Source organism: Herpailurus yagouaroundi, unplaced genomic scaffold (assembly GCF_014898765.1).
Source record: "Herpailurus yagouaroundi ecotype Mexico unplaced genomic scaffold, PumYag 184, whole genome shotgun sequence".
In the NCBI taxonomy this organism is placed as follows: Eukaryota; Metazoa; Chordata; class Mammalia; order Carnivora; family Felidae; genus Herpailurus; species Herpailurus yagouaroundi.
Window position 1 is genome coordinate 36,714,637 of NW_024412415.1, and position 132,390 is coordinate 36,847,026.

The 132,390-nt window shown below is 40.1% G+C and overlaps 4 protein-coding genes across 11 annotated transcripts in view; 3 read left to right on the forward strand and 1 right to left on the reverse strand.

Moving 5' to 3' along the window:
* Positions 1-21,316: 21,316 nt before the first annotated feature.
* HEXA (hexosaminidase subunit alpha) lies at positions 21,317-48,374 on the reverse strand. 2 transcript variants are annotated; one of them, XM_040493187.1, is made up of 14 exons: positions 48,074-48,374; positions 32,130-32,222; positions 31,168-31,233; positions 29,472-29,518; positions 28,611-28,721; positions 27,636-27,737; positions 26,825-26,957; positions 26,021-26,201; positions 24,918-25,004; positions 24,577-24,649; positions 23,641-23,824; positions 23,359-23,449; positions 22,627-22,731; positions 21,317-21,560 (listed from the first exon to the last, which is right to left on the reverse strand). In XM_040493187.1, the coding sequence occupies exons 1-14, from the start codon at positions 48,324-48,326 to the stop codon at positions 21,497-21,499; spliced, it is 1,590 nt and encodes a 529-aa protein (XP_040349121.1). In that variant the 5' UTR covers positions 48,327-48,374; the 3' UTR covers positions 21,317-21,496. The 2 variants fall into 2 exon arrangements, with proteins under 2 accessions (XP_040349121.1, XP_040349122.1); XM_040493188.1 differs by lacking the exons at positions 29,472-29,518; positions 48,074-48,374 and adding an exon at positions 32,778-32,797.
* A 15-nt stretch (positions 48,375-48,389) lies between these two features.
* Positions 48,390-97,038, forward strand: LOC121041954 (transmembrane protein 202-like). 4 transcript variants are annotated; one of them, XM_040493190.1, is made up of 6 exons: positions 48,390-48,700; positions 49,845-49,989; positions 50,159-50,261; positions 75,974-76,123; positions 76,460-76,591; positions 77,062-77,503. In XM_040493190.1, exons 2-6 carry the CDS (start codon positions 49,861-49,863, stop codon positions 77,256-77,258), a joined length of 711 nt encoding a protein of 236 aa, XP_040349124.1. In that variant the 5' UTR covers positions 48,390-48,700; positions 49,845-49,860; the 3' UTR covers positions 77,259-77,503. The 4 variants fall into 4 exon arrangements, 2 of the variants coding, with proteins under 2 accessions (XP_040349124.1, XP_040349123.1); XM_040493189.1 differs by lacking the exons at positions 48,390-48,700; positions 49,845-49,989; positions 50,159-50,261 and adding exons at positions 66,145-68,113; positions 68,334-68,589; XR_005795934.1 differs by lacking the exons at positions 75,974-76,123; positions 76,460-76,591; positions 77,062-77,503 and adding an exon at positions 96,327-97,038 and having other exon boundaries at positions 48,390-50,261.
* Positions 97,039-100,568: 3,530 nt separating this feature from the next.
* On the forward strand, positions 100,569-114,136 carry LOC121041955 (transmembrane protein 202-like). 4 transcript variants are annotated; one of them, XM_040493194.1, is made up of 6 exons: positions 100,569-100,855; positions 101,162-101,414; positions 102,036-102,182; positions 102,767-102,898; positions 103,839-103,969; positions 114,097-114,136. In XM_040493194.1, the coding sequence occupies exons 2-6, from the start codon at positions 101,180-101,182 to the stop codon at positions 114,103-114,105; spliced, it is 654 nt and encodes a 217-aa protein (XP_040349128.1). In that variant the 5' UTR covers positions 100,569-100,855; positions 101,162-101,179; the 3' UTR covers positions 114,106-114,136. The 4 variants fall into 4 exon arrangements, with proteins under 4 accessions (XP_040349128.1, XP_040349125.1, XP_040349126.1 ...); XM_040493191.1 differs by lacking the exon at positions 114,097-114,136 and having other exon boundaries at positions 103,839-104,692; XM_040493192.1 differs by lacking the exons at positions 102,767-102,898; positions 114,097-114,136 and having other exon boundaries at positions 103,839-104,692.
* A 12,808-nt stretch (positions 114,137-126,944) lies between these two features.
* Positions 126,945-132,390, forward strand: part of ARIH1 (ariadne RBR E3 ubiquitin protein ligase 1) — a 140,377-nt gene continuing 134,931 nt past the window's right edge. Inside the window, exon 1 of the mRNA XM_040493195.1 lies at positions 126,945-127,609. Within this exon, the coding sequence (XP_040349129.1) occupies positions 127,241-127,609 (369 nt within the window). The 5' untranslated portion in view covers positions 126,945-127,240. The remainder of the gene's footprint in view (positions 127,610-132,390) is intronic.

Genomic DNA, 132,390 nt, shown 5'->3' on the forward strand with positions numbered 1-132,390 from the left:
GTGACTCCTGATTTATTCTGGTTAGTGTTTGCATAGTATATCTTTTTCTATCCTTTTATTTTCAACCTACCTGCACTGTTATATTTGAAGATAATTTCTTATAGACAGCACATAATTGGGTCATTTTAAAAATCGAAGCTGTCAATCTTCACAGGAATTTTAATTCCTGTATTTAGACCATTTACATTTAATGTAATTATACATACATCAGGGCTCAAATCTGCCACTTAGCTTTTTGTTGTTGTTGTTTTGTTTTTTCTTTTGCCTTCGTTAGGATTGCCTGTTCCTTATTCTAGGTATATCATACATAAATGTCACAGTTTACTGGCGTTGACATTTTCCCAGTTCAAGTGACGTACAGAAAACTTACCTACTCTTAAGTTCCTTTATATTCCCTCATTTATAATATAATTGTCTTAAATATATTCTCTCTGTGCTCTGAGAACCACATCAGAGATGTTACTCAAAAACAATTTGGAAAACTGGAGATGCAATAAAACTTCTTGTATATACCCACACATTTGTTCCTTCCACTGCTCCTTTCTCCTTCCAGATAATCGAAGATTCCTTCTTTTATTGTTTCATTTATACTTTAAAAACTTCTTTAGGTTGTTCTACTGATGGCAAATTCTCTAAGTTTTCATTCATCTGAAAATGTCTTGGTTTATTCTTTCCTGAAGGAAATTTTTGCATATAAAGTTCTGGTTTGACAGTTCTTTCTTTCAGCACTTAAAAAATGTTGTGTCACTTTTTAAAAATGGCATCCATAGTTTCTGATGAGAATCTTTTGTCATTCAAATTGTTCCCTGCCCCCCACCACCATAGGTAGGATGTCCTCTCTTTTTCTCTGTTTTCTCTGTCTTTAGTTTTCAGAAGTTTGACTGTGATTTGGCTTTATCTTGTCTTGCCTTTGCTCTGCTTCTCTAATCTATCGAGTTTGGCCTTTTGCTAAATTTTGATCGTTTTCAGCCATTATTTTTTCAAGTACTTTTATAGCCCCTTCCTCTTTCCCCTTTCTCCAGAATTATGACGACAGGAATGTTAGATATTTTGTTATAATCCCATAGGTCCTTGAGGTTCTGTTAAATTTTTAAGTCTATTTTCTCTCTGTTGTTCAGATTGGGTAAGCTCTATTCTTTCTTCAAGTTCACTGATTCTTTCCTCTGTCATCTACATTCTGATGTTTGAGCCAATCTGGTGAGTTTTTATTTTGGTTTTGGTATTTTTTCAGTTCTAAATTTTCCATGTGGTTCTTATTAATATCTTTTATTTCTTTGCTGAGACTTTTTTTTTATTTGTTTCAAGTGTGTTTGTAATTGCTCGTTGAAGCATTTTATGATGGCTGCTTTAAAATCTTAGGCAGTTAATTCCAACATCTGTTTCATCTCAGTGTTGGTACCTATTAAGAAATTCCAGTATTTTCTTTTGAAACTTTGAATATTTAAAATTTCTGTTTTAGCAGGTCTCCTTTGGCCCTACACTAGCTGAGAAACAGGGACACAGCCTTGTTACTGACAGGTGTGGATTGAAGTTCAGGTTTCCTATTAGGTCTCTGCTAAAACCACCCTGAATGGGAGGGAAAGAGGTCTTATGACTACTGGATGGAGGTAGAAACTTCCAACTAGGCCTCTTTGACTCCATTCCAGCAAAGAGGGAGATGAGTCCCATGTGATCTTCAGTGAAGCCACAGAAGAGGAGCTTGCTGATGTTGGGTAGGGATGAAAGTCCTACCTCCCCATTTGACCTTCTCTGACACCATCTTGGTGGTGGGAGGAAAAGCGGTACCTTCTTACAGCCATAGGCTGTAAGAGTAACTGAATCAGAGTTGCTGGGGTGGTACATAGGCATAGTGTTTCAAAGCTGCCCTGTTGCTTTTAATGTGCTTGCAAACAATTTAAAAACTACTGCTTTAGAATTTCCTTTACTGAGGAGTCTGTTGGTGGTAAACTTTGCTATGCTTATCTGGAAATTCAGTATTTTGGCCTACTTCTTGAATCATAGCTTAGTGAGTGTACAGTTATTTTCTCTCAACATTTCGAAGATATTATTTCATCATTCTTTGGTTTCCATTTTTGCTTATGAGAAGTCAACTAATGGTCAACTAACTTGTCATTTCTCTGCAGGTAATTGGATTTTCCTTACTGGTGCTCTTAAGATCTTATTTTATTTTATTTTTTAAATTTTTATTTATTTTGAGAGAGAGTGTGAGCATGCACAGGAGAGGGGCAGAGAGAGAGGGAGAGAATCCCAAGTAGGCCCCACAATGGCAACGCAGAACCAGATGCGGGCTCAATCTTATGAAGCTATCTAAGAGAAAGTTTCCCAGGGAACCAAACCTGCAATATCCCATTCTTTGTAGTCACTCCTTCAGAAAATCTGGTTAAGATATGTCATATTGTCTTAGTCTGTCTCCCTAACTCTTTCTCTTTCACAGCATCCATCACCTTGAGCTCCTTTAATGCATTTTGGGCAATTTCCTAAGAGCTTTTACTTTAGATTAGCTCACTAATTTTCTTTTCAGCTATTTTTTTTATGAATTATTATTTTAAGATATTTATTTACAGGGGCACCTGGGTGGCTCAGTCAGTTGAGCATCTGACTTTGGCTCAGGTCATGATCTTGCTGTTCAAGCCCCACATCACCTCACTGCTGTCAGCCTGTTGGTGCACAGCCTGCTTCGGATCCTTTGTCCTCCTCTCTCTGCCCCTTCCCCACTTGTGCCCTCCCCAAAATAAATAAATATTAAAAAAATATATATTTTTTCTCATTGCTTCTCAGCCTTTTGGCCAAGATCAAGTGTAAAAAAATATATTTCTTTACAAAATTTTCTAGCATATTGACTTGGGAAATTTTAGTTAAATGTGTTTTAAATTTTTTTTTCAACGTTTTATTTATTTTTGCGACAGAGAGAGACAGAGCATGAACGGGGGAGGGTCAGAGAGAGAGGGAGACACAGAATCGGAAACAGGCTCCAGGCTCTGAGCCATCAGCCCAGAGCCTGACGCGGGGCTCGAACTCACGGACCGCGCGGGGCTCGAACTCACGGACCGCGAGATCGTGACCTGGCTGAAGTCGGACGCTTAACCGACTGCGCCACCCAGACGCCCCGTTAAATGTGTTTTAGATAAAAAGAGCATAAAACTTTTTAAAAAAGGCTTAGTGTCTTGGTTTGGTGCATCTCTTCGACTCAAATATCTGGTATCACACAAATATCCTCATGCTTCTTCATTAATCAACTTTGGTAATTAATACATTCCTTTAAAAACTTGCAGTGTTGGGGCGCCTGGGTGGCTTAGTCGGTTAAGCGCCCGACTTCGGCTCAGGTCATGATCTCGCGGTCCGTGAGTTTGAGCCTCGCGGTCGGGCTCTGTGCTGACAGCTCAGAGCCTGTAGCCTGCTTCAGATTCTGTGTCTCCCTGTCTCTTTGACCCTACCCCGTTCATGCTCTGTCTCTGTCCCAAGAAAATACATAAACGTTAAAAAAAAAAAATTAAAAACTTGTAGTGTTAAGTGTATTTGCACAATGTTTAACCTAATTTTTTAATTTTTCATCTCTTCTATTCTTGTAGCTATATGTTGTTTTTCATTCTTTTTTTTAATGTTTATTTTATTTATATTGAAAGAGAGAGAGAGAGAGAGAGAGTGAGAGCAGGGGAGGGGCAGAGAGAAAGGGAGAGAGAGAATCCCAAGCAGGCTCCATGCTGTAGTGAGGAGCCCAATGTGGGGCTCGATCTCACCAACAGTGAGACCATGACCTGAGCAGAAATCAAGAGTTGGATGCTTAACCAACTGGGACACCCAGGCGCCCCTCTTGTTTTTAATAAAGTCTTTTCTTACTCTTTTTTTCTTGAATAATGCTTGCATTTTCCAAACAATTGTATTTTTGTATTATTGACTAACTCTTTGTATTTTTTCATTTTATTAATTTCTACATTTATCTTTATTGAAGTTTTTACCACTTACTGCTTGGCACAAGATAGGGATTGGTTCTCTAACGCAATTAGTTGCAACTACTCTGATTTTATTGGTATATCTGGTATTATCCTGACACCTCAGAGATATTGCAGATTCAGTTCCAGACCACTGCAATGAAGTGAATATCACAATAAAGGGAGCCAAATAATTTTTTTGTTTTCCAGTGCATATAAAAGTTACATTTACACTATAATGTACTCTCCTGTGTGCAATAGCATTATGTCTTAAGATGCATACTTTAAAAATACTTCATTGCTAAAAAAAATGATAACCACTATCTGAGCTTTCAGAAGTCATAATCATGGATTTAAATATTGTGTTATCAAAACGTGACACAGACATGAAGCAAGCAAATGTTGTTGGGAAAATGATGCCAATAGACTTCCTTAATGCAGGGTTGCCACAAACCTACAATTTGCAAGAAAAAAAATGCAGTTATCTGTGAAGCACATGAAGTGAAACACAGTGAAGTGAGGTGTGCCTGTGCATCAACTCTTTAAGACACCCTGAAGCCAGTCTCACTTATTGCAGTCATCTCTTTTGAGTTGGGACTTCATCTTTAATCCTAACCCATTTCACTTCTGTCTTAGAGAAATTACTCATAATTTTTATTACAATACTTGTATCTGCTATGATTATGGAATATATGTAATAATATTTATATGATTTTGGACAGTAGAGGGAAGTTGAAACTTGTGTTGTTTGCCAACCTGATAAAACATTGATTCTCTGTTTCTGGGATGTTAAGTTCTATAGATATGTATTAATTCAGTTACAATTTACACGTCTTCTATATCCTACACCCTTTAAGTGGAGTATCATTGTGGGAGAGGTGGGTCACATTCTCCCAATAACTCCCCTAACAGCTTTATGTCTTTCCATTTTGCCATATATGCACACATATGTTTTCTTAACAGTTCTTGTGTTACAGGGTTTGAGGCTAAGTTATGCTGAGCTTTAAGATTTATAGAGGTTATATCTGCATTGAGAGTTTACCCTTACAACATAAAATTATCCTCACAATCCAGTATTAAGCTTTTTGCATTTAATTCTAATTTGTTTTACCATCCGTACTCTCTTTTACTTTGTACTTGGTAGACATATCTTTGCCCAGCATTTTGTTACTGTTACACCTAGAAAGGAATGAAACACTAAGACTGACTAGAAACTAGTAAGAGCTCAGTGTTCATAAGTCAATGTGACTGTCCTCCTGTGGGCATTGAACAGTAACAGTGACAGTCAATCCCTAAGACAGGAAAGGGATGTGACATGGAACAAGAACCCAAGCTGAGCCAGTAGGTTTGTGCCTCACTTCTCCATCTGTTTCTGTTATTGTAGTAATAACCATGTGTCAAAATATATAGTAATCAGCAATACAACCATTGAGTAAGGTCTTATGATGAAGAGAATAGCTTGTCTCCAAGGAGGGAGCCTGAGAATCAGGTGGGGGACTCTGTAACCCAATTGGTGATGTCTTCAATCAAACTCCAGAGAACCCTGTAGGCTTTCTGTAGGACCTAGTCCATATAAGAATCAGGGGTGCTGACCTACAGTGAGTTTGAAAGATTTCAAGGTTGATCAATGTAAAAGACGTGACCACAGGGTGGCAGTAGCACATGATGAGTTTTATTTGCACAGTGCTTTGACAGGTTTGCAAGAGGGGTCGTGGGAGGAGAATTTCCTCAAGAGCTAGAGACCTTCCAAAGGCAAGTGCACCAGAACCACAGAACTCTTGGGAGGAGGGAGGCCAAAGAGGGGGTTTACATGTCTAGGTGATGTTGTACAACAGTGGCTCGGGGTCTTTATAGCCCTGGGGTTTCTCTTATTTATGGCTTATTTGTGTCAGCTTCAGTGTCACAGGCCTTGTGAAAATTAATGAAATGAAACCTCATTTAGAATGGAGTCAGGAGACCAGCTGAGGGAGCTCACATGCTATTAGTCAAAGCACATCCAACAGGAATAGACACACCTTGCAAGTCAATATTACTTTAGCTACTACTTTACTACCCCAGAAGGAGGAAAAAAGGTTTTTCTCCTCTTGGGGGAACAGTCCATCCAATAAAAGACTGTCATAAACTCAGCCAATGAAATACCACTTTACTTCAAACTCCTAGTTTACTCCACAGGACTTTTTGTTCATAACAGCCCTCCCAACTGCCCCTTCTATAAAGCAGCATTCCTCCCCTTTATTTTCCAAACTTGCTTATGGTTTTAATGTAGTTTGCTTGTCCCGAATTGCAATTCTCTGTTATTCCCATATAAACTCAATTTTGCTGGTAAAATACTAGGCAGTTTTCTTTTGAAAGTTAACATTACACAAAGCAGATAGGTTGTAAATGGTTAAAAATCTGCTTAATTGAGCAATCTTTAAAACAATTCAATGTGTAAAAACGTTGCCAGTGTGCTTTGGGGCTAATAGGTCCTAGTCTGTCTGGAGAAGTAAGTAACATAGGGCTAGTATATAGACTCCATCTTTGTTTAGTTAAGGGCCCCAACACTGGCACTGCAGATTTGTGGCACCATTTCTTCAGTGTTGGCCAATCGGGTTTGTTCTTCAGGTTCATGAGTGTCTCTTCAACCTGTAGTTTGAAGACTTTTAATTTCAGAAAAATATTATTAAAGTATAGTTTTAGTAGATATTCTGTTCCATTGATTTGGTTTTCCTTTTTAGTAAATCCTATCATACATGTTAGGTCTTCTTTGACTATTTTCTTTTTCTATAACTTTCTCTCAAATCCATTTTTATTTCTTCCTTCTTTTATTTATTAAAAAAATGTTTATTTATTTATTTTGAGGGGGGAGGGGCAGAGAGAGATAATCCCAAACAGGCTCTGCGATGACAGTGCAGGGTTCAATCTCACGAACCGTGAGATCATGACCTGAGTCGAAATCAAGAGTTGGACGCTGAGCCGACTGAGCCATCCAGACGCCCCTCTTCCATCTTTTTAAAAAAGTCCTTCATTTAATCTTGTGTGTTTGAAAATATTACGCATTGTCATTTTCTCTTGTGTTCCTTCTAGTTTAGTTTTTAATTCAGAAATAACTTAGTTTATTCTCTTTTCTGAGTTCTGTAAACTTACTTTCAAAAATCTTAATTTTGGGGGGCATCTGGGTGGCTCAGTCAGTTAGGCATCCGACTTCAGCTCAGGTCATGATCTTGCAGTCAGTGAGTTCCAGCCCCGCATTGGGCTCTGTGCTGACACCTCAGAGCCTGGAGCCTGCTTTGCATTCTGTGTCCCTCTCTCTCTCTGCTCTTCCCCTGCTCATGCTCTGTCTCTCAAAAATGAATAAATGAAATGATTCTTAAATGCTGAGAACAAACTGAGGGTTGATGGGGATGGAGGACAGGGGAAAGTGGGTGATGGACATTGAGGAGGGCACCTGTTGGGGTGAGCACTGGGTGTTGTATGGAAACCAATTTGACAATAAATTATATTTAATAAAAAAAGAAGAAAAGAAATAGCTAATAAGAGCACAAAAACAGACATCTCAAAGCATTCCAGATGCCAAAGAAAAAGAAAGTCCCAGAATGTTCAAAAGAGGCTTCCAACCCGCTAGAAGAAATCCCTTTGAACCTAAGAGAGGAAGAGTCCATATAAGCCACACTAAAAGTTAGAATTTATTGTTTATCAGTATGTTTAATAAAATTTATTTTGAAAAGTATATTAAACAGCACAATAAAATAATACCATCTGTATTAAAAAATCAAAAAAGAGAATAAACGTTAATTTTTTAAAAACTCTTAATTTTTTCCTGTTATCAGATTTCTGAATTTTTCTAATTCTTACTTGTAATGATTTTTATAGTTTTTTCATTTTCTTAATGGTTTCCTTCTTTTTTTCTTTTAAAAAAAATTTTAATGTTTGTTTTTAAGAGAGAGAGAGAGACAGAGCAAGAGTGGGGGAGGGGCGGAGAGAGAGGGAAACAGAATCCGAAGCAGGCTCCAGGCTCCAAGCTGTCAAACCCACAAGGCTCAAACCCATGAACTGCGAGATCATGACCTGAGCTGAAGTTGGATGCTTAACTGAGCCATACAGGTGCCCCTCTTCTTTTTTTCTTTCTGGGTAAATCTTTCTGTCATGCTTTCATTGTCAATGGGGACATTACTATTTTCTCTTCTTTAAATCTTATAATGACTATGTATGGGATTCAGTTGATACTAGTTTCAATTGCTCATGTGTAAGTGTAATGAATTTTTCTGGTTACAAGGAGCAATGGGAAGAATAACTATTTTAGCTTCAAAGATTTGTTCTGGAAGGAAGTTTTGATTTGTTAGTGTCAAGATATTATAAGGATTCAGACCACTTCAACATCTCCAGAAATTACTGCAGATCCTTTGCATTTGCCTGCAAATTGAGTCTGTATGACTTCCTCCCAGTTTTGGTGCTATTCACAGATTGTATTTAACCATTTACTTCCTGTCAGTGATTTGTAGGTTCTCTCATTCTCAAGAATATTATACCCCTCATTGCCTTCCCTTTGCTTTTTTCCTGTACGGATGCTGAATACATGTTGGTTGTATAGGCATTGATTTATCCCCAAATGCTAGTATTTTGGGGATTGTAGGGTGATACCTTGTTTTAAAACAGCTTTATTGAGGTATAACTGAATACATTAAAATGCATCCATTTAGAATAATGACTTTTTAAAAAAGATTTTAAGTAATCTCTACACACATCGTGGGGCTCAAACTTACAACCCCAAGACTAAGAGTTGCATGCTCTACCAACTGAGCCAGCTAGGCGCTATAGAACATATAATTTGATAAATGTTGCCATATGAGCCTATAAAATCATCACACTCAAGATAGTGACTAGATCCATCACATCCAAAGGTTTAGTTGTGCTCCTGTTATTTCTCTCTTCTGCTCCTTCCCACCTATCCTATCCCCAAGCAATCACTGATACATTTTTTTTGCTAGTATAGATTACTTTGTACTTTCTATAGTTTTGTACAAATGGAATCATACAGTACATACTCTTTTTTTTTTCTGGCTTCTTTACTTAGCAAATTATTTTTTGATTCATCCATACTTTTGTGCATCAATAGTTCATTCCCTTTTACTGCTGAGTACTATTTCATTGTATGTATATACCACTATTTGTTTATCCATTCATGTTTTGATGGTCATTTATTTCCAGTTTTTGGTCATTACAAGCTAAGCTGCTATGAACACTCATGTACAAGTCTTACAGGCATATATTTCTTTTTCTCCTGGGTCAATACCAAGGATGGTACAGAATGACTGGATCATGTCATAGGTTCATGGTTAGCTTTCTAAGAGAATGTCAACCTGGTTTCCAAAGTGGTTGTTACATTTTACATTCTCACTAATGGTGTATGAGAATTGAAGTTCTACTACATTCTTGTCAACAGTTGTTATAGTCAGTCTTTTAAATTTTAGCCATTCTAATAAGTGTCTAGTGATATTTCATTGCAGTTTTACTTTCCATTTCCCTAGTGATTAGTGATGTCGAGATCTTTTCGTGGGCTTATTTAAAATGTACCAGAATCTTTTCTCCAATAAGAAAAACTGGGTTTTCTTATCGTTATGTTTTGGGAGTTCTTTGGATATTCTTTAGATAGTTCCAATCCTTTGTCAAATTTACGCTTTAAAGATTTTTGTGGCAGGCTGTGGCTTACAGTTTCATTCTCTTAACAGTAACTTTGAAAGAACAGTTTTTAGTTTTGTTTTTTATGATAAACAATTTATCAATTTGTAATTTAATGGGTAATGCTTTTGGTTGCATACCTAAGAAATCTTTGCATAAGCCAAGGACTCAAAGATTTTCCATGTGTTCTTCTAGAAGTTTCCTAGTATTCAGTTTTGCATTTAGTTCTATGCATTATTTTTAGTTAATTTTTGTGTACAGTGTGACATATGGATTGAGCTAATTATGTATATATATACATATGGATATGTATATGGATATATACATATGGATACCATTTGTTGAGAAAGGCTATCCTTTCTCCACTGAGTTAGTTGCCTTTGTCAAAAATCAATCGCATGTATGTGTGTGTTTATTATGGCCTATTTGGCTCCATTGATCTATTTTTCTATCTTTATGTCAATACCACACTGCTTTGATTACTGTAGCTTTACTGTAATTCTTGAAATCAGTGTGAGACCCCCAACTTTGCTCTTTTTCAGAGTTGTTTTGGCTATTCTAGGACCTTTGCATTTCCATATAAATTTTAGAATCAGCTTGCCAATTTCTGCAAAAAAGTCTGCTGAGATTTTGCCTGAGATTGCACTGAATCTACAGATCAATCTGGGGAAGAATCAACACCTTAACAAAACTGAGACTTTTGCTACTTGAAGAAAATATGACTTTCCATTTGTTTAGACTTTTCTCTCAAAAATATTTAATAGTTTTCAGTGTATAGGTCTTTTATATATTTTGTTAATTTTCAAAATTTTAATTGCAAACGGTATCTTTTAAAAACTGCAACTTCTAGTAGTTGTTTGTATACAAAAATGTAATTGATTTCTGTATATTGATCTGTATCCTGCAATGTTATTAAATTCGGATATTAGTTCTAGTGGCTTTTTTATAGCTTCAACTGGATTTTCTCCATAAACAACCATGTCATCTGCAAATAAAGACAGTTTTACTGCTTCCTGTTTAATCTGTATGGCTTTAATTTATTTTTCTTGCGTGACTGCACTGACTAGAACTTCCAGTACAATTTTTTTAAAGGTGTTTAATATTTCTTTTCATTTGTATTTAAAAATGAATCATCAAGGGGCTCCTGGGTGGCTCAGTCGGTTTGGTGTCTGACCTCAGGTCACTATCTCATGGTTTGTGGGTTCAAGCCCGGCGTCGGGCTCTGTGCTGACAGCGCAGCGCCTGGAGCCTGCTTCAGATTGTGTCTCCCTCTCTCACTGCCCCTCACCCATTCGTGCTCTGTCTGTCTCTCAAAAACAAATAAACATTAAAACATAATAATAATAATAAAACTTATCAAGCAAATAATCACAGAATTATAGGGCCTGACAAAGTTTGGCTGTATCTAGTTCAGTTTCCTCTTTTTATGTATATAAAAAATAAGATACTGATGGAATCCAGATCTCTGGCCAGAGTTCTTTCCCCTACATAGTGGCAATACTCACTACGATCATGTATGATATACAAACTCTACCTCAGGCAATTTTGTTTTTAGTGTATGCTATATGATATATAAACCCCACCTTGGGCACATTTGTTACTAATATGTACTATACTATCATTACATTAATGTCTATAGCACACATCTGCAGTAAGCATTACCTAAATTCAGAAAATTGGAACATATGATTCTCCTCCACTGTAATCTTGAATATAAGAGGTGAGAATCCTTGCTTTGTTCCTAATATGAGGAGAAAACATTTAGTATTTCATCACTAAGTATAATGTCAACTGTAGATTTTTTTGTAGATACTCTTTATCAGGTTGTGGAAATTCCTTCCTCTTACTATGTTGTTGAGAGCTTTTTATCATAGATCTGTTTTCTATTTTGTCCAATGCTCTTTCTGTGACTAAGAATGTGGGTTTTGTCTTTTATTCTATTAATATGTTGTATTATATTAATTTTGGATATTCCTTTTTTTTTTTTTTTTGTATGTGGGTGCCCAGTTATTCTAGGACTTTGTTGAATAGAATAGTGTTCTCCATTGAGTTGCCTTCACTCCTTTTTTAAAGTTCAATTGACAGTATTTTGTTAGTCTATTTCTGGGTTCTCTATTCCATCCCATTGATCTGTTTGTTTTTTCACCAAATACCAAACTGTCTTTATCATGGTGACTATAGTAAGTCTTGAAATTAGATATTGTCAGACCTCTAACTTTGTTCTTCTTTTTCAATACTGTGTTGGCTATTCTGGGTCTTTTGCCTTCCCATATAAACATAGAATCTGTTTGTTAATGTCCATATAATAACTTGCTGGGAATCTGATTGGGATTTATAGATCACATTGGGAAGAACTGATAATATTGAATTTTCCTATCCAAGAGCATGAAATATCTGTTAAATCTTCTTTGATTTTTCCATCACAGTTTTGTAGTTTTCCTCATATAGATCCTGTACATATTTATTCTTAAATATTTAAATTTTTGGTGCTAATATAAATTGTGTTGTGTGTTAATGTCAAATTCCTATTATTTACTGTTGGTATATAGGATAGCAATTGACATTTGTGTATTAACCTTGCATCCTGAAACCTTACTATAATTTCTTGTAGCTCTAGGAGTTTTTTTGTTGATTCTTTGGAATTTTCTTCATAGACAACCATGCCATCTACAGTTTTATTCCTTCCTTCCCCTTATATCCTTTTCTTGTTCTTACTGCATTAGCAAGGACTTCTATTACAGTGTTGAACGTAAGTAGAGAAAGGGGACATCCTTGCCTTGTTCCTCTTAGGGGGAAAGCATCTAGCTTTTCACAATTAAGTATGATGGTAGCTGTGGGGTTTTTGTAGATGTACTTTATCATCCCTCCACTTCCTAGTTTACTGAGACTTTTTATCATGAATGGATTGTGGATTTTGTCAAATGCTTTTTCTATATCTGTTGATATGATCATATAATTTTTTTTTTTAATTTTTTTTTCAATGTTTATTTTTGGGACAGAGAGAGACAGAGCATGAACGGGGGAGGGGCAGAGAGAGAGGGAGACACAGAATCGGAAACAGGCTCCAGGCTCTGAGCCATCAGCCCAGAGCCTGACGCGGGGCTCGAACTCCCGGACCGCGAGATTGTGACCTGGCTGAAGTCAGACGCTTAACTGAGCCACCCAGGCACCCCATATAATTTTTCTTTAGCATGTTGATACAATGGATTGCATTATTTTCAAATGTTTAAATAGCTTTGCATCCTGGAGTAAATCTCATTTGGTTATGGTGTATAATTCTTTGTATACATTGTTGGATTTGTTAATATTTTGTTGCATATTATGCATCTATGTTCAGAAGAGATATTGGCCTGTAGTTTTCCTTTCTTGTAATGTATTTATCTGTTTTTGGTATTAGGATAATGCTGCCCTCCATTTTCAAGAAGGAAGTGGAGAATTGGTGTCAACTTCTTCAAATATATGGTAAAATTTGCCAGTGAACCCAACTGGGCCTGGTGCTATTTTGGAACAATATTAATTTTTTAGTACATATTGGCCTATTTAGATTATCTATTTCTCCTTGTGAGAATTCTGGTAGATTGTGTCTTTCAAGGAGCTGATTCATTTCATTTAGGTTATCAAATTTGTGGGCATAGAGTTATCTATAATGTTCCTTTATTATCCTTTTAATGCCGGTGGAGTCAATAGTGATGGCTCCTCTTTCATTTCTGATAAGAGTCATTTGTGTCTTTTTTCTTGGTTGGATTGGCTGGAGGTTTACTGATTTTTTACTGTTTATTTATTTTTGAGAAAGAGAGTGGGGGAAGGGCAAAGGGGGAGACACAGAATCCCAAGCAAGCCCCGCACTATCAATGCAGAGCCTTATGCAGGGCTCAATCTGATGACTGTGAGATCATGACCCGAGCTGAAATCAAGTTGGACGCTTAACCAACTGAGTAGCCCAGGTGTCCCAGAGCTTATTTAGATCTTTCGTCTTTGCTAATATATATATTCAGTACTATAAGTTTCTAAGTACTGCTTTTCCTGCATCTCATAAAATTTGTTTTGTTTGCATATTCATTTAAAATATACATTTTTTTTTTAATTTGAGAGAGAGTGCATGCAAGCAGGGGGGAGGGGCAGAGGGAGACAGAGAGAGAGAAGTATAGGTAGGCTCCATGTTGTCAGTACAGAGCCTGATGTGGGGCTCGATCCCACAACTCTGGGATCATGACCTGAGCCAAAATCAAGAGTTGGACATTTAACCAACTGAGCAACCCAGGTGCCCCCGTTTAAAACATTTTTTAAAATTTCTCTTGACCCATGTGCTATTTAGAACTATGTTGTTTAATTTTCAAATATTTGGGGATTTTTGACTACACTTATTGAATTCTAGTTTAATTCCATTGTGGGCTGAGAGCAAACATTGTATAATTTCAATTTTTAAAAATGTATTAAGGTGTGTTTTATGCCCCAGACTGTGGTCTAACTTGGTGAATGTTCCATGTGAACTAAAGGGGAATGCACAGATCTAACTGAGTGCTGATGGTAAATTATGTTAAATGACATTAAATTCTGTCACTACTAATTTTCTACCTGCTGAATTTGTCAATGAGTCTCCAATCGATAAAGTTGAAGACTCCAACTATAATAGTGCATCTGTCTGCTTCACCTTGAAGTTTTATAAGTTTTTCTCTCATGTATTTTTATATTTTATTGCTAGGGCACACACATTAAGGATTATGTCTTCTTGGGAAATTGGCTCCTTTATCATTATGTAATGCCCTCTTTTTTCCCTGATAATTTTCCTTGCTCTCAAGCTGGCTCTGTCTGAAATATCGCTTTTCCAGTTTTTCTTTCAATCAATGTTAGCCTGGTATATCTTTTTCCATTCCTTTACTAGTAATCCATCTGTGTCTTTATATTTAAAGTGAGATCCTAAAGACAACATGTAGTTGGGTCTTAGTTTTTTAATTCTGACAATTTCTTTTAATCGGTGTATTTAGATCATTCATATTTAAAGTGATCATTGATAAAGGTAGATTACTACCTAACACATTTGTGTTTTCCATTTGTTGCCCTTCTTCATTTTTTTCTATTTTTGGTATTCTACTTTTTTTTTTGTCTTTTATGGTTTTAATTGGGTATTTCATATTCTCTCCTTTATTAGCCTATCAGTTACACTTCCTTTTTTAACCTTTTTAGCGGTTGCCTTAGGTTTTGTAAAATACATTTACAACTAATTCAAGTGTACTTTTGAATAACACTATACTTCTTCACAAAGAGTACAAGAGCCTTAGAGCATTTCCAATTCTTCCCTCTCATCTTTGATAACATTGCTGTCATTTCATTTATTTATAAGGTATATTAACCAAATACACTGTTGGTGTTATTAACAAACTGTTACCTGTTAGATAAATTAAGAATAAAAAGTAAAATTTGGATTTTAATTTGACTCACATTTTAATCTACAGATATTTAAATCCTTACAATTTTGGGTCTTCTCACTTATGAACATGTTACCTATCTACATCTGGGTGTTCTTGTGTCTTTCAGAAATTTAGTAATTTTCTCTAGAAAGTCACATCTTTTAGATTTATTCCTAGGATCATATAATTGTTGACTCCTGTTACATGAAGCATGCAATTACAGATACAATGTTACCTTTTTTCACTTAAACCAGGTTGAGGTGTTTCTTTGCAACTACAGGAGTCCTGATTAATACAGGTAGAATGTCAGGGAATGATGGAGAACTCAAGAGATACATCACTTTGAAAGGGAAAACTAGCATATCCTAAGTGAATTGAAACATAGGGGCGATTTTGAAAAATTAAAAGGAGAAAATGGACATATTACACCTATTTGTGTGAAGAAAGAAAGGAGCCATCTATAACGAAAAGGTTTGTAGAGCAGGGTGGGAAGAAATGGACTCGAACCCAGATGTAGTTGAGTACCCAGCTTTATTCATGTGCCTAAGTGTAGTGTCCAAGAGAGGAAGAGTGCAGTGTGGGGCAGTAGCCAATGACCAGGTGCAGGTACAGTGTAGAATTAACTAGGTGAGCTTTGATCCATATTGCCTAAGTACAAATCCTGACTCAGCCTAGCTGTGTAACTATTTAACTTTTCTGTGTGTGTTTCCTTACCTATGTGATAATTTTTTTTAGAAAGTAATAAAAAGTGAGAGAATAATATTGATACCTAACTCACTGGTTAGGATGAGGATTCAATAAACTGATATCCAATAAAGTACTTATAACAATGCTTGACACACAAAGCACATAAGAATGAAGGAGCACTGTTTCCCTAGATGGATCTCCACAAGTACCTTCAAATTTCTGACTTATGTGAGTCTAGATCAAACATTCGCATAGTTTTCTCACAATTCCTATGTTCAAGTATCTTCTCTTTTAGAATAGATTATCCAGATACTTCCATCATGCATTCTCTTACATTCAGCAGCACACCAGCACAGTAGAAATGCCCCTCTCCCCAGCCCATGTCTGCCTGCCAGCTGGTCTCTACACACACACACACACACACACACACACACACACACACACACACACTGCTCTTTTGGGGGTGTCTTCTAAAACATTCCTTTTTAATTTGCTATAAAGTAAAATATAAAAATTTATTAACAATGAAGAAAAATCAGAAGTAACTATCAGATACTCCAAAGGAAATGAGATTTAAAATAAATTCTAGAAAGTGGTTATTTTGGTAAGGGCCTGGGACTGGGAAAGGGGACATATATAGTATCTCATCTCTAAAAAAATCTGAAGCAACTATAACTATTGAAATGTGATAAAGCTGGGTGGTGATTATTCTGTGTTTATTATTTTGTTCTCTACACTTTTGTTTGAAACACTTGAAATCATTAAAAGATATAAGTAGTTACTGTGGTAGAAAAGACATAACATGAATGTGGTTGGAGTACAGTAATTACTGTGAAAATAAGCAAGGCTGACGGACTTCTTCATTTTAAAAATCTCATTGAAAAATGCAGGAACACACACACAGACACGCACAGACACACACATGCACACACACACAACTGTGAGGATTGTGAAGATGTATATATAGAGTGAATGGTAATGAAAAAATTCAACAAGGAAACATTTCACTGAAATTAGCTAATACGTATTTATGTTATATATTTATTAACATTTGGAATAAAAGGATACTAATTTTCAAATTTTCAGAGTTTATTTATAAAGAAAAATACAGAATGATTTTAACAGATAAAGTACCCAATTTCTACTTATTTTCTTTCTTAGTGGGGGGGGGAGCATATAAAACAACATTGTCGTGGCCTGTTTTGACAAAAACTATAAAAATTTAAGCTTTAGAATGAAGTAATTGTTGCCACCAGGCATGTATATGTACATCAGTATAAATTAAATTCAGTCTATATCCATACAACCCTTTTTCACCCTTTTGCATTATCGTTCGGCTTTCCTTACCCCTTCCGTTCTGCATCATTAGTGCTGCAGAGCACCTATACTCTCAAGTCCTCTGCTTTCCTATCCCTATGTGAATGTACAGAGGTGCACTTGAAAACACGAGATTCTAAGCAGGGGGGATACCTGGCACATGCTCTCAACTCCTACCAAAGAGAGGGGAGGCTGGATGTCCTCCTAGCCTCCATTCACTCCTCCTTTACTTTTATTCCCATTAGGCCTACTTGGCATCCTTGCAGAGAGCAGGATTCTGCACTAAGATGAAGAACCAGGAAATCAGTCTGGGCACTTCCCTGCCCCCCGGTGGTGCACCGGGAACACAAGCAGGCCAGAGCGGTCTGACCCTCTGCAGGATGGGGCACTAAATTCACAGCCAAATGAAAGAAGGGGAGATAGACAAGCAGTGATTCTGTGCACTAGAACAGACTGGGTATTTGCTGCAGGTACTGTCTCTGTGTCTCTGACCTGTCAGCAGTACGAGGTCTAGTGAGGATCTTCAGGTAAGTGCCCTCATGATCAGTGGGCCCACAGGAGCCTTGGGGGAGGTTGGGAAACAGCACATCCCACAGGTGAAAATCTTAACTGGGCCACACTGGTTTTTTTTTTTTTAATTGCAAAAATAGTAACATTATAGAAAATGCTTATAATAGGAATAAGAAATCATAGAAACTTACTGCTGCAACAGTGTTTTCATGGCCTCCTCCTTTATGGACTTCATTGAGACTTACAACCTAAGTGTCTGATCTTTTTATTTAACATTATCCCAAACAGTAACAATGTTAGTTATGATTAAGAAGAAAGCAGGGCATTTGAAGTGAGGAGCGTTTGTACAGGGTCTTTGCCTGGGACCACCCCACAAGCTTCTCTGGGTAATGGAGGTAAGGGGGCTCCTTTGGTACGGCAGATGGTAGAGGCTTAACCTATATCTCTCTAGGCCAGAGCCCTGGGCTTGGCTAATCTGGTCTGTGTGAAAACCCTGTCCCCAAAAGGATTCTGCTGATAAACGGTACCCACCTTGTTCCTGTAAAAACAATACAAGAAAGCAGGGCTGGTGTACCTCCAACCAGGTCTCCAAGGGGGCATGATAAAGGGACTGAAAGATGCCATTTAAGGACCAATTTTACTCAGACCACTTCTCAGCCCGCCTTTCCCAAGTTTCTGTATCCACCTGAATGGAAACTTTCTAAAAGAAATGCCTCAGACTGCTCCATTGCCCTCTCAGCCTAGGACCAGGTAAAAGAATTAAATAATGATCAACAAAATCTTCATCCAGAACAGCTGCTGTCTACTATTGCCCCAGCCTCTGGGCTGCATCATTACCTCTGAACACGAAACCACCAAGGGGCAGTCTGGTCCAACAACGAGCCATTTCCTCCTAGGGAAAACTGGTTACATGTGCAAAGACCCTCTTCCAGAGCCACATGCCCACCTCCTGGCCCTCAGGGGCTTTCCTCCCCTGGTCTCAGCTGGGCCATCAATTCTTTGAGAAGATGCTATTGGGCTGCAAATGGGTAGGAGGCAGCAGGTGGAAACTGCTGGCATACTGGGGAGTTGGCCAGGGCCTCTGGGGACCAAGTCCTTCAAAGTCAACACCTACCACCATGTCAAGACCACAATATATGTTCAATAATATTTAAATAATGGTTGAACAAAATTAAATTAACAAGAAACCCATGATACTCTATGTAGAAAGCCCTAAGACTGCACCAAAAAATTGTTAAAACTAATACGTGAATTCAGCAAAGTCACAGGATATAAAATCAGCATAGCATACAGAAATCTGTTGTATTTCTTTTGAACACCAATAATGAAGCAGAAAAAGAAATCAAGGAATCAATCCCATTTACAACTGCACCAAAAACAGTAAGATACCTAGGAATAAACCTAATCAAAGAAGTAAAAGATCTGTACTCTGAAAACAATAGAATACTTGTGAAAGAAATTGAAGACCACACAAAAAATTGGGAAAAAATCCCATGCTCATGGATTGGAAGAACAAACATTGTTAAACTGTCTATAGTACCCAAAGCAATCTACACATTTTGGCGCCTGGGTGGCGCAGTCGGTTAAGCGTCCGACTTTAGCCAGGTCACGATCTCACGGTCCGGGAGTTCGAGCCCCGCGTCAGGCTCTGGGCTGATGGCTCAGAGCCTGGAGCCTGTTTCTGATTCTGTGTCTCCTTCTCTCTCTGCCCCTCCCCTGTTCATGCTCTGTCTCTCTCTGTCCCAAAAATAAATAAACGTTGAAAAAAAAATTTAATGCAATCCCTATCAAAATACCACAGGCACTTTTCACAGAGCTAGAACAAACAACCCTCAAATTTGTATGGAATCACAAAAGACTCCAAACAGCCAAAGCGATCCTGAAAAACAATAGCAAAGCTGGAGACATCACAATTCCAGACTTCAAGCTATATTACAAAGCTGTAGTCATCAAGGCAGTATGGTACTGGCACAAAAACAGACACATGGATCAATGAAAGAGAATAGAAAGCCCAGAAATAGACCCACAACTGTATGGTAGTGTAATATTCGACAAAGCAGGAAAGAATATCCACTGGAAAAAAAGACAAGTCTCTTCAACAAATGGTGTTGGGAAAACTGCACAGTGACATGCTGAAGAATGAAACTGGACCACTTTCTTACACCATACACAAAAATTAATTCAAAATGGATGAAAGACCCCAATGTGAGAGGTCAAAATCTTGAAGGAGAATGGAAAACACAGGTAGCAACCTCTTTGATCTCGGCCAGAGCAATTTCTTATTAGATGCATCTCAGGAGGCAAGGGAAACAAAGGCAAACATGAACACTGGGACCTCATCAAGATAAAAAGCTTCTGCACAGTGAAAGAAACAGTCAACAAAACTAAGAGTCAGCCTACAGAATGGGAGAAGCTATTTGCAAATGACATAGCTGATAAAGGGTTTGTATCCAAAATTTGTAAAGAACTTATCAAACTCAACACCCAAAAAACAAATAATCCAATTCAGAAATGCACAGAAAACATGAATAGATTTCTTTCCAAAGAAGACATCCAGATGGCTAACAGACACATGAGAAGATTCTCAGTATCACTCATCATGAGGGAAATAAAATCAAAACCATGATGAGATACCACCTCACACCTGTCAGAATGGCTAAAATTAGCAACACAGGAAACAACAAATGTTGGTGTGGATGCAGAGAAAGGGGAACCCTCTTACCCTGTTGGTGAGAATGCAAACTGGTGCAGCCACTGTGGAAAACAGTATGGAGGTTCCTCAAAAAGTTAAAAATAGAATTATCGTACAACCCAGCAATTACACTACTAGGTATTTACCCAAAGGATAAAAAATACAGATCCGAAGGGCTACATCCACCCCAATGTTTGTAGCAGCATTATCAACAATAGTCAAACTACAGAAAGAGCCCAAATGTCCACTGACTTATGAATGGATAAAGAAGAAGTGGTATATATACACAATGGAACACTACTCAGCCATCAAAAAGAATGAAATCTTGCCATTTGCAACAGTGTGCATGGAGCTAGAGTGTATTATGCTAAGTGAAATAAGTCAGTGAGAAAAAGACAAATATACGATTTCACTCATATATGGAATTTAAGAAACAAAACAGATGAATATGGGAAGGGGGAAGAAAGAGAGAGAGAACCAAACCATAATGGGTTGATGGAGGAAGGTAGGTGGGAGATGGGCTAAATGAGTGATGGGTACTAAGGAAGGCACTTGTGATGAGCACTGGGTGTTATATGTAAGTGATGATTCACTAAATTCTACTCCCAAAACCAATGTTACACTATATGTTAACTAACTAGAATTTATATAAAAAAATTGAAAAAGAAACAAAATAAAACAAAACAAAACAAAACAAAAAATAAGAAACAAGAAATCCATAGCAGAAGAAAAGCTCTAGGGGTGGGAAGTGTGTGAGTACGCATGGGGGAGAGCCCTTCCCTCTCCCAGAACTTCCTCGGGCTGCTAATATGCCTTCTTCCATACATGGAACCCTTGGAGGTCCAAGTGGCCTCGCACTTGGAGGGAAGTGAGCAGACTGAGGATGGGGGTATGTGTTTAGACTACGTGTCAGGGGTGGGAGAGGTGTCACACAAGTCATAGGCTGCACAGGGTTTCATTCCCAGCCCTCAACTTGTAAGATTCCTCCAGGGGCAGACACTGAGCCCAACCTGGCTGGGCCCTGATAAGCCCGAACACTCTCAGGAGCAGAAGGCCAGTGAAGGCAACTCACTACCCCAGAGCCATTCACATTTTTCTTACACAGGCAGTCCATGTTCATTATGGAAAAAAGCCACATCACTCTTTATTTGATGCTAGTGCCAACACTGGCCCCCTTCTCTCCATGCACAGGGGCACGTAGGCAAGGGGCTCTGTCCCCCGGCCGGGATGCAGTGGAAGCCTGGCCCCACTACCACTCTCCTAGGGCCAGCACCCTCTTCAGTACCTGGGGCTGCTCAGGTTTGTTCAAACTCCTGTTCACAGTAGCCTATATTGAGGGGTTGGGCCTGGACACCTCGCCTGCAAGAGGATATGAAGAAACAGGGCGAGATGAGCCATTCAGACAGGAGTCAGTCTGAGGCCCCAGCAACACCTCCACCACAACCAACGGTCTCCCCCCACCCCCCGACTTCTCCTATTTCAGTGGATTTCAAACTGCCCCTGTACACCAGAATTGCTCAGGTATCTCTCATTTCCAGAGATTCTTGCTCGGACTGGGGTCATGTGTTGGCAAGAATCTGACAGGCGCTCCAGGTGATTTTGATACAGAGACATCCAGGAATTTGGGGGGACACATCCCTATTTCTAATCTGCTTATCTCTGTACCCGAGTCCCAAATAACTCAGTACTTTTAGAAAAGAGCTGATGCCTAAGGGGTGCCTAGTGTTCTTGGCCCACTGAGCCCACCTTTAATGGCTCAAATGCTCTAAATGCAGTGGCAGTGGGGAACTAATGTGCTGTCCTGTCCCTGCAGAGGTGTGGACATGAAATCCTTTTTAGCCTCACCAATTCCAGGATGTGACCAATCTCCAGAGGACCTCTGGGCATGCTTCCTTTATTATCCAAGTGAGCAACGTGCTTAGAGATGGTAAGGAACAGGCTCAAAGTTGCCCAGTGAATTACAGATAGTTGAAGCCTAGACCTTGCCATGGCTCGCTCTCAGCTCAGCACTAGGCTGTATCCACCAAGTCCTCAAGACTTAGTCAATAAATAAAACAGGGAAATGACCACCTTACTCAGGCCCATCCCCAACATTGGCACAGGTGTCACAGGAGTCCATAAAGGCATAACCATGGCTAAACACATAGACTTTGAAGTTGGCTTGGATCAAATCCTGGTTCTGAGTGATTGTGGACTGGTTACTTAACTTCTCTGTGCCTCACTGCCTATCTCTAAAGTGGGAATAAAACTACCTACCTTACAGAGTTGTGGTTAAGATTCAATGAGATAATGCCCATAGAGAGCTGAGAACAGTGCCTGCTACACAGTAACCCTCTGTCAGCATTAGCTATGATTAGTATTCTTTTCCTGTCAGTAAGCCCCCACTTTATGTTGGGGAAGGCCCCAACGTGGCCTGCTTGCTTACCTTAGCAGCTCACAGCGGAACCGTGTCAGACGTTTAAAGGCCAAGTCCAGGTTAGTCACCGACTTGTTGCTCCACAGCCTCTCAGCAACGGCTGCTGCTCTGGGCCTGGAGGGAACGGTTGTGTACCAGGTTGGCTCCCGCATTCCCTGCAAAGGTTCTGGACACCCGCAGGCTACTCTCTCTTATTTAGGCACCCTAGACTCACGGTCAAGGTTATTCAGAGCAACAACCTGGCTGGAGGGCTCCTAGGGACTTCTAGGGCTCAGCTCCATCGTCATTAAGGTACACAACATTGATCCCACTCTCCTCCTCTCCCAAAGATATGGTACCAGAGTAAGTTGTAGGGGCATCACGAACTGTTATTGACGGGAGCAACAGGTGTTCTCAGAATGTACAATCTGCATACCCAGCCAGGCCTGGTCAAGCTGCTAGGAAAACAGCATTAAGGAAGTCTTATCACAGGAATCATGAACTTAAGTGCTGGGTCCCAAGCAAGTCATCTATGCTTTCCAGGCCTCACTGTCTCTATCTGTGAAGTGAGGATAACAAAACTTATCCTGTGTGGAACTTACGTAGGTGAGTATAATGTACAAACAGAAGGATCACTCCAATGCTCCTTCTCTCAGGCCTTCTCTCAGGAGGTACTTGCTGGGGGTGACTGAACAGGAATGAGTCTATAAAGAAGAACCCATGCCCACAAGCCCAGCACCCACGTCCTCAGGAAACCCTTACCAGAGTCTGGGGACCAGATTTGTGCTGTCCACATACTCTCCCCACATACAGGCCTCTCCACCAATCACTAGAGCCTTCTGCTGAGCACCACCTGAGAAAACAAGCAACGACAGGCTGCTGGGAACAAGGGGAGTAACCCTAGGGTTTCTACCACCTTCCCAATGTAGCCCTCTCTTCAAACAGCTCATCTCATCTAACCTGAAAGGTCTAGCCCAGACCCTCCTGTCTCCCGCTCTGTGCACCAGCCTGATCTGGTCAGCAAGGAGAGCTCCCTGCTTTCACCTTCAAATTCCAGGGGCTCCACCACGTAGAGATCTCTCCAGTCAGGGCCATAAGTTATGTGATTCAGGTACCAGGGGGCAGAGAGCAGGGCACGCAAGCCGGCTCTGGTAATTAGCTCCAGCTCCTTCAAATAATTTACTGGTACCTCTTCTCGCCATACCTGGATGATTGTATCTGGAGGAACCTGTCACAAAAGGTCAAATGGCAGTGATGGCACATAGCTGAGGAGATTTCTGGCCCACATTCTTATGCAAGCAAACCAGGCCAAGGGGTATGTGGCCACTCTGTTCCCAAGCAGCAAAGTATTTCTCCATGATTCCTAACTATTGAGTTCCCAGCCCAGTGCAGAAGCCAGGGATTCTATTGGTCCTAGGAGTCCTCCCAGCTGCTTCCTCTTTCAGTCCTCCTACAGCCTCCTTGTCCACAATGAGATAGTAATACTGGCTGTAAGCTAAGGGAGGCAAGCAGTGGGGCCCAGGAGACTCGTCAAGAGCTACCATGTCAAAGAATCCCCAGATGTTTCTGAGGATGAGATAAAGTTCCCATAGAACCCCTCCATTTGGCAAGAGGCTGGGCTCTGATCAAAAATGAAGAAGGTAGCCCTGCTCCCAGACCTGGAAGACCTTAGTCTATGACTCAGAATGGAAAATCCAACCCAGCATGCCAGTCTCAGGAATCCTAAGTAACCCAGAAGCAGAAATAACTCTTGATCAGTTTGTGCTGAGGGAAGATAGACAGAAGCTCTGACACTCACACCCAGGTCTCAGACTTCTGTGACCTTTCTGGAGGAGAAAATGGAGAATTGGCCCCCGGTGCTCTGAACAGTAAAGCCTAATCTAAACTCCAGGTGGACCAGTTTGTGCAGAGGCAGGAAAGGGTTGAGAGACCAAAGGGAAGCACTACAGGTGGCTCCTTCTCTCTATGCCCCTGGCTCACCTTTACTTTATTATCAAACACTTCCTGCCACACCACATAACCTTTGCCATAGGCAGAGACGATGTTCAGCAGTCTGGAGAGTAAAGAAAGGGTCTGGTCAGCTCAAATAGGTTCTAGGCTGTTGGTGCCAGTAGGGGTTCAGGCTGGCTAGGGGCCCATTCCTAATTGGGCAGTGTCTTCCCCAGTTGGGAGCTGACTACTCCAAAGCTGAAAGGATAGAACAAAGTACCCTTTCAGGGGCCCAGAGGGTGGTCAAGCAGGGCCTGGTCCTGGTATGAAAAGAGAGGACCCCATAAGGAGGTAATCCCAAGGGACCTTGCCCACCCTCTTTCCTTCCTCACGTCTGGATGTAGAAGGACTCCAGCTGCTTGAAGTCATTACCAAAGCCTTTCATCTTCATAAAGGCCTGGATATCTGGGTTGGACCTCCTGAATCCCAAGAGAAAATGGAGATTAATTCTTTCAACAGCCTCAAAAACTTGGCGATTAGTCACCTGGCCTCCCACAACTTCTTTTTTTCACTTGAAAAACTAATCAACTTTGGATCTCAGAGCCCCCAAATACGGCAGGTGTGGCTGAACAAAGCTGTGTGATGGGGGCCATTGACACAGGCTGAGAAAGGATGAGTTTGGACCTGAAGAGCTTTAAATTCAAACTCTCAACAAGAACGCACATTAACTTGTCTCGACTACAGCATGTGGGTTTGAGGTCTTGGTTTGGGGCTCTGGCACACTGGATTCTGGCTTCTCTGTTTAACCCCCTACCCACACATATTTTGCTTTTCCCTTAAGACTGATTCTTTATTCCAGATTGGTACAAGTGTTGCTGTTACCTGCTGCACTTCCTCCCCCAACAACGTTTATATTTTGCTCACATTTCCTCCTGGAATGTTTTCTCCCTCCTCTGCCACTCAAAAAAGCCAACTATTTCCCCAGATCCAGTTCTAGTGCCCACTTCTCAGAGAAGCCCATCAACCTCTCTTGAGCTAAGTGAATCTGAGGGTTTGAACCTTACAGTTTAATACCTAGTAAACAATTACAAAAAAAAAAACAACAAAAAAAACAATTGCATATAGTATGCTCAAATTCACCTGTGTCTTCACTCTTCAACCAGACTATTTTAAGTCTTCAAAAGTGGGAATTATTTTTCCCTATCCTGGATTTTCCCAGGACAATTCTGTGCCCATATCTGGTTCTTCCATATGTATCTCAAGGACATGACAGGAGGAAGGGATAGTTTCATATTCACAACCTGGCCAAAATCAGGTAGGGCCTCAATACAGGGGTAAGAGGAAAGACCTAAGACTTGAGCCATCTGGACTGAGACTGTTCTCAGAAGTTAGCCCCTGAGGAGTACCTGAGATAGGTAGCCTCTCAGGAGCTAACCTCTATTCTGAGTGAGCAATTCCACACAGGCAGCAATGGGAAAACCAAAGGGGATCATACCAGCAGGTGAAATCAACCTCATCTCCTCCAAGGTGAAGATAAAAATCTGGGAAGACAGAGCTGACCTCCAAGAAAAATGTGCTCATGAATTCATAGGTAGTATTGAGAATGGGATTCACTGGTCCGAAGGTGCCAGAGGGACGAGACCCAGAGTAGCAAGGAGTCAATAATCCAGGGAAACCTAAGGCGACAAAGAACCCCACATAAGTGTCACAAATACATGGAAACCACCCCCCCCCACAGTCATATACTTAAGGACATTAAGTCGCACAAAGTAAGATATTGTGCTCATAAAAACTGCAATGCACATAAGTAGGAACATCAACCACTCACATACACTGGTGACCATGAACTTTTAGTCACAGTCAAGGAAATAAAAATATATTCACTATCATAAGTCTGGGTTACAGCCAGATGCGATCAACATACACACTCTTGCCTTGACATATCGCTTCCAGCAGGGGTCACCCTTGCTCCCAAAGGCTGCTCTCCTACTGCCTTTAGGCAGGAAAGCAGAGAGCCTGATGCTGCCAAACTGACAAAATCTTTCTTCCGCTCTAGGGCACAAATTGCAAGAGCATCATTAAGACAAAGGCATCGGAGAAGAATCTGCCCAGAGGTTAATACTAGGAAGTGGCCTCCTTTGTCCAAAATAAATTCTGCCTATCTAAATTCCCAGGTGGAAGTTATTGATGGAAACCATTCTTCCAGGGACCAAGGCCAGGCACACCACATCCAAGAGTCAATGCCCCGAAGCCCAGTGAGGGGGACCAGTAGGCTCCCTCTATCCGACATTATTCTTACCTGGTCCCCAGGACAGAGTGTGGCCAGGAGTGTCAAACTCTGCCAACACACGGATACCCCGAAGCCGTGCATATTCAATCACTTCTTTCACATCTTGTGCTGTGTAGACATGGGTGACAGGATTGTAGGACCCCTGAAAGGCAAGAGACACCCATAACAATCTCACTTCCTGAAGGCTAGCAGAGTAGAAGACACTCAAAATGCCTCCAGGACTCCCTGGATATCAGAAAATCTACCTACAGGTTTTTGTTGTTGTTGTTTTAATGTTTATTTATTTCGGAGACAGAGAGAGACAGAGCATGAGCGGGGGAGGGGCAGAGAGAGAGGGAGACACAGAATCCGAACCAAGCTCCAGGCTCTGAGCTGTCAGCACAGAGCCCGGCGCGGAGCTTGAACTCACAGACCATGAGATCACAACCTGAGCTGACTGAGCCACCCAGGCGCCCCAACCTACACAGCTCTTTGGTATCAGGGACTATCTCCAAGGACCTTTATCAGAATTTCCCACAAAGCTATCACATCTATTGCTTTATCTGAGTGTCAAAATGCCAGTGAGACAACAAGGTAGGTAACAGAATATAAACAAACAAACAACACCAGGAGAGATTATCTCCTAGTTGTCACAGTGAAAATTAATGCAAAGTTTGACTCAAACTTAGGTCTCCTGATTCCAAATCCAGTGCCCTTCCTCTAAGTCAGTATGTGCCTAAAACTGGCTGGTTAGGATGAGAGCCAGTGTCCTTGCCAGCAGGGCCATAGTCAGGCTCAGACATCAGCTCATAAACTTGGTCTTGGAGAAATTGAGACATACCTTTCTGGTGAGCTCTGGAAAAGTGAAGCTCTCATATGGGAAGGAAGAGTCATCGACCAGATGCCAGTGGAACACGTTGAATTTATTGTATGCCATGACGTCCTGTAGACCAGAGCACATGCTATGAGCCCACCACAGCTTCTCCACTTTTCCCAAGGTAGACATACAGGCAGGCTGCTCCACATACCTCAATAGGCCCAGCCTGCCCCAGCTTCTTGATAAGTGTTCATAGGGTCTATCTATCAAATCTTCTGACCAGGGAGTGCCTGCCATAGAGGGAAGACCTAGCATATTCCTTCTTCTGCCAAGGCACATCCGAAGATGGCTGACAGAGGCAGCGCCTCCTCTTTTTGAGATGAATTTTAGCCACACCGAAAGGATGGCTGAAACGATGTGGTACAGTGGTCTTCCAAAAGCACCACAGTACCTTGAAGACTAATACGTCTTCCTGCCATTTGTTTTAGGTTGTCTGACTAACGTTTATCCAAACTGTGAAGTCTATTGTTGAATTTAGTAATCTCATAGCCTATAAACCTCAGAGCCAAGACTGACAGATGTGTCTACTGCTTTGATTCCATCAGAGAAGCAAAGGAAAAGGTAGATACATGAGTTGGATCAGCAACTGTAAGATAAGACTGCTCATGAAACTCAAAATAGGAACATCGCCAGCTATGGCTTTTGAGTATCTTTCCTGTGACTTTGTCCTAAGCTAAACTGCTATGTCAAAAAAACCAATTCCCCAAATCACCTTCTCCATTCCTGGAGATAACCTGGACATTGGTTGGTCCAGAGTAGCCAGTGGGATAGATTTAAAGCCCTCTTTTTTTTTTTTTTTTTTTAAAGACCGGGTCATCTGAGGAGCTCCTAAAGTTACATACATTCCCCCTGTAACTCTTTAGGAATATGGCAACTGGCCTATCCCTTCCCCAACACCCCAGAACACTAAGGGCAAAGATGGCCTTAAGGCCTGGGTACCAGAGTGTCCAGGATGCTAGTCAGTGGCAGGTAATGGCGAGACGTATCCAACAACAAGCCCCGGTGAGAGAAGCGGGGGAAGTCTTCAATCTCGGTCTTGTTGATAAAGAACTGTGTGGATCAAACATTGAAGCAGTCAGGATTCAAAGGGAACTCACCATGGGAATGGAGGGGGGATGAGGAAAAGTCTCCTAATCTTTCAAAAGCCAATCTATGACTGTTCTGTAGAGTAACTATCTCTCCAAATGCCCCACATCTCTACCTCAATGACCACCAGGAGGCACCTGTCAGAGAGTAACAGTCCCACACTAGCCATATAGAGCTGCCCCACACACCACTCAGCCTACAAATTCTGGATTTTCACTTTCATCTGTTTCCCTTTTTTTTTTAAGTTTATTTATTTATTTTGAGAGAGAGAGAGAGTGAGAGCGAGCATGCGCACACATGTGTGTGAGCAAGGTAGGGGCAGAGACAGAGAGAGGAAGAAACGGAATCCCAAGCAGGCTCTGCACTTCAGCGTGGAGCCCCATGAAGAGCTCGATCTCACAAACCGTGAGATCATGCCCTGAGCTGAAATCAAGAGTTGGACACTTAACCGAATGAGCCTCCGAGGCGCCCCTGTTTATTTTCTTTAAAGCAGTGTGGTCTCAAGGTCATTACTCAGGGGAACTGAATTACAGTGATTCCAAACAGGCCAAATCTACCAAACCAGTTTCTACCCACACCTCCTTCTAACTCTTGCTGGGGCCATCTTGAGCCACCAGGACTCTGTGTAAGGCAATAAGTTATTCTCTGGACTCTCAACATTGAGAGACAACTCCAGAGATTTAAAAGGAGCCTCTTTGGAGGGCCCCCACTTACCGTGCCCTCGGGAGATCTCCAAATTAGCTGGCTAAAAGTCTCCAGACCTATGGGGAAGTAGAGAGGCAGGGTAAAGGCTTAGAGAGGTGGGGAAAAAGATGCACCCATTTGGAAGGTTCCCAATGTGGCAGAGGAGAATGGCTGGGCACACAATAAAAGCAGATGTAGTACGGGCTTAATGAGTCTCCACACGGATGCAAAGGGGATACTAGGAAGCCGGTAGCTATTTTTACTCTGTATTTTATTTTGGGAGGTAGCAGTGTAAGGGTAGCAGATTAGTACTCCTCCTTGAACACACCCTCAAAACCCACAGGCCTCTTATCCATAATTTCCAAGCCTTGAACTCACAAGAGTATTAAGAGAGGCCAAGATGTGTGCTTGTGTGGAGAGGTGCAGGGACAAGCCAGTTCACACATTTAAGGCTTTCCATAATTAATACTGATCAGGAGCTAAGGAAACAGAGAAAAAAGGGTCCTCAATCTACTGCCCCTTCTATTATCCCAGATTGAATTGTGAAAAAGTGATCATAAGCTTAAGTTTCCAAGGAGCCTGGGTCCACGGCTGGACCTAGAAGACAAAGAATCATCCACCTTTCCTCTTCAGAGCTTGAGAAGGAAACCAGCTATAAGGAGAGAGCTGAAGTATGGTAGGCAGCAAATGCCCCAGTCCAGTGGACACAGACTCCTAGATTCTGGTAAGGCCTAAGGGCAGGCATGCGGAGTCCAGAGCATTGTATGGATTCAACAGCTAAAGCCCCTCTTCTGAAAACCTAGCAGAGGCCCTGTGAAGGATTTCCAGAGTCTCAAAATTTCAGAATGAAAGAATCTGAAATCTTGACAGTCCCTCAGCATCTGCTTCAAGGCAGACTGCTTCTATACCGTTTTGGCTTCTTTCTACCCTGACTCTGACACCCAAAATTCTGGAGTCCCAGATTTTCCCTTATCTCAACCTGACTAATCATTAGCTCCTGCATGAAAGGTGTAAGAGAGCAGAAAGGGGACTCAGCATGCTGTTTCTCCAAAACACAGGAGAGGGAAGAGGAGGGGTAAGTGAACAAAGACAAACCAAAACAAGGTTTGAAATTCTGTTTAGAATTTCCCTACTCATTCACCAGCAGAAGTTTTAGAAAAGTAGTAGCGGTATCTGGCTAAGTCTATATCTAAGGACCAAATACCTTTTCAGTAAACCAAGAGGAAGGGCACAGGCCCATCACCTGTTAGCTAAGAAAGTCTTCATTTCTCCTGAAATAATCTAGTTCTGCATGTTTTACTACTATTTACTTCTGTTTTGACATTTATCTATTTCTTGTGATATGGTTGTCCTTTACAATGCATCTTTCTAATAACGTGTGTTTAGTGAAAGCCGAACGGGCAGTGTTGTGGTGGGGTTCCCAAGCAGCCTGTCCCCTGCGGCACCGAGCATCAGCCTGCTGGGCCTCTCACTGCTGCCCCAGAGCACCTGCCCAGGAGGGCCACTGCTGCCGCTGCACAGGCTGACACCCATCAATTTCTTGGGACAGCTGTAAGGAGAACACTCCCTTCAGGGAGACCGGGAAACACTCCAACTGATCTCCATAAAGAAAGCTTCCTAAAGTGGGGGTATGTGCCGGACCCTCAGCCCTATTCTCCCAACCCACCGATGCCAACCTTCCCACATCACCCCTTTCTCCCCGTCCCAGCATCAGCTCCCATGTTACCTCGGAGAGCTCCCCAGACAGTCTCAGAGAGGAGGAAACAATGATCATCATTTATGACCAGGGTGTCTGAAATGACAGAAATGACTCCATTGGTTAAGGATTCTACTCTCAGATTACAGATCACATGTTCTGTGTAAATCCTTGAATTACAAAACAGCAGAAAGATCACATTTTTTTTTCCATTCAAAGAGGAGACATCCCCAGAGGAGAGCATCTGCAGGTCAGCTAGGCCTTGGACTAGAGTGAGAGGGAGGTCACCCAGCAGCTCTGCAGGCCTTAAAAGATAATGCATGATGAGGGTCTGGCAAGAGCAGAAAAACACCACCTGCCTTGTGGTTCAGTTTCCTCCCCCTCCAGAAACACGAGTTTCCACCAGCCCTTAGCTCAGAGTGTGAAGGGGACAGGGATGCTTGGAGGCATGTGTCCAGGTTACAATGTTCCCAAAGCCTTTGTAATCACCCTCCTCTCCCTTCATCTTCAGGTTTCATTCAGCTACTTCATCCAAGAATGAGAGGAGGAAGCCAAGACTAGAACGTTCACTTTGAAGACTGAGAAGTTCCCAACTGCTGCTGCTCAGGGGCACGGAGCCATCACAGTGCTAATGATTTGGCTTTATTTCAATCATTATGTCCAAAAACTCTAGTCATGCCCAAAAACTCCTTCTCTCTTAAAGAAAATCAGCAAATTCCTAAAATGGCATTGGAATTATATGCAGTTCAGAAGACAAGTGTCCTGTGGGACTCGGTGAAAAGCCAATGTGACATTCCACAGTCAACCTTCAGACACTGGTTAGAGTTCATACAAAAGATTCACCTCTGTGTCTCTCAGCACTTGGTTACCTTGGGTCTCCACAGTCATGGAGGGCTCTGGGCCTAGCATCAGGAGCTTAGGCCAGGCCAACCAGAGTTATATCTCCAGACAAGTGCTTCCTCTTCTAGAACAGGGAACAGGGTGGCACTTACAATTTTCCACCGACTCCAAAGAAGGAAGCTGGTCACATCCCGGAAGGACCACAAGGATAACCAATGAATTCTTCTCCGGTGTATGCTGTTTTCCTGCAAGGACAGGGTAAACTCAACATGGCTGACCTGTCACCAGAAGCTAACAGGCAAAACCAAGGTTTCATAGAAAGGTCCCTAACTCTAGTCCCTTCTGCTCGCATGCGTGTAGGGAGAGGCAAAGGAGGACAGGGCATTTACCCTTGCCGTAGACACTGCCTCATCACTTGTTCAACTTTTTCATTTTCGTTGTGCTGCCCTCTCTCCCATAACCCGCCCTGACCCATGTATCAAAGATCTGGCAGCAGCTCTTTGTAGCCAGGGCTCTCTATTTCTAGTTTGGGTACAGTAAGCACATGATTCCAACACCTCAACAACTGCTTCTAAACTACAGACAGCTTGAGAGCACTTCTACCCAAAGTGTGGTCTGCAGATTAGCTGCTGACTTGCAAACTGTGCTGCTGGTTGAAAGGAAAGATACTGATAGACAGAAAGCTTATACAATGCTGGAATGTAAATCAATTATGTCAGAATAAACACACTGTTCAGTTCTAACATTTTTTCATTACACGTTTGTTTAGATGAAGGGAATAGTTTTACATTCTGGTGTACCTCCCCTCTCACTGCCTACTGTCACTTGAAGTAGCACTGTTCTTGAGGGCTCCAGGTGAAGGGTTTACCATTTTGTAAAAGCCCAGGAGCTGATGCAAGCACACGAAGCAGATGACAGAAGGATCTCCTATGCAAAGGAGGCCTGAGATAATCTAGCTGGTGCCCCAGCAAAGGGACATGGTCACCATCCCATCCTGCTTCCTTCCCTCTCCCAAACAGGTTCTCTGTCTGAGGCAGACTTCTGTCTAGCAGTGGGAAGCCATCCAGTATGAGCCAACATTGAGCATAGTTCTACAGATGACACCCCTCCTCACCGAAAAAAATAAAAGAGCCAAAGCCAAGATACTAAAGTGCTGTCTCTCCTCCTCCTAAGGGTTCTTCCTTGTGACCTTTGAGGTGGTTCTGATTGTACAGCTCCAAGCCTGAACCCGAATGTGCCCCTTTCTATTCTTTTCTGGGGCCACATACATCCACACTGGTACCACCACAACCATGACTTCCTATGGAACCACAAAGTCAGGGATAGGATAGTCAGGAAAAAGGCAGGGTGAGAATTCAGAACAAAACTGGATCCCTTATGGTATCCATCTCTAGGCACAAGGAATCCAAGAGCCTTGAGCCATTTCAAGGAAGCCTTCACGGAGCTCAAACTGCTTGAGCACTACCACATGGCCGCATCTCAGCTCGCAGATTTGCCAAGAAGCAAGCCAATAAGGAGCCCATTCCTACCACCATAAGCAAATGCATTCTTTCCCCTCCCTGTAAATAACCTGTATCCCACACTAATACCTGCCTAAATCCTGCAGGGAGAAGGAAATGTGAGGCTACTCTGGGCCAGGCCAACTCATAACTCTATTCTAAACCCTGAAAACTCATCCCCAGCAAGACAGGATGACCAGACTGTCAGGGCAGAAACTACCTTCAAAGCAGAATCTGTAGGGCCCTCCCAAGCTCCCCAGGCAGAGAAGCCATCTCTACAAACCCCAAAGACCAAGGAGGACTTAACTGAGAGGGAGGAGTGAAAAAAACTACAAAAGAATATTCTTCCTTAAACTATGCCCTCATCCCTCTCTTCCTCACCCCCACTCCAATCCCACACATCACAGTGCCCCAGTATCATTGTGTGGAGGAAGGATCATCTGTGTATCTATCCAAAAGAGGGCAAAAGTCCTGGGCTTTAAGTGTTAATTCCGTGGACTTCAGGCTACCAAGCTGAGGAGAAATCACAACTATCCGTGTACAACTGCCATGGTCACTGTCCTAATGACACGAGAGGCTGTACAAATACTAGGTTTATCTGAACAATTGCTTGGAACATAAGAAAACATCTAGCTTGTTTTGTTGTTAGTATATTTTTATTTTTCTAAAACACACCTGCAGGCCATCCTCTAAATCCATAGTCCCTTTGGGGGAGGGTAGTAGACTCCTTACAAGATCTGATGAAAATGAAAATGAAAGGATTTTTTTCCCTAGAACAATGCCCCTAACTAAGGGCTTATCCCTCCACCCCCTGCCACTAATCTTATGGTGAAGATTCCCTATCCTAAATGCTCTCAGTGACTCACTTGGGTTTGGGCTGATAGAGGAGATACAGAATCATGGCTGCTATTTAAACAAGTTATGAGGGGGAAGGTCTGGAGGCAGTGGTAATGTGAGAACTGGTAAAACAGGAGGGACACTGGGCCACTTAAAAGGATATAAACAGTGTATCATCATTGTGGTTTTCCGCCTCCAAGTTGCTACCCTGAAGCAAGCAGGAAATAGGCAAGGGACAGGCCAGCTGCCTCTATATGCACCCACACACTCTGCACTGGGAAGAACTGAGGTGTAGGAAGCATGGCCCGGCACACTCAACAATGAGCCTGGCTGGGACAACAGGAAATTCTGAAGTCTCAAGTGCTCAGGAAGAAGCATGGCCAACAGAGCACTGAGCAGGGAGATCAGAAAAGGTTGGTTTTGTTTTGGTTCAGCTGCTGCTAAGCTGAGTGAATCTCAGGACTATTTTCTCCCCTGTAAACAATGGCAAGGTAGAACCAGATTCCAGCTATTCCTCTCAAGAGTTAGTACTTTGTGACTCCACACACAGATAATATGCTCCAGAGTCCCATTCCGTGGCCAGTACCTCCTATCTCCACGGCTCCCTCATCCCCCTGCTTTCATGTACACCTGCTCTTTTCTTCTGGTTCACTGAACAGTTTGCATTTTTCTAAATTTAAGAAGATAAAAAAAATTCAAATAGTACAGAAGTATTTGTAACGAAAAATTAGTTACCTTTGGCACCTCTCCCCTTTTAGCATAATTTAGCCTATTCCTCACAGACAGGTCAGATCTGGATGTGGAACTCTGAGACCCTTTTTCTACCCACTGTTGAACCTTCTCCAGATGCCAGTGCCATAACCCTTCCATTACTCTACTGTTCTCAGTCCTCTCCCATCTTCTCTTCAGCCTGGGTGTGCTGATCTCTCACTTCAAACACAATCTAGCCAATTCTCCTAACAACCTATCATTTAATCTACTGCATGCAGTGAGCAAAACCCTCAACTCTGGATCAATCTCACATCCGCCTTCTGTGCACCGACCCTGGCTACTGCATCCTGCTGGAGGGAAGAGAGAAAATCATGTAATGACAGGATATGGTCACTATAAAATCATGGTCTGTCAACTTGGCTGGGCCCTTGATGCTGCCCTGAAAATCTCCCATCTCTACCACTCCTTTCTTCTATTCTCTGCAACAGCTATTTCAAACTTGAGCCACTTTCCTCAAGCTGGCTTTACTCTCAGTAGACAATCAGAAGAGAACTCCCATCCATCTCTACCTTCCCCTCTCCTTCCTGACAAAAACACCTGTAACACATGTCTGGTCTTTACCTTATCCTACCTGGGTGGAAGGGGTTTCCTTTCACCTGTGCTCTGGATCTCTCCTGAGGCTCCTCTTGTATAAATGCTTTCCCCTTTCCCCTAAATCTTCAAGTTATTTCTTTCTACTGATTCTTTCCCATCAGCATTCAAATATTTGCAAGTCTTCCTGATTTCAACTCCATGTTATCTCCAACAGATTCTTCCTCTTGCCTACTGTTCCCAAAGAAACTCTAAAGGAAATGTAGCCTGAGCAGTTAGGTGCTGAACTTCAAAGCCAGACAGATGTGGGTTCAAATCTTAGTTCTAACACTTTCTAGCTATGAGATCCTGAGCCAGTTATTTTCCCTCTCTGTGCTGCAGCTTCCTCATCTGAAAAATAGGGATCATGATTAGCACCTACCTTACTGAGTTGTTGGGAAGATTAAATGAGTCAATATATGTAAAGGGCTTAGGCATTGCCCAGCACATAAGTGATCACAGAGTTGGCCATGCTTAGTCCTCTCTTGGTAGCCACTTCTGACATCCTATCTACTCCTTAGTCCACTATAATATGGCTTCCTTTTCTACCACTCCTCTGAAAATGCCTTCACCAAGGGTCTGTGGTTCAGTAACTAAATTCAAGGGATCTTTTTCAGTTTATTCATTCATTCATTCAACAGTTATTTACTGAGTGCTTACTATATGCCAGGCTGTTCTAAGTGCTGGGGACACAGCAATGATCAAAACAGACAAAAATCCCTGCTGTCACACAGGTAATATTTTGGTGGCCGCTCACTTCTTATAGGACCTTTTGGCAGCATCAGACACCCCTGATGTTCTTTAAACTAAACTCCGTAGCTTAGAGGACATAGCTCTCTTTGAATATGCTTCCTCATTCTCCCCTTCCTTTGCCAGCCCCTACATGCTAGTGTTCCCAGGGGTTTCCAGGCTTCCAGACTTCTCTTTTTCTCTTCACTTACACTCTCCTTGGGCAATGTCATCCACCCCACAGTAGGTTGATGATTCTCAAATCTACCTTTCCGTGCTAACTCTTTTTCTGGGACTCGGCTCACAGGCCTACACTCAAATGGCTTAGAAGCCCTTCAAATCTTAAATACGAAATTGAACTAACTCTTTATTCCTTTTCCTGGATGATCTTCTCTCTGTTTGATAACAGTATCATCTATTGATTTATCCTGACAGAAACCTCCTCCTTCTCCCACCTTTCTGTGTACATTAAAAACTCATTCACCCCATATTTATCGACTGAATACCATGTGTCAAACACTGTGCTAAGCACTGAGATTACAGCACTGAAAAAGAAAGACCCAATTAAGTCTTATAACTACAAAATCCTTATTATCTCAAAATCATGACCACCTTCCCACCTCCACTGGGTCAATGCCTTAATTCAGCCTCTCATAAATTCTCCCCTGAAAGACTACAAAACCTCTCCATTGCTTTGCCTGCATATATACCCATTTCAATCTACTATCCTCTGTGATCTTTTAAAATGAAGATCTCTGCTCGGATCCCGTGCAGGGAGTCCCACAGCAACACAAAGAACTCTTTACAGAATCCTGAAATGCCACATTTTCTCCATACCTTTCTTTGCACATATTGCTTCCTCCAAGTGAAGCAAACTGCATTGCCTCCTCATCTCACCTAATTATGAAACAGCTCTGGTTTCCTTTTATAAAACTTTTCTATCATTCCCCCACCCTTTCCTAAGAGACTTTCCTATGAGATCATGAAGCAATGTATACATACATTTTCAACACTTATCTTAATATATGCTGTTTATTTGTCTATCTCCTCACCGAGGCTGTAAGTTCCTCAACAGCAGGGACCAATCTCAGTGCCTTTGTATTTCCAGTGCCTGACACACGGTAGTCATTCAATAAATGTTTGCTGAAAAAATGAATGATGCTAGAATTAAAAAATGCACATTTAATGCTATGTATGCATAATGCTTGTGCTACATGATAATCAGGCATAAATGGCAAATAGTTAATGGTGAGATTACTTCTATACACCCACACCTAGTATTTGTGAAGTCCTGGAATTAGGGTGGGGAATGGTAAGAAGACACCCAGGCATACAGAAAGTGTCTTTTCAGACACTACTTTGAAGACCCTTGGTCCATTAATCCAAAGATTCAGGTCTTTTTACTTCGCTGGAAGGGGGAGCTCATTCCTACATTAGGGTACCCAGAAACTATGTCTTTACTTCAGTGTCCAATAGCTTCTCCCTGCACCAACCTGCTCCTCCCTGAATCAAAACATTTCTATCACATCAGTGAGTTTAATTTACAGAATTTTAGCAGCATAAAGAAAACATTCATTTTGGTTATAAAGTGGCATTTGGTTTGGCTTCTGGAGTGGAAACTAGGAAAGTCAACCCAGCTTTTGGCACCCTCCTACTCTTTCAGGTGTACCGTGCCCCCCCCCCCTTGTGTCCTGGTACTCTCCTAGGCTAGTGCCAGTGTCGGTTCTCCAAGCCTGTATTATTCCCCTTCCCCTTCCACCTTTATATACGTCACATCCAGGCCTTCTCTCCCCATATTCAGGCTAATGAAAGTCCTAGAAATCATTCATTTCCCACTCATTTCTTCATTCCAACCAGAATATATTGAGCTTTTTTTTCTACATCAGGAACCATGCTAGGTGCTGGGGCAGTTAAAAATAAAAACAAGCCCTAGTCCCTGCCCTTGAGGAGCTCAGAGTCTAGTAGGAGACAAATTAACAAACAATTATAAAACAGTGTGATAGGGCTAGGGTAGATATTACGGCTACCTCCACAAAGGAAGGGATGCTTCACTTTAGAGAGGACCTCTGAGCAGAACCTTGAACCTGAGGTGGTGTTTGCCAGGCTACCAAGAGAAGTAGAGGTACTCTAAGTTGGGAAGTAGCCAATGCAAAAGTACATTGTTGTGGATAGGGGAAGAGGCAAGGCCACCCCTATCAAACTTCTTACCCAAATTGGAGTCTGAGAATCCAACTGCCCCGATCCTAGAGCCTCTCCATAGTGCTACTGAATTCAGTCTGGACCATAGTGCCTCCTCCTACAAGTCCCAAGACTTTTCACCCTTTAGAGACTACTAATACCTAGTCAGAAGTGCAATCTACCTAGTCCACAAACAAATCCTGAATGTTCTCCCTTCCACCTTCTTTTGTAAATGTTGTAGTTAAAAGTTTCCATTTTTCCTCTACTTTTAAAACTTCATCTGTTCTCCTCTCTCCTCACCCCTCGCCCACAAGAGAGCAATTCCCTGTAATTCTAGATCCGAAAAGATAACTTTGGTTAACATTTTGCACAGTCTTTCAATTTTTTTCCTAAATATATAGATCACTTTTGAAACAAAAATGAGATCTTAAACATATTAGTTTGTAACTTTTTTCCACTTACCACAACAATTTGTAGATCTTTTAATGTCAGTATACATAGATCTACAATCTTTACTTCTAAATGCTGAATAAAATTCTATTTTTGAAATATACTTTAAAAAGTTCAAAGTCCCAACTTGTCTTTGTGGACATGATAGAATGCTTCTAAGTTTTTGATCTTATAAGCAATGTTCTAGTAAATATTCTCTCTCTCTCTCTCTCTCTCTCTCTCACACACACACACACACACACACACATTCTTTTCTTTAAGTTTATTTATTTTGTGTGTTTGAGAGAGAGAGAAGAGAGAAAGAGGGCACGTGCATGCCAGGGAGGGGCAGAAAGAGAGGAGAGGGAGAGAGAATGAATCCCAAGCAGTCTCCACAATGTCAGCCTGGAGCCCAAAGCAGGGCTCAAACTCATGAACCATGAGATTTTGACCTGAGCCGAAATCAAGAGTTGGATGCTTAACCAACTGAGCCACCCAGGCACCCCACATATATATATTCTTTTTTAAAGCACCTGTTGAGGGATTTCTGCAGGAAAATTCCTAAAGGTAGAAATGCGAGGCCAAAGATATGAAAAATTTCAGTTAATGACACTGCCAAATTACTCTTCCAAATTATTGTACTGATTTACGTCTGAACCAACATACACGGGCCCATCTCTTCACATCCTTCCAAAACTAGACTGTCTCAATTCCTTTTTATCGGTGCCAGCTTGATAAAAAATATATATATACCATTTTTTTGTCCGTATTTTACTTTTTTATTTTTATTTTTTTAGGTTTATTTATCTTGAGAGACAGAATGTGCAAGCGAGCAGGGGAGGGTCACAGAGAGAGAGAAAATGCCAAGCAGGCTCCATGCCGCCAGTACAGAGCCCAACTCAAACTCACAAACTGTGAGATCACGACCTGAGCTGAAATCAAGAGTCAGACACTAGGGGCCCCTGGGTGGCTCAATCGGGCTCTTGACTTCAGCTCCGGTCATAATCTCAGTTCGTGGGTTTGAGCCCCACATCAGGCTCTGTGCTAACAGCACAGAGCCTGTTTGGGACTCTCTCTCTCTGCTCCTCTTCTGCTCACGTGCTGTTTCTCTCCAAAAATAAACAAATTTACAAAAAGTTTTTTAAAAAGTCAGACACTTAACCGACTGAGCCACCCAGGCATCCCTCAACTGTATTCTAAATATAATGACTGAATTTGAGAATCACTTAGCATTTACTGGCCATATATTTTGCAATTTAAAAAAATTTTTTTATTGATTTATAGAGCTCCTTTTAGAGTTTTACCTTGTCTTTTAAGGTTGCAAGTGTTTCCCCCATTTGGTCCTTTATTTTTTTAACCTTATGGCTCTCTTGCTTTGATTTTTATGTAGTCGAATCTGCTTGTATTTCACTTTATGTAGTCAAATCTGTTTGTCTTTTCTTTTATCTGTTTGCTTAAAAAGGCTTCCTCTGCCTCTGGGGCCATATGAACATTCTTTAAATATTCTTCTAATAATTTTATGACATAGCCTTTATCTTTAGATCTTTAATCCACCTGGAATTTACTTTTGTGTTTGACATGAGGTATAGGTTTCAATTTATGTTTTCCAAATGGATAACCAATGATCCACACATATTTATTGACTAAACATCTTTTCACTTTTGATTAGAAATGTTTCCTTTACCATATATTAAATTCTCCCAGGCATATGAACTCTTGCTGGTCTCTGGAGCTTATTTTCATGGCAATCCAATAGGAGGATCTATGATCTCATAGTGCTATCATCTTTTGTCATTCTGTCCAGTATATAGACACCTCTGCTCATTTCTGTTCTGGACCCACACTCCCATTCCTATAAATGTTGTTTCCTCTCCTCCACCAAGCCACCTGGACTACACATCACCCACTCCCACAAGCCCTCTGGAATCCTGTTCCATGGTTAATGAACTACCAACATCCTGAGTCTATTTCCTTTTAACTGAAGCAAGGCTCTCCCCAGGAATACTATTTCCCCTACAACTTGCTCTGAGAGGCAGCTTCTTCTCAGCTGCTTCCAGGACATCTAGCTTCTACCATCAAGTAAAAAAACAAAAACAAAAACAAAAACACCTCTTTTCTCTGGCCCATGACATTCAGTTGTAAAATCTTGAGCTTCTCCTTGCCACCAACACTCTGCAACATCCTGGTCACCTCTTTATTTACCCAAGATTTTGGAACCTGGTCCCCAGTCTTCCTCTCCATTCCAAGGTTGACTATCATCCTAGGTGATTTCAACACTCAAGAGGAAGAACTAACCCACATTCTAGCATAGCAGTTACCCAACAACACCTTAACACCCTCTCATGGTCACCTTTTGAATCTTCCTGTCCCCTGGAGGTGTTCCAACTCATTCTCTCAAGCTTCTGTACCATATAGCTAACTTGCTGATCCACCCTAGCTCTGTGTGCTTCAACCAGTGACACTGAGTTTCTTAAATACATGACATGAAGGCTTCTTTCCTGACAGCTCTTCCCATGTACATGTGGATTACTACTTGCGTCCCCATCAACTACTACTTTCAAAGATGATAGGACAGCTTTTAATGGAAGTCTTCTCAAAATGTACTCTCCCCTCCACTCCAACACATACACTTGGGCCAGGTGTTCCCAAAGCACTTTGTATCTATCAGCAAAAATCACTTTACTGATACTTTACTGTAGGTCTGTATTCCCACTTCTAGAGACTGTAAATTCTTTAAGGACAAGGACAGTTCAATTCATATTCTTGGACAAGTGCTGACAAATTATAGTTGCTTAATAAATACTACTTGTACTAAGGATGGATGGAAAGAAGGAAGCTGGCCAGAAATACTACTGGAATCTGATAATGATGGGCCCAGGATCAAAACATTCATAACGTGAGTGCTAATGATTAAGCAATTAGATGTTAGAAGTTATTATCTGAGGTAATTAATGCTAAAGTATGATCAAAGCTTACTCCTACCAAAGGCCAGTAGTTTTCCAAATTGCTAATTGGTACAATACTTGGTGAAAATATTTATAAATAGGAGACTGCCCTAAGATTGCACATTGAAAAGAGCACAATCTCTGTAGACAAACAGACTTGACTGAAATTTCTGCCCCACCACTACTGGCTGTGAAACCCCGTACATGTTGCTTAGCCTCTGTGAGTCTCAGTTCTAAAAGATGGAGTAACACCAACATAACAGAGCAGTTGCAAAGATTAAAGGGCATAACATATAGCAAGCGCCAGACACTCTTTAATAAATGCTAGTTTCCTTCCACCTTCTACTTCCTTTTTCTTAAAAAGTCAGTTTTGCCACTTTGCCGGAGGAGCCCAGCATCCGGGTGCCTCGTGGGATAACCACACCATAGGAACAGCTTCTGTGAGGGCTTTTCATGAGCTTCTCACAGGAGCCTGAAGGCTCCACTACTGTGTGATGTCACTCTGTATGGCAAATAGGCTGAGACTTTAACATATAAAAGGGACATGAACTTAGAACTCTGAATCAAACTAGGACTGTGGCTCTAGTCCAAAGACCAAAGCCACTAATGTGGATCTTAGTACTAGCTACTACCAGGACAAGGTCAAATATGACAATAGTTATTTCATCTAGGACACAAGGTACCTGATAAGCCATCTCCTTTGCTCCCAAAGCTTTACACAAAAGGGAAGGCTGCCTACTGACACCAAAGGTGGTAAGCACCCAAACTTCCCGCATCCAAGCACACACTTCCAAAGACAAGAGTTCTACACCATACCCAAGTCTAACCACCTTCAGGAAGTGGACATAACAATAGCACACCACTAGGGGCTAGGGATCAGGGCTGAGTGCAAAGCTAAGCTTAAGCAATAACAAAAGCTTTAAACAGAAGCAAAGGAAATGAAAAAGAGAAGTTGACACAGGAATGGATCTTATTCACTATAGCCAGGAATTGAGAAGGAAAGCAAATCCATTTCTCTGTTATGATGGATTATAGATGTATAAACCTTGAGGCAGATCACAGAAAACCCTGCACACATAAGACTATCACCTCTACAGATCCAACCTCCTATAGTCAGCTGACTTTGCTGTCAGGGGCCCCATGAAGGTGGGAGAAAACTCCTAATCCAACGGGCTAAACCTCTTGGTGATGCATATTGACTTCTCATTTATTTCCAGGGCCGGCAGAGGAAATTTAGGAAAATGCAGAAACATAAAAGTAACCTCTTTCATTTCTAAAAGAAGTACTGGTGGGCAATAAAACTCCTTTTCTTCTGTGTAATCCACAGGAAAAGGATTGAGGTTTATGCCTTTAACAGGCTAAGAAATCGACAATGAGCCCCAGTAAAAAACTGTGCAGCCATAAGTAAAAAAGAATTCACACTTGCTGATAAAAACAAAACACAAAAACAAAGTACCAATCGGCAAAAAACCTGCAATGCCCTGCTTCACTCTTCTGTTCGGAGAAGAGGAAGTCAGGCGGAAGCAGATGGGAGGAACGGCAGCTCTGAGGCTTAGACTTAGTTTTTGTTGTTTTATTTTAAAATCACCAAGTTCTTCCTTCTACTGTATCTTCCTTCAAAGATTGTAAAAACATTCATCACTATCTCCCTGTTATCTTCAGAAATGCTTGGAATGTAGAAGGATTAAAAAAGGAGCAGCAACTACTTGGCAATTAGGTGATTTGCATGAGGGCACATAGTTAAACAAGTGATTGCTAAATATTCTCTGGCTGACTCCTGAATAAATCTTGAGTCTACTGTATAGGTTTTCAAGCAGAATATCCAGGGGGAGCAATGATAGCTCAAGGAGATGAGACTTGAATTTTTCATAAACCAGGCCGAGGCTACCCACACACATCCTGATCAAGATGAGCTTCGTGGAGTCAGTACTATCCCAAGCTATTGGGGAAATATTATGATTTAACAATAAAGAAAACACAAGGTTGTGGGAAGAGAGGCTGGTGGTGGCCAAGTTAGTCTAGGCCCTGGAATTCAACATGGAGCACAATTATTTTGGCCCTCACAAAAACTATGCTCCTGTTACCCATCCCCTTCCAAATTTTCCTATTTCTCCTCCTTATATATTCCTCCATTTTCCACATACCCCTTCACAAGAAAAGTAACTCAACTGCAAAACACTCTTCCTGCATGGTTTTCTTCCTCTTAGCTTTAAAACAATAAACTTAGGGGCCATCAAGGCTTCACAGGAATAACCTGTCCTTGGTTAAAGTGTACATAGCCACTAGTACAATTAGAGTGCAGCACTAATTAGCATTGCTCCTGCTCCCCACCCCTGCTGCCCAACCTTATCTGTTTCCCTCCAACACTCCCTAGATGCACTCCCAAGGCATCTCCAAGTTTGTGAGAAGACTAGTCCCAGTTGGGACCACAGCATAGTGTGATCCTCCTTTCCCTGGAATCACATGCTAATACTCCAAATTTAAAACTTGAAAGTCAATCATTTCTAAATGAAACCTGCAAATCATCTCCTTTATGATGATCTTAGAAATAGAAAAAATCATGGCACTTTCTACTTTATACAAAGTAGCCCTTTTAATATATCCAACAAATAATTAAGTATTTATTATATTTCAGGCATTGCAATAGAAGGCATGGCCAAAGGAGGTCTTTTAGGAGATTTAGGTTGTAATAAACTATGCCACTCACTAACTAGTCACTTGTTTCATATCTGAGGATGAGCAAATCAAATATTGATAATGATTGCAGAAGGATCCAGATAGTCACATAATAATCTTCCTTCCATTTTAGAATAAAAGGAGTTATTCTGTTCAGGGACAATGGTATCTTAAGTAATTCACAGGTATGAGTGTGTGAATATCACAACTAGATGCAAACTTCTAATAACCATTAAATACTACAGCTTCAATCAACTAGTTTCAGAAAAGCAAAGACTTCAGCCAAATGGCATAATCAGACTTAGCACTTTACCTGAAAAACTTGGGCTTTATCAACTCCACCAGGTACCCAAAAAATGCATTCGAGGCAATGTCAGATAGGTACCATCCCAAGGAAGCAGATTTTTGAGTCATAAACAAGATGTGGCTCAATAATCAAAACAGGGAGGTAGGTTCACTCAAGTATCTAGAGCTTAAAATAATTCCATTTAACAGGTTTAACAACATGCAACACACACCCTCCAGCTGGCAGAAACACCTCTAACAACAAAAACAGGTAGCAAATACTAAACACCTTCCTAGACCATTCAGCAATCAGTGGACTACAGCTAACTCCTGAAGGTGAATTCAGAATCAAATCAAACCTCAAAAAGAGATTTGTTTTTCAGAGAAGTATGGATTCCACTGAATCCCAGGTTCAGATCAAAACCAGAAGTTGTGCTACATTAAAAAGAACACTGGCCCGGAACCTACAAGGAAGTTAGGTGGAAGAAGATGGAAAGCTGTCAGCCAAGATTTAAATTGCATATGTTGTTTTCTTTCCTAAAATCAGCCCCATAGAGAAATATGGTCTGGTGGGCCTTGCTGATGTTGCTTTCCCCTCCAGGGATTCATCCTTGTTTTTGCAGAAGAAGGATTATAGTTCAAGCCATCTGAAAGCCTCCCAGGAGACTAATGTTTCAAAGGAAAGACTCCAGAAGAACAAAGAAGGAAGCTACTTCTGTGTCTTCGGTAATGTTCATCCAAACCAGTTTTCATTATCTCTCAAGGGATAAGAACCCTCAAATACAGCACATTTATTCACAGTAAGGTAACAAATTGAAATAAACATCTTATTTAGTTTCTTATCTGTCTCTAAATCTTTTATTAGAGAATTTACAGGACCCATTGTCACATATTATCCCCATGTCTATTTTCTTCATTAAACTCTAGACCTATAGCAATGGAGGTAAAGGCTTAATTTAGAAATACAGGAATTATCCTAATTTATACAACAGTGGCAAACATTCTAATTATCTTTTGGGCATTTTAAAATACATTGTGTCCTTTTGCTTCATATTTCTCTAACTGGACTGCAAAGCTTGAGCCTACTTTTTTTTTTAACTTTAATTTTTTTTTTTTTTTTTTGAGACAGAGCAAGAGAGAGGGCACAAGTGAACGAGAGGCAGAGAGAGAGAGAGAGAGAGAATCCCACGAGGGGCACAGAGAGAGAAGCGGGGCTCACATTCACCTGAAGAGATAATGATCTGAGCCTAAGTCAGATGCTTAACGGACTGAGCCACCCAGGCGCCCAAGCCTACTACTTCTGAGCATACTTTTCTTGTAACCTCCAGAGTGCCTGGCACTGGAACAGGCACATACCAGTTAGATGACAATTTTTTTTTTCTTACACAAGTCAGGCCCTAACTGCTCTATACCAAAATAAACATTTTGACTGCCAATCTTGTCTAAGGCATTACTTGTCATAAAGGATTCAGAGAAATACGTGACCTACCACACACACACACACAATACCCTTTTATCCTCCCCAGCCTAATCCATCTTATCAGTTCAGAACTACCCTGATGCTGAGACTCTTATTTCTTTGCCTCAATTATCTGTCACTCTCTCAGTACCATCTGTTTAATGAAATGCCTTTAATTCTATAAATCAAATGAGAACATTTGCAAAAGTAATTCAATCGCACTTGAAACACAGTACAAAATGATGTTAATCATATGGCCCAATCATAAATATGGCTTCCCCATTAACACCTATACATTGTCACTTGAGAACTAAATTCCAAAATAGTTTCAAGAAAACTCTAAATTTTAAGCCCAGAAAGTAGAATTGTATCCCTATCTGTTGCTGACTCTACTTACCAATTTTTTGTGAAATAATAATCCTCAAACACAATTTTCAGCAACTGACTTAAAGAAAACTGCCAGCCCCTTCTGTTTTAGATGAAACCAATATCCAAAGCACTCCTGACTTCAGTCTTGCTTTCCCCAACCTCGTTCTGTAAGGGTTAAATTGTACTGTAGGGCTAACGCTTAGCTTGAAAGATAACAACTTTGTTCTGACACTGAAGGTCAAAAGATAACAGCCTTGCTTTTACTCTTGTAAATCATACTCCATACTCTTGTGAATCAGGCTTTACCAATGAAGGAAACAAAACCTCAAAAAAAGAGCATCAGAGACAAGGTCAAGGAGATCCACTGGTTGCAACTTAGCGCAGAAAGTCTAAAATAATCACCTCATTTGATAACTGTTTCTGACTCATCTGGCAACTGTTTCTAACTCATCTGGGAACTGTTTCTCTGTTCTGTTCCCAGATAATGATAAAACAATGTGATCGGCTTTAAAAACTCTGTACCCCGGCTGTTCGGGGCCACACTCTTATCAAGAGTGTTGGTCCCGATCGGTCGGCCTTGCCTCTCATTGTAATAAACTTTGTTGTGACTGTCACTGGTGCCCGTAGCATTCTGTTTCAGGAGTCCTGTGGATGCAACAATTCTTCCTCACTCTCAACACACACACCCTCAAAGCACTTTGAGCTCAGTCAAAACCATCTGTACCTCTGGTCAAGCCTTGCTTCCTCTCTGGAATACTCTTTCAGTCCTGGCCAATTACATCCACCACCTCACAATAAGTGGCTGCTCAAAATTAATTTCCCTATGGAAGTGTTCTCTGATTTCTCTCACTGGGCATGCTATGTGTCAGACACTTTTATGTAATTTTGCACAGATCAATTCATCTCTAATGTCTTATCTTGCCAATTTTTGGTGTCAGGTCTATTGTCCTCTCCCCAGTCCTAGTCACAGCCTCACTAGGACCCTGCGACACTTGCACACGGTCGGAGGGATCACCTTCGATGTCTCCCGGCACAGTACTTTCAGCAATTTGATATCGAGATTGAACTGTAGTCCTGCGGCAGGTATTCTTGGTGAAACAGAGCCAGGGTACAGGATTACGGAGAAATCCTGGCTCCCAGAAGTCAGCTCAGCGAAGTAGAGAATGGAGCTGGGGACTCTGAGATGACGGCTGGAGAAAAGGCGCAGGAGGAAGTGAAGGCCAGAGGGTTGTGACTAGACGACAGGGTTGGGCAGGAGCCAAAAGGAGGGCGTCTCAGGAGGTCGGGCGAGCTGCCCCCGGGCAGGACCTCTGAGAGCCGGGAACGAGGCAGGGGCAGGTCCGACTCACTTGTGGGTTCAGGAGGCTGCCAAGAGCTGAAGCCGAAGAGCAGGTCGCGGTAGCGCTGGAAGGCCTCGTCGAGGACGGAGCAGCCCGGCTGCGCGGCAGAACTGACGTGGTACTGGAACTGGAAGTTGTACGGAAAGATGGCGTAGTGCGAATCGGAGGTTTGGATGTACTGGGGCCATGGCCAGAGGGCCTGCGCCTGGCGGGCGAACGCTGCCGCCAGCAGCAGCGAAAAACAGAGCCCGCAGCCCGCCATGGCTCGCCGGTCCCCTGGTTCTCGGCCGGCCGGGCCACGTGAGCCCCCGGTCAGCTGAGCGGCGCCCGCGTGACTATCGGCGTGCCACGTGACCGGCCGACACCCCTCCCCCCCTCCCCTCTTACGCCGCGACCCCGGAGGACCAGCTCCCAGCCCCTCCTCTCACGGAGCGGTGCGGCGGTGACGAAGACCGCCCCGCGGCCGCGCCTCGGGCGACCTGGAGCTAGTAGGCGCGGGCGCCGGGTGGGAGGGTGGCGTGGGCGAGCGGGAAAGGGACAGTCTCCCAGGCTGAAGCGCGAACGAGATGGGAGGTGGAGGACGTCCTGGGCCCAGAGAACTTCAGAAGCAGAAACGCTGAAGGATGAAAACCACAGGTGGTGGTGATGTGAAATGCTGGGGGGCGGAAAGGGGCTGGAATTGGAGAGTCTGACTGGCTCTGCTTGACAGTTATCACGAGATCACAAAAATGTGACGTATTTATGACTGGAAAGAATCTGTACTTTTCAGAGCGAGCTGGAGGCATCCCATTCCCCGCTTCTAGCGTGGGCTCTTGCCCTGATGGTTGATAATCTCTTAGTAATTGCCCCCAAGTCCCCTCCCCCCCAAACAGTATATACTTACTGCAAGCATTTAGACATTGCTTAGACTTTGGGTGCAAAATTGGGAATACCCAGAGATAAAGACAGGCCCCTGCAGGGGCTTACATAGCAATCCCAAGAGTCAGCACTTTGTTTTGTGGACAATTGAAAATCATCCCAAAGACTTGGCCTTTTAGCAATCTCACGTTGAATGGTTGCATGGATAAACTAGTTAAGGGGCCCTTTTTTATTGCAAGTGGAAGATAATGACAGCTTGAACAGCTGTACAGCAGCAAGAGGACTGTAGATCCAGGAAATAGTGGGTATCCAGAATCGGAGGGGTAAATACAAGAGCAGCAGGTCGAAGTGTGATTTCAGGACTGAGCATGTGGGAAGGCACTCCTTTATGTGATATTCAACGTGTACGAAGGGAAAGGAGTCATTTACTTAAGTCACAGAATGAAGGAGCTGAACTGTGAATAAAGAGATTGTAAAAATTACTAATGAAAATACAAAGATTTTTCTTGAGAGAATATTTTAAACATATTATCCTCTAAGAAATACATCAATCAGAAAAGTAATGAACAACCATTAAAAACTTAAAGTCATAATCCATGTAAATGTTTAGAAACCAGATAGAGATAGTAGCAAAAATTAAAATTAAAGTTATTTAACAGTGTGAATTCTTTAAATTAATATATAGACATTGCCATCAATTTTAACAGATGAATAACAAGAATAAGGACATAGATAATCTAGTATATGATATTTGGTTGTTTTTTGCTATTTTTCCTTTTATTAAAGAGAGCTTGTTAAATGAATGAAACATAATTTAATTTCATATCTATAGCTTCTAATAAAATTAGTTTACATTATCAGAAAAAGAATTCACTATCAGACAATGTGTCCAGAATTTTGATTCATACACTCATCATTGTAGAAGCAGAGAGGAGGGAATGACTAAATTTTGCCTGGGGAAGTCTTTCACAAAGGAGGTGACTTTCCAGCTGGCTCCTAAAGCAAGAGTTTGCCAACCAGGGAAGGGGAGCATGGGCAAAGCACAGAGGAGTGAAAAAAGATGGCATGTAGGTATACCTGCTTTTTGAAAGTTGTTATTAAGCCACTTTGCTTTTATGAAAAACCTCCATCACATCAGTACCTGTTTTGCCAAAGAAATCTGGAGGATTTTCGTTTTTACAAAAAAAAAAAAAAAAAAGCAAAAAGTGAAAATAGTGTTCAGTGTTTGCTTTGCAGCAAGCCATTATAGAGGCAGTGTGTGCCCAAAGCAGAAAGAGTGGCCGTGTCAAGCCCCTTCCCTGGGAACTATGCTCAGCCGCCACACCTTTGAACCGTGTCTGTGAGCATCTGGGCTTTCTCTCCATTTATTTGGGGCCTCCATTAGCAAGATGTGTCCAAAGGTATCAGAAAAGCCTCAGAGAGATTATTTTTTTGGTCTGGGAATACTCAAATTAAAATTTTCCATATAAATTAAGGGTAATTGCTGCTGCTTTGCTTTGCACTATTTTGATTTATGAAAGGTTTCATAGGAATGCTTTACTTTATTTTTTTTTAGTTTTTTTTAATTAATTTATTTTTGAGAGACAGAGAGAGAGAGAGAGAGAGGGAGAGAGAGGGAGCGGGGGAGGGGCAGAGAGGGAGAGAGAGAATCTCGAGAACACTCTGCACTGTCAGCACAGAGCCCGACGCAGGGCTCGAACTCACAAACCATGAGATCATGACCTGAGCCAAAACCAAGAGTCGGACACTTAACCGACTGAGCCACCCAGGCGCCCCAGGAATGCTCTACTTTTAGATAGTGGGGAACCTGTATTAAGGATAGGGCTTATGGGGATAGCAAAAGGAGATTTGCCATGATTATCTCACTTTTACCATACTCTCTTCTTGGAATGCCTTTCCCACCTCCCACTCACACTCCACCTACTTGAAAGTCTAAACTTACATTTTTACTATCCTGTAAATCTCTGACTTCTCAGACTTGGGTAAAATCCCATAACCCTTTGAGCTTATCTCCATTAGAGCACTTATGTCATAGTATTGTAATTGCTTGTCCATTTGTCTGTCTTCTCTGCTAGAGTAAAAGCTCCTTAAGCACAGGTTCTGTGTTCACTTCTGTATTCCTAGCCCCAGGCACACTGTCTAGGACATAGCTCGATAAAGACTTGTTAAATGAACACCTACAGGACTCTGAATATCTTTTCTACAGTTTCGCATCTACTTACCCTTCAGGCCTTTGCCTAGACCAGACCAGCATGTATGCTGTGACTGGGGTACAAGTGTGCTGAGACAGTGATCCTCTCAATCCTTAGGGTGGCCAGGCAGAGCCTGGGGCAGCTAGGCATCCTAGCCAGTCACCTCCAGCTAAGAGCCATCTCCTACATGTGCTCTGAGAAACTTTGAGAAGCACTCAGACATCACTTCCTTTTGGGTGCTTCTTTATGGCACTGTCACTTTATCTTCTTTACTTGTTGGTGTCCCCCAGAAACCACATGCTGAGTGAGTGGTATCTTTTTCACAGTGGTATCCTTACTGCCTGAGCCAGGATTCTGCATGTGGTAAGTGCTCAACAAATATTTGTTGAAAGAATGAATAAATGAGGAAGCATTTGTATTAACTTTTTAAAGATAGTCAGAATTTCAATGTGTAGACGAAAAGCAGTCCATGGAGAAGGGCTACAAATTTGAGGAGAACTTCATCTAATTTGTTTGATTCAGGATCCAGAAGGTCCTAGAACAGTGTCTGGCTCACAGACACTTAATGAATATTTTTGAATGAAGAGAATGAACCTAAGCAGAGATCTCTAAAGAATCTGGAGTGCTATGGGGGTGTGAGCAGTTCTGTTTGTCTAGACTCAATAGTGCATGAAGAGAAATACTGATAAAAATGTTTGTTTCCCCTTTACCATAGGCGCTATTTGATTAAGGCTCCTGCCTACTTTAAGCTTACATCTAGGTCAGATAAACTCATGGGAAAACATCAGAAATCCTATCCAGGTTGGGTCAGCAGCCTCTGATGTTGGGATTTTTTTAGACCAAAAAAGGGCAAATTTATATAGTTAGGATCGTTATGTGGTGTTTAAGGCCTTTTCAATAGGGACCCCTTTTGCTTAAACTGCATCCTGCTCCAGGCAACCTGATGGCTTCTCTGGCCTAGGATTATCTTGGCTCCAGTCTGATCTCTTAGGCCTTTATGCCTATAGCCTCAGTGGTTATAAATGCTCATGCTGGCCATAACCACAGACATAATCTGAAACCCCCTTTAGGGAGGTGGGGCACCAATGAAACCTTAAACTAGTTATGTAAGTCCTTTAGAGAAAATCATTCAGACCCTTTGCCCACTGGAATTCCCCAGTTGGCCCTAATATTTATCACTCATTTCCTTGCCTTCTTCCCATTCTCCTCCTGCCTGGGTCTATTCTCCTTCCTTGACTAATAGGCTATAGACTCCAAGAAACCTAGAGCACAAACCCCTTCAACTTTCCTGTTCTTTGGCCATCTATTAACGTTTGACTTCAGGAAACATTACTGGCATATTACTGTGAATCAGATTTCCAAAATGTCCAATATCACCGATGCTATGGGTAGACCTCTTTGTGGTAAGAGCACAGTTAAAATGTCTTACTTATGTTGGGAGTGCCTTTTGGATCTTTCTCTTGGATTTTTTTTCCTTCCTGGGATTGATTATCCTTCTTTGAATTTTTCTGCCACAGAAAATGCCTTGGGGCTTCCTCCCACTTGGGAGAGAACTGGAGAGAGGAGTCAGGAGGTGTCCAGAAGAAGGGAGGAGTGGAACATGATGCAGGATGTAGGCTAGGCAGAAGGAATCCTGTGGCCCCAAGGTAGTAATGCCTAGCTCACCTGTGTAGAGTATTCATTCAAGATCTGGGTCAAGGCCCTGGCTACAGTGTTCCTTGGCCTGGAGTATCCTCAGCATGTCTCTTCCATAGGGACTTGGGTTATAACCACATTAGGCAGTTGGCCAAAATTCAATGGTTTGAATATTCTGCTCCTGGCCTCATACTATCATGAATAAAGATCAAGCATTCATGAAATTCCAGAGAAAGATTCAACTCTTAACAAAGATCTTAGGGAGAGACACTATATTACTGAACTCAAATCAATATATGCTGTTTGGGAAAAAAAAAAAAACAATATATAGTTTTCAAACATACAAACCTATGCATGGTTAGATACATACTATAGTGTATGTTTGAAATCTGATATACAAACAGTATATATTTACTGTTCGTAATGTATGTTTGAAAACTATTTAATCCTCTTTTGTAAATGTTTGCTTGAATTAAAACAACAGAACAACCTCCTTGGCACCCCCAAAAGGGATACAGAGATCTAGGGGAGAATTCTGGGAGGCATAAATGTTTAGAGCTAGATATGATCTTCGAAATTATCTAAGTTACTTCTCATTTAAGATAAAAGAACTGAGAACCAGCGAGGTAAAGTTGAAGTGCTATTCCTCAAGAACAAGAATAGGATGTTGTTCATAGTGAAACTTCCAGCACTTAGCACAGTGAATGTACATTGTAAGTGCTCAGTAAATTTTTGTCAAATGACAAAATCCATTCCTTGATACACATAATACAGTGCTTTTCATGCAGTAGGCACACCAATAAATTTTTATATTGCAGTTACCCAACCAGCTGCAAATATAGCCAGAGAGTGGTAAGGCTGGAACCAGACCACAGATGTGTGGCCTTCCTAACTGGGACTCTCTCTACCCCACTGGATTGTGCCTCTGGAAATGCCTGCAGTCATCTAGTCTCCTGGGAATTGAATGCAGTTTAATCATGGAGTCCACTAAGCCTACATCTTGTTCTTAGCCCACTGCCTTATTCTAGAAAGGAACGATCATTGAATTTGAATGTGCATGGCAACTTTCAATTAACCTTAGAGCTAGAAAGAAGCAACGATGCAAGTAATAAAGTCACTGTGTTTGGCCAATTTTTCTCTCCCTTGACAGCTGACTTCCTAAAGTTTGCTTAGGAAAACAATAAAATCCATTTATCTTCCTTGAGTCCACATTAGGCAGATAGTGGGAGGAGGCCAGTGGAAGGATAAAGAATTGTTCAAATTCAACAAGTGAACATACAAGTAATTATGAGGTAATTAGAGCTCTATCCATGCAGTCAAAGGTCAAATAAACAGTGATCCTTCCAATTACTATGAGTGATAATACGTAATATAAGAATGCTTCAAAAATTAAAATGATTCTTCATGTTCTACGTGCAAAAAGTTAAACACTTACTATTCGTATCAGAGTTCTATTAGTTGTGAGGAAGAAAACTCCAACTAGCTCAACAGCGGGGAGTTAATCATCTTCACAAGCATCTAGATATAAGAAGGTAGCTATAGCCAAGGTCAAATAGGCTGTAATATCTATTAGGAATCAAGGTTACCCTGTGGTCTCTCAGGACCCATCCAGACTCTCATCTCCACCCCTGCATCTGTTTCATTCTCCTTATCTCCCTAATTTATTCCCTCAGTATTCCAGTTTTCAGTTCTCCAGAGACAGGATATGATTAGTCCCGCTAGGAAGAGATGTCGTTCTTGATCATAACAGCTGTGGCTGTTGGTAAGACATGGCAGTCATCTAACCCACAGATGATCAAAACTCCTATCTTTGAACAGATGCTAGTGAAGGAATAGATTCACTTAGAAGGGACTCTATGGGGAGGTAATGACTGTCATTACTTTATTATAAAAGCAATATATATTTATTTTTTAAAATTCAAAAAGCACAATATTGTATGTAGAAGGATGACTCTCAGTTCACAAACTCAGCTACACAGGAATTACAGTTTTCTTTTCCAGAATACCTCATGACCCAACCACCTGATCTGCTGGGTTCACCATCATCCTCCCCTGAAAGATAGGGGCACCTGGGTGGCTCAGTCGGTTAAGCGTCCAACTTCGGCTCAGCTCATGATCTCACAGTTCGTGAGTTCAAGCCCCACATCAGGCTCTGTGCCAATAGCTGAGAGCCTGGAGCCTGCTTCTAATCCTGTGTCGCCCTCTCTCTGCCCCACCCCCACTTGTGCCTGCACTCTCTCTCAAAAATAAATAATAAACATTAAAAAAAATTTTTTTAAAGCCAGAAAGATAAAGACTACTGGCACTTTAGTACAAATTTATAAATATATATGTGCAATTTTAAAAATATATACACATGTTTATATTTTTTCTGGTTTTAATATTTTATGGTCAAAGAACATGTCCTGTAAGAATTCTACTTTTTCCTTCTCATCACAAGAAAAAAAATGTAACTATGCTGATGGATGTTAACCAGACTATTGTGATGATCGTTTTGCAATAATACAAATATCAAATCATGAAGTTGTACACCTAAACTAATGTTGTATGTCAGTTATACCTCAAAAAATGAAAAAAAAAGAATTCCACTTTTTGGAACTTAGTAATATTTGGTTTTTGACAGTTTTTCTCAATGTCTTATAGACATTTTCTTTTAAGTTTTAAGTTTATTTATTTATTTTGAGAGGGGTGGGGAGAGGGAGAGAGATAATCCCAAACAGACTCCAGGCTGACAGCACAGAGCCCGATGTGGGGCTCAAACTCACAAACTGTGAGATCATGACCTGAGCTGAAACCATATATATGACAAAGTATGTATGGTTATTTCTGTATAAGACCATTTCCTATGCGCATACATCCATAATCTCTAACAACAAAAAATGACAGCGTGATATAACTATTGCCATGCTCTCATCTTTCAGTTAACAATGTATTATGACAAGTGAAATAAGTCAGAGAAAGGCAAATACCATATGATTTCACTCATACGTGGAACTTAAGAAACAAAACAAATGAGCAAAGAGAAAAAGACAGGCAAACCAAGAAACAGACTTCTTAACCATAGAGAACAAACTGATGGTTACTGGAGGTGAGGTGGGGAGGGGGGGATTGGGTTATATAGGTGATGGGGATTAAGGAGTGCACTTGTGATGAGCACCGGCTGTTGTATGGAAGTGCTGAATCACTATATGGTACACCTGAAACTAATATTTGCACTGTATGTTAACTGGAACTTAAATAAAATATTTTTAAAAACCAATATATTATGTAAAAGCTAATATTCTAGGGGGGTCCCCCAGTTTTATAGAGACATAGTTACATACAGCACTCTATAGGTTTAGGTTGTATGGCATAATGACATATATATCATGCAATGATTACCACAATAAGTTTAGTTAATGTCCATCATCTCATATAGATACATATAATATATATTTTTTTCCCTTGTCATGAGAACTCTTAGGATCTACTCCCTTAATGACTTTCATATATATCATACAGCAGTATTAACTTTAGTCAACATATTGTACATTGCAACCCTAGGATTTATTTCTTATAACTGGAAGTTTGTGCCTTTGGCCACCTTCATCCAATTTCCCCTCCCTCTACTCCCTGTAATATTCTGTTTTTAAAAGCAAAATAATAATAATAATAATAATAATAATAATAATAATAATAATGGTAGCTAACATGCACTAACATACTTATCATGTGCTGGACACCATTCTAAGGGCTCTACCTATGTTAATTTATTTAAGCCTCACGATAACTTTATATTTGATATATGTAGATGCTCTTATTATTCTCAGTTTATAGATAAGGACATTTGAATTGAATGGTTAAAGTTCCATAATTGTGAAGCTTCCATAATTAATTAGTCAGTTCCCATTAATGCACATTTAGGTTGCTTCCAAATTTTCTCACTTATAAGCAATACTACAATGACCATCATTGAGGATATTGGTTGCCAAGCCAGCATCTATTTTCATCCTATCCCACCATTAATACCTTGTTTTCACTTGGAAGTTTCATCCTTCAGTTCTGTACCTTGGATGAGATTGACCACAGTCCTAGGCCTTTCCTGGCTTAAGCCATATAATTCCCTCTCACTCTCTGTAAATACTTGGAAACATGGAATAAATATTGACATTCTCGCCAGTAATGTGTGAAAATGCTCATTTAATCAATCTTTTTCAATATTAGTATTATCCTTTCATTGCTACTGTTAATATCTTAAACTTAATTGTAAATATATGTATAATGAAATTGGTAAGTAAGATCTAGCAAAACAGAAACAGCATACATGGCATACATGTCATTATAGAAAAAGAAAAAGCTGAAAGAAAACTGGATCATTCTGGCAAATAAGAGGGAAAGAGGAGGAAACAAGAATATGTATTTAACAGAAAATACAAAGAATGAGGATAGGACTAAGCCGAATCAATCTAAACTATCATCACATATGTAAATAGGTTAAATTCCGCTAATCAGAGACAAAGACTCAGATTGTGCAAAGAACCGTCTAAATGTTGTTGATAGAAGACATTTATTTTTTTAAGTTTTTGTTTTTTTTTCTGAGAGAAAAGTGAGAGGGGCACAAAGAGGGAGAGAGAATCTGAAGCAGACTCTGCACTGTCAGCACAGAGCCCAACATGGGACTTGAACTTACAAACCATGAGATCATGACCTGAGCTGAAGTCAAACACTTAACCGACTGAGCTACCCAAGCACCCCAATTAGAGACATTTAAAATGGTACCAAAATGTCAATCTATGACAAAGTAGGCAAAAATATATAATGAGAAAAAGACAGTCTCCTCAATAAATGGTGCTGGGAAATCTGGACAGCTATGTGGAAAAGAATGAAACTGGACCACTTCCTAATACCATACACAAAAATAAGCTCAAAAGGGATGAAAGACCTAGATGTGAGAACTGAAACCATAAAAATCCTAGAAGAAAACATAGGCAGTAATCTATTTGATGTCAGCCATTGCAACTTCTTACTAGACATGTCTCCAAAAGTAAGGGAAACAAAAGCAAAAATAAACTATTGGGACAACATCAAAATAAAAAGCTTCTGTACAGTGAAGGAAACCATCAACAAAACAAAAAGACAATCTACTGAATGGGAGAAGATATTTGCAAATGATATATCTGATAAGGAATTTATATTCAAAATGTATAAAGAAATTATACAACTCAACACTAAAAAACAATGTGATTTAAAAATGGGCAGAGGACTTGAATAGCGATCTTTCCAAAGAAGATATACAGATTTCCAACAGACACATGAAAAGATGCTCAACATCACTAATCAGCAGGGAAATGCAAAATCAAAACCACAATGAGATATCACCTTACACCTGTAAAATGGCTAAAATAAAAAAAGATAAATAACAAGTGTTTGCAAGGATGTGGAGAAAAGGGAACCCTTGTGCTCTGTTAGTGGGAATATAAATCAGCACAGCCACTGTGGAAAACAGTATAGAGCTTCCTCAAAAAATTTTAAACAAATACTATGTGATCCAATAATTCCATTACTGGGTATTTACTCAAAGAAAATGAAAGCACTAATTTGAGAATATATGTGCACCCCTATATTTATCGCAGCATTATTTACAATAGCCAGAATAGGGAAGCAACCTAAGTGTCTTTTGACAGATAAATCAATGAAGAAGATATCACACACACACACACACACACACACACACACACACACACCTTTATACATTTTATTTAAATATCACTAAGACCGGGGCGCCTGGGTGGTTAAACGTCCAATTCCTAGTGTCAGCCCAGGTCATGATCTCACAGTTCGTCAGTTCAAGCCCCACATTGGGCTCTGCACTGTCAGCGTAGAGTCTGCTTTGGATTATCTCTCTCCCTCTCCCTCTGTCTCTTCCCCTTCAAAATGCATAAATAAACTTAAAAAAAATTTAAAATGTCTATAGAACATTGAGAAAACTCAAAAAACCTCAAATATTACTAAGTTCCAAAAAGTGGGACTTTTTTTTTCATTTTTTGAGGTATAATTGACATATAACATTAGTTTTAGGTGCACAACTTAATGATTTGATATTTGTATTATTGCAAAATGGTCCTTACAATAGTCCAGTTAACATCCATCAGCATACATAGTTACATTTTTCCCTTGTGATGAGAAGGAAGAAGTAGAATTTATAGGACATGTTCTTTGACCATAATATATTAAAACTGGAAAAAAATCTAAACGTGTTTATATTTTTTAAATTCTGAATAATTCTTGGGTCAACTATAAAAACAAATACTCCTAGAAGTATATCAGAAGAATAACAGATGTCTTTTATTTCTTTTTGTTGTCTCATTGTTGAGGCTAAGACTTCTAGTACTATGTTAAATAGTAATGGTGAGAATGGACATCCCTGTCTTGTTCCTGACCTTAGGGGAAAAGCTCTCAGTCTTTCCGCATTGAGGATGATATTAGCTGTGGATCTTTCATATATGGATTTGATGATCTTGAGTTATGTTCCATCTCAACTTACTTTGTTAAGGGTTTTTATCAAGAATGGGTGCTGTATTTTGTCATATGCTTTTTCTCCATCTATTGAGAGGATCATATGTTTCTTACTCTTTTACTAATGTGGTGTATTATGTTGACTGATTTGCAAATATTGAGCCACCTCTGCAGCACAGGAATAAATCCCACCTCATCATGATGAATAATTTCTTTTAATGTACTGTTTAACTCGATTTGCTAGTATCTTGAGAATGTTTGCATCCATGTTCATTGGGGATATTGGCCTATAAATTCTTCTTTTTGGTGGGGTCTTTGTCTGGTTTTGGAATCAAGGTAATGCTGGCCTTGTAGAAAGAATTGAGGAGTTTTCCTTCCATTTCAATTTTTTGGAACAGTTTGAGTAAAATAGGTATTTACTCTTTTTTAAATGTCTGGTAGAATTTCCCTGGGAAGCCATCTGTCCCTGGGCTTTTGTTTGCTGGGAGATTTTTTTTATTACTGATTCAGTATCTTTGCTGTTTATAGGTCTGTTCAAATTTTCTGTTTCTTCCTGTTTCAGTTTTGGTAGTTTGTATGTTTCTAGGAATTAGTCTATTCTTACAGATTGCCCCTGTTTGTTAGCATAGAAGTGAAACATTCACTGTTCACAGATGACATGACATTTCTACTCTGTGTAGAAAACCTGGAAGACTCCACAAAAAACATTAGTTGCTAGAACTAATATATGAATTCAGCAAAGTCACAGGATATAAAATCAATGTACAGAAATCTGTTGCATTTTTATTCCCCAGTAATGAAGCAGCAGAAAAAGAAATCAAGGAATCAATCCCATTTACAATTGCACCCAAAACAATAAGATACCTAGGAATAAACCTAATCAAAGAGGTAAAAGATCTGTACTCTGAAAACTATAGAACACTTGTGAAAGAAATTGAAGACCACACAAAAAAATGGGAAAACTTTCCATACTCATGGATTGGAAGAGCAAACATTGTTAAAATGTCTATACTACCCAAAGCAATCTACACATTTAGTGTAATCCCTATCAAAATACCACTGGCATTTTTCACAGAGCTAGAACAAACAATCCTCAAATTTGTATGGAACCACAAAAGACTCCAAATAGCCAAAACAATCCTAAAACAGAAAAGCAAAGCTGGAGGCATCATGATTCTGCACTTCAAGCTATATTACAAAGCTGTAGTAATCAAGACGTATGGTACTGGCACAAAAAGAGACACATTGATCAATGGAACAGAACAGAAAACCCAGAAATGGACCCACAACCACACAGTCAAGTAATCTTTGACAAAGCAGGAAAGAATATCCAATGGAAAAAATGGTGTTGGGAAAACTGTACAGAGACATGCAAAATAATGAAACTGGACCACTTTCTTACACCATACGCAAAAATTAATTCAAAATGGATGAAAGACCTCAATGTGAGATAGGAAACCATCAAAATCCTAGAGAACACAGGCAACTTTAACCTTGGCCATAGCAACTTCTTACTAGACACTGTCTCAGAAGGCAAGGGAAACAGAAGCAAACATGAACTATTGGGACCTCATCAAGATAAAAAGCTTCTGCACAGCAAAGGAAACAACCAACAAAACTAAAAGGAAGCCTATGGAATGGGAGAAGATATTTGCAAATGACATATCTGATAAATGGTTAGTATCCAAAATCTGTAAAAAACTTATCAAACTCAACACCCAAAAAACAAATAATCCAATTCAGAAATGGGCAGAAGACATGAATAGATGTTTTTCCAAAGAAGACATCCAGATGGCTAACAGACACATTAAAAGATTCTCAGTATTCTCAGTATCACTCATCATGAGGGAAACACAAATCAAAACCACCACCTCACACCTGTCAGAATGGCTAAAATTAACAACACAGGAAACAACAAATGTTGGTGTGGTTGAGGAGAAAGAGGAACCCTCTTACCCTGTTCATGGGAACACAAACTGGCGCAGCCACTCTGGAAAATAGTGTGGAGGTTCCTCAAAAAGTTAAAAATATAACTATCTTACAACCCAGCAATTACACTACTAGGTATTTACCCAAAGGATACAAAAATACAGATTTGAAAGGGTACATACATGCACCCCAACATTTATTGCAGCATTATCAATAATAGCCAAACTATGGAAGAGCCCAACTGTCCATCAACTGATGAATGGATAAAGTAGATGTGGTATATATACATAATGGAACACTACTCAGCCATCAAAAAGAATGAAATCTTGCCATTTGCAGTGATGTGGATGGAGCTACAGTGTGTTATGCTAAGCAAAATAAGTCAGAGAAAGACAAATACCATATGATTTCACCCAATGTGGAATTGAAGAAACAAAACAACTGAACATATGAGAAGAGGGAAAAATAGAGGGAACCAAATCATGAGAGACTCTTAACTATAGAGAACAAATTGAGGGTTCATGGAGGGAGGTGAGTGGGGGATGAGCTAAATGGGTGATGTGTATTAAGGAGGGGATTTGTTGTGATGAGTACTGAGTGTTATATGTAAATGACGAATCACTAAATTCTACTCCTGAAACCAGTATTGCACTATATGTTAACTAACTAGAACTTAAATAAAAATCTGCAAAAAAGAATAATGTATCTTATACAAACATTTAATTACTGTAATGCAAACTTAGATCAACATTAGGAAATGTATTATGGCAACATATATGGTAAATAGACTAAGGGAGAAAGACCATGTTCTAGAGGTTAAGAAAGTATTTGATACGGCCATTCTAAACGTTAAATCTTGGCAAAACAGAAATAGAATGAAACTAACACAAAAATGAATATACATGTGAAACAAAAAGGAATACAGGCAGTTCCATTAAAGTCAAGAGTAAAATAAGGATGCCTACTACACTTCATAAACATTGTTTTGGAGGGTCCAATCAATCCAATAAGGCAAGTTTTGTAAAGGAAGAGACAGAATTATTATTATTTGGAGTCGATATGATGTTTACTTAGAAAATCCAAGAGAATTATCCAAAGGAATTATTGGAATTAAAGTAATTCAGTCAAGTGGTCCTATAAAATACATAGACAAAAATAACTTATTTCTATGTCAGCAGTAACAAATTAGAAGATGAAATGGAAAAATGTGATTCACAAAAACAAGTGGGTTAACATATGTAAAGCACCTAGTACTGTTCCTAGCAGATAAGAGGTTATATCAACAAGCTATAAAACTAATATTTATTTCATAGATTCCTAGAGGTGAAATTACTAAGACAAATGATAACATTTTTAAGATTCTTGATTTTATATTTTAACTTTTTATTAAAGTATAGTATACATATAGAATGGTAATCAACGCCCAGATCAAGAAATAGAACATTTCCAGCACCCCAAAGTTCCCTTAGTGTCCCCTCCTAGTCCCCAGTCATCTTCCTCCCAAGGGTATTTCTGACTTCTGACAACACAGATTTTGCCTGTTTTGTACTTCATATAAATGGAATCATACATATTCAGTCTTTTGTATCTGGCTTCTTTTGCTCAACATTGTGTTGATGAGATTCATCCATATTGCTTCTGTGCTTGTAGATTATTTATATTGCTACATAGTATTTCATTGTATGAATGTACCATGATTTTTCCATTCTTCTCTCTTTTTAATTTTTTTAATGTTTTTATTTATTCTTGAGACAGAGAGAAACAGAGCATGAGCAGGGGAGGGGCAGAGAGAGGGGAGACACAGAATCTGAAGCGGGCTCCAGGCTCTGAACTGTCAGCACAGAGCCGGACATGGGGCTCGAACTCACAGAGTATGAGATCATGACCTGAGCTGAAGTCGGACGCTTAACCGACTGAGCCACCCAGGCGCCCCTCCCTTCTTCTCTTGATGGGCAATTGGGTAGTTGCCAATTTGGGGCTATTATGACAAGTGCTGCTATGAGCATTGTAATACATATCTTTTGGTGGACATGTGGACACTTTTTTCTGTTGCATGCCTACCTAAAATGAGAAGGACATGTATCTATTCGGCTCCAGCAGATACCGCCAAGCAGTTTTTCAGTGAACATACCAATTTACGCTCCCAACAGAAGTGTATGAGGGTTCCGGTTGTTCTACATAGTTGCCAACACTTTTCCATTTGAGTCATTCTGGTGGATGTGTAGTGATATCGCATTACAGTCTGAATTTGCATTTCCCTCATGACTAATGAATCTGAGCACTTTTTTATGTTATATATGTATATGTTTTTATTCTGGCAAAACATCAGTTAAGGACTTTGATCATTTTTCTATTAGGTTGCCTCTCTCATTTATTTGTAAGAATTCTTCATTATATTCTTGCTATGAGTTTTTTTTAGATACACATATTGAAAATATCTTACCCCACTCTATGGATTGCCTTTTTACACTCTAAGTGGTATCTTTTGGTGAATAGAAGTCCTGTTTATTTTTTTTTAATTTTTAATGTTTTTAGTTATTTTTGAGACAGAGGGAGACAGAGCATGAGCAGGGGAGGGGCAGAGAGAGAGGGAGACACAAATCTGAAGCAGACTGCAGGCTCTGAGCCGTCAGCACAGAGTCCAATGCGGGGCTCGAACTCACAGACTGTGAGATCATGACCTGAGCTGAAGTCGGATGCTTAACCGACTGAGCCACCCAGGTGCCCCAGAAGTCTTGTTTAAAAACAATTCTTGGGGGCGCCTGGGTGGCGCAGTCGGTTGAGCGTCCGATTTCAGCCAGGTCACGATCTCGCGGTCCGGGAGTTCGAGCCCCGCGTCAGGCTCTGGGCTGATGGCTCAGAGCCTGGAGCCTGTTTCCAATTCTGTGTCTCCCTCTCTCTCTGCCCCTCCCCCGTTCATGCTCTGTCTCTCTCTGTCCCAAAAATAAATAAACGTTGAAAAAAAAATTAAAAAAAAATAAAAACAATTCTTGGCCTACTGTAAGGTCACAAACATGCTACTCTTTTTTCTTTTAACCAAACTGCTTTTTTTTTTTTGCAAGGCCATGAAATTATTTTAAGTTCTTTTTCTTCATGATTGAGTATACACAGATAATGGAAATGATGCATTATTGTGCTGTAAAGATGGGTGGACTATATATAAATTCACTTGTCGAATTTTCTTTAATAGTCCTCCAGAGCAACTTGAAGAGAAGCAGGGGATGCTTTCACAAGAACACTTTTGTGGAAGGACCTAGCATGCTTTAAGCACCAGTGTGCCAGGCTAGCAATGGCATATACTTCGTCTCTCACATTTTGCTTAATTCTTCTGTAGAAAATCCTCTCGTGAAATATCATGTATTGTATTAGTCAAACATGCACATATCCAGGGGAAGTAACGCCCTTCTTCTGCTACCATGATAGGGCGTTGCTCTCAAGCATGTGACGATGCCTTGTGCTTTACCATTGTGACTTGCGGCATGATCTGTATGAAGTTCCTTTTACCCAATATTTCTAGTATTTTTTTTAAATGTTTATTTTTATTTTTGAGAGAGAGAGAGCGAGAGCGAGAGAGCAAGCACACAAGCAGGGGAAGGGCAGAGAGAGACACACAGAATCCGAAGCAGACTCCAGGCCCTGAGCTGTCAGTGCAGAGCCTGACGAGGGACTCGAACTCACAAACTGAGATCATGACCTGAGCGGAAATCGGATGCTTACCTGACTTAGCCCCCCAGGTGCCCCGCCCCCCCCCCCCCCCCCCCCCCCAGTATTTCTAGGGTTAAATGAAAAGGAGAGTTCTGTGTGTTTTCAGCATCATTTTTCAGTTCCTGGATGTTATGATATGTTTTGTCATCCAAATTTTGTCTCCTTTACTAATGATTTCCATAAGCCATTTTTTCCCAGAGTATGTCTTTTGCTAGCAGCTTCCCAGCAGCTTTTTCTTCTTCTCAGTATCCCATGGTGGGGGCCTGGCTTTTCATCCCCCCCTGGAGGACTTCTGCGAGGTCAGCATGGGGCCCAGGAGCAGGGCCTGCCTCTGCCAGTGCCTCCGCTGGTTCACTGGCTGCTGTGGTGGAATGTTACAGTATACATCGTCCACGTGTTTTTCCAAAACTGCATTCACATCAATCCAATTGTTTTCTCAGAGACTGAGTCCTTAACCAGCTGGCGCCAGTTCCACAGTGAAGGGCATCAGTGCAAGAGCAGAGCTCCAGGCTTCTGCAGGGAGGGACTGGGAGCCTAAATAGCCCCCATAATCTGGTTTCTGCAGCAACTCCACATTGTGTTGGGTTGGTGTTGGAGACTCAAGATCCACTGGCTTGAGCTATGCTCCTCCTGGACTCTGCAGGCTCTGGGGCAGTGGCTGCCAAATAGGCAGGGGACCCCAAATTGCTTTTTATTTTATTTTATTTCATTTCATTTATTTTATTTTTTCCAAATTGCTTTTTAAAGTGGGGGAAGTGGCAATATACCCAGTCACCAGTGATGCATGAATAATGTTTTGTCATATGCATCCGGGCCCTAGCAAGTTCCCAGCAGGCCAGGAACATCCTGCCTTTTGTCCAGTACTGCCCAACCTGTTCCTTCAACAGCTGGAGGGTTGCATCATTTGCCAATCAGACACTGTCCACAAAATGACTCTTGATCTCGGGGTCATGAGTTTGAGCCCCACATTGGGTGTAGAGATTACTAAAAAATAAAATAAACTTAAAAAAAAAAAAAACAGGGGCACCTGGGTGGCTCAGTCGGTTGAGTGTCCAACTTTGGCTCAGGTCATCATCTTGTGGTTCATGAGTTGGAGCCCCACATCGGGCTCGCTGCTGTCAGCCTGTCAGCTTGTCAGCACAGAGCCCGCTTCAGATCCTCTGTCTTCCTCTCTCTGCCCTTCCCCTACTCACACTCTCTCTCCCTCAAAAAATGAATAAAACGTTTAAAAAATGCTTTATAAAAAAATAAATAATAATAGTATTTACTGAGCACGTATGAAGGCACTGTGCTAAGAGCTTTATGCATATCATCTCATTTAATCCTCACAAAAATTCTAATGAGGCAGGAATGAATATTAACCCAGTTTTAGAGATTAAGAAACTGATGTTCAGTGAGGTTAAGGAAACTGCCCCAAGTAACCTAACCATGAGTATTGGAACTACTTAAGTAAGTGCTAGAATGGGGACGGAAAGGTAGGCCTGTGTATTCAATGCCTATGTCTAGCTCCCTAGGCATGAGTGTGCATCTAACAGTCATGCTGTACAGCCCGTTTGCTGCAAATGGAAAAGTCTTTCCTATAATCACTCCAGTGGCACTAGCGTATTACAGCAATTGAGACTTCACAATATAATTGCATAGCATGGCCTAAAGGACTCTTCGTGATCTAGCTCTTGCTGATATCTGCACCCTTCAACCCTCACCTTTGAGTCTGTACCTAGTAGAACCACATTGCTTCTAATGTCCCAAGAACCTCATGCTGTCCATGGTTTCCTGCCTTGAGACATATCATTCTCTTTGCCTCAGTGCCCTATCACCTCTATCACCTGGAATATTCCTTAGCTGGAAATCCAATTAATACATCACCTCTTCCAATAAATCTTTCCTAATTTTCCCCTGAAAATGTTAACCATTCTGTCCTCTGTACCAACCTCTGTCCTTTATTTAAAAATATATTGTTCATTTATTCATTTAACATTAAATACTATTCTTTCCAGGCGCTAGGCTAAGTTCTGGTAGACAGAGAGTCAAATAACACTTTTGGAGAGGGAGGGCTTCATGCTAAAGCATGGACATAAACAAGCTAACTGCCAGTTGTTCCCACCAGCTAACAAAGTATAGGTTTCGACAGGCTTGGGCGAGCGAGGAGAGGGTATGCTGGGAGAAACGGGTGATAGGGCATTCTAATTCAGCCCAAATTTAGGAATCGGAGTTTATCTGTTCATGGAAAACAAGAGCTGGCAATACAGCTCGTCATTTATTTGAATAAATGTCCATGATGTGGAACAGGATGGTGTCTGTTCAGCATCTTGGACTGCTCTTGAGCCCTTGTGGGGAGAGGAGTTAGGAGCAACACTGAGAGAATTATTTGAAAAGAAGACTTTGAGCTACTCTGGGCACAAGCTGTGCTGGCTGTGGAAACAGGGAAAGGCCATTCTCGCTTTCACATAGAACCCAACACTGCTGCAGTATTGAGAATGATAGCTTTCAGCACGCAGGCTGGTAGCCCCCTGCCCTGGGGATGCTGGCATTTTCACAGTGGGCCCTGTCAGCACTGGCAGTGGCAGGACCGTAGCACCCTTGAATGGCTTCATGAGAAGGCATTGAAGAGAAGGTACTCGAGCAACAAAGGAAGAAAAGGTGGGGGGTGGGGTGGGGAGGGGAATACTGCATGATGATCTATGGCTGACAGACTGGTTCGTGAGCCTATTGAGACACACCCAGGGCCTTCCACTTAGTGTTGGGGCAAGACCATGAATGCCAGGCTACTTGTAATCTTGAATTCTAACCACAAGCTATGGAGTCCCGAAGACACCTGAGTTAACTTTTTTATTGGCTATTAGGGAACTGTGTCTTATTCATCTTTATATCCCAGGACCTAAGACAAAGCCTGACACACAGCAACTGCTGACAAAATATTTGTGGATTTATTTAATGAAGGAGTTGAAAGGGTCAGAGAAGGGAGAGGTGGGAGCATCACATATGCATGCACTTGATTAAAATGTGATGATTTGTTCCTGATCTGATTAGACCCAGAATATCAAACGGACATGGAATCTGTGCCATGGGTTCTGGCCTGTTTTGATGCTGCCAGCACATGTGGGAGGTGCTGAGACAAATTCCGTGGCAGTTACAAAGCGAACTGGCTGCCAAGATGGAGAGCAGGGAACAAATGGCCTTGACCTTCTATAATCCTAAGGTTCCCAAAATTAAGGGGAACCGGCACTACCAAAGGGTGAGGAGGTACCTAATTGTAGGTCAGATGGGAGGAAGAAGACTTACTTAAAGGTGGGTCTAGATAGAGTATCCTAAAGAAAGAGAAAAGATCACCCTGGGTAGGGATAGACAGCCACAGATCAAGCCCACATGGAGACACTTAAGGTAGAGATGAGTAGGAGCCCCTGGGGATCAATGGTTATCTTTTTGGGTAGGCAATATTTCCCTCATCCTTGTAGCCTACCCTCCCCGTCAACAAATATCCGAATGCCTCAATGCCACCCCAGAGGCGGCAGCAGCATGTGAATCAGACACACATCTACATCCGAACGTTCTGTGGCAGCCTGTGTGGTTTTGGTTTCCTAATGGTGATCTGCATGTCCCCACTGAACTGGGTGAGGTTCCTGGTGACCAAGAATGGCTTTGAGCTCTACGCAGGACTCTGGATCACATGCAACTATGAGCTGTGCTGGAGCCACACCCCCAAACCACCCTGTGAGTTCCACCAAATTAAACACCACAGGCCCCACAGTTCCAGAGCTTTCTGCCATGTTGGCCCTTCATCTTTCCTCCTCCAAGATCTCTTTGCCCTCACCTCTCCAAGTCCAGGATGGATCTCAGCCAAATTGTGAATGTAGCCATCCTTTTCTTTGGTGTTCTCAGTGTAACCTTTCCCAACTCAGTAGTTGATACTCTCTTTACTTTCTGGGAAGAACCCATTGGGCCTTTATAAGCTGTCCCTGTGAAGCAGTATGGTTGGTATTCTAACATCACTTGCAGAAATAGATGTAATTGATCATAACCGGGAAACAAAGCAAGGTGTCTCAGCCTCCATCAGATTTAATTTTTCAGGTCAGTGTGTTCTTCTGCCAACAGTAGAAGAGAATGTAAATGCATGTCAGATAAGGGTGTATAACAAATGCTAGCTATTTAGAGTAAATTATTAATGTCAAATTTTATGTGAACTTAAGCAGATCTGAAAATGCAATATAAAACATTGAAAAATAAGTTTCTAGGGCTAGAAGATACCATATGCATGAGTTTTTCAATCAGAAGCAACACTTAGAGGAAAGACAGAACTACACGAAACAGTTTTCCCATTATCCACAAGAGATACAGATAAGCAGAGGCTCCAGATGCTGGATGTGGGGTTGGAGGGGTTGCACCTAGGCTCAGACCTGAGCTGAAGCATCTATGACATGTGGAACTCAAGGGCAGGACCCAAACACAAGATCTTGAGAAGGAACTAAAATCAAAGGCAGGCAGACAATTCAAGTGCACCTTCAACTTAAAAGAAAAACTAAAGAAAATATTTGCAACAAATATGAAAGATAAAAGGCTAATGGCCTTAATATTTTAAAATGTATATTATTAATAAAAAGGCAAATACTCAAATTCTTTTTTTTTAATTTTTAAAATATTTTATTTATTTTTGATAGAGAGAGACCAAGCACAAGTGGGGGAGGGGCAGAGAGAGAGGAGACACAGAATCCGAAGCAGGCTCCAGGCTCTGAGCTGTCAGCACAGAGCCCAATGCGGGGCTCGAACCTATGAACCATGAGTTCATGACCTGAGCTGAAGTTGGTTGCCCAACCAACTGAGCCACCCAGGCGCCCCTCAAATAAATTCTTGATAACCAGACAATTCACAGAACAAAAACTAAAAATGTTTAGTAAACATAGGTAAAACTATTTTAACCATAATAAATCATTAAATAAAGGCAAATCAAATGAACAGTAAGATAAGATTTTTCAAACGCGACATTAGCAGAGATTTTTAAATGATGATACACAATGCTGGACACTCTCATATACACTGGGGACCATGTAAATGGCTATAACCAAAGCAATATGATTATGTGTATCCAGAGATTTACACTCACAAATTCCACTTCTAGAAAAATGGAGTAAAAGATATAGGCATAAAAATTAAACTGCAATATTTATGTAATCATGCCCAGGCTAAAATTTAGGACTTGAAGATTATTAAAATTTTAATGAATGAGAGTCTTGGAATTTTGTCACTTACAGTAGCAAATAGTTTATTTCTCAGAACCTGGATATTACCTATGAGGCCAACTGTTAATGATTTAGAGGTGGTCAACTGAGTCCTTTAAGTACACAATTTTAAGTCAAGTATCTATCCTGTTTGCAACGTTAACTAAGTTCTAATTCTAGGATCAGTAAGTAGTCCGCAGTTCTCATAATGAATTTCCCAAATGTCATGAGTGTGTTCAGCTCTCACTAATCTGTTATGTTATTACTGCCCAAAACACTATTGTCCAAATTCAAGAACTTTAAACTTTTACCTACTAATTGCAAGAATTTAGCCCCCTTTCCCATGGAAAGGTGTTTTCAGGATCATCCCAGTCAATGATTCTTGACTTCAGAGCACCATCAGGTAGGATATAAAAGCTACCAAGACTGGAAAGAATACTACCCTACTGGAAAGCAGTAATGTCATTTCTGTGAGTTTCATGGGGACTCTCTAAGATGGGCTCAAGAATGTGTGTGTTCATGTTCCTCTGTCGTGGAGTTACATTAGGCCATTGTGCCTCTGCCTCTGATTTCACCTGGTTCTAGATGATTGATAGCCTCTCTGCTGTAGCAGTTGCTAACAGAATGGAGAAGGGGTGGGGAGTAGGGGACACCATCCTTCACTTTTATTCTAGGTCTCAAGTGTGGAACAGACCCTTCTGTTAACTCCCCTGTAGCATAGGTGAGATCAAACCATAATATAAAGGAATGTTTTGCCATAGAGAGTAGGTTGGACCATTTGGAAGACTGTGGAGAAAGAAGATTAGGTCTTTTAGTCAAAGCAGTGGGCCCTCCAAGCCAGGGCCTGAGAACCATTGCACAACGAACAAGGCCAAGCTATGTGAGGAACCTAAATCTTAAGTTGATTTCACAGCCTCCTCTCCCAGGTGCTAGGTCTCCATCTTTTCCATTCCAAAACCACCTTCTTTTCCATGAGGCTGGGGAAGTTTTGTCCTGGCCTTATGTGACTGGAATAAAAGTTTTGTCTTGGCCTTATGGCAACAACATGGAGGTTTAGATCTGACTAAATAAGTGGGCTGACTCCTCAGCAGCACCTTCTTCATTCTCAAAATCCATAGCCACACCCCACCTGCACTCACTCAGTCTGGCTCCTTCATAGTTAAAAGGAGCTAGCCCTTTCGGAGCACTGTCTCCCTATTCTGGCTTTGATTTTTGCTGAAGGACCTAGGGTGCAGTAAGAGGAATCCCACCCCCAAATCTCTTTGGCACAGCTGAGTACTAGGTGCTTAGCTTTTCCTATGGCTGGCTTCTCTCCTATGCTTCTTTCTTCTCACGTCATCTTGGCTTCCCCATTGATTCCTTCCAGAGTGTCAACAGCTGTAAAGGAAAAGAGCATCTAGTGTTAACTAAGCTTATTTGTTCACAAGAGCAAGGTGGCTTATAGCCCTGGCCCTCTCACTTTCCAAAACCTCCTGGACCAAGTTTTACTTTCATAACAATAGAAGGAGATCTTGCCCAGCCCAAACTACTGAATGGTGAGTGTTCCCAATTCACTGAGAATCATTACTGCTTTCCAGTATGGTAGTATCCCTTCCAGTCTTGGTAGCTTTTATGTCTTACCTGATGGTGCTCTGAAGTACAGAATCACTGACTGGGATGATCCTGAGAACACCAGCAAGGATCTTATCAAGCTTTTCGCGTGATGTGGGCTTCTTCGTCTCCAAATTGAGAATGACATCCCCTCTCTTCCTAGGGCATTAGCTTCATTGCCTTTAGCAAACTGGGAGGTTTGCCTTGCTATTCCTGCAACCTAAGGCCATAAAAGGATATTACTAAGGAAATCTTCAGCAGTGTTTTGATACATGTGACCTACGTGGGTGTTCCTTATATCTAGGGCACTTCTCTTTCCCTGGACCAAAACTTCTTACTGACAAGTAGGGCCTTTTGTAACTTAGGTCCTAAGATCTTTGAAACTTTGACAAGTAAGCTACTGTAAAAACTGATGTTTAAAAGCTGAAATAGCTTTTGGTTTTATAGGAGATGGAGACTTGAATTCAGCTTAAGGATGTTTGTTTTGTTTTGTTCAATGAATTAGGAAAAAAACTATGAAGTTAACCAAATGTGCAGCCATTTTATACTATGGAGTTAAGTGTTTAGTTTGGTCAGATAATTAGTTGTATATAATTATTACTAGTAGACTTGCTTCCTTTTGGGGTGAGATTATTCTATGCTGCAAATCTTCAGTTGTTCCTTTGGAGTTGTGAGTGATCTTGTTCATGTGGTTTCAGGAGATAAGGAGCCAAAATGGAGAAGATTGTAAGAAAAACATGAAGTCAATTCTTCCTCTCATGGTGGAGGAAAGGCGGGCTGTAACATATCTTAGACAGAACTTACACCGAATATCTCAGTGCACTTTTGTGTTTTAATGATCAGATTTCATTTGAACTAGTATAAGCTATAGCGTGAACTTATTTATTCAGAAGAATCTCATAGACTCCCAAAGGCAGGAAGTTTGCTGTACCTTAGGAAATTCCAGACAAGACCGGGGTCTCTGATGAAGAAAATCAAGCCTGCCAGTCACTCAGTCTCTCTAGAGCTGCATTGTCACTCATCTTAGTTTACACTTTATCACTACAGCTCAGTTTCTCTTATTAGTGTGCAAATCCTAAAAAGTGAGATCCCAGTCTAGCTTTGTATCTTCTTGGCTCAAACAAGCAAAAGAGGAAATTAACATGAATCAGTCTCAAATCCAAATTTCCAAGCATAAGAATCAAATTAGTCCAATACGGGTCAGAGCCCATTCCTTGGTCCAATTAGCTATAGTCAGGGGACTATCGGCAAGGGCTACTAGGTCTAGTTGGGGGCAGTGGGCTAAATACCATGAACGATGCCTATCACACTGGGCTTCATGAAGCTCAATGTAGGCTGATGGTTCTTACTGGCTACATATCCTGCTAATTCTGAAACCCAGGTTTCAGAAAATGTGTTGCTTTGGGGTCATCATGTTTTAATGTGGCTAATTTGTTTGGGCCACAGAACAACTCACCTCTGTGGGTAGGGGTGTGGTTTCTTTTCATGGACTTTCCTATTATTGATGATGTCAGTGGTGAGTTCTAGAGAACGAAGTAAAACTTAAGAGTCAAATCTTAAATTGGGATAAGCTTTAACATATTTTCTTCTCCCTGGGTTACCTGGAAGCCGGACTGTGATTCTCAGACATAAAAGTTCTGAGAGAACTTTTAGTGGTAGAGCCCATCTGGCTTAAGAAAGGAAAAAAGCTAGACAAGGAGGCACCCCCTAAAGGATACTGAAGACATTGCAGGGTCTGCAGTATCAGAAGAACTATATTTACTTGCAATCGTGTGTTATCCTCTATTTCTTTTTTTTTTCAAGTTTTTATTTAAATTCCAGTTAGTTAAAATACAGAATAATATTAGTTTCAGGTGTACAATCTAGTGATTCATCACTTCCATACATCACCCGGTGTTCATCACAACAAGAGCACTCCTTAATCCCCGTCACCTATTTAATCCATCCCCCAACTACCTCCTCTCTGGTAACCATCCATTTATTCTCCATAGTTAAGAGTCTATTTCTTCGTTCGCCTCTTCGCTTCTCTTTTCTTGTTTGTTTTGTCTCTTAAATTCCACATGTGAGTGAAATCGTATGGTATTTTTCTTTCTCTGACTAATTTAACTTAACATAATACTCTCTAGCTCCATCCATGTCATTGCAAATGGCAAGATTTCATTCCTTTTTATGGCTAAGTAATATTCTGCTGTGTGTGTGTGTGTGTGTGTGTGTGTGTGCATACATACATACATACCACATCTTTATTCATTCATCAATCGATAGATACTTGACACTTGGGCGGTTTTCATAATTTGGCTATTGTAGGTAACGCTGCTATAAACATCAGGTGCATGTATCTTAAAACATTGCTGTGGGAGTTAAGGGAAGGATCTGCTTGATATTAGGGAGATGTTAGGAAAAAGCAATGTTTAGCATGCCCCTTCTCTCTTACCAACATCCAATCTGCAGAGAGCAGAGATCTTGAGCCAGGAGATGAGAGAGGTGGCGTTATGGCATTTGGGTAAGGGCTTTGGAACAAAAGGATGTTAGCAGGCCTGTCCCTGAGCAAATGTGACGCAGGACCTTGAGGGACTCTCAGGAAAGAAAAAAAAAAAAAAAAGAAAGATATTTTTAGGGATTGAAATTCCTACAATCCAGAAAATTCAGGCTTGAAATCTTACAAGAGAGGAGTTCAAGTAAATGGGACGTCGTTTTGTGGTCAAATGCAAGATAAGGCCTGTACAAGCCAGATCTACTTGGAAGAGAAAAAAAAAACAAATAGAAACAAACTACCTGTCCAAAAACAGTTAAGTCATTAAGTAAAATATGTTAATATGATAAGCTCCTTGGTAGCCATTAAAAATGATGTATACAGGGGTGCCTGGGTGCCTCAGTTAAGTAACCAGCTCTCGATTTCAGCTAAGGTCTTGATCTCATGGTTCGTGGGCTTGAGCCTCGCTCTCTCTCTCAAAAATAAATAAATAAACATTTTTAAAAATTAAAAAAAAATGAAAATGATGTTTACAACAGGTGATTTGGAGGATAATCTTACCATATAATCTTAAGAAAAAATTCACTTGAGGGGCGCCTGGGTGGCGCAGTCGGTTAAGCGTCCGACTTCAGCCAGGTCACGATCTCACGGTCTGTGAGTTCGAGCCCCGCGTCGGGCTCTGGGCTGATGGCTCAGAGCCTGGAGCCTGTTTCCGATTCTGAGTCTCCCTCTCTCTCTCTGCCCCTCTCTCGTTCATGCTCTGTCTCTCTCTGTCCCAAAAATAAATAAACGTTGAAAAAAAAACTTTAAAAAAGAAAAAATTCACTTGATATGCAGTATCATATCCACTCAGTACAGAGGGTAGAAAAATACTGGAAAGAAATAACATAAAATGCTAGCAGTAGTAGCTGCCTCTAGGTAGTGGGCTTGTGGCTGATTTTCTTCCTTATATTGAACATGTATTACTTTTATTTATTTAAAAAAATTTTTTTAATGTTTATTTATTTTTGAGAGACAGAGCACAAGCAGGGGAGGGGCAGAGAGAGTGGGAGACACAGAATCTGAAGCAGGCTCCAGGCTCTGAGCTGTTAGCACAGAGCCCCAGGCAGGGCTCGAACCCACGAACTGTGAGATCATGACCTGAGCCGAAGTCGTATGCTTAACCGACTGACCCACCCAGATGCCCCCATGTATTACTTTTAGAATTAGAATTAGGAACAAGAAAATGTTTTAATCTGTGTTGTGATGTTAGAGTCATGTTTCCTATAAGCTAGTTTACATCTAGGTTAATGTGTTAACGCACCCAGAACTATTTGTATGTTTAGTTTTATAATGAAGGCTTTGCCTTCACAGTAAATAAATTCCAAGTATCAGTGAAAAGCTGGGAAACGGGAACCTGGGTGGCTCAGTCAGTTAAGTGTCTGACTCTTCATTTCAGCTCTGGTCATGATCTCACAGTTCTAGCCCCATGTGGGACTCAGCGCTGATAGCTCAGAGCCTGCTTGGGATTCTCTTTCTCTCTCTCTCTCTCTCTGCCCTTCCCATGCATGTGCTCGCTCGCTCTCTCTCTCTCTCTCTCTCTCTCTCTCTCTCAAAAACAAATAAATAAACTTGAAAAATTAAAAAGAAAAGCTGGGAAATAAGATCCTTATTTATGCCCTGGACGCCACATAGTAAGCTCTGTTTCATCCTCCCTAGTCCTCGCTCCCTTTTCTAAGACTCTATCTGGTTTTCTTAAGAAAACCCTGCTGGACTACCCAGACCCTGCTGGCCCCCTGCTGGACTACCCAAGCCTTTCCTTTCTCATTCTCCTTGGCAGATTACCTTCAATATTCCAGGACTTTCTTCCTCATCTCTATCTTCTCCATACTCGTTGCCCTTGGCTGGCTCATCAACTCTTGCCTGCCTAGAAGAGGAAGTATGACCACCAACTTCGATCTGAAGGTATCCATACTGAGCTTCATCTCAGGTACAGACCTAGACTGGCAGGGAAATGCCAGGGTAAAACTGTCAAATGAATCAAGTTTCTCTCTGGGGCTTTTATTCTCATTTTCTTGTCCCTTTCCTCTTCTTCAGTATCACATCAAGTTGCCAGCTTCCGACCCTGTCTTACTGCATAAAACACACTTTAACTGACTTATACCAGGGGGAAGGGAGAGGCCCCTTTCTCTTTCCCATATTGGTCAAGCCCTAAATTTTAATCTTGCTGTGCATATGGCGTGGAGGTAGAAGAAGACTTGGGGGTGCGTGGTCAAGGAAGACTGAAGACACTGATGGGTTGTGACATCTTTTCTTTTGGTCCTAGCCATCTCCTTGCTCCTCTGCCTTATCCTGTTTCTGGCACAGGTTTACAGGCATACTAAGGATGCCTTGGAGCCAGATCTCCTATGGGCCTATCATATTAATTGGTGGAGTGACTTCTTATTCACGTTTTCTGGTGAGTCAGTCCCCTGTCTTATGCTAGAAGGATAGAAGAAGAAACCACTTCTTGAAGGCAAGGTAGAATTTAGGAGAAATAGAAGAAATGACTGTTCCTATCCGGAACATTTATACATGGAGAGGCAGAGTGGTATGGCAAAGAAAGTATGGATTTTGAAGTCTGGAAACCTGGATTTAGTAACCTGTTCTACCATTAACTGAGGCAGGCACAGGTTGACTGACTTGCCTAAGACCACACAGAAAGTTGTGGAACTATCATTTGAATCTAGGAGGTTCAAGCTTTGTCTTCACCATGTGAGATAATGTAATGGGAGCACAGGAGGGTAAAGTAACTGTGCTGGGGGAGAGAAGGGTTGGCTTCACTAAGAAGAGGTCTTTAGAACCTCTTCTAAAGCATCACTAAGAATTTTGAAAGCCAAAAGACCATCTGTCTACTGAAACTCACCTCAAATTCTTCTCCTCCTTTAGGGATCATGTCCTTCCTCAACTACATAACTTTCAGATTTCCTCCCCTTGATCAAAATGTCACCGCGAGTCCCATGGACAAGTCAAGGCTGGGGGTTGGTCCAGTGACCAAAGAATTACCTGCTGAAGATGAAGGGTTAAGTTCTGATATGGAAGCTCCAACTGAGGAAGAGAAAACAGCCCCCGAAGCAGAACCGTGATGGTGATAGGAAAACCCAACTACTGCTTGTTTTAAAAACAGAAGAGGGGCTGAGTTGGAAATGATTGTGTAGATTCTAGGAAACTCTCCTAATGTCATGTCCGTGCTATTGAAGGAGATAGCAGTAAAGCTATCTTTTGTGTGCACTGGACCCAAAATATGTATTATAGAAATAAAAGAAAATAATAAAAATCCATTTAAGAAAAAAAATTTTTAAGTTTATTTATTTTTGAGAGAGAGAGAATCAGAGGGGCAGAGAGAGAATCCCAAGCAGGCTCCGCGCCATCAGCATGGAGCCTGATGCAGGGCTCGCACTCACTAACTGTGAGATCATGACCTGAGCCAAAGTTGGGCACTTAGCCAACTGAGCCATCCAGGCTCCCCAAGAAAAAATTTCTAAGATAAAACATCTGTGGTTAGAATCACGAATGAAAGAAACTAGCAGTAGGTGCAGTGTGTGGATTAGAGATGTCTTTGGGCATCAGGGATCTTACAGAGCAGAATGACCCATAGAGAAAGATGTCATCTAGAGGAAGATGCCATCTAGAGAAAGATATCATCTAATTCTGCTTGAAAATTTCTTTTCTTTATTATACATGGCCTATACTGTTGAATCTGAATTGCAGATCATTGCCAGCAATGGAATAAACATCAGTAGAAATAATGCTTTTCATCCATAGGTACTGAAAGGTGCTGGGGTGGGAGGTGGGTTCTGGGGAATCCATGAGGTCCAATTTCCTATGAGGACTGGTCATTTGAAACCTTTACAGTCTATTATGTGAACCCACTGCTTCTCCCTAGGCTGAGAGATATCTTAACCAGGCCTCCACAAACTTCTGAAACTGTGCACAAAATTTGTGGATGCCCTTTTCTGTGAAGAGAGCCACAGACTCCATCAGATTTTTGATAGGCCTGTGACTCTTTTGATTCCTGTTACTCAGTTTTGTTTTAATGAGCCAAATGAGGCTAAAGGGCTTTCTTTGGCCTAAGTATATAGATGTGGACCAAGTTAAAAGGTTTTACCCCATAAAACTAAGTAAGGCAATCACATAGGTCTTTCAATGGCTAAAGATCCCTTTCAAACCCAGACCTCATTCCATGCAGAAAGTCCCTGACATTCATTTTGTTCTTTATTCCTTTAGTAGCTGCCACTACTACTCTACTGGTTGAGGTGCATACTTCTCCCCCAACCTGGCAGTGGAATGGACTATAGTGCCCAGCTTGAACCCCTTTCTGCTCTTAAAGATAAGCTTTTGGGTCCTTTTGGTTTAATTTAAAGATCTACTGGTAACTTCTGTAGAAAACAAACATAACAGCATGGAGCAATTATGTAGGGTTTTTTGGGTTTTTTTTTTTTTTTTGCCTTTTTAAGATAATTTTATTTGAGTGGTTCTTACAATTCATGTAGTGTTTTTTTTTTAATGTTTTTATTTACTTATTTATGAGAGAGACAGAGACAGAATGCAAGTGGGTTAGGGGCAGAGAGAGAGGGAGACACAGAATCCAAAGCAAGTTCCAGGCTCTGAGCTGTCAGCACATAGCCCAACGGCGGGGCTTGAACTCACGAGCTGTGCGATCATGACCTGAGCCGAAGTCGGCCACTCAACCGACTGAGCCACCCAGGCACCCCATAATTTATGTAGGTTTTATAATCCTGGTCCCTGATTAGAAATGCCCTAACATTCCCAGATAGTAACTGAAAGCCCATTAGGATAATACCTTAGCTTTTATTCCTAAGGATAGGACTTTAGCAGCATGTGCTTATGTGCACCCATCCATACAGACACCCATATACACACAGAGACACACACACAGACACAGACGCATATATACACACACTTCATTTTGACCCTACCTTAGAAAACTCTCCATGTTGGCTCCTCTTCCTAACAGATGGCCTTAGTTATGGCAGAATGACTGGTGCCTCCTTACCACAGGGGGCCTCATTTCAGAGGCTCCTCAGGCTATTCCTGAGACTTTGTCTGGTTGTAAGAACACACGTGTATTGAAGTCCAGCTCCTCATCTTCCCACGCCCCTCACACACTAAGCATTCCCCACACATTGATGAATGAAGGATTCATTGAATTGATAAGCTTTATTTATAATTCAGTTTTACTACTTTAATTGTAAGACTAAACTGACAGTGAGATAAGTACTGATGACTCTTCAGGAAACGGAAGTTTTAAGTGGGGTAAGAAGAAGGAAGTAGGTCTGAGTGAGAGTGGAAGATGTTAGATCATAAGAAAGTAACCATAAAGGGGCACCTGGTTGGCTCAGTTGGTTAAGCATCTGACTTTGGCTCAGGTCATGATCTCACGGTTCGTGGGTTTGAGCCCTGCATGGGGCTGTGTGCAGACAGCTCAGAGCCTGGAGCCTGCTTCAGATTTTGTGTCTCCCCCTCTCTCTGCCCCTTCCCCGCTCACTCTCTCTCTCTCTCTCTCTCTCTCTCAAAATTAAATAAACATTAAAAAATTAAAAAAGAAAACAAAAGAAAGTAACTGTAAAAGCCCTGACTATTAGGAGATAATGGATAGTCATTATAACCAAGTTTTCTACTTTGCTAGCAGAGAATAATATTCTTATAAGAAACAGGCAACCTGCCGCGCCTGGGTGGCTCAGTCAATTAAGCATCTGACTCTTGATTTTGGCTCAGGTTATGATCTCATGGTTTGTGAGTTCCAGCCCTGCATCAGGCTCTGCGTGATGGTGCAGAGCCTGCTTTGGGATTCTCTCTCCCTCTCTCTCTTCCCCTACCCCACTTACTCTCTGTCTCAAAATAAATAAATAAACTTAAAAAAATAGAGACAACCTTTCATTGCTCCTTTAGAAGCTGAATGCTCTATTTTCTTCTTTCTCTGTCTTTGCTTGTAGAAAATTCCTTAAAAAGCTTAAGTGGATTTCCAATAAGATAGCTCAGTAAATCATCCTTCCATACCTTCCCTCTGCTCCAAATACATTGCCTGATAGATGAAACGGAGGGAGAAGAGAGGGAGAGTGAGGGAGAAGGTGGGACAGGGCGGGAGGGAGAAAGATAGATTGAGAAGTATAGCCAGGTCAAAACAAGACAAGCATTTTCACAGAGCAGAAAAATGACCAAAACACAAGGCCGTAATTTGAGTTAAGCCATAGATTTAATGAGCTCTAAGTCCAAAAGTAATATGGAAGTAAACAGTAAGACAACTCCTGTAGGGTGAAAAGAGTTAAAGTGCTTCTCAAGACATGGACTAGAGGTAGGTTCATGACTCTAGCTCAAACTAGGGACTTATGGAAAGCTGCCAAGGACTGACTGGGGCTACAGCTTACTTGGAACCATACACTCGAAGAGGTAAAAGGACACAAACACACCCTTGCTCAATTGAGCAGGCCATTCGTTCATTAACTGGCTCTGTAACATTCCCTGACAACATAGCAGAACAAGAAATCTGAAATATCATATTTATGAGACCTGAGTCTGGACTGGGGAACTTGGCTAAAGAAAGGAAACCCAAACCCATTGGATGGTATGAGCATAAAAGGAGAGAAAGAAACAAGAGACAACAAAAAAAAAATTTTGTGCCTGCAAACAGGAATTCCAAACATGTAAAGAAATGTTCAGAAAAAATTCAAAGTCCACAATCAGAATATGGATTCATTTCAGATTAATTTGGAGCATAGTATTATAGAGACTTTAAATATTCTTAGGCTACATGAAGAGATATATGACAGAATCATAGATTATAAAAAATGACCCCAAACTATGAAACAAAAATAGATGGAAATCATAGAAATGAAAAATATAAGTCATTAAAATAAAAAATATAATAGTCATTATATAAAAAAAATAATAGTCATTAAAATAAAAAGCTCAATAAATTAAAAAAAAATCTAAATAGTACACTAAATAAAAAGAGAAAATATTTTATTCTGGGGTATATCTAGAATATTTGCAAAAATTGACCAAGTAATATGTCTGAAAGAAAGTTTCAACAAATTTAAAAGGCTATAAATCAGTCTGTGTTTCTTGAACTCAATGACATCAAATTAGAATTCAATAAAAATAATAATTTTTTAAAAATTCTATATGCTTTTGAGAACTAAAAAATGCTCCCTAAAAAATTCATGAGTAAAAAGGCAATCACAGTGGAAATGACAAAATATCTAGAACTAAACAATAAAAGAATGGCTACCATAAAACCCCACAGGTGCATTTATGTAAAATAAAAAATGAAAAATAGTTTAAAATAAATAACTATGCAGTCAACTCATGGACCTGAAAAAGAATAACTAAATAAACCAAAAGGAGAAGAAAGAAAAATTTTTTTAAGTAAACAGTAAAATATGAAAAAGTTTTTAAGTTCAAACAACCTAAAACCTAGCTCTTTGGAAAACAATAAAACAAAGGACAAACTATAAGCAAATCTAATTAAGAAAAAAAAGAAAAACTATAAATAAATAATATCAGGAATGAAAAGAACTGCTAAAGTAGTCTTCTGTACATTATAGATTACATAATTGGTTTGTGTATTATATATTTTTATATATTTATATATAATATAACATATTATAGATATGTTACTCAAGCATATTTTGTTGTTTAAAATTTGTTTCTTTGGTGTTGGTTGTTATTTGTCTTCTCTCATTTCTGATTTTATTTGGGTCCCTTCTCTTTTCTTTTTGATAAGTCTGGCTAGAGGTTTGTCTATCTTATTAATTCTTTCAAAGAACTAGCTCCTGGTATCATCAATCTGTTCTATTTTTTTAATTTTTTAAATGTTTATTTATTTTTGAAAGAGAGATAGAGTGCGCACGGGGGAGAGGCCAAGAGAGAGGAAGACACAAAGTCCAAAGCAGGCTCCAGGCTCTGAGCTGTCAGCACAGAGCCCAACGTGGGGCTCAAACTCACGAACCATGAGATCATAACCCTAGCCGAAGTCAGATGCTTAACCGACTGAGCCACCCAGGCGCCCCTGTTCTATTTTTTTTTTTTTTTTTTTTTTTTTTTAGTTTCTATACCATTTTTCTCTGCTCTAATCTTTACTATTTCCTTCTTTCTGCTGGCTTTAGGCTTCATTTGTTGTTCATTATCTAGATCCTTTAGGTTTAAGTTTAGATTGTTTATTTGAGATTTTTCTTGCTTCTATGTAGCAATACAGACCTACCTGGATGTACTAAGACTGCTTTTGCTGCCGTCCCAAAGGTTTTGGACCATTGTGTTTTCATTTTCATTTGTTTCCGTGTGTTTTTTTAATTTCTTCTCTGATTTCCTGGTTGACCCATTCATTCTTAATAGGATTTTCTTTAACTACCATATATGTGTGATTTTTCCAAATTTTTTTCTGGTGGTTTATTTCTAGTTCCATAGCACTGTGGTCAGAAAAGTTGCATGTTATGACTTCAATCTTTCTATATTTGTTGAGACCTGTTTGGTGACATAACGTGTGATCTATTCTAGGGAATACTCCATGTGGACTTGAAAAGAGAGTGTATTCTGCTGTTTTAGGATGAAATATTTTGAATATATCTGCTAAGTCCGTCCATCTGGTCCAATATGTCATTCAAAGCTATTGTTTCCTTTTTTATTCTCTGTTTAGATGATCTGTCCATTGACATAAGTAGAATATTAAAATGGAATTTATTCCTGGATTGCAAGCATGGTTCAATATTCACAAATCAATCAACATGATACACCAGATTAATAAAAGAAAGGCTAAGAACCATATGATCATGGGACTAAGAACCATATGATCAGTTTGTTAAGCATCTGAATCTTGATTTTGGTGCAGGTTGTGATCTCACAGTTGGTGAATTTGAACCACACATTGAGCTCTGCACTGTCAGTGCAAAGCTGCTTGGGATTCTCTCTCTCTGCCCCTCTCCCACTCTCTCTCTCTCTCTCTCTCTCTCTCTCTCTCAAAATAAGTAAGTAAACATTTAAAAAAGAAAAAAGAAAACCCTATGATCATTGCAATAAATGCAGAAAAATAATTTGACAAAGTACAATATCCATTCATGATAAAAACCTTCAACAAAGTAGGCTTAGAGGGAACATACCTCAACATAACAAAGACCATATATGAAAAAAAATACAGCTAATATCATCCTAAATGGGAAAAAAAACTGAGAGCTTTTACTCTATGGTCAGGAACAATAGAAATCCTAGCCACAACAATCAGACAATAAAAAGAAATAAAAGGTGTCTAAATAGGCAAGGAAGAAGTAAAACCTTCACTATTTGCAGATGACATGATACTACATAGAGAGAAAACTTGAAAGATTACACCAAAAAAACTGCTAGAACTGATACATGAATTCAGTAAAATTGTAGGATACAAAATCAATGTGTAGAAATCTGTTGCATTTCTATACACCAATAATGGAGCAGCAGAAAGATAAATTAAGGAATCACTCCAATTGCACCAAAAACAAGATGCCTAGAAATAAATCTAAAAAGAGGTGAAGGACCTATACTCTGAAAAAATATAAAATACTGAAGAAAGAAATTGAAGATGAAGCAAAGAAGTGGAAAGACATTCCATACTCATGGATTGGAAGAAAAAAATTTGTTAAAATGTCTATGCAACCCAAAGCAATCTACACTTTTAATGCAATCTCTATCAAAATAATATCAGCATTCTTCACAGAGCTAAAACAAACAATTCTAGAATTTGTATGGAACCAGAAAAGACCCTGAATAGCCAAAGCCACATTGAAAATGAAGAACAAAACTGGAGGTATCATAATTCCATATTTCAAGGTATACTACCAAGCTGTAGTAATTAAAACAGTATGGTACTGACACAAAAACAGACACATAGATCAATGAAACAGAATAGACAGTACAAAAATAAATCCACAATTATATAGTCAATTAATCTTCAACAAAGGAGGCAAGAGTAGCAATGGGAAAATGACAGTCTTTTCAACAAACATTGTTGGAAAAACTGGACAGAAACATGCAAAAGAATGAAACTAGACCACTTTCTTATACCACACACACACACAAAATTCAAAATGTATTAAAGACCTAAATATGAAACCTGAAACCATAAAAATCCTAGAATAGAACACAGACAGTAGTTTATTTGACATCCGCCATAGCAACTTCTTTCTAGATATGCCTCTCAAGGCAAGCAAAACAAAAGCAAAAATAAACTATTGGGACTTCATCAAAATGAAAAGTTTCTGCACGGTTAAGGAAACAACAAAACTAAAAGGCAACCTACAGAATGGTGGAAGATATTAACAAATGACATATTTGATAAAGGGTTAGTATCCAAAATATTATAAAACTCAACACCCCAAAAATGAATAATCCAATTGAAAATGGACAGAATACATGAATAGACATTTTACCAAAGAAGACTGTGCAGATGGCCAACAAACACATGAGAAGATACTCGACATCACTGATCATCAGGGAAATGCAAATCAAAACTACAAAGTCACACCTCACACCTGTCAGAATGGATAAAATCAACAACACAAAAACAACTGGTGTTGGCAAGGATGTAGCGAAAGGGGAACCCTCTTGCACTGTTGATAAGAATGCAACCTGATGCAACCACTGTGGAAAACAGTATGTGGATTACTCAAAGGTTCTAAAAATAGAACTACCTTACCATCCAGCAATTGCCTACTAGGTATTTACCCAAAGGATACAAAAATACTGATTCAAAGGGATACATGCACCCTGATGTTTATAGCAGCATTATCAACAACAGCCAAATTATGGAAACAGCTCAAGTGTCCATCAACTGAAGAACGGATAAAGAAGATGTGATATATATTTATAATGCACTCAGCCATAAAAAAAAAAATGAAATCTTGCCATTTGCCATGACATGGATGGAGCTAGACAGTATTATGCTAAGTGAAATAAGTCAGTCAGAAAAATACAAATACCATATGATTTAAATCATATGTGCAATTTAAGAAACAAAACAAAGTGAAAAAAAAGACAAACCAAGAAAGACTCTTTTTATTTTTATTTATTTTATTTTTTTAACGTTTATTCATTTTTGAGACAGAGAGAGACAGAGCATGAATGGGAGAAGGTCAGAGAGAGAGGGAGACACAGAATCTGAAACAGGCTCCAGGCTCTGAGCTGTCAGCACAGAGCCCAACGCGGAGCTCAAACTCACAGACCGCGAGATCATGATCTGAGCCGAAGTCGGACGCCCAACCGACTGAGCCACCCAGGCGCCCCAAGAAAGACTCTTTTTTAAAAAAAATTAGTAGGCTCCACACCTAGCATGGAGCCCAATGTTGGGCTTGAACTCATGATCCTGAAATCAAGACCTGAGCTGAGATCAAGAATCAGTCAGATGCTCAACTAACTAAGCCACCCAGGTGTCCCAAGAGACTCTTAACTGAAGAGAATAAACTGATGGTTATCAGAGAGAGGAGCGGGGGGGATGGGTTAAATGGAGTGAACTTGTTGTGATGAGCACCAGGTGTATGGAAGTGTTGAATCACACTATATTGTACACCTGAAATGAATATTATACTGAATGTTAAGTAACTGGAATTTAAATAGAAATTTAAATTTTTTTTCTTTCTTACTACTCTTTATTTGAACCATTAAGTTATTGAATATGTAAATTAATCTGTGGATTCAGTGAAATTCCAAAGGAAGTCTGACACTTTTGTAGGGTTCTTTTGTGAAGAATGTCAGGTAGGTCCTAAAATTTAGGGCAGTTCATTCTCTTCTGCTTGCAAAGAATCAAAAAGAGCCAAGATAATTTTGAAAAATAAGAAGATCGGGGCGCCTGGGTGGCGCAGTCGGTTAAGCGTCCGACTTCAGCCAGGTCACGATCTCGCGGTCTGTGAGTTCGAGCCCCGCGTCGGGCTCTGGGCGGATGGCTCGGAGCCTGGAGCCTGTTTCCGATTCTGTGTCTCCCTCTCTCTCCGCCCCTCCCCCGTTCATGCTCTGTCTCTCTCTGTCCCAAAAATAAATAAACGTTGAAAAAAAAATAAAAGAAAAATAAGAAGATGGAAACAATTACTCTAACCTATATGGAGGTGACTATTGTAGTCAAGACAGTGTGCTGTTGGCACAGATATAAACAAACAAATGGGACAGAATAGAAAATCTAGAGATGTGGAAATGTGATATATGATAGTGTTAGGATTAAAAAAAATAAATGAAGAAACTATGAACTATTCATAAATGAGGAAATTATGAACTATTCAAGTAGTAGGGTTGGTGCAACTGGTTAAACAGGGGGAAAAACATAAAACTAGAGCTTTGACCCATGATCATAGTTTTTTTTTTAAAAAAAGGAAGTCCAGAGAGTAAGGACCTAATGTGAAAAGCAAAACTTTAAAGACCTCCATACCCATCTGGAGGAAATGTGAGCCTCAAAAAGAATAATGACATTAATAGATTTTAACACTTTGAATTTTTTAAGAAATCCATGAGTTTGTAGTGACATTCAACAAAAGAGAGAAATGGTGAAAGGAGAAGGAAAAGAGGAGGCAGATTTTCTTTACAGAAATATGCCAGCCAATAAACATAGAAGGAATGATAGATGTTGAAAATCATTTTATAATCCCCAATATAATTCAGGCAAGAATTATAGTATATCATCATTAAGTAAAAAGTTACTGGAGAATAGTATATCATGTTATCCCTCCACTGAATACTTATTAATTCCAAAGGGGAAATGTACAATGGGAAGATTTGGCAATCACAATCTTAACTAAGTGGTCAAGCTTGGCATCATCAAGAGAAGGATGAGTTAACATCACGTGCTTCATGATGTGAAACAGTGGGAGGTATACACCACCACCTGTGTGGGGGTTTTGCTAGAAATGTTTGACTTGAATACAATGATAGTCACACAAATTCAGAATGCATGGCCTTCTATAAGACAACTGACCCAAACTATTCAAGGATTTAATATCATGAAGAACAGAGGGAGGTGATAGGATTGTTCTAGCTGAAGGAGACTACAGACATAAAACAGATGAAATTCATTGATTCTGGATTTCTTTTTTTTTAATTTTATTTTCTTTTTAAAATTTACAGCCAAGTTAGCTAGCATATAGTGCAACAATGATTTCAGGAGTAGGTTCCTTAATGTCCCTTACCCATTTAGATCACCCCTCCTCCCACAACCCCTCCATATTTAAAAGCCTCTTATATTTTGTCCCCCTCCCTGTTTTTATATTATTTTTGCTTCCCTTCCCTTATGTTCATCTGTCCTGTGTCTTAAAGTCCTCATATGAGTGAAGTCATATGATTTTTGTCTAACTAATTTTGCTTAGCATAATGTCCCCTAGTTTCATCCATGTAGTTGCAAATGGCAAGATTTCATTCTTTTTGATTGCTGAGTAATACTCCATTGTATATATATACCACATCTTCTTTATCCATTCATCCATCGATGGACATTTGGGCTCTTTCCATACTTTGGCTATTATTGGTAGTGCTACTATAAACATTGGAGTGCATGTGCCCCTTCAAAACAGCATACCTGTATCCCTTGGATAAATACCTACTAGTGCAATTGCTGGGTAATTCTATTTTTAATTTTTTGAGGAACCTGCATATTGTTTTCCATAATGGCTGCATCAGTTTGCATTCCCATCAGCAGTGCAAAGGAGATCCTCTTTCTCTGCATCCTCACCAACATCTGTTGTTGCCTGAGTTGTTAATGTTAGCCATTCTGACAGGTGTGAGGTGGTATCTCATTGTGGTTTTGATTTGTATTTCCCTGGTGATGAGTGATGTTGAGCATTTTTTTAATTTTATTTTTTATTTTTTTAAATTTACATCCAAATTAGTTAGCATATAGTGCAACGATGATTTCAGGAGTAGATTCCTTAATGCCCCTTACCCATTTAGCCCATCCCCCCTCCCACAACCCCTCCAGTAACCCTCAGTTTGCTCTCCATATTTATGAGTCTCTTCTGTTTTGTCCCCCTCCCTGTTTTTATATTATTTTTGTTTCCCTTCCCTTATGTTCATCTGTTTTGTCTCTTAAAGTCCTCATATGAGTGAAGTCATATGATTTTTGTCTTTCTCTGACTAATTTCACTTAGCATAATACCCTCCAGTTCCATCCATGTAGTTGCAAATGGCAAGATTTCATTCTTTTTGATTGCCGAGTAATACTCCAGTGTGTGTGTGTGTGTGTGTGTGTGTGTGTGTGTGTGTGTGTGTGTGTGTATCACATTTTCTTTATCCATTCATCCATCGATGGACATTGGACATTTGGGCTCTTTCCATACTTTGGATATTGTTGATAGTGCTGCTATAAACATGGGCGTTCACATGTCCCTTCGAAACAGCACACCTGTATCCCATGGATAAATGCCTAGTAGTGCAATTGCTGGGTTGTAGGGTAGTTCTATTTTTAGTTTTTTGAGGAACCTCCATACTGTTTTCCACAGTGGCTGCACCAGCTTGCATTCCCACCAACAATGCAAAAGAGATCCTCTTTCTCCACATCCTTGCCAACATCTGTTGTCACCTGAGTTGTTAATGTTAGCCATTCTGACAGGTGTGAGATGGTATCTCATTGTGGTTTTGATTTGTATTTCCCTGATGACGAGTGATGTTGAGCATTTTTTCATGTGTCAGTTGGCCATCTGGATGTCTTCCTTGGAGAAGTGTCTATTCATGTCTTTTACCCATTTCTTCACTGGATTATTTGTTTTTTGGGGAGTTGAGTTTGATAAGTTCTTTATAGATTTTTGATACTAACCCTTTATCGGATATGTCATTTACAAATATCTTCTCCCATTCTGTCGGTTGCCTTTTAGATTTGCTGATTGTTTCCTTCGTTGTGCAGAAGCTTTTTATTTTGATGAGGTCGCAGTAGTTCATCTTTGCTTTTGTTTCCCTTGCCTCTGGAGATGTGTTGAGTAAGAAGTTGCTGAGGCCAAGGTCAAAGAGGTTTTTGCCTGCTTTCTCCTCAAGGATTTTGATGGCTTCCCATCTACTGGATTTCTTTTTTAGATGTATAAACATTTTTTGACAAATGGGGAAATTTGAGTGTAGAGAGTATATTGGGGATTGTATTGAAATCATTTGGTTTTTCTCAGGGTTATTAATGATGCTGTGGATGTATATGAAATACACTTGTTTCTAAGGAGATATGCTGAAATATTTTGAGGTGAAGTGTCATGATTTCTATACTCTCAGATGATTAAGCAAAAAGGAAAATGTATATATAAAGATAGAAATATAGGGACGCCTGGGTGGCGCAGTCGGTTAAGCGTCCGACTTCAGCCAGGTCACGATCTCGCGGTCCGTGAGTTCGAGCCCTGCATCAGGCTCTGGGCTGATGGCTCGGAGCCTGGAGCCTGTTTCCGATTCTGTGTCTCCCTCTCTCTCTGCTCCTCCCCCGTTCATGCTCTGTCTCTCTCTGTCCCAAAAATAAATAAACGTTGAAAAAAAAATTAAAAAAAAAAAGATAGAAATATAAAGCCAATGTGTTAAGTTGTCAAATGTATTAATAGTTGGTATATATAGGCGAGGGGTATAAAGGTATTTATTTTACTGTTTTTCAATTCTTCTCTGTGTTTGAGATTTTGCAAAATACAAAAAGGTGAATTTTTTAAAAGTTTATTTATTTATTTTGGGGGGGAGGGACAGAGAGAGAGGGAGAGAGAGAGAATCCCAAGTAGCCTCTGTGCTATCAGTACAGAGCCTGACACAGGGGTCAAATTCACCAACCTCAAGATCATGACCTGAGCCTAAATCAGGAGTCAGAGGGTTAACCGACTGAGCCACCCAAGCACCTCTAGGAGTTTTAATTTTATTTATTTATTTATTTATTTATTTGGGGGGGAGAGAGAGAGAGAGCACATGTAAGTGGGGGGAGATGGGTAGAGGGAAAGAGAGAGAATCTCAAGCAGGCTCCATGGTCAGCATGGAGCCCAGCCGAGGGCTCGATCCCACAACCCTAGGATTATGACCTGGGCCGAAATCAAGAGTCCTATGCTTAATGGACTGAAGCACCCAGGTGCTCCTCGAAGTTTATAAGCCACAATGAGATTTTATAAGGCACAATGAAAAATCTTCATAAATTTGACTAATTTAAAACTTCTGTACTACAAAATATAATAGAAGCAGTCAATGAAATAAGCCCATCTATAGGAAGATGTTATGTATATACATATATATATGTATGTATATATATATGTGTGTGTGTGTATATATATATATATGTGTGTGTGTGTGTGTGTGTGTGTGTATCCAACAAAGGGTCAATATCCAGAATACTTAAAGAAATTCCATGTAAAGAAAAAGGAGTTAGGGTCAAATAACCCAAGAGAAAAATTGGCAAAGGATCTGCATAAGCAGTTTCCAAAAGGAAATCCAAGTGGCAACAATATAAAAAAAAATGTTCAACTTCACCAGTAATTAGGGAAATATAAAATAAAATAGCAATGATAAAATGTTATAATAGTCATATTATGGTTGCATTATTAATATAACATTAGAGTAAAATGTATAATTAAATACCATAATGAGATTATTTTCATATTGAAAAGTTTGACATTATCAACTGCACATTGGAATTTTATGCACTGCTAGTAGGAGTGTAAATTGGTTAAAAAATTCTTTGGAAAGCAATTTTTTAATAGTAAACTTGAATATATGTATACCCTATGACTTAGTAATTGTATCTCTAGATATTAACCCTAGAGAAAGATTTTATTACATAGGTAAAGATGCATTATGTAAGGATAGTCAATCAGTCTAGCACTTTTGTTACAGTGAAAAATTAGAAACAACTTAAATATCTATTGACAAAAGAATTGGATTCATTTTGTACTGCTTTCCCTCTTGCTAATTCTACTCCAGTTACACAGACTTCCTTGAAGTTCCTTGATCCCTTCAAGCAAGTTCCCACCTTGGGGCCTTTTCATTTACTCTCTTCCTACAATGTTCTTACCCCAGAAATCCACTAATCTTGCTCCTTCACTTCCTTCAGGACTCTGCTCAAATTCCACCTTTTCAGAAAAGCATTCCCTGACCATCCTATCTAAAAGATTACTCCTTCTCTTCATGTTCTATGTCATTAACTTGCTTTGTATATTGATATATATTTATTTGCTTTCCGTCTCCCACCCTTCATCATGGTCATTGGGTCATTGTTTTCAGTTCTTTACTGCCCAAGCTGTCACCATGTGACTCTGCAAATCCTCCTACTACAGTGCAACGTAGTAGGACATCTCATGTGGCATGTTTTGGCTAATGGGATGTAAGCAGGGAGGGGGGCGTGAGGACTTAAAAGGCTATTATATATTTCTACTCACCTTTCTTGTATTTCTGTCATCCACCATGGGAATAATGTGCCTCAGATAAGCAGTTTGAAGACTGTAATGCAGACCTGAACTTGACCTGAAACCTGGTATTCAGCCAAGTCCAGCCAAACATTGGCAAACCCAGTCAAGATCAGCCAAATTTTGTCTGATATGCAGACCTGTGAGTGCGAAAAATAAGTATCTGCTATTGTAAGCTACTGAGAACATTGGGAGTATTTATTATGCAGCATTGTTGCAATGATAGCTGACTGATATAACCCTCTAGAATATAAACTGTAGCACAGCAGGGATTTTGCCAGTTTTGTTCACCAGTGTACATGGTCAGTGACTAAAACAGTGCCTCGCACACATAAATGCTTAATAAATATTTGTTGAAGGCATTAATTAATGTATTTGTACTAAAGCTATAAAACTGTTGGTGATAGCAAAGAGCAAAGCAAGAGTTCAAGTGTGCAAAGAAATAATTATAATTGGCTCTGTTAAAAATGTAGTCAGTCAGAAGCTGACACCAATGTATGAATGCCACCTCCAATCAGATAAACAAGCAGCTTCTTAAATTGACAATAGATCCATATAAAACCAAAGGACAGTTAATAAAAGGATCAGAAGGAAAAATGTCCTGGAAGGACTTCAGTATTTCCTTTTGAGTAAATTTGAGTATATTTACTTTTGAGTAAATATAAATATTTACTCAAATATTACCATCACCTCTGATTTGGAGACTTTTCAGGAAGAGAAATGTCACCAGCCCCTGTCCCACAGAAAAAATGAAATGAGCTATCATCATCTATGAGCTGGCTGGTGGTAAAAACAGAAGTCAAGGGGTGCCTTGGTGGCTCACTCAGTTGAGCCTCTGACTTCAGCTCAGGTCATTATCTCATGGTTTGTAAGTTCGGGCCTAGTTCGTGAGTTCAGGCCTTGCATTGGCTCACTGGTGTCAGCCTGTCAGTGCAGAGCCCAATTCGGATCCTCTGTCTCTGCCTTCCCCCATTCACGCTCTCTCTCAAACAAATAAAACATTAAAGAGAAATAGAAGTCAAATAGGCCTTATGAACGATCCTATGTATTTATATAGATACAAGAACAAATATTAAAGTGAATGGAGCAAATGTTAATAAGTGAATTTACGTAAAGGGTATGGGGTATTCCTTTACTATTCTTACACTTTTTCTCTAAGTTTATAGTTTACTTCCAACTTTTTTTTTAAGTGTATTTATTTTTGAGAGAGAGAGGGAGAGAGAGAGAGTGAGTGGGCAAGGGGAAGAGAGGGAGGGTTGACAGAGGATCCAGAGTAGGCTCTACCCTGACAGCAGAGAGCCCGACATGGGGCTTGAACCCACAAATCACAAGATCATGACCTGAGCCAAAGGCAGACACTTAACTGACTGAGCCACCCAGGCGTCCTCCAATTTTTTTTTTTAACATGAAAGAAAGTGTTGTTCCAGTATATCCAGTGAGAAACAGAATATGGCTTATCCTGAATAGAACAACTTTTATGGTCTCAAATGACTTAGACAGCTAGCAATTGTCTGTTTCACTTGGGTCAATGAAACATACGTTGTCAGAATGGTCAGATGCATGTTGCCTCCCCATGGAATGACTTTCTCTTGTGTCTGCTGTTCATATGTTTCTTATACTGTCTCTTGCCATACCTGGGATTATCTTGGGTTGTCATACTGTTTCTCTTGCAAGTTTATCATCTTCCTCAAGTGTGTTGAGATTGAGAACTGTTACAGTTTTGAGCAAGCAATAGATTCTGCCTCTTTAGCTGAGTCAGCCCAATGTACCACCTGTCTTAGTTTGAGTTCCTCCAGAAAACAATCTTAGACAAAGGTTTAAGTATAAGTAGGTTATTTGGAAGGTGCAAATGGAATGCTGGGAGGAGCAGATGATCCCAATGGCATCATTACTTCTTCCCTTTCATACTTTGTTCTCTATGTCAGAATGTTAGGCTATACATAATGTGGGAAAGAGAAGTGAGAAAAGGTAGAGATGGCAATCAATAAATAATGTATTTTTAAGCCACCTACCACTATGGTCAACTGGGACTTATTCATGCAGAGAGACTAGGAAACAATATAAAACTCGTACTTCAAAATTATACTTACCACACACAGCGGTAGGGAACTAGTTAATTCCCCAGAATATCAGGGTCAGGTTAGGAGAGAAGCTGTTAGGAAAAGAGGTGCAGGTGTTGGGTACTGGAAGGCTTCCAGAAAACACTCAAGTGTTAAGGCCCAAGAGATACAGGCAGGGCACTAACAGCACCTGCTACTAGACCTAAGAATGTCTGTGGAATACCTACTAGTGAGCCAAGGAACTGACTAGCACTAGGTCCCAGAAAGGCAATCCAAATTAAAGGTGCTATATAGCTCTTCTCTTGACAAATAGACACCAAGATAATGTGTAGTTTTCCTTTTGACAAATAGACACTATCTACTTTGGTTGAAATAGAATACCACTACTTAGGGCATTGACATTCCATCTGCAACCACTCCACACATAAAGATTCACCCTATTTTCTACCACATTATACAATATCTGGCCCCAAACACTCCTCTTTGCCATCTTGTGTTCAGCCCTAACATCCTAAGATGAAAAGATGTGAAATGAAAGTATTGATGCCATTTGGGGCATTACGTTCAGATTCCATCAATCATAATGGGAATAAGATGAGCCAGAAAAATAAGAACCTGCCTCGTACCTCAAAAACCATTGAGAAAATTCTACCAGGCAAAGCTAGGAAAGTTTTGCTATTTCATACAAGGAGGAGGAAGCCTATCTCATTCTTGGGCTACTGAGACAGATCTACCCATCTAGGTATGATGTCCACATCAGGTTCACCACTCAGAACGTGGTCCAGATTGTTTTCCTTTTATCTCATTTCCCTTTCATTTAACAATATTATTGAGTATCTACAATAGGTCTGGCAGCTAAACAAGATAAATGCATACCTTGTTCTCTGAAGCTTATAATTTAGTGGAGGAGGTGCATTATAAAACAAATAATTACCTAATTAACAGTTGTGTTAAACGCTAAGGAAGAAAGGTATAGAAAGATTGTGAGTGTATAATTGAGGGATTAGTCAATCCAGGCTGAAGTGGAGTGTCAGGGAAGCCTTCACTGAGGAAGTAATATTTAATCTAAGACTTGAAGAATAGAGTTTGGCCAGAAGAAGAAAGAACATCTGAAAAACTGCATTTAGAAGAAGGAGTTTAGGACATTCCTGAGAAAGATGGCCAATATAGCTGCAGAGCAGTAGTCACAGAGAAGCATAGTGGAGGAAGAGGCCAGACAGATGGGAAGAGCAAGTTCATGTAGACAAAGAGAAAAAAAAAAGTGTCTTTCTATTTATTTGTTATTTATTTTTGAGAGAGAGCACAAGCAGGGACGGGGCAGAGAGAGAGAGGGAGATACAGAATCCGAAGCAGGCTCCAGGATCTGAGCTGTCAACGCAGAGCCTGACGCAGGGCTCAAACCCACAAACAGTGAGATCATGCCTGAACTGAAGTTGGATGCTTAACGGACTGAGCCACCCAGGCGCCCCAAAGAGAAGAAAAGTTTTGAGTGTCAGAGTGGAGGAAGATCAAGATCAATTTTTCCTGTTCTAGAAATATATATAAATGGAAATATATGCTTGTGTCCAGTCTCTTTCACTCAACATAACATCTATGAGTCATTTATGTTGTATGTACAGTTTATTCCTTTTTTATTACAGATTAGTTATGTAATTATATGAATATGCCAGGGTTCTTTATCCATTTTCCTATTGAGGGACATTTAGGTTGTTTCCAGTTTGGGCTATTGTGAATGAAGCTGCTGTGAACATTCATGTAAAGGTCTCTTGTGTACATAAGTTTACAAATCTCTTAAATACCTAAGAGAGGAATCACAGGTCATAGGGTATAGACGTATAACTCTAAAATTGCCAAATCATTCTCCACAGTTGTACCATTTTACACTTCCACCAGCAATATATGAGAGTTTGTTGTTCCACATTTTTGCCAACATTTATTGTCAATCCTTTTAAATTCAGCCATTCTAAGTGAGCATAAAACAGTATCTCACTGTCGTTTTAATTTGCATTTCTTTGATGCCATTTACATTTTCCCTTTGCATATCTACCTTTGTAAAGTATGGTTATTCTTCTGTTCATTTTTAAAACTAAGCTGTTTATCTCATTATTAGTTGTACGAGTGCTTTGTATATTTTGGATGCAAGTTCTTTGTCAGCTATATTTTGCAAATCTTTTCTCCCACTTATATGTGGATTTTTTTTAAAAACTCAACTTACAGACACAGGAACAGATTGGTGGGAGGTGGAGGATCAGTGAAATGGCTGAAAGTGGTCAAAAGGCACAAACTTTTAGTCACAAAATAAATAAGTTGTGGGATGTAATGTACAGCATGGTGACTATAGTTAACAATACTGTATTCTGTATTTCAAGATTGCTAAGGGGATAAATCTTAAAAGTTTTCATCACAAGAAAAGAAGCATAACTATGTATGGCAATGGATGTTAACTAAACTTAATGTGGTAATCATTTACAATATATTCATGTATCAAATAATTATGTTGTATACCTAAAACTAACACAGTGTTATATGTCAATTATATATATTTGAAAAAGTCATTCCATTGCCTTCTGGGCTATCATTATTTCTGATGAGAAATCAGATATACATCATCGACCTTCTGTCACATGTAGCTTTACTCTGGCTGCTTTTAAGATTTTATCTTTGGATTCAGCAATTTATGATATGTTTAGGTGTGATTTTTGTATTTATCCTTTTTGGTTTCTTTCAGCTTTTGGACCCATACATCAATATCTTTCATAAAATTTGCTAAGTTTGCAGCTGCTATTTTTCTGCCCCATTCTCAATTTATTCCAGGACTCTAATTTCACCTTTTTATGGTCCAATTGGAATTTGAGACTTTATTTTTCTTCCATTTTTTTCTCTCTGTTCTTCAGATTGGCCAATTTCCGTTAACTTACATTCACGTTCACTGACTGTTTCTTCCCCACTTTCTCCAATTTACTATTAAATCCATACAGTGAATTTTTAATTTTAGTTATTGTATTTTTCAGTTCCAGAATTTCATTTAGTTTTTCTCTTAATATTTTCTCTATCTTTGTTGAGATCCCGTATCTGTTCATTCATTATGCATTTATCTTCTCTTCAGTCCTTATAAAAATTTATAATGGCTGTTTTAAAGTCCTTTTGTGATCATTACAACATCTGGATCATCTTGAGGTCAGTTACTCTTGACTGCCTTTTTTCTTGAATCTGGATTATATTTTCCTGTTTCTTCACAGGTTTAGTCATTTTTTTGTTGACTGCTGGACATCGTTTGATACATTGTAGCACCTCTGATCTCTGTTACATTCCTCTGGAGAGTGATTTTCAGGCCTTTCCTCCATTTTTATTTTTATTTTTAAAAAAAAAATTTTTTTTTCTTAAGTTTATTTATTTTTGAGACAGAGAGAGACAGAGCATGAACGGGGGAGGGTCAGAGAGAGAGGGAGACACAGAATCGGAAACAGGCTCCAGGCTCTGAGCCATCAGCCCAGAGCCCACGCGGGGCTCGAACCCATGGACCGTGAGATGGTGACCTGAGCTGAAGTTGGAGGCCCAACCGACTGAGCCACCCAGGCGCCCCAGGTCTTTCCTCCATTTTTAAATCAGGTTATTTGTTTTCTTATTTCTTAGTTGTAAGGGTTCTTTGTATATTTTGGATAACAGTCCTTTATCAGATGTGTCATTTGCAAATATATTCTCCCAGTCTGAGGCTTGTCTTCACATATTTTTTGACCATGTCTTTGCAGAGCAGAAGTTTTTAATTTTAATGAAGTCAGTTTATCAATTATTTCTTTTATGGCTTGTGTTTTTGGTGTTGTATTTAAAAAATCATTGCCATACTCCAGTGTTACCTATTTTCTCCTATGTTTTCTTCTATGAGTTTTATAGTTTTGTGTTTTGTTTAGGTCTATAACCCATTTTGAGTTAACTTTTGGGAAGGGTGTTAGGTCTGCATCTAGATTCATTGTTTTGTATGTGGATGTCCAGGTGTTCCAGCATCATTTGTTGAAAAAAACTATCTTTGCTCCATTGTATTGTCTTTGTCCTGTATCAAAGATCAGATGACCATATTTATGTGAGTCTATTTCCGGGTTCTCTGTTCTTTTCTGTTGATCTATTCTTTCTCCACTACCAACTGTCCTGATTACCATAGCTATATAGTAAGTCTTGAAGTTGGGTAGTGTCAGTCCTTTGACCTTGTTCTTTTCTTTCGATAATGTGTTGGCTATTCTAGGTGGGGGGTTTTTTTGTCTTTTTTTTTTTTTTTTTTTTTTTTTGCCTGATATACACTAAAATCAGTTTGTTGGTGTCCACAAAATAACTCGCTGGGATTTTGATTGGGATTGTATTGAATCTATAAATCAAGTTGGGAAGAACTGACATCTTGACAATACTGAGTCTTGCTACACAAGAACAAGGAATATCTTTCCATTTATTTAACCCTTTGGGTTTTTTTAATTAGAGTTTTGTATTTTTCCTTATATAGATCTTGTACATATTTTGTTAGCTCTTACTCAAGTGTTTCATTTTGGGGAAATTATATTGTGTTTTTAATTTCAAATTCTACTCATTCATTACTGGCATATAGGAAAATGATTGACTTTTTTTTTTAAAGTAATCTCTACACCCATTGTGGGACTCAAACTCACAACCCTGAGATCAAGAGTTGCATGCTCTACTCACTAAGCCAGTGAGGCACCACATAAAATGACTGACTTTTGTATATTAACCTTTCTATAATCACTTATTGTTTTAAGAATTTTTGCTGTTGTTGTCAGTTCATTTGTACTCTCTACACAATCATGCCATTTGTAAACAAAGACAGTCTTATTTCTTCCTTCTCAATGTTTATACATTTTATTTCCTTTTCTTGTCTTATTACATTCCAGTATGATGTTGAAAATGAGTGGCGAGAAAGGACATTCTTAGCTTGTTCCTGATCTAAGCTTCTGTGAAATTCACAGGTACCTCTGAGTTTCCCCTCCTTAGGTGGGACAGGATGGGAGAGTGAGTATACCACGAAATGTTACAGTATGCTGGAGTTGAGTATTTCCTTCTCCCCAGATTGGTTAAGCTCTGATAAAACTCCAATAGTTTAGGTTCTGGTAAGACAGTTTCTCTTTAGGGAAGGCCTTGTTAAGATGAACAGAATGTTCTGGCATGTTTCAAAATGGTTCCTTTTCTCCTCCTTCTTCCAGAAGTATAAGGGGACTTTTCTCTGATATTCACTGTGAAAACCTGATCAAGGTGGGCTGGAGGTAAAACTCACTAAATTGTAAGGATGTCCCTAAGATTGGATACCCCCAGAGTTTGTAATCTCTCAGATCTGTCCACCCTGAACCTCCAGCAATTCATCAACTACAGTTCAAATTTCCTATCCTCATATTGGTTCTTGCAGGGGTTTATATACTAGTAAGTTGTGATTCTCTGTATTTGTCTTTCTATCTCTCAAATTTTAAGAGCCACAGTTTGCCTTATGATCTCATTTCTCTGACGAACCTAAGAAGAGTTGTTGATTTTTCAGTTTGCTTAGCTTTCTACTTGTTGTTATAATGGAGTGGCCACCTCCAAGTTCCTTGCATGCCACACTAGAAACTAGAAGTCCACTATTTTTTTTTTTACCTTTTTTAGTTTCACTCAATCAATAAGCATTTCCTGAATCATTATATTCCAAGCACTCTGCTAGACATTGAGTATACAAGGATAACTCCTTGCTGCTGAAGTTCACAGACCAAAAGGAAGTATAGACAAATTACAATACTATGTATAAAGGTTATGAAAGAAGTAAGCATAAGCTGCTGCAGGATCACAAAGTCTGGGACTGAGGGTTGAATTCAGAGAAGGCTTCCCCAAAAGGGTTAGATTAAAGTGAATCTTGACTAATATTAACTCAGACAAAGATAAAGTGGGAAGTGTGATAGATACCATGTGCAAGGTAAATACCATTTGCACCATGTGCAAAGGAAGGACCAAGATGGGTTTAAGAAACTGCAAGAAAAATAAAGTTGTCTGGAGCACAAGATAACATGGAGGAAGAGAATGAGCCTAAACGTTACTCGGCTTTCTACCTCATGACAATAAGGACCATGTTCAGCAGGAAACAGATGGCTTGCTCAAACTAGTTAATAGGGAGAGTTAAGGAACTATTTATAAAGTCCCCTTTGAACTGAGAAGGATTTGGGGAAACCATCAGTGAAAAGTCATTATGACTCCTAAGCCTGATCACATAAGTGAAAGGAGCAGTTAACAGAAAGGGTGGCTCTATGGAGAAGGTTGCCGGTGAGGAGCTCTACTTTAGGTAAAAGAACACAGACAACTCTCTGTAATCTGGTAAGGAGAGAACCAGGGAATAAACACACAGATCTCTGGACCTCTGATCTTCTGCCCATATCTACCATTGGTTAAACCTAATCAGAGACTGGATGGCAAGGGAACCCATTGATGTAGTCCATATCAGTCAGCCTTCTTGAACAAGGACAAGGATGAAAAGTTGGATCCAAAGGGACATATGAAAGATATCCAACACATCACTACACCCTCAGTACCTAACACAACACCTGGCACAGAGGAGGTATTGAATGGTTGAATGAGGTCATATAGGGAGCAGAAGCCTAATCTTGCTGGGTTTAACTAATTCATGCTAAGAAATTAGGACTTTACCTCATAGCAGTGGAGTGCAATCAGAACAGAGGAGAGACACATCAGATTTGCATCTTAGAGGCAAATTTGTCAAGAATAAACTGAAGCCTTATAGCAGAAGTAACAGGTAAAAGGCTGTTATAGCAATCTAGGACAGAGATGATAACAAGATGTTCTAAGAAAAAGGAAACAGAAAAACAAAATGGACTTGAAAGCATCAAAGAGTTGGGATTGGCAGGATATGGTATGATTGAATGGTGGGAAACAAAAAAGGGACATAGGAAGGGGGTGTAGGATGAAAAGAAAAGAGCTCTCGAAGACCTCCTGGATTTGTCAGGCAGTTTGCTAGGTGTTTGAAACTCAACAGATATCTGGATTGGAGGAAGGGATTGGACTAGATCTGGCAAATGAGGCAGAGACACTGTACACTTCCTGTTAGTTCTGTTTCCTGGGGTGGGGGAGGGGCAGGAAAGTGTGTTAGGTCAGAGTGGGTTAGGTTCTATGGCAGTTGAGAAGAGCAATGAGCCAGAAACTAGGATGGAGAGAAGGGAAGGAAATGCCATGCCCTTACACAGGGTTTAAAATTCCAGCATCCTGGGTTACCCAACATATAGGGTGAGGGAGCCTTTGTAAGCTAGGTAGTGGTGGGGTCCTTTTGCAGGAAGCAGCTTGTGTATGGCATGGGGGAAATGTCAAGGCAGGAGAGGCAAAGATCATTCCAACTTTTTTTTAATGGGGGACAGTTAAAAAGGAATATATTTACAAGTTGTGGGAGGCTCTGGAGCAAAAGACCCTGAAGTGTGGAGGGAGGAGGAGTTCCCATCCAGTAGAGGACCCAGGGTTTATCTTTTCTGTGAGTGGAGATGGAGATGCCTGAGATGACATTCCTTTCATGATGTCCTCCTCCCTTCCCCACCACAGCCAATTCTCCCCTACCGCATGTACCACTTCTCTTCTATGTCACCACACCAGCGACAGCTTCTGGAGAGGACCCAAAGCTACATTCGCATGTTCTGTGCTGCCCTCATGGGCTTTATCTTTGTCCTGCTGATGTGCTTTTCCCCTTTACATTGGGTGCGGTTCATGGTAATGAAAGACAAGAAGAAACTCTTTGCGGGGCTCTGGACTGTGTGCCACCATCATCTCTGCTGGAGCCACGTGCCAAAAGCACCCTGTGAGTGCCTTCCAGAGCCTAGAGCCCCCTCCTTTGGTAGATCTGCTCAGATCCCCTACAGCTTGCCTCTCTCCCTTTCTCCTTCCCACAACTCTACCCCTTCTTTTCTCCCGATTCACAAGCATGTAAGGACAGCTCCTCCAAACAGGGTAAATTTATCCCAGTTTGTCTTCACTAGACTTCTCCAATGACTTCAAAGCCACAGCTCCTTAATTATTGGAAGCTAATGCCTAGTGACTTTGTTCTTTTTCCTTCCTCTGCACTCACAACTTCCCGGGGGGGGGGGGGGATAGTAGTAATTTGCACCTTAATATGAAAGTTACCTCATAATATGCCTCTCAAGGTTATAATTTCAACTCTTCTCTCATTGTGGAATAAATTATTTCTTTCCTTGTTAAAGGAATTCCACATGTCAATGAGGAGATGGAAAGAGGGTCCTTACTGGTGCCTATGAGGCCACCCACTTGGTGGCTCCTTACTCTGACTCCATTAGATGTAAGACAAGTGCTAATTCTGTCCTCCTCCGCCCTTCAGTCCCTTCCCTAGACCCTGTCTAGCCTTATCAGAGGGCAGGTCACCTCTTCTCCAGCCAAGCCTCTCCTTTTCCACTTCTCCTGGCAGACTACCTCCAATACTCCAGGGCCTTCTTCCTCATCTCTGCCTTCATCATCCTCATTATCATTATATGGCTCAGCACGTTTCTCACCAAAGGGCCAGGAGACAAAACCCACATAGATCTGGGCCTGTCCATCTTCTCTTTCATCTCAGGTACAAAATGATGAGGTTGGAAAAGTTTGTCCCTGGAGTCCCTGTACGTCTTCCCCTTCTGGGCCATTTCTCCTTATTTTACCAAGTCATTCCCTACCTCAGGTGAACACTGCCATCATAGGACAGTGTCTCTTCCCATAGGGAAGAAAGCTTTTGGTAAACTTTTACTCCTTATGGGGCTATTGCCTTTAAAGAGGGGACCCTGAAGAAACTATGCCTAATCCAATGGAAACATCTCTAGAAGTTGTTATCTGATGGACTAGTAGAGGAGATATCATAGGCTGGAGGCCCTTGTGGCACTAAGACAAATTTCAATGTAGGTAGCTAGTACCTGTTCTAGTGATCTTATTTATAGTCTCCACCTTAATAACCTTATTCCAGCCAAAGCAGAAGTTCTTCGTTCTCTCATTCTAATTAATTGCCAAATGGGTCTTCCCATGACACTGCCATGTAATAGGCCTCCATGGCATAATTGAGATGGTTGAGGGTGACAAGGAAGTGCAAAGAGAGGGAAGAGGGTGGAATGGGAGGGATGGCAGAAGGAGGGTTATGATGGGTAGTGATAGCTTTCATTCTGATCCCAGGCACCTGCCTACTCCTCTGCCTCATTTTGTACCTGATGCAAGTGAAATTGTACAGTAGGAATGTCTTAGAGCCCCATTTCCTATTAGCCTACCGCCTCAATTGGTGGGGCAGTATCTTCTACATGACAGTTGGTGAGTCAATCCTCCTGTTAAACAGTGAAGGCACAGAAAAGAAATTTCTACATGGTTGGTCCCCTCTCTTTTGCTTTCTTTTGGTTGTATGTTTGACATATTAGAATCTCATAATTTGGAAGGGCTCTACAAGAGTTATTTCTATGTCAGTGAACAATTCTTAATAGCAAGTCCCTCCAATTGAAAACTTTTTTTTTTTTTTCTAAAATGATACTTGTCCCTACACAGGTAGGAGTAAGATTCAGGAAGTAAAGAAGGAAAAGACATTAACTGAGCTATGAATAGTTCTTCTGTCCTTCCAGAAGACATCTCTTAAATTCCCCTCTCCTTCTATTATATTAAATAACCTCTCCACCTTAATGGATCTCCAAAATAAAGCTTCAACATATGACATAAGTTCCTCTGTAATATTACTAACATAAAGCAGAGATATAATATAGGAGTTTTGCCTGTGTAACATTTCACCTTTAATCCTGCTAAGCCACATACTTATTTTTATTCATTAATTAACAATGGTCTTCAAACCATTGCATCACACACCCTATTAGTAAAACACTTTTCAGCAAGCATTCTGAAAAGACACATTTATTTATAAAATATGTACATGTATTATATCATTCATATATTTATTACAGTGTAAAATATACTCAAAAATGGAACTGAAAACAAAATTTGCTAAAAATACAAAAATAAACCACTATTTTCTGCCTGTGCCCCAATGAATTGGCTTGCATACCCCTTGGGAAATACTGTACTACAGAAAAGCTGGGATCAATGTTTTGAATCTCAGCTCCTTAAAGATAATGAACAGGATATTCAGAAATGTATTGTAAAGCAAATTCTATTATAATTAAGCCAGTGCCTCAGGGGTGTTTGATGACTTAAGATTTTATCTATTACTAATCCACAACACTGACCCTGACCTTTTCTTTTTCTCTAGGGTTCCTCTCTGGACTCAATCACATAAGTTCTCGGGCTACTTCTCCAGATCAAAATCTCCTTGTGATTCCTATAACAAGGACAAGAATAGGAAATACGGCCAGAGTAGACCGTGGACTAACTGAAACAAATGTAGGTGTTTCTACGTGGATGAATCAGGCACCAGAAAGGCAGTCAGGTTCAGTGGCACAATCAAGTGTCTACACAGAGAAAGGGACTCAGACAAAGACAGTAACCCAAAAAGTGCTAGAAAGTCAGGTTGAACCAGAGGTCCAGGCTGAGTCAGGGACCCACACAGAGCCAGAGATAGGAAGTGAATCAGCAATAAAAGATGGGTTAATAACTACAAGGTTAGCTACTGAGATAGAACCAATTGACACAGTAGAGCCAAGTCCTGAGGCAGAGATAATTGGGAGTGTGGCTGATGATATGTCAAGCAATAGCCTTCAGGGTAATGAAAACAAAATGACCAAAAACTGGAATTATGAGGACAGAGATTCAGCTGAGAAAAATGAGGATGACAAAACAAAAAATTAATCTTAGATACAAGGTAGTGAGAGCAGAGATATTAAAAACAAACAAGCAAACAAACAAACCCTAGAAGGCTTAAAGATGTTTTGTTGGGTCTGTAAGAAGTGTGGTAGGAGTATCAGAAGTAATTCTGATATAATAGTATGACTATTCTTTTGAACCGCCCCACCCCCCACCCTCCCACCCTGGATTACACCTCCTTCACGGAGCAAGTGGTATTATGGATGAAAGCAAGCCATTTGTATGGGTTAGGGCAAAGGCACCAATATCGTAAGGCTCACAAGGAAAGAAATGCAAAGCTTATTAAAGGAAGTTTCCATGTTAGTGTTGTGTGCTGTGACTGGGAAAGGTTGGCAGGAGATGAGATGCCCAGGCCACCAAACCTTTCCAGATTTCCATGACCACACAATGGCACATCTCAGTGGGACTGAAAGAACTTTCAGTTTGGAAATTCAAACTCTCATTTTTGGTCCTTACTTCTCTAATTCATTAGGCTGACTTTTGGCAAGCATTTAACTTTCTCTGGCCTAACATCCTTCATTGACCAGCTAGACTCTGAGATTTCCTCTAGTGCTCTTTATGGCCATGAATGATAAACAATGGAGAAATTATTCCTTTGGCCATTGGCTCGTATGACCCCAGATTATTTTAGCAAGTAACTTAGTCTAGTCAGAGGAACTAAATTCAGTTCTCTACCTCCAAGGCTACTTTTGGCAACTCCTTATTTTTTTATTTAGATACCTCATTTAAAAATGTAGCTGAATCCCACTGTTTTTAACTATTTGGAAGAACTAGAAAGGAAGAAAAAAAGAGAAAGGCAAAAGGCCTGAGACTCTCTGACAGAGTCTACCACATAGACTCAGGGAATTTCAGTGAGGCCTTAAACAGTTTCACAAAAGAGATTGTGGCCTTTGAAACTGGAAGCTAGTTTTTTGGTTGGAAATATTAGTAGTTCACCATGAAAATCCGCTCTTAACTCCTTAAATAGTCACTATTGCTGGCTGCTTGCACCTCTAGCTAGTCAGTCAAATTTTATGACCCTTAATTTTGTCATCTTTAAAAGTGGCTTCAATAAATGATACCATCTCCATTCCACATATTTCACTTTCTGGAACATTAGATAAGGAACCAGGAGAGAGAAGAAGATGAACAGGGCGGGAAGCATTAAAAGATATTCCTCCCAGCATAATGAATTAACAGATGCCTGCCTTAAAGTACAAATTCTCTAAGAGGATAGTTAAAATTTTGGCCATACTTTAATGTGTGTTACTTAAATCAACTGGATAATTACATAGCCAAATGTGACTAAGCAGATGCTTTGATAGATGACAGAGGAGAAAGAAGAAACTTTGCAAAGGGAAGGTGTAGTGGGGGGGGAGAATTTTGTGAGCTTTCCGTCAGGATGAAGGGGCTGATTACCTGGGGGGCAGGCATACTGAAACAGTAAGAAGAAATGTGGGACACTGGTAAAGACAAACTTCATCTCCATTACAATTTTGTCTACAACCGTGAAAGTATCCAACGTTTGACTGGTTTGGAAACCTGTAACCTGCTTTTTCTTGTATTCATACCTGTCTTCCCATGCATCATCCATCCATCAAAAAATTATAAAAGAGTTATTGAACATTAATAAGTAGTTCACTGTGTAGAGGGGGATAGAGACAATAAGAGTAAAGGGTAAAAAACAGGTTTCTGGAATTCTCATAGCACACAGAAGTCTCAGCCCAATTCAGTCTAGGGGCTTAAAGGAAAGCCCCTGGAATTGGTAAAACATGAACGAGCTCAATCTGGAAAAAGAAAAATGATAACTAGAACTTGATCTAGGAGAAGAATCCCCGAACAAGTCTTTAGTGTAAAGCTGACTTTCCCAAAGGTTCTGTAAACCGAATAATATTACAGCGCCTGTTATTAAAAGGTAGAAAGGAAAAACAAAATTTAATCAGCCATTTTTGTTCGTGGGACTCTAGCCTCTTGTCATAAATGCTTGGCTTTCCTTTCTCCTTTCTTTCCTCTGTCCTCTTTTACTTTTTGCTACTCCATTCTTTTTTTGAGTAATAACCATTCCTTTCCACATTTTCTTACACATGGAAATTTCACCTTTTTTCAAACTTTATACCCAATATCACCTCTGGGTTTTCTTAAGGGCTCAGCTAATTATTTGAAAACCTTGTATAAAACTCTAGGTTTTAGAAAAGGTCCATCATCTAGCTTTAAAGGAAGGGTTTATTTCCTTTTCTGTTACATTTGCTCTTTGGAGTATTTTGAAAAGCTGTTCTGTAAGTTCTTCTTCTGAGAGTAGATGAAAACAACAGTATTAAACACAGTATTAACCTGTGATGCTTTTCTTTCTCATCCTTCTGTTGTGGGAAAGTGCTATAGTTCTTCTACCCCTAGAGAAGGTATTTGCTCCACCACTCTCCTCTTTGGACCCTCCTGAGTGGCTAAGCTAGCTCAAAGGGCCTGCCTTTGCAGTAGGGTCTAAGGCAGAGACAGTCCTGATGCCTCATTCCAGAGTATCAGTGGTTCCATCCTTCTCTTCCCCCTCACTATCCCAATTTACTAACAGAACTAAATTAAAAATTTTAGTGTCATGAATAAAAACGATATAGTCAACATTCAAAAACCAATATCTAAATTAAAAATTAGCCATCTAACCAGTGGGAAAATGTAGCAATAAAGCTTATAACAATAAAGAAAATACATAAGAATAAACACAAATGTGAAGGATCTATGTGAAGAAAACTAGAGTTTTCTTATAAGAACAGAAAACTTATTTAAATAGTAACATACCACCTAATTAGTCACATTCCAGCGTCCTCTATAGCTAGAGATGATCATATTACATATTTGTGGCTGATGAGACATCAGAGGAAATATGTTGTGGAGTTACAGAGAATATGTATTTGCTTTACAAACACTCCTGGCGCTTCTCCCAGTTTTTTCATTTTGCCTTAAATGATAGTGTGATGGCTAGAGCTGCAGCAGGTCATGTTAGAAACACGAAGAGACAAGCACGAAGTCAGAAGCCAGCATCTGAGGATGGCATAGCAGAAATGTAGAAAAAAGCTTAAGTCCTTAATGACATTGTTGAGCTGGTGAAACAATGCCAAGAATGACCTCCTTCCAGAATTCTTGTTATATGAAAAAAATAAAGCCTTAATTTTAAAGACAGCGTTAGTTTTCTATTATAGGCAGCTACATACTTTTCTAGCAAATACAAAGTATAAATACTACAAAACATAAATATAAAATCAGGTGGTGGAAGAGAAGAAAAGTGAGGAGAAATACTCTAGTGCTGATTTAATTATTCTCATAATAGGAAGTCATTGGACCCATCTATAGAAAGAGAGAATTAAAGGTATAAAGGTATCATTATAAATGCATTCAATAGAAAAAATGCAAACTTTCCAACTTACTTTAAGAAATACAAACACAAAAAGTGAAGGAAGCACAGACCACATTTTGAAGAAAATTAAATCTATAAAAGAAGTGTATCTGAAAATAATGATATGCTCAAAAACCAAATAACTCATTAATGAGTGTGAATACTTAATATTTAACTAATAAAAGAACTATGTGTTTCAGATTGAACCACAAAACAAAATCTGAGTGTTATATACAAAATGTATACCCCAAGCAAAGTGATTCAGAGGATTTTATTTAAAAAAAAATTTTTTTTTTCAACGTTTATTTATTTTTGGGACAGAGAGAGACAGAGCATGAATGGGGGAGGGGCAGAGAGAGAGGGAGACACAGAACCGGAAACAGGCTCCAGGCTCTGAGCCATCAGCCCAGAGCCCGACGTGGGGCTCGAACTCACAGACCGTGAGATCGTGACCTGGCTGAAGTCGGACGCCCAACCGACTGCGCCACCCAGGCGCCCCTAGAGGATTTTAAAATAGAAGGATGAACAATGAACATGTAGAAAAAAATTCAGAAAATAACATCATTTACAGTAATTGCTCAAAGAAAAATGAAATACATAGGTATAAACCTAACAAAACATGATCTGTACGCTGAAAATTCTAAAACACTGATGAAAAAAAATCCATGAAAGTCTAAATGAATGGGAGACATACCTTGTTTGTAGATTAGGAGACTCAACAGAATAAAGATGGTGGTCATTCTCCCCAGATTGAGCCATAGGTTTAAGGCAATTCCTTTCAAAACCCCAGCAAAGATTTTTGGTGACATAGATAAACTTATTCTGAAATTTATATGGAAAGTCACAGGCCCTGAAAACCTAAAACCTGTAAAAAGAAAAACTGGGAAGAATCACTGTACCCAATACTAAGGCTTGCTATAGAGCTGCATAATAAAGACAATGTATTGGTGAAGGAATAGATACATAGATCAGTGAGACAGAATAGATATCATGCAAATATGCTCAACTGAAACACAAAGACAACATAGTGGAGGAAGGATAACCTTTTCAGCAAATGGTGCAGGAACAATTGGACACCCCATAGCTATAAATATGAATGCCAACCTAAACCACACACCTGGTCCAAAAATTAACTCAAGATAGATAGATCATGGACTTAAATGCAAACCAGACTTATAAAACTTTTATAAGTCTGAGGAGAAAATTTTCCGGACCTAGGTCTAGGTAAAGAATTCGTGGATATGACACCAAAGGAATCAATGAAAGGGAAAAGTTGATAAATTGGAACTCATGAAAATTAAAAACTTTGGCTCTATGGAAGACCCCGTTAAGAAGAAAAAAATCTCCTAGATGACTGAGAGAACATATTTTCAAGCCATGTATCTCACAAAGGACTAGTATCTAGAATATAGAACGCTTAAAATTCAATAATTAAAAAAGACATACAAATGGAACCATTCAATTAGCAAATGTGCAAGATGCATGAACATATATTTTACCATTGAGGATATACAGAAGGCAAATAAGCACATGAAAAGATATCAAGCATCATTAGACATTAGAAGAAAGTAAGTTAAAAAACCATTGTGATGGGGTGCCTGGGTGGCTCAGTCAAGTGTCCAACTCTTGATTTTGGCTCAGGTCATAATCACAAGATCATGGTATTGAGCCCTGCACAATGCTCCATGCTCCACACTGAGCATGAAGCCTGCTTGAGATTCTCTCTCTCTCTCTCTCTCTCTCTCTCTCTCTGTCCCTCTCCCCTGCTTGAGCTCTCTCTGTCTCTCTAAAAAAAGTGGGGTGGGGCACCTGGGTGGCTTAGTTGGTTAAGCATCAGACTTCGGCTCAGGTCATGATCTCACAGCTTGTGAGTTCAAGCCCCACATCGGGCTCTTTACTGACAGCTCAGAGCCTGGAGCCTGCTTCGGATTCTGTGTCTCCTTCTCATTCTGCTCCTTCCCTTCTCATGGCCTCTCTCTCCTTTAAAAATAAACATTAAAAAAATAAATAAATAAATAATTTTTTAATATTAATTTTTTTTTAAAAAAAACACTGTGCTATATCACTGCACATCTATTTAGAATGGCTAAAATAAAAGAGTAATACTCCCAAATGCTACTGAGAATGTTGAGAAATCAGATCACACATATATTGCTGGTGAGAAGGTAAAGTGGTGCAATCATTCTGGAAAAGAGTCTGGTAGCATCTCATAAAATTAAACATACAATTACCGTATGACCCAGGAATTGTGTTCTAGGACATTTATTCTAAAGATACAAAAACTTATATTCACACAAAAAACATATACAGGAATGGCTATGGCAGTTTTTTCTATAATAGCCCCAAACTAGAAGCAACAAACGTAAATGTGAATGGTTAAGCTGTGGTCTATAAATATCATGGAATATTACTCAGCAGTAAAAAGGAACAAACTATTGATATGACAGTTCAGTCTCACAGACCATGAGATCATGAACTGAGCCAAAACCAAGAATTGGACACTTAACCAACTGAGCCATCCAGGCACCCCAGACTTTGTTTTTACAGATCAGTTTAAAAATTCAAGTTAACAGGGGCACCTGGGTGGTTCAGTCGGTTTAAGCGTCCGACTTTGGCTCATGATCTCATGGTTCGTGAGTTCAAGCCCTGCATCGGGCTCTGTGCTGACAGCTCAGAGCCTGGAGCCTGCTGTGGATTCTGTGTCTCCTTCTCTTTCTGCCCCTCCCCCTGCTCGCACTCTCTCACTTTCTCTCAAAAATAAAAATAAACATTAAAACAATTTTTTTAATTCAAGTTAATGATCCATTATAGTGGAAAGAGCATTGCCCTAAAAGTTAGGCAATTGCAATTCTAGTGCCAACTCTGCTGTTGGTCACTTAGGGAACAGGCAAGTGAGTTTACCCTGTTGAGCTTCAGGTTCTCCTTTTATAAAATGAAGGACTTCTTAAAGTCCCTGCCAGCTCTAAACCTAGTCAATTCTACTTGTTTGAACATTCAGTGGAACCAAGTACATATTATACAGATTCTAATTTCTAATGCTTTTGCAGTTTAAGAGAGATTATGCAGGCTCCTGGGTAGTTCAGTTGGTTAATCTGACTTCGGCTCAGGTCATGATCTCACTGTTCGTGAGTTCAAGCCCTGCGTTGGACTCTGCTTGGACATCTCAGAGCCTGGAGCCTGCTTTGGAGTGTGTGTGTGTGTGTGTGTGTGTGTGTGTGTGTGTGTGCATGCCCTCTCTGGCTCACTCACTCTCTCCCTCTCTCAAATAAACATTAAAAAGTTCTTTTTTTAAAAAAAAAAAAAAGAGAGATTATGCATGTGGAGCTCTGTCATCTCAGAAGAAAGGTTCTACATGGTGTCCATAGAACTCGTGTGCTATCACTGTAATGGCAACTTTGAAAAAACCTCTCTGGAGAAAGTAGTGACAAAAAGCCGTAAAGCTTCTTTGTTTACTAGTGGTAAATGGGTATGCTGGTAGCCACCCCCAAAAACTGTTTTGGCTCTGACTCTAGGTTTGGTAGGATATTGCAAACTACGTCGTACTTATGCCAGCTTTTTAAGAGTATAAATAATTACCTTTTTATAACTAAAAAAATAAATATGCATATGACATAAGTATATGACAGTTGAGTCTCACAAACTGTGAGATCATGAGCCAAAATCAAGAATTGGACACTTAACTGACTGAGCCACCCAGGCGCCCCTCGTGTTTTTTAGTTTTGTGCATTTACTCTCCAATGTCTTGACCTCATTCCTTCCATGCAACTGTCAATCTCTCCTGTGCCTAGGTTTCCCAAAAGAAGCCTAATACATTTCTCTAATCCTGTACTATTTCTACCCACTTCCGAATTCAGCTCCTTCCTTCAGTTGCTCTGGGTGGACAAGTATCTAACACTGGCTTGTTCTCTCGCTTGGCTCAGAGAACACGATCTTGGAAGCCTGTTCCTACTATGACTCAAAGGCTCACAATTTCACCAAAGCTCAGATTTCCACAGAGATTTTGGTCCATTATTTAAAATTCTCAGATGATCCAGTTTTGTTCTGATTGCCTTTCTCTAACTCAATCCTAGAGTATTTCCTAATCCATAGTTTCCCTCTGCACCCCATACCCTTTTCTCTCTCCCCCACCTCCACATCCAAATTCAACTTCTTTCACCCCTGCTTCTACACTGTTTTAGTGACATTCCTATCTATCATGTTACTATTTAAAAAATCTCATATATATTGAATAACAACCACTGTTTATTGAGTGCTTACTATGTGCTAGCAGCTCTATTAAGCATTTTACATATAATATGTCAATCTTACACACTCTTGTGAGATAAATTCTATCAGTTCCTCCACTTTCCAGATGAGAGCCAGAAAGATCAAGTGACCTACCAAAGTACAGAGCTCGTTAGGTGGTGACCCAGGATTTGAAACCAGACACTTAAAACATTTTTTTAAATTCTGTACAATTAACACACAATGTTATATTAGTTGCAGGTGTACAATATAGTGATCTAACAATCCTATACACGACTCTGTGCTCATCATGAGTGTGCTCTTAATCCCCTTCACCTGTTTCACCCATTCCCCCCCCCCACCTCCCCTCTGCTAATCATCTCTGTTCTCTATAATTAAGAATCTGTTTTTGTCTCTTTTTTTTTTGTTTGTGAAACCAAACACTTTGATTGTGGAGCCTCTACTATATTGTTTCCCATAGAAACATGGATTAAGGTAAAAAGCAGGAGATTAAGAAGAAAGAGATGAGGGTTTTCAGTTTTTTTGACACTGAGCTAATATCACTTTGGACAGATCACGATCTTTCTGATTTTCTCATTCGTAAAAAAAAAAAAAGAGAGATTGAAGTAGAGATAACGAGACTCTCATTTCGTAATATTCTGTGATCCTGTTGTGTGAAAAATGTATTTTTGGATTTTATTTTTTCTTGCCATTGCATGGAAAGGTTTTGGAATTTTGCCATTCTCCCATATTTTCATATTTATTCCAGAACTAACTCACATAACAACAGTGAAACACAGGTGTGTGTTCTATCTCTGTTTCTATAAAACAGAATGTTATTTGGGTAGGGTAAAATTTTAGAAAATTTTAAATCTCATCCCTATTTATCTGGCGTTTTAAGATCTGATCTCTCCATGGTGGCATTAGATATTTACAGGTGGAAAATCATTGTGGCTTTGCCCATGAAATCAGTGTTTATTTGGTACATATCATATAGTTTCCACAGCTATAACAATTGGTTATTACATGTTCATCTTTGAAACATCAATCTATCTTGTTATCTTTTTCTGATTCCGTGTTCCTATTTATTTCTTTAATTCATTTTTCTTTACGTTTATCAAGTCTAAATCCAGTTTAATTTTAAGAATTAAGATTGAATTAGGGGCGCCTGGTTGGCTCAGTTGGTAGAACATGTGAACTCTTGATCTCGGGGTAGTAGGTTCAAGTCCCACGTAGGGCATAGAAGCTTACTTAAAAAAAAAAAATCAGAATAATTAAGATTGAATTAGCAATTTTAATGGCTCCAGAAGTAGAACTCCTTATTCTTTTAAGCTGAAATATGTTGAGAAGATCAGCAAGGTCAAGGAGAGAGGGCAGGTGGGGATAACAGAGTAAAGCCCTTTTGCAAATAGGCACACTTCCACAAGCTGAAAGCAGGTCTTTCAATCTCAGTAGGTCTTCAGTCCCTCGGTAAGAATTAAAGTGTGTTTGTTCACTACCTTTTTTATTCTTTGGAAAACATTTTAACTACCGTTATAATTATCTTGACATTGCATATTTTGCCTCCTCTTTTTTTTTGGAGAAGTCAGTAGTAAAGGAGGAATTTAACTTTTAAAATGACCTGTTATATAAACTTATTGCAGGAGTATAAAAAAAATTGGCTTAATTAAGAAAAGAAAAATTATTTTAACTGAAATGTGATGGTTATAGAACTCTGTAAATCTATTAAAAATAATTGAGTCATACACTTAAAATGGGTGAATTTTATAGTATGTAAATAAAATTTTACAATATGTGAATGAAAAATCCTCTTAGCCTTCTTTCTGCCCATACAAATGTACATACACTGTATAACTATCGTCTAATACTGGTTTTAACTTCTTTTTTTCCTGTTTATTCAGATATCATGACCATCTTTCCAGATCAAATATTTCTCTATAGTATCATTTTAAGTGGTTAGCATAGTTTTTGATTTTATTATAATTCGTTTTACCAACTAATTCGCTGAACACTTTTGGAGCTAGACTTTGATACTAATTTCCTTAGGTTAATTTACTAGAAAAAAATGTTGCTGGATCAAAGGATATGATCACTGAAGTCAAACTTTCACTTTTTGCAGACGACATGATACTCTACATGGAAAACCCGACAGACTCCACCAAAAGTCAGCTAGAACTGATACATGAATTCAGCAAAGTCGCAGGGTACAAAATTAATGTACAGAAATTGGTTGCATTTTTATACACCAGTAATGAAGCAACAGAAAGAGAAATAAAGTGATCCCATTCACAACTGCACCAAGAATCATAAAATACCTAGGAATAAACCTAACCAAAGATGTAAAAGATCGCTATACTGAAAACTATGGAAAGCTTATGAAAGAAATTGAAGAAGATACAAAGAAATGGAAAAACATTCCATGCTCATGGACTGGAAGAATAAATATTGTTAAAATGTCAATACCACCCAAAGCTATCTACACATTCAATGCAATCCCAATCAAAATTGCACCAGCATTCTTCTCGAAGCTAGAACAAACATCCGACTTCGGCTCAGGTCGTGATCTCACTGTCCGTGTGTGTTGGAGCCCCGCGGTGGGCTCTGTGTGGACAGCGTAGAGCCTGGAGCCTGCTTCCGATTCTGTGTCTCCCTCTCTCTCTGCCCCTCCCCTGCTCGCGTTCTGTCTTTCTCTCTCTCTCAAAAATAAATAAAAATTAAAATGATTAAAAACAACCGAATTTGACCATTTTAAGGTTTTTTTTTTTCTCTTGCTTATAAACTGCCCTCTGGAAAAGCTGTACTAATTTGTACTCTTATGAGTCATCATTCTGTTCCTGCTGCTCCTCTCAAAACTCGGAGTTTTATAAAATCTGTATACCATTTGACAGGTGAAAGTTGTATATTGTTATTAATTTCCATTTCATTTACTAATAAAGTTGCACTTTTTTGTTATTTATTGGACATTTGCATATTAGTTTACGTCTCTCTCTACCCCCCAAACACACAGAGTATGTGTCTTATTAATTCATGAGATTTTATTTTTTATTTTTTATTTTTTTAAATTTTTTTTTCAACGTTTATTTATTTTTGGGACAGAGAGAGACAGAGCATGAATGGGGGAGGGGCAGAGAGAGAGGGAGACACAGAATCGGAAACAGGCTCCAGGCTCCGAGCCATCAGCCCAGAGCCCGACGTGGGGCTCGAACTCACGGACCGCGAGATCGTGACCTGGCTGAAGTCGGACGCTTAACCGACTGCGCCACCCAGGCGCCCCAATTCATGAGATTTTAGAATACATTAAAGATAAAGAACCTTTTGTCATACATGTTGTGAATATTTTCCCCATTTTGTCTTTTATTTATGATTTTTTTTTTTTTTAACAGAAGGAAGCTTCAAATTAGTCACATCTATTCGTCTTTTGCTTTAGAGATTTGCCTTTGGTGCTATCCTTGATAATGCTTTTCCCACTCCCAGATGATTAAATATTCACCAATATTTCTTGAACCAATTTTATATTTTCTTTCCTTTATTTAAATATATATCTGGATTTTATTTTGATATATGACATCGGGTTAAGGTCTAACTTGGTAGAAAGAACAAATGGGCAAAACAAGTTAGATCTTTACCTTTTTTACTGTATGTCTTCTAACCATTAAAAACTAAGTTGTATATGTAGTCTATAGACATAAACGTGATAGGAACAGTCTCTGACCTCACGTAACTTATCAACTCAGAGAGGACAGACATTATACAAGTGTGGGGAGTGCTATGAAGAGGTGCTAAATTCTATGGTGGAGTACAGTAGGTGGAATCTAATCGGTTATTCTGGTACCTATTGAACAACTAAAAGGAGACCTTTTGGAGATGAAGGAGAATTCAATTAAAAAACAAGAACAAAAACAAAAACAAACCAGTAACAACAAACACTTATCTCAGAGTATCTGTAGGTCAGAATCTGGGTGTGGCTTAGCTGGGTCTGGTCTCAGGATCTCTCGCAAGGACGAAGCAAGGTGTTAGCCAGGGCTTCAGTCTCACAGGAATGCTTGATTGCAGGAAGATTCACGTTCAAGTGTGCATCCGTGGTTGCTGGCAGGATTTAGCTCCTCATGGTACTTTTGAACCAAGGCTTTCAGTTCCTCGCTAAGGATTCAGTTCTTCACAGTTCCTTACTGTTGGCTAGGGACCCCCTCAGTTCCCTGGCATATAAGTCTAGGAGAATTCAATTTTGTCCTGGGGTGGGCACTTCAGCTTGGACACATTAATTTGTAAAGAGTATCAATGTGGAGTAAAAATTAGCACGGCATTTGTATTCCCAGTTCCTGACCGAGGACTAAAGCGAATGTGTGAACACTCTGAATTTTCCGGTTGGTACACACTCCAGGCCTGTATATAAATTAATTTGTGAGTGAATTAAGCATTTACAAAGAATTAATTGCATGTTGAAGAGGACAAACACATAATTCTGTATAGGAGAGGAATGTCAGGAAAAGTTTAAGATGATTAGAACGGGCAGTAGTTGAAATGACTTATGAACTTGAGATTCTCTTTCAACCACATCATGGCTATACCTTCAAATTATTTTTCATTCTCTCCCTCTATTACCATTACAGACCATATACTGTGACTATACTCCCCCGGAGTTATGCAGCGTGGCAGCTCTGAACTCAGCCACAGAAGCATGAATATATTCAATTATTTTATTTTTTGATCTAATGCTGTGGGTTTTATTTTTAAACTCAGGAAATTTAATTTTTAAATGTGATTTAATCATTGGTAGATATTTACAAAAATTCTGAAACTAGAATCTGACTGTCCAATCTTAGACTTTGAAAGTGATAGTGTTAGCCTAGTGCATATATCCTCAATAGAGTCAATATTTGCCCCTAAGGGGGCTAAAATTGGTTCTGGGGGTGTGTGTCAAAAAAAAGTCCTCTTTTTCTGTATAAAGCACAGGTATACATACAGTACATAGATACACAGTCTATCTGTGGTAGTAAAATTTCATTGGGGGGAAGTGATTAAGATGGAAAGGTTTAAAAAGGTTCCTTAGGGACTGATAATGAAAAAAAAAGTTGAGAAATACTGCCCTTGTGCTAAGCTTAAAAGACAGCTGTTAAATGAGCTGTCTTGCATTAGATTATTTCCTGTATCATTTCCTGTATTACACTGTCAGCTTCTTAAGGATAGGAAGTGTAACCTGTTTTGTATTTTTTCAATAACACCCACTACAATGGTTTACGTTCACCTGCATTCAGTAAATGCATATTTCATTGAATTAATATGGAACACAGCTTACCCTCCTTGTATTCATCCTACTGTCCCATATAACCTAAATGAAATGATCAAAATTAGTTTAGTAAAGCAAGCAACCTGACATAGTCTCCTTCACAAAAATCCTAGGAAAATAATGAGAAGCTTTATTAAAAGAGTGAAAAATCTTCAACGTAGCATAGTAAGAGAAGCACCGACTCTGGAAACTGAAAGATGAATCAGGGCTTTGATTTCTAGCTCTATCACTCAAGCCGTGGAATCTTTAGTCAAGTTACCCAAGGAGGAAGGAAAAAGAGAATAAAAAAAGAATGGGAAAAGGGAAAGGAATATAAAAAAGGTACAGAGAAGAGACAAACGTATTTCTAAATCTTATGTATACCCTAAATTTCAGGTATGTGGACCTACTGGCAGTTCCCCAAACAGGTCATGGCTCAAATATGCCATATTCTTTCACACTTACATGCACATACATACTCCCTTATTTCCAGAACATTATTTTTCCACCACTATTCAGCTCGAGCCACACCCTCCCAGGAAGCCCTCCATAACATCCTTGTCTGCCCTTGTCTGCCTCCCACACTGAGATGCCTGTCTTCTTGCTCCCCTAACATTCAGACCATACTTTATTATAGTACTTACGATATTGTAATGTAATTAATGGTTTGCATGTCTGTTGCCCTCACTAGTCTGTGAGCATTTTGAGAACTGAAAGGGTATAAAATTTTTTTAATGTTTATTCATTTTCTGAGAGAGAGAGAGACAGAGACAGAGGGAGAGAGAGAGACAGAGGGAGGGAGAGAGAGAAACAGAGCATGAGTGGGGTAGGGGCGGAGAGAGAGGGAGACACAGAACCCGAAGCAGCCTCCAGGCTCGGAGCTGTCAGCACAGAGCCCAATGTAGGACTTGAACCGTGAGATCATGACCTGAGCCGAAGTCGGATGCTTAACCTACTGAGCCACTCAGGTGCCCCTGAAATGCATTTATCTGCTTCCTCCCAACATCTTAGCATAGTGCCTAACATACTATTGGTGAACAAACAATGGGCTTGTTGAATTAACTAATAAAAACACAAGCATGCAAGAGGAGCACAGCAACATTTTTCAACAATTTGACAGAGGGTGTGTACTCTTCAAAGAGCCATTGCTTTACAATTGACTAATAATCATCTTTGTATACGTTCTCAAGCCTAAAACAAAACACTGTACATTTTCTGTGTCCAATAATGATGAATGTAATGAGTACTTTCACATTGTCAGTTAATTGTTACAGTCCAATGAGGAAAATCCTATTGTTGTTCCTATTTTTTTAGATGGGAAAACAGGCTCTTAAGTGGATATAACTTGCTGAGGTCATTCTTACCAAATGAGGCTTCTTGCTCTGGAGCTTATGGTGCTGCTACACTGTAGCACCTGCCAAAGTTACTTGAGTGAGAATATCCGCTTCAGTACAATGTACTTCTGTCTGACCCTTTTCACCTGCAACCTCCTACACACACTCACCTAGAAAGAAACAAAGTCTCATGCATGCAGTTTGTTATTGTTCAGCCAAAAAAAATGTGTCTGAATATGCATAGCTTTGCTTGATGTAAAAATATCTATCAATAACTATGAAATAACCCTTTGGGACTATTCTAATAACATTTATATAGAAGGTAATGATTTAATTTTTGACCTTTCAAATTCTTCAAAATGGAAGCTCTGTTCGGTGCTTTTGCATTTGAGTGTGTTAAACCACATATCCAGCATGTTAAATTCTCTTTTCAAGAAAGCCAATGTGAAGCAGCTCATTAAGACTTTTGGGCGAGAAGTCATGTATCACAAGCCCTCCATTACTACCTCACTGACAATGTCTGTGAGGGTATAGTTGGAACCACAGAATTGAAAAACCAGTTCTAGCCACATTGCAAAATCACCATAAGGAGTGGCATCTGGTTCCTGGAGCTGGAAGAGGTGACTATGCCTTTTGAATCATGGTTATTGTCTCAGACAAGACAGATGAAAAGACCCCCTAAACCAAAAGAGAGCCAAAGGAAAACTTTCAAAAATGAGACTCTGGGGACAGGTGCACCTTCCAGGTGCTGATGTTCCAGGATTCCCTCGGTTACTCCAGTCTTCAAGTCCCTGACACATTTCTCTTTTGCTCCCTGCTGCAGTCCTTTACTCACTCATAACCAGACTGCATTGTATCAGGTGTGTCCAATCTGCTGAATTCCAACATCAATCCTCTCTTGCTACGAAGTGTGAGAAGCTGAGGTACTGTTGGGGATGTGAGAGGTGATGTGGGCATTAGCCCTAGAGAAACCTTACATCAGGAGAGCTGTGGAGGACATGCACATTGGGCCCCCTTCTCTTCCTCCACACAACCTGCAAGTCATGGAGACCTAAAAGAATTAACAGGTAAGAGCACCAACAATGATATAATGTCGACAAGATGCAACACATTTGCAGTAAGAAGACAATAAATATCTATTGGCCTACTGTTTTTGGTTTATGTTAATTCATTTCAACATTATCAAAAACTTGGAAGTATGTTAGAAATGCGAGATGCATAAACTACTCACATTCTAGGCATCAAGTGCCGGGTTTAAAATAGCTTGGAAAAACAGTAGTCTCTAAGCATGTGGATTAGGTGCTGGTTACGAGTGGCTTGGAAGGATGTAAGGCAGAGGGAACAGCAGATGCAAAGGTATAAAGGTCTGAGAAAGTCCAGCTTACAATGCTTTCTTAGAACACCCCAGTTTAGTAACTTCTGTCTCCTTTAAACTCTTTTAGCATTTACCACCTGTACCATTCTTCTTGTTATCTCTCTTTGATGTACAGTTACCATTTCTATAACTAACCTTTACATTTACACTTCCCCGTAAGTAATTTGATTTCTTAGGTGGTAGTGTTATTTTTATTTATTTATTTAAAAAAAATTTTTTTTTAACGTTTTTTATTTTATTTTTGGGACAGAGCGAGACAGAGCATGAACGGGGGAGGGGCAGAGAGAGAGGGGGACACAGAACCGGAAACAGGCTCCAGGCTCCGAGCCATCAGCCCAGAGCCCGACGCGGGGCTTGAACTCACGGACCGCGAGATCGTGACCTGGCTGAAGTCGGACGCTCAACCGACTGCGCCACCCAGGCGCCCCGGTAGTGTTATTTTTAAAAAATCTCTCCGGAATGCCATTGAAAGGTGCATTGGGCTGGATAAACACTAATAAATAACTATTGATTGATTGACCACACACACACACACACACACACACACACACACCCCTTACATATCTTAAGTTTTCATTAAAAATGCTACAATTTGGGGCACCTGCGCAGTTAAGTGTTGGACCCTTGATTTTGGCTCAGGTCATGATCTCACTGTGGGATCAAGCCCCGCATCGGGTTCTGCACCCACATTGAGAAGCCAGCTTGGGATTCTCTCTCTCTCTCCCTCTTTCTCTGCGTCTCCCCCACTCATGTGCCATGTGCTCTCTCTCTCTTAAAATTAATAAATATTTTTTAAAAATGCTTAGATTGCAGGGGCACCTGGGTGGCTCAGTTGGTTAAGCGGCCGACTTTGGCTCAGGTCATGATCTCGCGGTCCGTGAGTTCGAGCCCCGCGTCGGGCTCTGTGCTGATAGCTCAGAGCCTGGAGCCTATTTCAGATTCTGTGTCTCCCTCTCTCTGACCCTCCCCCGTTCATGCTCTGTCTCTGTCTCAAAAATAAACGTTAAAAAAAAAATTAAATAAATAAATAAATAAAATGTTAAGATTGCAGCTACAAAAAATAAAGCAGGACTATGTAAACAGAGGATAACACGTTTATTTATTCACTAGTCTATTTTTATGACCTATTTCTAAGTAGGAACAAACATTGCATATAGTCAATGTTTATGTTGCCAATCAGTTACAACAGTAGGTTTGATAGCAAACAAATTTTAACAAATTTATAACAAATATAAACACACATTTTATTTTTTATTTTTTAATTTTATTTATTTTGAGAGAGAGAGAAAGTGCACGTGCAAGTGGGGGGAGGGGACAGAGAGATAGGGGAGAGAGAATTCCAAGCAGGCTCCATGCTATCAATGCAGAGCTGGACCAAGGGGCTGGACAAGAGCTCTACCTCACCAACCACGAAATCATGACCTGAACCGAAATCAAGAGTTGGATGCATAACGGACTAACTGACTGAGCCACCCTGGTGCCCCGGAAGGCACAATTTAGTACAGGAATAAGAATCTTTTTAAATTCTACAGGAATCTTACTAAAATTACTGAGAATTGCATGGTAAAAACAGTGGACTTGAACTCTTAAAACCTGGAATCAAAGCTCTGCATCCATTGTGAACTTCGGCAGATTATTTTTCGTCTTTAAGCCTTTTCCTTATATATTGAATGAAGAATTCCAACTTCACAAGATCACAAGGAGTAAATTAAAAACATACACACATCTACTCTCGCATAGAGACTCAATAATATATTTGTTCACTTTTTGCCCATTCATTCATCCATTCATTCAAATACATCCACAAGGCAACACAACAAACTAGAAATACCGTGAACCACAGAGAAGCATTTCTTTTGAAAACTTTTGTTATAAAACTACTTTTTTCTTCAAGTGGTTAAATCATTAGGACAAACACATTTCCTTTCAGGGGTATGATCATTTGCTATTTTTTGCAGGAGTATAATATAGGCACACATTTAGGCCAAATTAATGTGTGTTGCAGTTGCAGAGAACACAGACATTATGGTACACTTTGTACACTTGTCTAATTGCATGAGGGGCACTCTACTTCTAGTGCCAGAATTATCTTACCACCCATTGTAGATAATTACTTTCATGAAATCTTAAGTTCAATAATAGAGTCTTTAGACTCTGTATTCTGGAAGAAAGACAGGGAAGGGTTGTAGTCAGGAATCTCAGTTCTGTCTTGCTTATTAATATCTTTACCAGACTTTTTTTTCTTTAAAGTTTATTTACTTATTTTGAGACAGAGTGTGCATGCACATGCATGAGAGCAGGGGAGGGGCAGAGAAAGAGAGACTCCCAAGCAAGCTCTGTGCTGTCAGTGCAGAGCCTGACCCAGGGTCAAACCCATGAACCATGAGATGGTGACCTGAGCCCAAATCAAGAGTAGGACCTTAACCAACTGAGCCACCCAGGTGCCCAGACTTCTAATGAAGCATATAACCTCAGTTTCCCTAAGCTTTATTTTTTCCACACAAAAGTGGTGTCATAAGATCTATCTCCCAACAATGATATAACACTCAATTGTTGTTTGTAAGTACGCAGACAGATGTTTTTAAACAAATGCAAAGTACTCAGTGAGCTTATTAGTCTCTCTCTGCCCTTTTGGTAAAATGTAACCTTAAATTTATTTTAAAATTAAAATGTAACTTTTTTACATCTTGTCTCGTAAAACACAAGAACTAAAACATTTTTTAAAAAGCAATAAATGCTGCAATAAAATAAAATTTATAAACAAAATGACAAAAGATAATTTCTTTCCATTTATTTTTGGAAGGAGTGTTTTAATTATATTATACAAAAATTTGTGGTGAGGTGCCAAGTAAGGTGACCAACCAAGGCCGTTTGCCTTGGATTTCCCAGTTTTAGCACTAAAAACTCCACAACCTTGGAAACCCGTTCTGTACCAGCTAGGCTTAGTCACCTTAGTGCCCTGCCAGTAATTACTAGAGGCTTTTCCATAGCTTACAGCTCTGAACATGTGCCCTTAGAAAAATTCCATGAGTATTTTAATTTCTACATATTTGAAAAGCATTTGCATATCCTTCCTATTGGGATTTCATTCAGTGCCACTTGGTGAGCATAGAAATATTTATAGAGTTTTGCTCTGTGAGTAGATATTTAATAAATGTATACTAATATCTTTTGACCTTATTAGAACATGGGGATAAGGGGAGTACCTAATTACCAATAATGATTCTTTTGGCACCAAGAAAATATTAACTTGCCTATTCTTTTTTCAAGGACCTTGTCATGTTGTTTACAGATTACTGTACTTCTACCTGGTAATCATCACAGCTGAGAAAGCAGTACACCGGCAATACCTTTAAGATCAAGTCATTTAAAAAAACATTGTATGTGGGTCATCACTTGGACAATTTGGGGCCAGAGAGAAGTTGTTATACTGGTTTCCTTAAATAGCTCTATAACCTAACCTGATTCCAAGATAATTTCCAAAATATCAATGGAATGAGTGTTGCTGAAAATCTGGTTAAGAAGGGTTTATCTATGGGGGAGCCTGGGTGGCTCAGTCAGTTAAGCAGCCAACTTCGGCTCAGGTCATGATCTCATCATCAGAGGGTTCCAGCCTCTCATCGGGCTCTGTGCTGATGGCTCAGAGCCTGGAACCTGCTTCAGATTCTACGTCTCCCTCTCCCTCTCTCTCTCTCTCTCTCTCTCTCTCTACCCCTCCCCTGCTCACACTTTGTCTCTCTCTCTCTCAAAATAATAAACATTAAAAAAAAAAGGTTTATCCATAGAACAAGAGGCCTCAAAATTCAAAAGCATTATGATGTTGCCCAGGATATTGACCAAAAAAGAAGTTATGAGATTATGGAAAAGGTTTCTGAGAAAAAAGACGAATATTCTTCCTTAGAAAATGGGGATGACTGAGGTCATGTGCATACTTGCATAATTCAAATAAAATCAATTAAAAGGTTATAAATCCAATTGGTTACAATTTTCCCCACAAGATGCAAGGTGACTTATGACACTTTTTTAAAGTTCTAAATTTGAGCATTTAACTATGTGTCAGGTACTACGTCAAGAGCTTTAGATGCATTATTCATTTGATACTCACAGATAATCCTATGAGAATAGGAATTATCCTCCAAAGGCAAACTCAGAAAGGTTCAGTAATTTGGTCAAGGTTATAGACAGCAACTGGAGGGGCACAGGCAAATTCAGGTCTCTTTCCTCCAAAGCCTAAGCTCTTGACCTTTAGTCTGTGTTCCTTCTCAACAATGCTGACATAAACTCTGAAAATTGTATCTTCAGTCCTACGTCCCCATACCTTCTGTCTTGCACATTAGTTAATATAACTGCCTATTTAACATCTCTACCTGGATGTCTAACAAGCATCTGAAATTTAACACGTTTCAGGAAATGGTACATCCATTGACCCAGTTCCTCAAGCCCCAAATCTAATAGGCATCCTTGTTTCCTCTATCAACCCCACAGTCAAGCCATCAGCAAATCTATTAGCTCTAATTTCAAACTATACCTGAAACTATTTCTATCATCTCCACTGTCACATCTCTAGCCCAAGCCATTATCATCATTCACCCAAACTACTGAGATAGCCTCATAATCTCTCCTTTCAGTCCATTCTCTACAAAGCAGCCACAGTTATTTCCTTTTAGCCATTTATTTTTTTTAAATGCATATTATATTGTTTCATTCTTGTTAAAAATGCTTCCCTTTGCAATAATGTAAACTTCTTAAGATAGCCTACAAGGCCCTGCTGTCTCCCTGCTTTTGCCTTGATAGCCCTTCTCTGACTTTATCCCTTAACACTCTTCTTTGCTCAGCATGCTTCAGTCACATTAGTTTTTACGATTTCAATTTTCTTTGTGATGTAAAGTTATATACTTTGAGAGGATTTGGAAGGGCAATGGTGAGGGTTTGAGAAAACTGGGGAAGGTTTCAAGAGTTGTCTACAGAGGGAAGGACAATTCAGAAAAATTTAACAGGATTTCTGAATGGTGTTGATGGTTCAGTTGTGCTTGGTGACTAGAATTTAATAATAGAATGCATGTGATTATGCACAGATTCCAGTGATGGTCAGCTGCTCCAGTACCAAAGGGGAGGATAAGGATAGTAGGATTCATACAAGGTAGGGGTAGATTGAAAAAAAATGGGGCAAAGGATATGATGGTACTGACAAGTGTTACTTAATTTTTCTCACATGTATATAGAAATGGGGATGGGGTAGAGAGAAGGGTTGCTAGTGTCCTTAGCCAGCTGTGGCAACAACCCAGAACTACTAAGTAGAAAGAGAATCAAAGGACCAAGACTTACCAGCACTGATGTTAAACGCTTTAATTTACAAATCCTGATTATTTCAGGAAATCTGATTATTTAAACATATATAAAATGGACAAACTAGTAGCTTATTCACATCATAAAGGAACTTTTCATTTTAAAAATATAGAGAGAGAGAGCAAGCAGGGGAGAGGGGCAGAGGGAGAGAAAGAGAATCTTAAGCAAGCTCCTCTGGAGCTGCACTTGGGTTCCCATGACCCTGGGATCATGACCTGAGCTGAAATCACGAGTCAGATGCTCAACTGACTGAGCCACCCAGGCGCCCCACAGGATTTTTCACTTAAAAACAATAAATTTCCAAAGGGAACCTGTAGTTTGAACAGTAAGATTTATCAGTAAGATAGGAATTCAGATTTTTAAAAATAACTGGCCAATCCTTCAGGGTACCCCCAGAGGGTGCTTTCTCAGGCCTCTTCCTCCTTCAGGACACTTCTCTGGTTCTGTCCTACTTACAAAAATTTAAACCCACTCTTATAATGGTATAAAATGCTCTTACTGTCCTGGCCCCTAACTTGCCTAATAATTTCCCATTTACCCTTCTTTCACTGGAAGCTGCTGAAACGAAACTAGTTTACACCTCCGTGCTTTTGCTTCTATTACTCTCTCAGGCTAAATCATCTTCTGTTGGTCTCAGGCTAGACCTACCTTCTCTGTTAAACTCCTAGCCACCAATCACCACGCAGCTCACACAGCACATTTCTAGATAAGAGACAAGTACTGTCTCTCTGCTATATTTGGTCCTTGTAGGTATTTCTATTACAGCTTGTATTGTGTTATATTACAATGCATTTTATATATTTTGTAGTACATAACCCATATTATGCATCGTAAAGCAGTTTTATGATTGATGTTTTAGGTCACCCGGCCGCTGGAACAGGGCGTTTTCTGTGGTTTTGGTCAAGTTCCTTTCCCTTTGAGCCTCAGATACAAAATGGGTACTGTGGCTCCGTGAAGATGAGAGAGAATGTATGTAAAGCCCTTACATAGTGCTCAATCAAGGAAAGCCATGACTGTTTACATTGCTTAGGGCCCTCAATTGGTAGCTGCTTGCTGAGCTGAGTTCAGGAAACGCTCCTCTAAAATGACGTCACTATCGGCGACTTAAAAACCACTGCACGTCTGTACCAGGGTACAGCAGCAGCAGAAGTATTTAAAACGAGGTTCACCTGTCACATGGTTTAGTGGTTCCGCATGAAACAGATTTCCATTTAGTAGCCCGGGCAACAGGAATTTTAGCCCAACAACCGAGGTCTTCCCAGAATATTACTCCAGGGCGATTGGGAAGTGTCTCTACCGCCGGGTGGGAAGGCCGCCTTCGCTGGATTCAGTGAAGGGGCTGGATCCCTATGGCCTGCGGCGACAACCACCATCGTGTCCAGGGGCCCTTCTCTCGGTGACGACGAGGCCACGGCCTCCTCCGGAACAGGGTCCACCAGTGTCGGTCCACAGAGGGACCGCAGCCGGAACCGAGAAGGCGATTCCCGCGGCGCCGCGCTCCCATAGCCAGGCCGGGCCGTGGGGTCTCCCCACACTCCACGCAGGGGCGGCGGGGCGGGGCGCGGTGACGCCAAGAGGAGTGACGCGACGACGCAGCGCGACGCGGTGACGCACGCCCCTTTGTTGGCTCAGTAGCGGTAGCAGCGGCCGTGGAGGTGGCGCTGGGGACTGTTTTCTCTCGGAGGCCGGAGCGGAGCCGCGTCTGACTGAGGCGGGCGGCAAGCGGCCCCCTCGCTCCCTCCCTCCCTCCTCCGCGCCCTCCCCGCCGCCGCCAGCCGCCAACCGCCAACCGCCGCGCCCGGGGAGGAGCCGCGGCCCGCGGGGCCGGAGCCAGGCCTGCGTCCGGACATCAGCCGGAGCCGGAGCGAGAGCCGGGGCCTCGGCGTCCCCGCCCTCTCCCCGCCTCAGGGCCAGCGTCCGCCGGGCCCTCGCGTGTCGCGCCATGGACTCGGACGAGGGCTACAACTACGAGTTCGACGAGGACGAAGAGTGCAGCGAGGAGGACAGCGGCGCCGAGGAGGAGGAAGACGAGGACGAGGATGAGCCGGACGATGATAACCTGGATCTGGGCGAGGTGGAGCTGGTGGAGCCCGGGCTGGGCGTCGGCGGGGAGCGGGACGGACTGCTGTGCGGGGAGACGGGCGGCGGCGGCGGCAGCGCTCTGGGACCCGGCGGCGGCGGTGGCGGCGGTGGCGGCGGCGGCGGGCCAGGGCACGAGCAGGAGGAGGATTACCGCTACGAGGTGCTCACGGCCGAGCAGATTCTGCAACACATGGTGGAATGTATCCGGGAGGTCAACGAGGTCATCCAGGTGAGGGTGGCCGCCGCGCTGACTTGACCCGGCCGGACTGGGGAGCAGATTCGGCGGCCTGAGGGGCAGGCTCGGGCCTGCTGCGTAGCCTTGCCCGCTGCCTCCCGGCCCTGTCTCCTCCGCTGCCTCTGCTGGGGATAGAGGGTGTCGAAAGCAGACATTCGCCGGTTAGCCGGGTGTGGGGAGGTGCGCTGGGGGCGGTGCTTTCCAGGTCCTGCTATGGCGGAGGCCTCCGGCCGTCTGAGACTTCTCTTGCGGGCAATTCCTGCCGGTCCCTGGGCCCGGTGTCCTTCCTCTGGCCGGAGGAGCGCTTACAGGGGCGGGGCGGGGCGGAGGACGGGTGGAGAAGAGCAGGAAGAACGGGGCCCCTAAGAGGGTTACCCCGGCTTTCAGGCTCGCTTGAGCACTTTTGGAAGGGGTTGGAGTAGGCCTAAGAGCAGTTTGGTGTACGGTTGCCCCAAGTGGGCACCAGTTAATAAAGAAATGGATCTGCTTGGCAGTCTTAAGTGCCTACTTAAAGGTGGGGGAAGGGAACGGTTTCTCGGAAGAGGTGCTGATGGGCCTTCTTTTCTGATGTTGAGGCTTCTGCCTATATCTCTTTATTAGTCTTTGCTGTTTGCTTGGGACCTAACTGCTACTTTTTCAGAGGTAGCGTAGGATTTACTTGAAGCTGATGGAATGGTTACTGCAGATTGCATACCCAGCTTTGCAGCTAAAACAACAAAACGCAGTGTTACTGTCTAATATTAGACAAGACTCTATTGTGCTTTAGAAAGTAGAGACTTTCTGCTTCTGGACTCTCTGATAATTTTTATTTCATGGTGAGTAGGCTTGGGTTAAGTTGATAACCACAACCCATTTAGCCTCGTGGGTCAGATTTTGTATTTTTGAGCTTTAGGAAATCAAAAGTTTACATTTGTTTGGGGGAAAAAAAAACAGTTACGATGAGAGGTCAGGGATATGACCGAAGAATAAAAATGAAGTCTTGATTCAGCGCAACTTTTAGAAAACATTAGTTACAAGTAAGGGGACTATACATACGAGCAAGTTACTGTTGCCTTGTATGTCAGTCATTACTTTTTTTTTTTTCTCCCTTAGAATTGGTTGGCTAATATTCACTGACAAATTGGCAGTAATATGTCACTGCCTACTTGTTCAGTTTGCATGATTAACAGATTTTTACAGTATTGTCTAGTAAGCAGCACTTCCAATTGAACCATCTCTTCAGGTTCATTTGAAGACCGTATTTTGAGGAATAGTAAAAAATATCTGATCTATAATGTTAGTATTGAACTGTGGAAATCTCAAAACTTTCATATAGATATTGCAGTCTAAGGAAATTGAAGGGATGTAGAAGGAAGATAAGCTTTATTGCTCTTTTTCTGATTCTAAAAATATGACAGCTTATGCCACTAAATTGACTTTTTTCTTTTTTTTTTGAGGAAATTAAAAGAATTTAGAGTAAGACCCTGAATTCTCTTTTTATTTACAACTGCATTATATAAAATCTAAAATTTTCAAACTTATCTAGCTTATTGGCATTTTAATTAGCTTAAAACTCATGGATAATGGATATTTATTGTTTAACCTTTTAACTTATTTGTTTTCATGTAGTAAGTAAATCTCATCCAACTTTCTCAGCTCTTAGGTGTGTCTTAATCACTAAGGCCAAACCATGCAAGTTCTTTATAGGACTTCTGGAACAGAGATGTAGCTAATGCATATGACATCATTCTTTCTTTGTTAGTTTAGGGAGGAGAGAATAAACGCAGATGAACTGAGCTAATAGGGACTATAAAATACTAGGGGTTTTTTTTAGGCATTCTTCTTTTACCGTGTTTCCATGCCTGATTTTTGAAAACTGTCTTTTTTCTAGTCAACTTCATGTTAAGGATATTCTTAAATGGAATTCCAGAATATATAAATATCTATTCCTTGTTAGGTTTCTATTTCACAATATCAGTAAATCAAAGAATAAGATTTATCTCAGACCATTTTTTCTCCAAATGGTATACTTCTGAGCCAGGCTTTGGTTATAGTGTGGGTTTTTTATATTAATAGGTTTAAAAAGTTATACTGGTAATGCATGCACACTGTAAGAAAAAACTGACTAGGCAAGGGGGAAAAAAAAAGATTAGATCTACACCAAGAGAGATGCACCAAAATTTAAACTGTAGTTATCTCTCCAGACCTCTGGGTGAGCTATACATATTTTTTAATAGCAACAGAATCATACCATATGCTCTATGTTTTCAGTAGAGAAAAGCAGGTTACAAAAACAAGGAATCTCAACTTTCTCTTGTTAATAACTTTTTCCAGTGTTTACATGATTGCAGATCTAAAGTAATTTATCTAATCCATCTATTATTATTGGCCTTCCTTTATTTTCCAGTTTGTGGCTTTTATAAACTTCATTGGTAATATCCTCCTAGATAAATCTTTGAATGTTTTATTTTCTTAGGATAAATTGAATTTCTGAGTCAAATGATGTGGTTATTTTCAAGGCATTTGATACGTACTACCTATCACATTGTTTTCAGAAAGGTTATATTAGTTTCCCCCGACCAGTCGGTGCTTGATTGGGATAAACCAATCATCATTAAAAAAATTTCCTTCTTTAAAAAAACAAAACACGAAGTAGAACTTTTAACATGTTTATTAGGTGTTGGTTTTTCTTTTGTAAATTGCCCTTTGCTTTTGCTCATTTTGCTCCCTTTTGGGGGATTTTTTTCTTTTATTGATTCATAAGATCCCTTTATATTTCCTGAAGTTTTAAATATCAGTTGTCTAGGTTTTTCAATTAAAAAAAATGTTTAATGTGGCCATAAGTTTTACGTTTATCAAGTTAAAAACCATTGTTTTACTTAGTTCACATTAGAGAGCTTACTGTTAATTCTAAAAAACTTAAATCCTCTGCTCTCTAATGCTACTTTTCAATATGAAATCAAGTATGTTATTGAATTTGAAAATGAATTTGCAGGAGAAAAAGATTGAAATTTGACAAGATTGCCAAATTTAATTTTTCCTTGGGAATTTGATTACTACTTCTGGGAGAGTAGTTCTGGGCAGCAGGAGATTAATACTGTTATTTGTAGATATCTGCAGTGTAGTTTTAGCTTAATAGTTTTTCTTTTAGAATACTCTTGGTTTTCTAGCTTTCTGTAATTCTCTTGTTATAGTTTAATTTGGCCTTGTTACATTTAAATCCTTTGTGGCTACCTACATTATCTTGTGGACTTCAAGAAAAGATCAGGGATTTTTTTAAACCTATACCAGTGATAGAGGAGTACTTAAAGCCCTTAACTATCCAACTGTATTTACTTAACTAGTATAGTTAAACAGTGGCTTTCTAATGTAATTACTAGTAGCTTGGTAATTTATTAAACACTACACAGTTCTGCAATTGAAGGTGTTTATACTTGCTGTTTTGTGTTTCCACAACATTATTCAACAAATAATGGTTGTGCTTGTGTATGTATGCTAGTCACTGTTGAGTAGATGGAGGACATGGTTCTTGCCTAAGGAGCATATAGAAATGGGGAACATAGAGGTCCTTGGGCTTCATTCCCAGAGATTGTTGTTCATTAGTTAAGTCTGAGTTGGAGCCTGAGCATTTATATATTTTTAGCTGCTCCAGTGATAGTTCTCAGCTACTGGAATAGTCATAGTTCATCTACTGTCATGATTTTGACTCATTCAGGGAGAATGAGTAGAGTGAGAAGGTCAGTACCCTTAGGAATACCACTTTTAAAGAGTGTGCTGCAGAAGAGGAGCATGGGCTGATGGATGTGAGTGGTCACAGAGAAGGTATAAAGATGTGGGTGGGTGGGTGTCTTGCTATTATAAGATTATGCTAAATGACCTGTTTTAAAGACAACAGATATATCATCCTTTCAGGGGGAACTTTCTTTTGATATTGATTTTAAGTCTTTAATTCTATTTCACCTATTTATTTATTTATCTAATTAAAAGAATTAACTTCTAAGGTGTGGTTTCAAGCATAAATTGAGAAGCAGTGTATTTCAGTTTACTGGCTCAGGAGTCAGTTCTAGCCTTGACTTTTCCTCCAGATGGTAAGTTTTGTTTACATATCAGAACCTTCAGTTTTTGTTTGCTTTTTTTTTTTTTAATCTGGGAAATTAAGGGAGTTGAAATATTAGATTGCCCTTTTTTTTTTACATTGGTGTTTTGTTTATCTAAAATCCTTGTAAAACCTCAGTTAATTGGAGATGCTCATTGTTTCCAAGAAGTGAATTCAAGTGTGCATATTATCGAGATGAACTTAAATTGTTTAACTATTTGAATGGTGGAAGAGGGAGAGGAAGGGGCGACTGTGTGTATCTTGAAGCTATTAAGGTGTTTGGTTTATTTCTCTTGAACTTGAACTATTTTTTCCCAGCTAATCTCCTTGAACTTACTTGAGCTGTAGGTTTTAAATTACATTAATTCTTATTAAGTCACTTATGGCAGTAGTCCTGTGAATAAAACTGGCGGGAGGGGTGGTGTCCAGCAGTCTGTTTAAATGAACATTTCAGGTGATGCCGATGCAAGCCAAAGTTTGAGAACCACTGATCTAGTTGGAATATACTACAGAAGTGAGTTAATGATGGAAGGCAAATTGTTTAAGAAACTAATAAAAGGAAAATTTCAAGAGCATGGACAACACTTACTGGGCTAATCAAGTGGGAGGGGATTTGTCATCGTTACTGCTATCCTTCAGATAAAGTGGTCTTTTTTTTTTTTTTTTTTTTTTTTTTTTTTTTTTTTTTGGGGGGTGTGGG

Bases quoted from the DNA above. Each gene is read 5' to 3' on its own strand.
- LOC121041954 (XM_040493189.1), top strand. From the start codon at position 67,976: ATGTGGGAGGTGCTGAGACAAATTCCGTGGCAGTTACAAAGCGAACTG. The intron at 68,114-68,333 runs GTGAGGAGGTAC...TCATCCTTGTAG, and splicing joins GGAACCGGCACTACCAAAGG to CCTACCCTCCCCGTCAACAA. The intron at 68,590-75,973 runs GTGAGTTCCACC...TCTCCTTGGCAG, and splicing joins CCACACCCCCAAACCACCCT to ATTACCTTCAATATTCCAGG.
- LOC121041955 (XM_040493191.1), top strand. From the start codon at position 101,180: ATGTACCACTTCTCTTCTATGTCACCACACCAGCGACAGCTTCTGGAG. The intron at 101,415-102,035 runs GTGAGTGCCTTC...TTCTCCTGGCAG, and splicing joins CCACGTGCCAAAAGCACCCT to ACTACCTCCAATACTCCAGG. The intron at 102,183-102,766 runs GTACAAAATGAT...TTCTGATCCCAG, and splicing joins CATCTTCTCTTTCATCTCAG to GCACCTGCCTACTCCTCTGC.
- HEXA (XM_040493187.1), bottom strand. From the start codon at position 48,326: ATGGCGGGCTGCGGGCTCTGTTTTTCGCTGCTGCTGGCGGCAGCGTTC. The intron at 26,958-27,635 runs GTATGTCTCAAT...CTTGCCTTTCAG, and splicing joins TTCCAGAGCTCACCAGAAAG to GGGTCCTACAATCCTGTCAC. The intron at 21,561-22,626 runs GTAAGCAAGCAG...ATCCTCTTGCAG, and splicing joins TTCCGCTGTGAGCTGCTAAG to GCGAGGTGTCCAGGCCCAAC.